This window comes from Pristiophorus japonicus, unplaced genomic scaffold (genome assembly GCF_044704955.1).
Source record: "Pristiophorus japonicus isolate sPriJap1 unplaced genomic scaffold, sPriJap1.hap1 HAP1_SCAFFOLD_283, whole genome shotgun sequence".
In the NCBI taxonomy this organism is placed as follows: Eukaryota; Metazoa; Chordata; class Chondrichthyes; family Pristiophoridae; genus Pristiophorus; species Pristiophorus japonicus.
The window spans coordinates 75,297-219,475 of record NW_027252593.1 but is presented as its reverse complement, the minus strand read 5'-3'; positions in this window follow the sequence as shown (position 1 = coordinate 219,475).

The window sequence follows — 144,179 nt, the reverse complement described above, 5'->3', positions numbered from 1 at the left end:
GTACAACACAAACATTTCAGTATTTAGCAGCGGCGAGGGGGGGAGGGTTGGTAATGCTGACATGAGTATCGTCACATATCACAGTCTTATTTGAAGGACTACTATTACTACATCACCACAGCCTAAATGGCCGACAGACAGTACATTAAAATGCATTTTACATCACATTACATGATCTTGCATGACATGAGTGTAACACAAATCAGAGATAATGATCAACTTACCATGCTGTAGCACGGGATCAGCACTACCATGTGTGGTGGCATGGGGGTGGTCACCCACCAACGCCAAGGCACACTCCTCGATGTCAGTCACTTCGATGACCTCTGGTGGGCCCCCTCCCGTGCCACACTGCTTTGAGGCATTGGCTGTTCTTTTCCTCTGTAGAAATAAAAGTTACACTCTTTATTCGGTTTGCAGATGCAACACACACACACATACACACATATACTTTTCAGTAGTACGGGAGTGCATCAATAAGATCTTTACTTACTCTTGCTGCCGCTACATCATCATTCCATCTCTTCCTGCACTGGTCTCCATCACAAACCATGGTGCCCACTGCGGACACGGCCTCCCCAATCTCCCGCCAAATGCATGTATAATGGGGCAGGGCTGGCTTGCCATGACCATCCCGGGTGAGCTTTCTGTAACGGCGCTCCACCTCAGAGACAAGTGCCTCCAGCTCATCATCTGTAAACCAGGGAGCTCTGAGCCTCCCTGCATTGGACTTCCTGGCAACTTTTCTACCACTTATGATAGGTTTTCAAGGTGAATGGCTGATGATTCTCTTCCCACTCTCTCAATGACTTCCCTCTATAACTATCAGGTGTAAGTCCCTCATGAGATTTTATGCACATGCGTAGCTGACCCGTCAGCCCCAATTGCAGGAAAAATGAGGTCATCAGGCAAAATAAATTTCAAATCTCGTGCATGCGCAGTACACGGCCTCCGAGCTTTCCCGAGTCAAGAAGCCTGCACCTACCACCCACTCCTGCTGCCGGCCACTGCCGCTCCCACTCCCGCCGAGAAAACCGAAATGAATCTTGCGCACAATCAGCCCCAGTTGTAGCGGCCGGCAAAAAAGCATGCACCGCCCGGGTACTGCCGAAAAACGGGCAGAACTTAGCTTTGATCAAATTCGGGCCCCATGTGTTTTTATAAAGACACTTATTTACACCACACACCCTAGCCTGTTCTTCAGCTCTAATGTTTTACTCACATGTTTCTTATTTCTCGCTCCTGGTTTAATCACTTTGCATCTTTTAGTTTTCCCTTTACCTGTAGTGCCTAAAGCACAGTATCTTCCTGTTGCTCTACTCTCTTCCCTTTCGTTTGTTTTTCACGATTATTTGTCCTACAATTTCCACCTATGCCCTCACCACCCCCCACCCCCCACCCCCAACATTTACTAGTTTAAAGTCCTTGTGACCCCCTATTTATCCTTTCTGCTCGGACCCTGGTCCCAAACCAGTCAGGTGGACTCCTTCCCGACAGTACAGTCCTTTCCTCTCCCAGTTCTGGTGCCAGTGCCCCATGAAATGAAACCCTCTTTCCCACACCATTCTTTCAGCCACTTGTTTACCTCCCTCATCAGCATATTCCTATCCCAACTTGCACATGGCTCAGATAATAATCCAAAGACTGTAACCATTGTGGTCCTGTTCTTTAATTTAGCTCCTAGTTCTTGGTACTCCCCAAACAGGACCTATTGCCTACTCTTCACTATGTTGTTGGTCCCAACATGGATCACAACGACTGGACCCTTCCCCTCCCTCTCCAATATCCTTTCAAGCTTTTGCAAGATGTCACTCACCCTTGCACCTGGTAGGCAACATAACATGTGAAACTCTCGATCTTCCTTGCAAAGGATGCTATCTATCCTCCTAATTATAGAATCCCCTACAACCAACACATTATGCTTCCCCCCTTAGCACAGCTTCCTGCTCCAAAGAGCCATGGTTCGCCTTCTGGCTGTCCTTCTGACAGTTCATCCTTATGCTCACAAATAGCGAGTGCATTGTACCTGTTAGATAGGATCAGTTTCTGTGGATTCTCTTTATTTCACCTGGGTTCCCCTTATCCTGCACACTATCGGTCACATCAGCCCCATTCTGAAACTGCACCTCTCTACAAGATGTGACCGAAGTCTGAAGCAAACTATCCAGATATACCTCCCCCTTCCTTATGTGTCAAAGTGTCTCCAACTCGCATTCCAGCTCAATGACTCTGAGCCGGAGAGATTTGAGATGGAGACTCCTACTGCAGACGTGTTTGCTCGGGACAGTCTCGCTGTCCACAAACTCCCACATACTGCAGTCCAGACATACAACCTGCTCTGCCATATTGTCATTATATACTTTTGGGATCACTAGCCACTAGATGGCGTCACTGTTGGAGGCCATTGGGTTGCACGCACATGTGTGCAGCCCAAGTATAAAAGGCCAGCCATTTTGTATATTAGTCATTTTGGGCCTTAATAAAGCAGAGCCAAGATCCTACCTCTTGGAGTTAAACAATACTCAGTCTAACAGTTATTGTATACACAACATTTGGCGACGAGGCAACAAGAACCTTTGCATGCAAAAATGAGCACAATTGGATTGTTGGAGTGATTCATGGAAGGAGAAGATTGGGCAGACTTTGTGAGCCGTTTGTGCCAGCTCTTCTTGGCCAACAAAATGGATCAGTTCAGCGATGCAGATCGGCGCCAGGCGGTGTTCCTCATGGTTTGTGGTCCAAAAATTTATGGTCTGATAAAGAATCTACTCCTGCCTGTGAGTCCCACAAAGAACACGTATGAAGAATTGTGTACACTGGTACAGGACCACCTTAAGCCAGACGAAGGCATCATCATCTCGAGATACAGATTTTACACGCACGTTCGCTCAGAGGGCCAGAATGCGGCGGAGTTCCTTGCCGACCTGAGACATCTAGCGGGATCGTGTAAGTTCGGGGCTGTGTTGGCAGACATGCTGCGGGACTTCTTTGTAGTCGGTATCAACCATGAGATGATCCAACGTAAACTACTGGCGGTGGAGACTTTGGACTTGAACAGGGCCATCACGATCGCTCAGTCATACATGACAACTGATAGAAGTCTAAAGCAGATATCAGTGAAAAATCGAAACTCGGCAAGTACTGTAAATATGATTGATTCGGCAGAGCGGCACATGGCAGGGCCTACCCGACTGCGTACGCAAAACCTGTGGCTGCCCAAAGTTCGCCAGCGGGAATGCATCCAATTTCTCCGTGTTGGCATTGTGGGGGAAATCACTGGCAATCTAACAATATAATTGCAAAGGCTGTCAAAGAGTGGGGCATCTCCAGCGCCAGTGTCCGCAGATGAGCAAGCTTGCTGCGACACACCACGTGGAGGATGATGGTCAAACTAGCGTGGATCCGACTACGCAATCTGAGATACCACAGGAGGAAGTGTATGGATTGTACTCGTTCCTAACTAAGAGCAAACCGATAATGATCAACATGAAATTTAATGGGGTGCCGGTATCGATGGAACTGGGCACGGGGGTGAGTCAATCGATAATGAGCCAGAGGGCATTCAACAAGCTGTGGGATACTAAGGCTGTGAGGCCCAGGCTGAGTCCAGTCAATGCCAAGTTGTGCATGTACACCAAGGAGCTCATAACGGTGATTGGCACTGCCACAATTAAAGTGTCGTATGACGGTGCAGTTCACGAGTTACCGCTATGGATTGTCCCAGGCAATTGCCCAACGCTGTTCGGCAGGAACTGGCTTGAAAAAATCAGATGCAATTGGAACGACATCAAGGCGTTGTCGTCGGAGAAAGATACATGTGCCCAAGTACTGAGTAAGATCCCCTCGCTGTTCGAACCAGGCATCGGCAACTTCATGGGAGCCAAGGTGCAGATCCACGTGGATTCGGATGCAAGACCCGTCCATCTTAAAGCTCGGGCAGTTCCGTATATGATGAGGGAGAAGGTCGAAATTGAACTGGACAGACTCCAGCATGAAGGAATCATATCACCAGCTAAATTTAATGAATGGGCCAGCCCCATTGTTCCTGTGGTGAAAAGTGATGGCACAGTCAGAATCTGTGGAGACTACAAGGCTACGATCAACAGGGTTTCGAAACAGGATCAGTACCCATTACCGAAGGCTGATGACTTGTTTGCAATGCTAGCCGGGGGGTGAAGTCATTCACCAAACTGGACTTGATGTCAGCCTACATGACACAGGAGCTGGTCGCGACATTGAAGAGACTTACGTTCATTAACAAGCATAAAGGACTGTTTATTTATCGCAGGTGCCCTTTTGGAATTTGCTCGGTTGCAGCAATATTTCAGAGGAACATGGAGAGTCTACTGAAGTCCGTTCCCAGAACCGTCATGTTCCAAGATGACATCCTGATCACAGGTCGTGACTCCGAGGAACATCTGAACAACTTGGAAAAGGTTCTACATCGTCTGGACAAAGTGGAACTCAGACTGAAATGCTCGAAGTGCGTCTTCATGGCACCAGACGTCGAATTGCTGGGGAGGAAAATTGCTGATGATGGCATCAGTTCCACGGACGCGAAAAACAAGGCCATCAAGAATGCACCCAAGCCGCAGGATGTGACGGAGCTGCGTTCGTTCCTGGGTCTACTCAACTACTTCAGTAACTTCTTACCTAGATTGAGCACCTTATTAGAACCACTGCACATGCTGCTAAGACAAGGCGATAACTGGGTGTGGGGTGCGTCTCTAAACAGAACTCTTGAGAAAGCCACTAGTTGAGTAGACCCAGGAACGAACGCAGCTCCGTCACATTCTGTGGCTTGGGTGCATTCTTGATGGCTTTGTTTTTCGCATTCGTGGGACTGATGCCGTCATCAGCAATTTTCCTCCCCAGGAGTTCGACCTCTGGTGCCATGAAGCCACTAATCTGCTTTTCTCTAACAAGCTGCTGGTACATTATGACCCATGTAAACATTTAGTATTGGCCTATGATGCTTCGTCATGGAATTGGTTGCGTCCTCCAACAAGCTAAGTCGGGTAAACTTCAACCAGTCATATATGCTTCAAAAAGTTTGTCCAAAGCGGAAAGAGCCTACAACATTACAATTCTGTAAAGAAAGAATCACTAGCCTCTGTGTATGGGGTTAAAAAGATGCACCAGTACCAATTTGGTCTTCGGTTTGAACTGAAGACAAATCACAAGCCACTCATTTCACTGTTCACTGTAACCAAAGGTATCAGTACCAATGCTTCATCCCGCATCCAGAGGGACAGTATCTGCTTATGATTATGTCATTCGCCATAGACCTGGCACCAAGAATTGTGCCGATGCTTTGAGCCGTCTGCCGTTGCCCACACCGGAGGTGGAAACGCCACAACCGACGGACCTATTGTTAGTTATGGATGCTTTTGAGAGTGAAGGAACCCCTGTCACAGCTCAAAAAGTTAAGACCTGGACCAGCCAGGACCCGATTTTATCGGTGGTGAAGAGTTGCATCCTCAAAGGTGATTGGTCTGCCATACCCAAGCAAATGTGCGAGAAGACCATACCTTACATTTGTCGCAAAGACGAACTGTCTATTCAGTCGGATTGTATACTGTGGGGCAATCGTGTTGTTATGCCCAAGAAAGGGAGAGAGAAATTTGTACGTGAGCTACATAGTACACATCCCAGCATTGTAATGATGAAAGCCATTGCCAGGTCTCATGTGTGGTGGCCGGGAATTGATTCTGAACTGGAATCATGGGCTCAAATTTCCCCAGCCACCTAGAGCGGCGTAGTTAGCCCTAGTACTGTGGGGCAAAAAACGCGGCGAAAATTTACCTTTTAATTTGGCCGCTCCTTCATCGTTCTGGTCCCGTAGTGTGGCGCCTGCGGGGGTGGAGCTTCGGCCACACTTGCTCAATGCAGCCAGCAAGGGAGCGGGGCTTGGGCCCAGCGTCTCCTCGAGTACCAGCAGAGAGACGCATGTCCGTTTCAGCATGCACGTTCAGAAGAATGAGAGGGGACCTCATAGAAACGTTTAAAATTCTGACGGATTTAGACAGGTTAGATGCAGAAAGGATGTTCCCAATGTTGGGGAAGTCCAGAACCAGGGGTCACAGTCTGAGGATAAGGGGTAAGCCATTTAGGACCGAGATGAGGAGAAACTTCTTCACCCAGAGAGTGGTGAACCTGTGGAATTCTCTACCACAGAAAGTAGTTGAGGCCAATTCACTAAATATATTCAAAAGGGAGTTCGATGAAGTCCTTACTACTCGGGGGATCAAGGGGTATGGCGAGAAAGCAGGAAGGGGGTACTGAAGTTTCATGTACAGCCATGAACTCATTGAATGGCGGTGCAGGCTAGAAGGGCTGAATGGCCTGCTCCTGCACCTATTTTCTATGTTTCTATGTTTCTATGTAACCCAAGGGTCACTGCAGACCCGCCTGTCATGCATACTGCTGAGTTACAGGACAAGACCACATACGCTTACCGGGGTCTCGTCTGTTGAACTAATGATGAACAGAGGTCTGAAGATCAAGCTGTCTCTTGTACATCCTGACTTGAATAATCATGTTGAATATAGAAGACAAAGTCAGCAATGCTATCATGATCGCACAGCTGTGTCACGCGATAGTTCTGTAAATGATCCTGTATATGTTCTGAATTATGGTCAGGGTCCCAAGTGGATCGCTGGTACTGTCATGGCCAAGGAGGGCAACAGAGTATTCATTGTCAAGCTCAAAAATGGGCAAACATGTAGGAAACATATGGATCAGACAAAGCTGCGGCACACCAACGAACCGGAACAGCCGGAGGAAGAGATAATCGATGACCAACCAATCTACCCCCAGTCATCAGAGGACTCAGTGGTCATCAGTGAATTGGGACTTTCAATCACTGACATGTTCAATGAAAATGGACTTTCAATCCCTGACATGGCCATTGCCACTCCCACCAGGTCAGCCACCCAGCCACCAGTCACAACAGACTCTGAACACTCACCCAAGGCTGGAGTTGAACTGAGACGGTCAACCCAGGAGCATAAAACACTGGATCGTCTCAATTTGTAAAAGACTGTGTTAATATCTCAGAGAGGGTATTGTCATGTATGTACTTTTGAGATTACTAGCCACTGTTGGAGGTCATTGGGCTGCACGCACGTGTGTGCAGCCCAAGTATAAAAGGCCAGACATTTTGTACATTAGTCACTTTGGGCCTTAATAAAGCAGAGCCAAGGTCCTACCTCTTGGATTTAAACAGTACTCAGTCTAATAGTTGTTGCATCCACAACACATATCTTAGTCTAGATTATCTATATTATTTACATTATCTACTTTCTAGTATATTTCTTTTTCTTTTCTACACACTAACTTGCACTAAGCACTAAAATACTGGAAAAACATTTTTAAATGCCTCTTTAAAGAAAATGCACTCACCAGCTACTCACCAATCAGCTCCTTCCTTTGTGCTGACGTCACTTTAATTCCTGCCTGTGTTTGAGTTGGTCTCGCTGCCTGTGGTCTCGGGCCTGCTCTGCCGACGTGCTATTAATCCTACTCCGCTCTCGCTCAGCTCCCTCTCCTTTTGGTCTTGAGCCTGCTTTGCCACAGTGCTCTTTTTCTTCCTCTGCTCTCGTTCAGCTCCTGCCGTTCCTGGTCTTGGATCTAATCTGCCACCACGCCCTTTATCTTGCTCTATCTTTTTCAGCTTCACAATCCCACAAGATGTCTGCGCTCTTCAAATTCTGGCCTCTTGAACATCCTTCATTATAACTGCTCAACCATTGGTGGACGTGCCTTCAGCTGCCTGGGCCCTAAGCTCTGGAACTCCCTCCCTCTATGCCTCTCTACCTCTCTTTCCTCCTTTAAGACGCTCGTTAAAATCTGCCTCTTTAAACAAGCTTTTGATCATCTGCCTTAATTTCTTCTGTGGCTCGGTGTCAAGTTTATCTGTTTGTCTGTAACACTGTTGTGAAGCGACTTAGGACGTTTTACTACTTTAAAGGAGCTATATAAATAAAAGTTATTATTATCTGTCCCTACAGTTATTTGAAACTGTCATCTCCAAATGCGACTATTCCAATGCTCTCTTGGCTGGCCTCCCATCCTTCACTTTACTTATAACACACAAGCTTTACCTCCTTCAAAATTCTGCTGCCCATATCCTAATTTGTACCAAATCCCAGTCACCCATCATCCCTGTGCTCGCCAATCTTTATTGGCTCCTATTCCCTAATGCCGCCAATTTAAAATCCTTATCCGTGTGTTCAAATCCCTAGCTCTGTAATCTATTCCAAGAACCCCTGCATTCTTCCAGCTCTGGTCTTGTGCATCCTCCACTCCCTTCGGCCCACCATTGCCGGCTGTGCCTTCAACCCTCTAGGCCCTAAACTCTAGAATTTCCTCCATAAACCTTTGCACCTCTCTCCCCTCCTTTAAAAGGCCCTCTTTAAAATCTTGTTCTTTGACCAAGCTTTTACTCACCCCTCCTAATACCTCCTTTGGCTGAGTGTCAATTAATCCTGATTATACTTTCATGAAACATCTTGGGACTTTGTCAATGTTAAAGACGGTACATAAATGCAATTTATTGTTGGCCACAAACCAGGTTACAAATTCCTGTTTTAGATAATTTGGCTGCGAAATCTGGCACATTAGTGCCAGTAGTTATGGCTGGATTTTTAAAAAATGGCATCCACCTCACTTCCACCCACTTGTGGCATGGCCCGCGCTGTTCGCCATCTTGCTGAGGGCGATAGTGCGGGCGGTATGTGCGTGGGAAACAGTATGCAGAGTAGGCAGATAGTGATGTCAGCGTGATTTGATGCACCACCTGCCAGAGTTTGTAGGAGTACTGGGTTGAGGTACGAGATTTGGGCCTAGAAATTGGATATAGCTCGAAACGGGCACGATGTTAAGCTGCACCACCTCAAAATGGTCCAGGGAGTACAAAACATTTGTCCTCTTTCATTAACATAATTATAGAAATGATTTCAGTACTAAAAAAGAGTAGTAAGCCTGAGTATTGGGAAGATTTTAGAATTCAGCAAAGGAGGACCAAGAAATTGATATGGAGAGAAAAAAGAATATGAGAGTAAATTAGCAAGAGACATAAAATAGGTTATAAATGATTCATAAGAACATAAGAAATAGGACATTTGGCCCCTCGAGCCTGCTCTGCCATTCAATAGCCCGCTCTCCATAACCCTTTACTCTCCTTTCGCTCAATGATGTGTCTACCTCCACCTTAAATATATTCAATGACCCAGCCTCCACAGCTCTCTGGGGCAGAGAATTTCTATAGGGATGTAAATAGGAAGAGATTAGTGAAAGTAAACAAGGTCCCATTGGAGGCAGAGACAGAAGATATTATAATGGGCAATAATGAAATGGCAGAGACATTAATCCAATACTTTGGCAGGGGGGCGCTAATGGCGTTTTCATTCGGGGGTGAGTTACTGCCTCCTGGGAAATTGCCCAAGAGGTTTGGGGGGGGCACTGACCTAGCAGCACCAGGCCCCACGATTAGCGCCCCAGTCCGGCATGCAACCGGCGAATACGTCTTCACCGTGTGCACTGATCCCTCACCGCCCCGCGCCGATCCCTGCAGGGGAATTTCTCCTACGGGCCACAAGGCTGGCACGGGCAGATGTCAACGCCAGCTTCGTGAAGTTGGGGGACATCCATCACCGGGTGCCCTTAAAGGGGAGGCCTTTAGCACCCGAGCCACCATCTTTATTTGTCGGCCGACTCTTAGGTCGGCTCGACAATGGCGGCCTTCGCGTCAAACAAGCCGCCATCGTGCAGCCCGGCACTCCGTTTTGGGTGCTGGTCTGTTGGCACGTTCAATCACATCCCTGGTGGCCCATTGGTAGCCACCAAAGAGCCTGAAGAGTGCGCAGTGACCCTCCCTTTTAATGGAAGGGGACTTGCAGCATTTCAGCGCTATAAGGAGCGTCCGCATAGCACTGGCATGCTCAGTGCTGCGCTAACGCTCTGGGGGCGCCCCTCAAAGGAAGTGGAGGGCCAGAGACAGCTCTCCGCTTCCTTTGAGGGGCGTATGGCCCAATTCCATGTCATAGAAATATAGAAAATAGGTGCAGGAGTAGGCCATTTGGCCCCTCGAGCCTGCATCGCCATTCAATAAGATCTTGGCTGATCATTCCCTCAGTACCCCTTTCCTGCTTTCTCTCCATACCCCTTGATCCCTTTAGTCGTAAGGGCCATATCTAATTCCCTCTTGAATATATCCAATGAACTGGCATCAACGACTCTCTGCAGCAGGGAATTCCACAGCTTAACAACGCTCTGAGTGAAGAAATTTCTCCTCATCTCAGTCCTAAATGGCCTACCCCTTATCCTAAGACTGTGTCCCCTTGTTCTGGACTTCCCCATCATCGGGAACATTCTTTTCGCATCTAACCTGTCCAGTCCCATCAGAATCTTATAAGTTTCTATGAGATGCTCTCTCATCCTTCTAAACTCCAATGTATAAAGGCCCAGTTGATCCAACCTCGTCTCACATGTCAGTCTCGCCATCCCGGGAATTAGTCCGGTGAACCTTCGCTACACCCCTCGATAGCAAGAACGTCCTTCCTCAGATTAGGAGACCAAAACTGAACACAATATTCCACGTGAGGCCTCACCAAGGCCCTGTACAACTGCAGTAAGACCTCCCTGCTCCTATAATCAAATTCCCTAACTATGAAGGCCAACATACCATTTGCCTTCTTCACCGCCTGCTGTACCTGCATGCCAACTTTCAATGACTGATGAACCATGACACCTAGGTCTCGTTGCACCTCCCCATTTCCTAATCTGCCACCATTCAGATAATATTCTGCCTTCGTGTTTTTGCCACCAAAGTGGATAACATCACATTTATCCACATTATACTGCATCTGCCATGCATTTGACCACTCACCTAACCTGTCCAAGTCACCCTGCAGCCTTTTAGCATCCTCCTCACAGCTCACACCACCACCTAGTTTAGTGTCATCTGCAAACTTGGAGATATTACACTCAATTCCTTCATCTAAATCATTGATGTATATTGTAAAGAGCTGGAGTCCCAGCACTGAGCCCTGCGGCACTCCACTAGTCACTGCCTGTCATTCTGAAAAGGACCATTTATCCTGACTCTCTGCTTCCTGTCTGCCAACCAGTTCTCTATCCATGTCAGTATATTACCCCCAATACCATGTGCTTTGATTTTGCACACCAATCTCTTGTGTGGGACCTTGTCAAAAGTCTTTTGAAAGTACAAATACACCAAATCCACTGGTTCTCCCTTGTTCACTCTACTAGTTACATCCTCAAAAAATTCCAGAAGATTTGTCAAGCATGATTTCCCTTTCACAACTCCATGCTGACTTGGACCAATCCTGTCACTGCTTTCCAAATGCACTGCTATTTCTTCTTTAATAATTGATTCCAACATTTTCCCCACTACTGATGTCAGGCTTAATACGTCCTTTCTATACAGTATAAATGCACACGAGGCCCATGCTTGAGAGAAGGTCAGTCTGTGACCTGTCCTTTATTTCATAGCACTCAAGTGAAGGAAGTGGGTGGAGCTTCCCCTTTTATATCTGAAGGTCTAGCTTAGGAGTGTCTCCCACAAGTTCACCACCTAGTGGTCAGTGTTCTCACAGTGTACAACTTAGGTCAGATTATACATGGGTTACAATGCTGGTTGAATACATGACATCACCTTCCCCCCCCAAAGTCTTATTGGGATCACAGGTTGAGTTTCTCTGGTGGTTTACGCTCCCTTCTAGAGCGCCTGAGTTGGGGCTCCGGTTGTTGGGCGCTGGCCTGAGTGTCTGCTGTTTGCGGTGCCTCAGGCCTGCCCGGACTGCCCACAGTGACTGGGCTCTTCTCCCTTTGGTTCCTGTGTTCGGTCAACTGTGGTGGAATGAACTCGACATCATGTTCTTCCTCTGCTTCTTCTATGGGGTTGCTGAACCTCCTTTTTGTTTGATCCACATGTCTGCGGCAGATTTGTCCATTGGTAAGTTTAACTACCAGAATCCTATTCCCCTCTTTGGCAACCACAGTGCCTGCGAGCCATTTGGGCCCTGCAGCGTAGTTGAGGACAAAAACGGTCATTTACATCAATACATCGCGCCCTCGCATTCCTGTCATGGTAGTCATATTGTGACTGGCGCCTGCTCTCGACAATTTCCTTCATAGTGGGGTGGATAAGGGATAACCGGGTTTTGAGCGTCCTTTTCATGAGCAGCTCTGCGGGTGGAACCCCTGTGAGCGAGTGTGGTCGGGATCTGTAGGCCAACAGGAGGCGTGATAAGCGGCATTGTAGGGAACACCCTTGGATTCTGAGCATCCCCTGTTTGATTATCTGCACTGCTGGTTCTGCCTGGCCTTTTGAGGCTGGCTTGAACGGTGCCGTTCTGACATGGTTAATTCCATTGCCTGCCATGAAGTCCTGGAATTCAGTGCTTGTGAAGCACGGGCCATGTCGCTGACCAAGATGTCCGGTAGACTGTGGGCGGCGAACATTGCCCATTGACTTTCTATTGTGGCAAAGGATATGCTTGAATTTAAAATGTCACACTCGATCCATTTGGAGTAGCCGTCTACTACAACCAAAAACATTTTTCCCATGAAAGGACCTGCGTAGTCCACATGGATGCGTGACCAAGGCTTGGCGGGTCATGGCCAGGAGCTAAGGGGGGCTTCCCTGGATGCATTGCCCAGCTGGGCACACGTGTTGCACCTGCAAACACAAAGTTCCAGATCTGCGGCTATCCCTGGCCACCAAACGTGTGACCTGGCAATTGCCTTCATCGTGTCAATGCCCGGGTGCTCATTGTGGAGTTCTCTGATGAACACCTGTCTGCCTATCTGGGGCATGACTACACGGTTCCCCACAGTAGGCAATCGGCCTGAATCGAGAGTTCATCCTTGCGCCTGTGAAATGGTTTAAATTTCTCAGGGCATGCCCTGTACGTGGCTGCCCAGTCCCCATTCAGGACACATTTCTTGACGAGAGACAATCGCGGGTCTCTATTTGTCCAGACTTTAAACTGACGGGCTGTCACAGGTGAGCCTTCGCTTCCGAAAGCTTCAACAGCCATGACCATCTCAGCAGCATGCTCGGTAGCCCCCTCAGTGGTGGCTAGTGGGAGCCTGCTGAGTGCATCGGCGCAGTTTTCAGTGCCCGGTCTGTGCTGAATTGTGTAGTCATAGGCGGCTAACGTGAGTGCCCACCTCTGTATGCGGGCTGATGCGTTTGCATTTATGGCCTTGTTGTCAGCCAAAAGGGACGTTAGGGGTTTGTGATCTGTCTCCAGCTCAAATTTCCTGCCAAACAGGTACTGGTGCATTTTCTTTACCACATATACACATGCGAGCGCCTCCTTTTCTACCATCCCGTAGCCCCTTTCTGCCTAGGACAGACTTCTGGAGGCATAAGCTACCAGCTGTAACTGACCCTTGGCATTGACATGCTGCAACACAAACCCGATGCCATATGACGACGCATCGCACGTTAACACGAGTTTCTTACATGGGTCATATAGCGTTAACAGATGGTTGGAACATAACAAATTGCATGCTCTATTAAAAGCCCTTTCCTGGCTGTCCCCCCAGACCCATTCGCGACCTTTGCGTAGGAGCATGTGTAGCGGCTCTAGCAGCGTGCTCAATTTGGGAAGAAAGTTACCAAAATAGTTCAGGAGCCCCAGGAATGAACGCAGCTCCGTCATGTTACGGGATCTGGGTGCTCTCTGGATTGCTTCAGTCTTGGACGCAGTTGGGCTGATCCCGTCTGCTGCTACTCTCATCCCCAGGAATTCTACCTCTGGAGCTAGGAAGACGCACTTCGCCTTTTTCATTCGCAGCCCTACCCGGTCCAGCCTGCGCAGCACCTCCTCCAGGTTGTGGAGGTGTTCTTCAGTATCGTAACCCGTGATGAGGATGTCGTCCTGAAAAACCACCATCCCTGGAATCGACTTGAGGAGGCTTTCCATCTTTCGTTGGAAGATCGCGGCGGCCGAGCGAATCCCGAACGGACATCTGTTGTACTCAAACAACCCCTTGTGTGTTGTGATGGTGGTCAGCTTCTTCGACTCACTCACCAGCTCCTGCGTCATGTAAGCTGAGGTCAGGTCCAATTTTGAAAAAAGCTTTCCACTGGATAGCGTCGCAAAGAGGTCCTCCGCTCTCGATAGTGGGTCTTGGAGTGACACCCGATTGATGGTGGCCACATATCCTGACCGACCCATCCACCAACCGGCACAATCGGGCTCGCCCAGTCACTGAATTCGACTGGCGAGATGATGCCTTCCCTCAGCAGGCGGTCCAATTCGCATTCTATCTTTTCCCGCATCACATACGGCACCGCTCTGGCCTTGTGGTGTACTAGCCTGGCGTCCGGGTTTATGTGAATCACTACTTTGGCCCCCATGAAAGTGCCGATGCCGGGTTGAAATAATGAGTCAAATTTGTCCAGGATCTGTGAGCATGATACTCGCTCCACAGAGGAAATTGCATTGACATCGCCCCATTTCCAGTTCATGACAGCAAACCAACTCCTCCCCAGTAATGCGGGACCATCCCCTGGGACAATCCAGAGTGGCAATCTGTTCTCCGAATTTTTGTGAGTCACGACTACCGTGGTGTTGCCTAGCACCAGAATGATCTGCTTTGTGTAAGTCCGTAGCTGTGCGTCAATCGGCGATAATTTTGGCCTCCTGGCCTTGGACGCCCACAACTTTTCGAACTGTTTGATACACATCAGGGACTGGCTGGCCCCCATGTCTAGCTCCATTGATACTGGGATGCCATTGAGGAGCACTTTCATCATTATTGGTGGCGTCCTGGTGTATGAACTGTATACGTGCTCCACATGAACTTGCTGAACTTCAGCTTCCAGCGATTTCCCCCAGCGTTCATTTCTGCAATTTCCGCAGGTATTTTGCTCATCTCTGCAAACTCCGGCTGAGTGTGTTCCTCCATGCCTCCAGCATGAGCTGCTGTTTGAAACAAAAGGTCCCTTGCCAGTCGATCGCCCCTGACTGCCCCTGTTATTGCCCGGAGAACTGTGTGCTGTTTCAACAATGTTGAATCTCTGTCCCAACCATTCCTTAACACAGTACCTCTCGTCTGTTCTGCGAGTGGCCATGCTCGCGTGGTTTAAATCCCAGTTTCTTGTTGCCATTAATACGTCCTTACTGTACAGTATAAAGGCGCACGAGGCCCCTCTTTGAGAGAAGGTCAGTCTGTGACCTGTCCTTTATTTCATAGCACTCAAGTGAAGGAAGTGGGTGGAGCTTCCCCTTTTATATCTGAAGGTCTAGGTTAGGAGTGTCTCCCACAAGTTCACCACCTAGTGGTCAGTGTTCTCACAGTGTATAACTTAGATCAGATTATGCATGGGTTGCAATGCTGGCTGAATACATGACAAGGCTAACCGGTCTATAATTACCCATTTTCTCTCTCCCTTTTTTAAACAGTGGTGTTACATTTGCTACCCTCCAGTCCATAGGAACTGATCCAGAGTCGATAGACTGTTGGAAAATGATCAGGGCGGGATTTCCGGGCTGGGCGCAGGAAGTCCCAGACCTGGATGGGTATCGCTCCCCAATCGAGTAGAAGGGCAATTTCTAGCCCATTAAATTTCCTCTTCAGGGTAGGAGACGTGGGGAACCAAGGGTCTGGACAGAATGAGGAACTTGAAACCAGTATGGGCTAGAAATTCAGTATCGCCCATTTTGAGGCGGTAAGCCCAGTGTAGCACCTTGTGAAAGTTAACGCCGCCCACCTGTTTCAGCACCCCAAGGGGGAAATGGAGCGGGAAATCAGTCGTTACACAATTCTCTTAGGGCAGTGAAGCCGAAAATCATTGCGATAAATTCCCAGAGTGAATATGGAATAAGGTGATTGTCGTTAAACATTCCCGAGCCAGCCGCTTCTTATAGGGGAGGTAAGATGACTCTGCACAGACGCAGTTTCACCATTGCAGTCTGGTCCGAGCGGCATTATGGCTGAGAGTGGAGCTAGGCTGCGTGCCCACCGCTTTTCCAATGCGGCCCTGGAGGCTTTAATGGAGGCTGCGGAGAGGCAAAGGGATGTCCTGCAGCCAGAGAGTGGCAGGTGACCACCGCCTAGAGTTTTCAGAAGTTTGTGGAGGTAGGTGGCACAGCACGTGTCGGCAAGGAACACGGTGCCCAGAACTACGACACAATGTCACAAGAAGTTGAACGACCTTACTCGGGTCATCAGGGCGAGTACCTTTTCTATTAACTTTACAATGCCATAATGTGAACCTCACTGTCTCACACATTATACAGTCTGTGCAGTACCTGCTCCTTTACTCTGTGTACCAACCCATGCTCTTTGTTGCTGAAGAAAGCTACAAAGTTCCGCCTCAGTTCAGCAGCCATACCCTGGGCCTCCATGTGTAGCTCTCCTTCTTGGTCCCTACTGAGCCCCACCCTTCCTCTTACTACCTTTTCAATCTTTATCTGTGTTTGCAAAACTTTAGTCTTACCCTTAATCTTAGCTAGTAGCCACCAAGTCCCACTGTTCACACAGCCACCCTACGCAGCTACTGAGAGTCAAATGGACATCTGCATACGTCCATATAATAGCAGCTATTGAACTCTGCAAGGCACCTATGGCAGATGATTAGCTGCACATTTACTCACGCCTTCTTCTGTTTGTTATTGCAGGCGAAACTCGCTCACAACAGGGAACAACATCTGTGGACCGGAGGACCTCATGGGCACACAAGTGGGTGCGGTAACGGTCAGGGAAGCCGAGCCCCCTGGGGACAGTGACGGTATGTTCATCCCCTTTCCCTCTTGTATGAGACCATTTACCCCTGAAACCATGTGCTTTTCCCACCTTACATATAAATGTCCTATCTTCCCTTCCTGCCCCCTCCCCTGCTGCTAACCACATTTCTGTTGCTTTGTGCATACAGATAATGAGCCAAAAGCGCAACAGCCTGTCCATGAGGCATCCACCTCCAACAAAGGGGGAGAGGAGGAGGAAGGTGACACCAGTTCTGTGCCAGTCCGGCAGGATCCATCTGCTGCATACAGTGGGGACACCACTTTGGTGGATGAGCTGATCTTCCTGGGATTTGACAAGCCTGATGTTCCTGGACCCAGTGGCCTTGTAGCAACGCCAAGTATGAAGGGAAGCTCGGGGCCAGCTCACCACAGGGTGAGTCGGCATTTGAGTCCTGCTGAGTGTGACTCAGATGTGGACCTGGATTTGAAGGGTATGGCGACAGGGTCTCAGGGGATGCACCGCGAGCTTATGGGTGCATTGGCAAGGGTCCTGCAGAGCATGGATGGACTTGCTGTGTGGTTGGGTGCCACCTCAAGCACTGCCCATGCATTTGAGCAGCACATCGAGCCCATCCTTGGCAAGTACCAAAGAATATTGGAGTCGACGAACAACCGTGGGGACCCAGAGGTGATGGGGCAGGCCGAAGCAATGCAAGGCCTTTGTGATGTGATGCAGTCACTGTCTGCTGCATTGCAGACACAGTCTGCTCTCATGCAGACTTAGATTGATGCCACACAAGCACTGACTGCTGCCATCCTCTCTGGATTCCCCACAGTCCAACGGGGAACTCACGGTGCCGAAGCAGGCCAACAATCTGTGCTCCAGCAGATTGCTCTGGATGCTGAGGCTCTGCCCCGGGAGAGTGGCAGTGCATCGATGGAAATAGAAGGTGCTGTTCTCTCTCATGATGATAACATTCCAGGCTCCTGCCACTGCTACTCCGCCTTTACACCTGCCACGGTCTGCATCCCACCCATCCTAGACTGCTGCCGCCCACGCTGAGGTGTGCAGTCCGCTGCCGGGCCTTCAGTGCCTAGAGCTGGGCTAGGGCATCCTGCTAGGCCATCTGCAGTCTCTGCCTCCCAGACACAGCAGCCTTCAAGCAGCCTTGCTGTAGGCGCTGCGGGCGCATTAAAGAGGAGCACTAGGCGTGGGAGCGGGGGGAAAGGAAAGTTGTGGGAACAAGCAGCCTTGCTGTAGGTGCTGCGGGCGTATTAAAGAGGAGCACTAGGCGTGGGAGCGGGGGAAAAGGAAAGTTGTGGGAAATATGCTCGTAAGTCCTAATAAGAACTTTTCTGACCATGGCCAGATGTCCACATTTTGTAAATATAATTGTACATATTTTGTTGCTGATTTTTGACATCTGTTATTTGTGGAAGGGTCTTGACATAATATGGTTCATGGGAGCTGGTCTTGCATTTCAGATGGGAGGGGCATTTGTAAATATATTCATGAAGTTGCTTGTGTGTTACACTGTTTCAAGGAGCATTTGTTACATTCTTTATTAGTTGCCGATGAAGAGTTATTGGCATGCTGCTTGAGGGGACATTCTTGTTAGAGATAACAAAATGTTGATTTGACCGTTTGAATTGCTGTCATATGTATTACTTGAGAATTTCACGGCAGTGCACCAGGAGCCTAGCACATAGCGATGTGACTATGAGGCCCAGTCGTCATTTGGTCGTTGATTCAACGGAATTGATGCAGAATGAGGCGCTGATGTGCGATCCTTGCAGCGGCAGCATTGGCACGGTACCTCCTCCATAGCTGATGATCCTTATCCTCGTCTGCCTCGCCATGGCAAGCCCCAGTGGCAATGCCTGGGCCCTCATGATAGCCAGGTTGTGCAGCATGCAGCAGACCACAATGAAGAGCGAGACTTGATCATGGGAGTATTGAAGGCTGCCTCCAGAGCGGTCAAGGCATCCGAAATGCTGCTTTAGTACTCTGATAGTCTGCTCTATCAGGGTTCTTGTTGCACCAATGTTGAGCACAGGTATTGGGGTTGTGGAGGGGTGTCATGAGCCAGGTGGCTAGACCATAGCCTTTGTCGCCGAGCAGCCAGCCCTAACCTTCATGTGGTGGCTGGAAGAGTCGTGGTACTGTGCTCTCCTGCAGGATGAAAACATTGTGTGCGCTGCCAGGATAGCGGGCATTCACAGCGAGGATTCGCTGCATGTGGTCACACACCAACTGTATATTGGGAGAGTGGTAGCCCTTATGGTTGCGAAGCATGTCCGCATTCTGATGTGGTGCACAGAATGCCATGTGGGTGCGCTCAATGGAGCTCTGAACCAGCAGAAAGCCTGCTATCCTGGCGAATCCACATGACTGTTCATCCTGTTTCCCCCTCGTCGTGGGAAAGTTTATGTAGTCCATTCTCCTGTGGTAGAGAACGTGTGTGACCTTGCGGATCCAGCAATGAGCAGCAAATTGTGACACGCTACAGATGTGCCCTGCTGTAGCTTGGAAAGAGCCGGAGGCATCGAAACTGAGCGCCATAGTGACCTTTACTGCGACAGACAGCGAAGTCCTGGTCCCGATATCAGCCTTTAGGTCTGGCTGCAGAAGATGGCATAACTTGGGGATGACTTCCTTGTGGAACCGCAGCCTTCTAATGCACAGCTCCTCAGACATGTCGAGGTATGATGAATGCTCCTAATAAGTCTGTGGAGGGTAAGGCCTCCTGTCCCGATGTCTACGGGGTCTCCTCATTCATGGCCCCACATTCCCAATCTCACTTCTCTATCGACGCCGCCTCCCAATTGCTTGGAGGAGACGAAGGTTGCGTGTTAGCACTGCACCCATCGAAACGCACACCTAAAATCGCTGTAACTTTGAAGACAATCTGCCACAGCAATCCAAGAGATACACGCACTGTGCTACGTGGAAACATATCACTCACTGTAACCTCTGAGTAACCTGGTTGCTCATCCATTTAAATACCCTCCCGGCATTGCCCAAAGTAGCTGAGACCGTTTGCTTTCTCTGGCGTGTTCAGTGGCTGTCAGTAAGTGAGTCGCACAAACTGAATTTCGTGTCCGGGGCACTAGTGGGGCATTGCACGTGTACTGATATCATAATCTGGCTGGCAGTCGAGGGCAAGGCGCTAATTATTAATACCCAACAAGGATTGGAAGATAGCAAACATAACCCCACTATATAAAAAAGGAGGAAGAGAAAAAACAGGGAACTATAGGCCAGTTAGCCTGACATCAGTAGTTGGCAAAATGCTAAAATCTATTATTAGGGAGGTGGTATAACAGGGCACTTAGAACATTGTAATATGATTAGGCAAAGTTAACATGGTTTTATGAAAGGGAAACCACATTTGACAAATCTGTTAGTTTTTTGAAGATGTAACTAGTATGATGTATAAGGGGGAACCAGTAGATGTGGTGTATTTAGATTTTCAGAAGGCATTCGATAAGGTGCCACACAACAAGTTATTACACAAAATTGTACACAGCATGGCCCTGACCTGCAAGGGAACATCAGCCGCAGATCGCGGCTACGAAAGGAGCAGCGCGAGCTAGTTCAGGAGGGCAACGACTTGGAGGAGGGCGACTAGATTCAACGTCACCATAATCCAAGTCGCTGATTGAGCGTGGGCAGGTACAGCAGGAGGGGCAAGGTCGGGCGAAGGAGCGGCGAGAGATTGCAGAGCGACGTGAATGGGGCCCAGGAGAGGCGTGAGTTCGGAGCCCAGGAAAGGCGAGGGCCTAGGGGCAGCACGGGCCAGCCCACACTGTGATATGTGTGCGTACTAGGTCCGTGCAGCAGAGCTGTTCTCTAGTCGTCTTTGTTAATCCTTGCCACTGGACCAAGACCTCGCTCTGTCAAGCCCATGCGGTGGCTGGTGTGCAACAGTTATCACACGTTAAAAAAACCCACGCACAGGCATATTCCACCCTTCAATATTTAGTTTAGGACTTTGCAATATCAGGTTCCTCATTATAACACCTGTAAACCTTTTGGTGTGGAAGCATGTTATCCTCGATACGAGGGACTACCGAAGAAGAAGAGACACAAAATTCGGACTCATGGGATTGGGGGTAATATATTATCATGGATTGAGGATTGGTTAATGGATAGAAAACAGAGAGTAGGAATAAACGGGACTTTTTCGGGTTGGCAGGCTGTAATTTGTGGGGTACCGCAAGGATCAGTGCTTGGGCCTCAGCTATTTACAATCTATATTGACTTAGATGAAGGGACTGAGTGTAATGTATCCAAGTTTGCCGATGATACAAAGTTAGGTGAGAAAGTAAGCTGTGAGGAGGACACAAGGAAGCATCAAGGGGATATAGACAGGCTAAGTGAGTGGGCAAGAACATGGCTGTAATGTATTTGCTTCATGGGTTCTTTGCTTAAAAATTCATAGCAACATATTCCTATTAAGAGCCAGTTGGTTTATTCACAATGACTTAAAAATCACACTACACATTTCCAGTTCATCCACCAGGCTCACAACCGCATGCCTCATCGTGGTTCCCCTAAACCCAACTGGCTGTGGTTTTATTGAGTCTTGTGAACATCACATGACTGGCTAAGCCACTTACAATTCAACAGCTCAACAAACCTGTGAGCATACTCACAGGTGCATGCATTGGGCTAGACTTTCCCCTGGTGATCACTGGGCTAACGCCCATCTATCGCCCAAATAGGCAGGCTATCACTCATTTCACCTTAAAATTGGTACGTTGGGCCGTTACATCGCCCAAAGGTCGGTGGCCCAACTTTTGGCACACAAGATTTTGACATTGCCAAGGTGATCGCCCACTGCAACTTTCCCCACATCGCCCACACATCGCCGGGCTGATCGCTCACCGAGAAGATCACTGGAGAAAAGCTGCTCCCGACTGGCATTGTTCAGAACCCTGTCCAAATCTTAGCAGAGAATCTACGCAAGAATACCCAGCTTAATTTAATCCGGCAGATTTACACATTCAGTGGATCATTACAATTAAAAATCTAATTAATACTTACTCTTGCTGAAGCAACCAGGCTGTTCCACCTCTTGCAGCACTGGTCAGAACCCCTCGCCTCGCGGGACACCGAGGACACCACATCGGCGATCTCGCCCCAAATTTTCCAATGTGACCAGCGTAGAGGTTTCCCATGCCCCACCTCGAGTGCACCTTCAGGATGAGGGCCTCGTGGGAGAAGGGTTTTGTCCTCCTCCCCTCCACATCCTGCGCACTCTCTGCGGACTCCTCGTGCTGGGGCATCTTTTAGTTTTGATTTTCTCTCTCTCTAACTGCTTTCTTTAGTTTTGATTTTCTCTCTCACTCTAACTGCTTTATTTCTCTCTCTCTCTCCCTCCCCCTCCCTCCCTTTGCCTTCTTCGCATGCCTGAATGACCCCTGACCTCCAGAATTCCAGGAAACCTTCTTTGCAAAAAAATAGGCATGCGCAGAAAGGCCGTTGCTAGGGATGCCTTGCCTTCCACATCGCTGAGCTATCGCCGGAAAAAAAATGCCGAAAGTTGCAATCCGAAAAATGGATGATCTTCCAGCGATCCAGAGAGCTGAAACATCACTAGGGTTGGAACATCACCTATTTTTTGAGCCCTAGCAATCCAAGTGGAATGTCGAGCCCATTACACTGCTTCCCCATTTTTTTAGCAGCAAGGTATTTATACAATATTTCAAAAGATTACTTATGATTACAATTTTACAGATTCGACTGCTGAGTCTGATTATCTTGTTGTGAGCTTTTAGCTTTCTCCTGCACTGACCTTCATTTCTTTGCAGTTGGCTGGCTATGCCCATTTTCTATATTCTGATTTGTTTCCAGATACTGTCTTGGGGAATTTCTGTTTTCAGGGTGTATAGCCCAGGATTCCTCATCTCTATTTTCCTGTATCCTCTTGAGTTTCCTTGGCAGCCTTACATCAGTCCTAGTGTTGGCTTTCTTCCTCGTTATCAATATCTTGTCTAGTTGATCTTCTCCACTAAACCTCAACTCCACCTCAGCCCTCAGAAGATACAGAGTCCCTGCGAGTTTGTCCCATAGCCACAGAACTGCCTTTAGCCAGCTGCATCTGAGTTGATGGGGATATGGATGTTGTGACCATTGTGTCCGTTGAAGTACTTTGATCTGCCAACTCACTCTGATCATCATCCAAGTCAGGCTAATAATTATCTACTTGTGGTACCGAAGATGCATCACGCACTACAAATATTTGATCCACATGAACCTTCCTGATGTAGTTACCAATTTTGACTAAGTACTGCTTGGAGCCACATAATTGTACCAATGTCCCATTTGCATGGACTTGCCCTTTTCAACAGACTGAGAACTCTGACCTGATCACCCTTCTGAAAACACCGCTCTTTAATACTGGAATGATAATGACGTTTCTGCACTAATTGTGCCTTTCTACCTTATCAGACAAGTGCGGTTGCAATAAACTGAAACTCGTCCTCAGACTATGCTTCATCAATAATTCAGCAGGTGTGTACCCTGTTGTAGAATGAGGTGTAGTTCTGTATTTGAAAATAAAATTCGCTAAGCTGTGCTTCATGCTCACCGATGATCCAGCCTGTAGAACTTGTTTCCGCAAAGTCTCCTTGACAATCCTGACCAACCTTTCAGCTGCCCCATTCGAAGCAGGATGATATGGTGCTACTAACATGGGTTTGATACCGTTGTGTCTGACAAAATTTGTAAAATGCATGCACTGAAATTGCGGCCCATTATCTGACACCATTTCTTCGCAGTTCATGGCATGCAAAAATATCTGCAATTCATCGAATGTACGCTCTGTCATCATAGATGGCCCCATATGCTGTACCTCCAGCCATTTCGAACGGCTATCGATTAGAACCAGGAAATTATCACTGCCCCTCTCACAAAAATCAATATGTATTCTTTGGAATGGCCTCGTTGGCCAAGTTCATGTTTGCAGTGCCGATTTAGCTGGCATGGCCCTGCAGACTTGACAGATAGTACACTTACTATCCAACCCAGGCCAATAAACAAAACTTCGGGCCACTCCTTTCGTGCCTACGATGACAATATGCTCACCGCGAACTTCCGTCAAGACTTTGGTCCATAGTGCACTGGGAATACTCTCAGGCCCCATTTTAGACATCCCTGCTGACATGATAAATCATGCCGACGATGATAAAGGGCTTTATCCCCTCGTCTAAATGCATCTGATCATCAGACCACCCTCGCAGGGAGTGCTCATAGGCCCACTGTAATGCGGAATCTTTCTGTGTGTGCTCTGCAATAACAGAGGCGGTCCTCATCAACGACATCTAGATTGAAGATTGACTGTTCGTGGCCAATTTCAGAATCTTCATGAGGCAACATTGAAAGGGCATCCACCATTGCATTCTGCATCGATGTACGATACTCGATTTTGTAATCGTACTGAGACAATAAAATAGCCTATCTTTGCATCCTGGAAGCCGCCATAGATGGAATTGCCGCCTTTGAGCCTAAGATAATTAGTCACGGTTTGTGATTGGTTACTAGCATGAATTGGCATCCCAAAAGAAACTGATGGAACTTTTTAACACCAAATATAATTGCTAATGCCTCCTTCTCAATCTAGGCATAATTTTGTTCGCTTTTGTTGAGCGTATGTGATGCAAAGACAACCATTTTTTCCTGTCCATCATTCACAACATGGCTGATCACTGCTCCCACACCATATCCAGAGGCATCACATGCTAGTCTTAGTTCATGAATCAGATGAAAATGGACGAGAAGGGCACTACTGCTCAAGCATCGCTTGCATGTGTCATATGCATTCAGTTGCTCTTTGTCCCATAACCAACGCACACCTTTCTTTAATAAATAATGGAGTGATGCAAGCACCGTTGCTAGTCCAGGAAGAAAACGAGCATAATATTGGATCATGCCTAAAACGGATCGTAATTCAGTCATTTTTTTCAGTTCTGGAGCCATCATGATGGCTTGCATTTTCTCCTTAACTGGTTAGAGACCATTTTTATCAACACGCAATCCTAGATAAACCACCTCATGCTGTATGAATGCGCATTTATTCCTCTTCAGCTTCAGGTTATGGTTATTGAACTGTCTGAATACTACTAAGATGTTCAAGTTTTCCTTCTCTGTGCCAGTGGCTATCAACACATCATCTTGATTGCACAAACAGTGATTTATTCTCTAAGATCTGATCCAAGGTAGCCTGAAATATCTTTGGTGAGGACTTGATACCATAGGGCAACTTAGTTGTGGAAGAAAGAATCTATGAATCTATGGCTTATGGTAAAGGGAAGGGTTAAATTCTGTTTTTGCTATATTTGAAGAAATAATAGGACTAGAACAACACCCACACTTTTTAGCCTTGAAACTTAGAAATGTAATTAAATGACTATCTGGTATTAAAAGGGAGTCTCCTGATATTCTGCTTATCAGACTGTGAACAGGGAGAAACTATGCAAGGACAGATAGAGTGTGTGCCTCCCGAGACGACCTTTGTACTCACGGAACTAATGAATAAGATTCCTTTTCTATTTCTGTATTCTATTTCTGTATAAAGATAGGGACAATTTGCTTGTACAGGAGAGTTTTGCCTCAGTGCGGACTGAGCGGACTCTCCAAGATATCTTGTTAGGAAATAAAATTATCTCGAAGCACGAGTCTGAAAGTCTCCGCCTGAGTTAATTTAAGCTAAAATTTCCTCGACATTAGTGTATGAATATAAATCTTTGTGTGTATTGACTGTCAGATACTGCTGACTATCCTTGTCAATGTTGAGTTGAGCTTAGGCATGGGAGAGATCCAGTTTTGTGAAGATTTTGGCTCCCGCTAGTTCTGCATACAGGTACTGTGATGTCAATAAAGGATACTGTTCATCATCAACTGCTCGATTCAAGGTAATTTTATAATTCCCGCAAAGCCACACCTTTTTGTCTGTCTTCGGAACTACAACTAACGGGGTGGTCCAGTCACTCCTATCATTCTTCACTTAAACTCCGTTTTTCTCCAACTTATCAAGCTCTCACTCAACCTGTGATCTTAATGCATATGGTACCGGCCTTGGTCTACAAAAAATAAGTTTGACATCTGACCTAACCTGAATATGTGCATTGTATCCCTTGTTGCCCTCGTATGAATCCTCAAACATGTTAGCATATTTCTTCACCAGTGTATCTAGCAGAGACTTAACCCTTTCTGTACTACAGATGCTGTACCAATCCAAACAATGCACTCTTAGCCAATCTTTGCAGATAAGTGTCGGCCGATTGACATTTTTCGCTATAATAACATGTAATCTTGCTTGTTGCCCTTGGTATAGTACTATAAACTCCATTTGCTCAAGCATCTGCAATTTTTCCCCTAAATATATTTTCAGCTCTGCTGAGTTCACTTTTAGTGGTATACCCCTGAAATTCTTGCAATACACATCCTGTCGCATTATTGAGCAATCAGCCACTGTATCTATTGTCATATTAATCCATCAATTATTAATCAGTGCTAACGTTCTGAAATGCTGACATAAGGAATGTACTGCCTTGCCCTTCGCTGCATATACACCAAAACCTATACTGTTCTGATCGGTTTCCACACAGTGAAGTCTTTGACTATCCTTGGACCTGTCCTTCGATTTACATGCAGCTGCAATGTGTCCCCTTACTTGGCACCGATAGCATCTTGCCCACTTGAATGGACACTGCTGTGCAGTGTGATTGCCATTACATCTATTCTTCTTGGTTTCATAACTCTCCCTCCAACTCGGGCTCAGCCTCTTCTGCATTGCTCAAGCCCGGTGACTGTGAACTACTACTATTGCCGATAATGGGTGAAATGCCTTAATATTTTTCTCTGTCATTTCCATGGAGGTGGTTATCTTCAAGCTTTCTTAAAAGAGAAATCAACCATACCTAACAATTTTGATGCGATGCGTTCATCCATGAGTCCACATACAAATTTATCTCAAAGAGGCCTATCTAAGAATCCTCCAAAGTAGCAGTGTAGAGATAATTTTTTTATGGCAACAATGTATTCAAAGATGGTTTCATCAGGTCTTTTGTTTCTCATTGCGAACTTATAGCTCTCTGCTATTTCTAAAAGCTGTGGATCAAAATGGTTCTACAATATCTGTAGTATGTCTGAGAATGAAGCATCCTTAACCTTTCTCGGGGTTAACAAATTCATTAAGATACTATAATTCTCTGCACCAATCATGACTGACAGAATAGCTTTCATCTTCTCGTGCACTGCCTGATTCCTTGTTTATAAATTTGCCACACCTGCTGGGACTTCATTGTCATCATTAGCTCTAAAAAGCATTTGCAATCTTTCACTGTAGGATTTAAATGATTCAATGGGCTAGATTATATACTTCTTTGCTTATCGCCCAAAAATGGGCGATATTTCCGGCGTGGGCGGTAAAAATTAGTTTTCAGAGTGCTGGCTTCACACCCATTCTCAAAGCACCTAGTCTCCATTTTTGAAACTGGGAGTTATCGCGAGCGATATGAAATGGGCGGTAGCGTTAAATCTCGCTGACCTTCTGCTGTAAAGTGTCGCCGTCCTTAGCAACGGCATGGCAACCCTCGATTCCCGCGATTCAGGAGGTCAAGGGTCATGCGCAGAAGAGGAGACAGAGAGAGAAGGAGCTGAGAGGGACTGAAGGTGTGTGTGGGTGTGGTGTGGCTGCTTTGGGAGGAAGGAGGAAGACGTTAGAGCTTTAGACCAAATAGGGAAACAAAAATTAGCTGTTACCAGCCACCCGAATTTGGCCTATAATGGAGGGAGAGGAGGAGGCATCACAGCACACTGTGGCTACTGATGCTGGCGAGAGCAGTGAGCTGGGAGAGGAGCACATTGGAGGGCGCAAAAAAGTGAGGAGGTTCTCAGATGAGGCAAATGCCTCCCTCCTGCAGGAGGTCGAGTTATGCTGGGGTGATTTGACACAGGGAGGGCGTGGGAAGCCCACCCCAAAAGACCTACCAGAAAATATGGGCCGAGATAGCAGAGGTGGTCTCATCAATGACCAACGAGGTATGTCAGGGCAATCAATGCCACAAACAATGGAACGACCTTGTGGGATCCACAAGAGTAAGTATTACATTTATTTACATGTAGTTATGCATTTATATAATTTGATTTGTAACAGTCATGAGACTCTGTCAGCAGATGTGAGGTCTTTCACTTTTACAAGGAACGTTTTACTCAAAGCCTGCGGTCACGGTGCACGTCTTTAGGTAAAGAATGATAATTATCATAATAAGCATGATTACATCTGTCGGTTCAGTGTTGTATCAGATCCTGTGACAGTACCTAGCAATGATATCACGCAATGATCTCATGCCATGTCGTCCTGTTACAGAAGAAGCTATCGACGATGAGGTCCATGCAGAGGCGAACTGGTGGGGGACCACCAGTCCCCAGTGACATCACTGAGACGAAGGAGCGGGTGCGAACACTCATGGGGAAGCACACCCGGACAGCCACGGAAGCATCTGCAGACCCTGAAGTGATGCCATGTGAGTAAAGCTTACACCATTGCATGATGTAAAGTCAATAGATGTCACATCCACTCATATCCGAACAATCATATATGATAGATGATTTCTAAAATTGTCCTAGAAATAATGCTGGCCTAATGAAAATCATTGCAATGTAAATGTGTTGATGGTCATGAAATGTGATGTCTGTGATGATTTTGATAGCAGTGGTGCTTTTGTTGTGCATATGCTTTGTGTAGCGCTGGACTCACCTTGTGACCCTAGCACCCCTTTCTCTTCTGATAACCTCATTTGTATTTTGCAGCTCAGCCAGCAGCGCAGCCCCAGGCAAGACCACAGAGGCCAGAAGATGGGGGCGCGGCGCCCGACTCTCCGGACGATCCTACATCTGGTGCTGAGGAGCTCCGATTCTCGCCCGTCAATACACTGGGTCTGTTCTCTACGGATGAGAGCGTCGACTTCAAGGAACCTGCATCACCACGCACCAGAAGCGATTCCACCCCAAGGCCATCTAGTGGTCCTCCGGTCATTCCCACCTCCACTCTGGAGGTACCAACCTCAAGCACCTCGCCACAGGGCACCCCATTTGTCCCCAGGATGGCGCCGACCTCGTGGAGGCCTCATGGACGCGGCAGGTCTGGTCCACGAGTGCCACATGAGAGTGGAGAGATGGTACAGTTGTCCAGGAGGGCTATAGACATTGGTAACCAGCTCATCAAAGCATTGGGGGGAATATCCCGACAGCTGGCCACCATGACTGAGTATATTCTGTGGATGGAGGAGGCCCTGGATGTGATAGCCAGGAACACTGCTGGCACAGACTGCCCAGTGGTCCCAGAGCATGGCACCCCACCCCTAGGTTCCGCACCACCACTGCAAACGACAGATAAGAACAAGGACCAAGATCCTGCTTCTGCATCAGAGAATGTTGCTCCCTCGGCACCCGCCACTCCCGTACCTGTGCAACCACCGAATCTGCCTTCATCCCCCGCAATGAGGCACCGCCTGAGGAGCTCCTCAGCCAGGTGCCGTGGAATGAGTAGGAGAAGGGGTAGAGGTGGGGAGAAGAAGGGGAGTGGGGGGAAAGAAAGTGAGGTGCATGTCTGCAGGTGATGGCTGTGTTATATCTCCATCTGGGTGTCTGCAATTTGTTGTAATGTATGGGGGGAGGGGCCACCCTCCTGCTTTCGTTTGTATTCTGTTTTGCTGGATATGTTGAACATTTGATTGATGTCAATGATGGAAAAAGTAGGGTGTGGGCAGGGGTTGGGTGTTTCTGCCCGTGATACTTATGATTTCAGTAGTGCCTTTCATGTTGGGACATCCCAAAGTGCTTCACAGCTAATGAAGTAATTTTGACACAAAGTCACTGTTGTAATGTAAATTTTCTTCCTCCTACTTCCTCTTCTCCTCTCCTCCCTCTTTCCTCCACTCCTCTACTCAATTCCCCCATCTCCAATTATTGACTATAAACTAATTTGGCCTTAAAACTACCTTTGGTACTGACTCTCCGTGTGCAATGCCATGGTTTGGAAGGCACAGCAGAGAGGGAAAATAGAGAAAAGAGCGAGAAGCAAAGACAGGTAGTGGAGAAGGGCAGTGGAGATAATAATTGGAGCCCCAACCATGCAAACCTAATCAAGGACAATAAGTTGCAGTTATATAGTGTCTTTAACATGGAAAAACATCCCACAGAGCTTCACAGCTTCCGAGCCAGAGAAGTAGGTGTTAGGAGAGATGTCCAAAAGCATGGTCAAATGGGGTAAGTTTTAGGGATAGGCTCAAGGAGAGATAGAGGAGATGGAGAGGTTTAAGAAGGGAATTCCAGAGAGTGGGACTTAAGTTGATGAACAAACAACCACCTGTGGTGGGGCGAAGGGAGGAGAATGCACCAAAAGCCGCAGTCAGAAGAATGCATAAGTCCGGAATCTCAGGAATGGAGAGTTTTGGGAGTGTTGTAGAGCTGAAGGAAATAAGAACGAGCAAGGTCACAGAGATTTAAACACAATGATGAGAATTTTAAATTTGAGGCATAATCGGGCAAAGAGATTCCATAAACTAAATTGGAGTAAACTAAAAGGCAAACGGGGAAGGATATGGTTCCTTCAGTTAGGATTTTTCTTTCTCTAATCCTGTCTTTTAGCTTCTCGTGTTTTTCTTTATAGTATCTTATTTAATGACTTTGGTTTCATTTTAAAAAGTAGTATCCACTTCATAACTTTGGAAGCAAAAACACTCAGGCATCACATTTAAGTTACTGCAAGCTGTGTGATTGGATCAAATAAAAATATTGAAATATTTTTTTTAAAATCCGGTTTTAAAAATACTGTGCTAGGCTTGTAAATGTTATTAAGCCATAAGAAGTGTGAATACTGAGGATGAACATTCCTTTCTGTTTCTTCACATCAATGGAATAATATAATCCAGATTTTTGTTAATTTATTTTTTTTTCTCTTGTTTTATAACAGGATATGATATCTGCGCAATATCATCTTATACCATCTCCAAATAAGCAAAAGAATGGAAACAAAGAGAAAGATGTGGAAAAAGAGAAGGATGTGAAGATGAATTTGCTGATGCTGTAAGAGACCTGAAGATACAGTGGATGGCCAAGTATGTATTTGTTCATTCCAAGATGTGGGTAGGCCAGTGAAGCCGACTGAGAGATTAAACCTCCATAAATTTTAATGCCAAGAGAGCATTCACTATTCTTAACATTTATACTCCATTTAAAATTCAAGCCATTAAAATAAGTCATTTTTCATGGTGAAAGCTGTTTTGAAGAAATAATATTAGTCTCTTAAATCATTTCAGGTGTTTTGAAATTATGAAATGCATGTTTTTAACAATTTGTATGATTATGAATATTGTTCCAGAGTATATCTGTTTCCCTAATGTCCGTTGTAATTTGATTTTCCAATTTATTCTTTATATCCTGGACCTTAGTTGATTTTACTTTCACATATATTCCTAAATTTGTTCCTTTCCTAATTTCCATACATCTTTTAAAAACATTTTATTATTTTTAACCCTTTTATTAAATAGCTCATCTACATATTTAATATGGACCCATGAATATATTTCTCCTTTTCTCACCTCTCTCTGCCTCCCTGGTTTTCTGTGCCGCACACCATCTTCAGCTGGATGAGTAGTAGGAAAGTTGTCAACCCTCTCTCGGGCCTTTGCCAGTGGGATTCTAGCAGTAGATGCACATAAGTGGCCTAGTTTTGATTTTTCCCTCCGATTTACTCTTCCTATTTGTGGAGAAAATGTCTGGGCTTTATTCTGTGTCTCCACATGAAGGCATCGTTGAAATCCTGCCTAAACTATCATGTTGCCCAACCCTGCACCAGTATATTCTGAAAGGCATTTCATTTTGTAAAGTGTCTTTCCCTGCAGGAAGATCTGCCAATCTCGTAACTAGTAATCTGCTTGTAGTGTTAATGTTTTTAAAATTATGGGAGATATCAGCCAATGCTTGTTTTCATTGCTCATCAATTTTCTTTCTTTCACTGGAACATCATATATACTATGTGTTTATCCAAATGTTTGTATATTTCCTTGGCTTGCTTATCTTTTTTATGCTGTTGGAATAAACGGGACCTTTTCAGAATGGCAGGCAGTGACTAGTGGGGTACCGTAATGTTCAGTGCTGGGACCCCAGCTATTTACAATATACATAAATGATTTAGACGAAGGAATTGAATGTAATATCTCCAAGTTTGCAGATGACACTATGCCGGGTGGCAGTGTGAGCTGTGAGGAGGATGCTAAGAGACTGCAGGGTGACTTGGACAGGTTAGATGAGTGGGCAAATGCATGGCAGATGCAGTATAATGTAGATAATTGTGAGGTTATCCACTTTGGTAGCAAAAAACAGGAAGGCAGAATATTATCTGAATGCTGACAGATTAGGAAAAGGGGAGGTGCAACAAGACCTGGGTGTCATGGTACATCAGACATTGAAGGTTGGCATGCAGGTACATCAGGCGGTGAAGAAGGCAAATGGCATGTTGGCCTTCATAGCGAGAGGATTTGAGTTTCAGAGCATAGAGGTCTTACTGCAGTTGTACAGGGTTTGGTGAGGCCACACCTTGAATATTGTGTACAGTTTCGGCCTCCTAATCTGCGGAAGGACATTCTTGCTATTGAGGGAGTACAGCGAAGGTTCACCAGACTGATTCCCGGGATGGCAGGACTGACATATGAAGAAAGGCTGGATCGACTCAGCTTATATTCACTGGAATTTAGAAGAATGAGAGGGGATCTCATAGAAACATATAAAATTCTGATGGGATTGGACAAGTTAGATGCAGGAAGAATGTTCCCGATGTTGGGGAAGTCCAGAACCAGGGGTCACAGTCTAAGGATAACGGGTAAACCATTTAGGACCGAGATGAGGAGAAACTTCTTCACTCAGAGAATTGTGAACCTGTGAAATTCTCTCCCATAGAAAGTTGTTGAGGCAAGTTTGTTAGATATATTCAAAAGGGAGTTAGATGTGGCTAAAGGGATGAAGGGGTGTGGAGAGAAAGCAGGAATGGGGTACTGAAGTTGCATGATCAGCCATGATCATATTGAATGGTGGTGCAGGTTTGAAGGGCCGAATGGTCTACCTGCACCTATTTTCTATGTTTTTATGCTGGTTCCAATTAATTATCTTCATATTTAGACCCATGATATCTGATGGTAAAGCAAGATGGGGAAACCATGGGATGTTAGAAAAAATGTAAAGGACTGTCCTCATCGACTGAATTTTACTAAATCGCTGTGGAGAGTCCTGTTATATTCTTTTTTATATTTATGTTAATGGCTTTAAAAGGTAGATAATGTGGCACTCATTCAGGAAACAGTACATCCAGTTTAATGTTCTTTTATGAAACACTTTTATAACCAGCTTGCCTGCAATCCTTGTGAAATAAACATTTCCAATGGAACTACTGACCCTGTAACTCACGTGTTTACATGATTAGATCTCGGATTCTGAAACTAGAAATCCTTTGAGGTTCTCCTGTTTGATTTTCCTGGCAACTAATATTGGATATAACAGTCAAGATGAAGAAAAATGTCAACATATTTTACACTCAGTATTTTATAATACCTGCCAAAAGGTTAACATCTACTGGCAGAAAAATGATAATGCTAAAATTGAAAAAAAAGGTTTAAATAGATGGATATAAATTTAATACAAGAGGCCAATTATTAGAAATAAATAGATTACAAAGTAAAACCGGAAAATGGGTAAAACCTATAATAGTTAATGTATAAACACATTTTTTGCAGAAGAAAATAGCACACTGGTTTTCTTATTTATATACAGTAGTTGTGTATGTTGTCAACTCATGATTTGCAGGAGGCACATTCTTGGCCTAGTTGTGCATGTTTGTGCACGTCAAGACCGATATAATGTGGTGGGATGCCCTCTTCATATTCCCTGGTTATAATGTTAACCATCCATTGAATTGTTTAACGTGGCTAGATTTAACACTGCTGCTTCCAACCCAAAAGAGATGCACCTGATTCTCAAATGACTTGCTCAGACTAGTCAAATATCATCAGTGTCCATAATTTCAAGTGCCATGAGACATCTTTTAAAACTGTTACATTAAGAGTATTTGTCTTGAGTTCAGTTGCTTTTAATTTGTAAGTTTTATTTTATTAATAATCAGAACCGCACAATACAATTATGACTGCTTAAACAAAGAAGAGAATTCAGGTCTATTTTCAATGTTGAGGCAACAAGCACAAAGGACTTTTTCCTCCTTTAAATCATGCATGGTAACTCCATGACAGCCCTTCCCCCTCAGGTGTATCATAGTCTCCATCAATTCCTTGATCATGAGGAAGTGTCTGTGAATAACTTGATGTCACAATCTGTTTTCCTTCCTTGTAGAGAATCATTCTATATCTACTCAGTGCCACTTCCAGTGCATGTCTAACGAAGCTATTGTGTGAAGATTGTAATTCTTCAATGAACTGCACTGATAGTTTCTAGAAGTCTATTAATTTATGTAGTCTTGTTACTGCAATAAGATTGCATAGAATAATCTTCGAAATTTGTTTTCAGTAAATCCATATCAGAAGGATTTTCTTTTTCTGCAGGTTGGACATGAATGCATTCTATGAAGAATTGAAAGAGTCTTATCCAACCCATCTTCCTCTGTATGTTGCACGACTGCATTAATTGGACATTGAAAAGGTAAGATTCCTCTGAAAGTTTATCAATGTACATGTAGGATCATAGAATGGTTACAGCAAAGTGGAAGGCCATTCGGCCCATCGAGCCCATGCCGGCTCACTGCAAGAGCACTTCAGCTAGTTCCATTCCCCTGTCCTTTCCCTGTAGCCCTGCAATTCTTTTCCTTCAGGTACTTATCCAATTCCCTTTTGAGAACCATGATTGAATCTGCCTTCAGCACCCTTTCAGGCAGTGCATTCCAGAACTTAAACACTCGCTGCGTAAAACATTTTTTCCTCATGTCGCTTTTGGTTCTTTTGCCAATCTCCTTAAATCTGTGTCCTTTGGATCTCGACCTTTCTGCCAATGGGAGCAGTTTCCCTCTACTCTCTCTAGACCAATCATGATTTTGAACACCTCTATCAAATCTCCTCTCAACCTTCTCTGCTCTAAGGAGAACAACCCCAGCTTCTCTAGTCTATCCACGTAACTGAAGTCCCTCATCCCTGGAAGCATTCTCGTAAATCTTTTCTGCACCCTCTCTAAGGCCTTCACATCCTGTCTAAAGTGCGGTGCCCGGAATTAAACAGAGCTCTGGAGTGATGTGAGGCAGCTCATTGTGGCAGGAGTTAGTTGTGTGCAATGGCAACTGTGCAGTGTGAATCACACTCCTGTTAGATTTTAATATTACAGCTTGTAAAAAAAAAAAAATCTTTTCACCAGGACTCCTGTCAACTTTAATGAATTTGCTGTATTATATCTCAGTGCAGCCAATACCCTGCTGATCTCACTCCAGCATGCTTTCCCAAAAACAATTGGCCAGTGATTCTATATTGAAAGAATAACTCAAGATGGTGGCGGGGGGAAGTGGGGGGCGGTAGAGCTCACTGAAAGTATGGATCCACTGAATGCTATTAAATGGATCGAAATGGCTGTAGAAACTTGAGCACAGAAGTCGAGGACAACACTTCAGTGCAGCGCAGGAGGAGCACTGCACCGTCGGAGACGCCGTCCCCCAGCCGAGACACCAAACTCAGGCCCCGTCCGTCCTCCCAGATGGACGCAAAAGATCCCAAGGCACCACCTCAAAGAAGAGCAAGGGAGATATCTCCGGTGACCTGGCCAACATCTATCACTCTTACGACATCACTGAAGCACACACACTCAAGATGGCTTCAATCTGGACTTGTTTTATTGTAAACATCAGCAGTTGCATTACCACAGTTGCCCATTAGGTGGAGCAGTAGTCTACTAGGTGGAGCTGTGTTACACGAGTGACAAGACTCTCCTTAAGTAATAAAATAAACTTCATTTTGTATCAAAATGGTAGAGTTTATAATATAGCTCAAAATGGTGCGGTACATGGTAGAATAACAAACTCCATATCACTTTATTAATCATGAGTTAATTGGAACCAGACAACTTTATTGTATTTGACACTGTTATATTTTGTGTTTTATGCTACACGTTCTACTTGGATTCAGTATCATCAATTGTTCACATAATCACATCTTGTAGCTCCTAAAAACAATGCATTTTTAACTGCCCAGTACCTAGATAAAAGATAACGTTCCAGAAATTCATGCCACAAAAGTTGTCGGTGTCATCTTGGGTGGGTGTAAAATCCGCCAAAATGGTGGCATTGACAGGACCGAAAAATTGGTGCTGGGGACTAACTAACATTAGCTCAGTGCTAAACTTAATGCAATGCTGTCCTGGTGGCGTTCGTCCCGGCAGGAGGCCCTAATGTACCATGGCCACAGCTGAATTCAAGCTGAATTGCCTTCCACACTTAAATAAAATGAGAAAATTGCTAACACAAATGGCTCAGCAAGCCAGGTAAGGGGCACCCAAGGTCTTGTGTGCAACACTCCAGCTTTGTGCAGGGGGTCAACACTGCCAAGACAGGCCCTCTAGCCACAGGGGCCAGGAGACACTCCAGAAAAAACAATGTGGGACCACATCACCGAGGCCATCACTGCCAGCAGTGTCGCCCCCATTACCTGGCTCCAGTGCCCAAAGAAACTTAATTACTTCAGATCAGGTATCAAGGTCAGTGAATACATCGTCAAAAGCCCTCTCCTCACAACTGCACCACTAGCCTCATACATTGATCAATGCATGACTTCCCCCAAATCACTCACCTATCAACAATATGTTCCAATCACAAGACACGTCTCTACTAGCTTCACCTCAGGAGATGTTGCTAGCCATTCTTGGCAGGGGCATGGATGAGCCCTTGGCCAGCGATGGAGTTGAAAGGACTGAAGAAGCTGGTATCTGTAATGTCTGTAAGCTTGTAATGTTTGTAGCTCCACACTGTGGATGTGGACGTATTGTGTACTGCAGAGTTAATAATAAACAGAACCAGGCAGATTCCAAAGTCTTCCGAGAGAGCTGCCTGCTTGTGCTCTGTGAATATATCACATTTGGCGATGAGATGGGATTTTTCGGATGATTTAAAGCTTGAATTTTGTTGGGGAAGGATTCAGCCAGCCGACAGAGGGACTTTGGAAGTTTCTGTCTTTGGAAAAAAGCTACAAAATCCGAGGTAAAATACAGCACACGGTGTGAACAGCTAGAGATTAAAATGGCAGGTGTAATCGGACATTTGGGGGAACATGGACATGACCGGGAACGTTTTAAAGCGCATGTAGATCGGCTAGAAATGTATTTCACTGCAAATAACATAATCGAAGTTCCAGACAATGCAGTCCGGGCTGTGTTGGAATGCAAGAAAGCAATCTTATTATTGGAGGCGGGTCTGGCATTGTACGAAACCCTTGTAAATCTGCTTGTGCCTGACAAGCCAAATGACACAACATTTAGAGATTTTAACGAAGGTGGAGCAGCATTATAACCCCAAACCATTAGAAATTGCTGAAAGCTATCATTTCGGGATTCGGAATCAAAAGGCTGATGAAGGTATCAGCGATTACATCATAGCATTAAAAAAGCTATTGATGCACTGTAATTTTGGAAACTTTCAAAACCGAGCATTACAGGATCATTTTGTTTGTGGGGTGAAAAATGATGCGATCAGAAGGAAGTTATTGACGACGGATGACTTGACTTTTGAGATTGCTTGTCAGACAGTGAGGTCGGTGGGCATGGCTGAACAATATTCCCGAGAATTAAATAATAATTACGGTCGTCAGTCAACCGAGTTAAATCACCTGCAGGTTCAAAGTAAAAGATGGTGCCGGCCCAAAGTCTCAGAAACCGGAAATTCTAACAGAGCATCGAAGTTGTGCTGTAGGTGCCTGGGACAACACATTGCTTAAAGTTGTCCATACGTGAAGGCAGTGTTTCTTCTGCAGGAAGACTGGGCATCTTGCAAAGGCATGCCGACTGAAGGGTAAACCAGCTTTCAAAGCTATGAGTCCAGAGTTCAAAGCTATGAATAGAAATCCCAAGAGACTACATAGCATGGAAGAACAACAACAGGACGAGATGTTATAGTTACACGTCATCAGGAGCACGAGGTTAACGGACAGCGATTCGGAAAGCATCAAAATCCACATTGATGGTGCAGGATTCAAGATACCAATGGAAATTGACACGGGTATATCCGTGAGTGTAGTACCGGAGTCGTGGTACCTTGACAGATTGCATGATTTCCAACTTGAGAAGTTCAAGATAGAGCTGCGAGGCTACTCGGGAGAGAAAATTCCTGTGGTAGGTCATATCACCGTACTGGTGAAATACAAAGATCAATTTCAGAACTTGCCTCTAATAGTAGTGAAAGGAGACAAGTCTGCCTTACTAGGAAGAAATTGGTTGAGCTCACTAAAGCTAGAATGGAGTAAGATTTTCTGTGTGGAAACGAGATTTTCATCAATGGATGAGGTTATCAAGAAGTATCCGAAGGTGTTCTGCGAAACGGGTAGTCCGATCCAAGGCTTCAAGGCGAGTGTCAGGGTACAGAAGAATGCTAGATCGGCTTACTACAAGCCACGTTCCGTACCATATGCACTCAAGGAGAAAGTTGAGCAAGAACTCAAAAGACAGAGACTGAGAACATTATTTGTAAGATAGCTCGATGTAATTGGGCTACACCCATTGTTGTTGTACCTAAGTCCGATGGTAAGGTAAGATTGTGTGGTGATTATAAAGTAACCGTAAACCAGGTTCTAGAGGGTAATGTCGCCAATACATTGCCGAATATAGAAGATTTGTTCACAACACTGACAGGTGGTCAGATCTTCTCAAAACTGGATCTTACGAATGCCTACTTACAGCTTGAACTAAATGCGGAGTCCAAGTCATGTTTGACTATAAATACTCATCTAGGACTATATCAATTTAATAGGCTACTGTTTGGAATGTCTTCCGCCCCTGCCATATACCAAGGGGTGATGAACCAGATTTTGCAAGGTATTGAAGGGGTAGTATGTTATTTGGATGACATACTAATTTCAGCACCAAATAGCCAAATTCATAATAACATATTGAATTAAGTCCTCAAATGGCTAGAGAAGCACAGAGTACGAGTGTCTGCTCATAAGTGTGAGTTATTTAAAAACTCAGTGCAGTACTTAGGGTACAGAGTAGACAAAGATGGTTTACATCCGACCAAGGAAAAACTGGATGCAATCAGAAATGCACCCACTCCCAGGAATGTCACGGAACTTGGTTCATTCTTGGGTCTTTTGAACTATTATGGGAAGTTCCTACCAAATTTGGCTACAGTATTACATCCATTGAATGAACTTCTGAAAAAACAGGTCCATTGGAAGTGGTCAAAAGAATGCGATACAGCATTCAAGGAGTGTAAAAGCAAATTGGTAGAGAGCACCATGTTAGTTCACTATGACATATCTAAGGAGTTTAAGCTAGCATGTGATGCCTCACCATGTGGAGTTGGGGCAGTGATCTGTCATATATCACATAGTGGGGAGGAGAGACCAATTGCTTTTGCTTCACGCACGCTCAGTGCCAGTGAGAGTAATTATGCGCAAATTGAAAGGGAAGCTTTGGCATTAATTTTTGGGGTCAAGAAGTTTCACAAATACTTGTATGGTCGTAAGTTTACCATCGTTATGGACCATAAGCCCCTAACAGCAATCCTCCATCCAAAGTCCTCAGTTCCAACATTAGTTGCAGCCCGAATGCAGAGATGGGCTTTGATTTTGCCAGCAGATACATATGATATTGAATACAGACAATCACAGTAACGCTGATGCAATGTCTAGATTGCCTTCCCCATCACAAATTACACCCAATAGGGAAGAAGTGTTTTATTTTTCATACATTGATGAACTGCCAGTCACAGCTGAAGAGATTGGTAGAGCAACCAAATGTGACCCAGTGATGTCAAAGGTGTATGAATATATTGCAAATGGATGGCCAAACCAGGTGACAGACAAAGATACACATCCATTCGTCATTGGTAGGAATGAATTATCAGTCGATAAAGATTGTATCATGTGGGGTGCAAGAGTGGTTATACCAAATAAATTCAGGTCGAAATTATTCGGAGACCTCCATGACCAGCACCTGGGAATGTGCTTGACCAAGAGTTTTGCACGCACTTATTTATGGTGGCCAGGTCTTGATAAAGATATAGAGTACATCATGAGTCAGTGTATGACATGTCAATCGGTAAGCAAGCAACCACCACCAGTACCATTACAGCCATGGAAATGGCCTCCCAGGATGTGGCAAAGGCTACATATTGATTTTGCTGAGTTAGAAGGACAACAATTGTTCATTGTGATTGATAGCCATTCGAAGTGGGTTGAGGTGTTTCCAATGTGGAAAATAACAAGTAAAACATTGGACATTTTACGAAAATTATTTTCTTCATTTGGCCTCCCTGAAGAGATTGTTTCGGATAATGGACCACAATTTAGTTCAGAAGAATTCGCACAATTCACGAGCAAAAATGGTGCAAAACATACCAAGGTTCCATCACACCAGCCTGCTTCGAATAGTGCAGCAGAGCACACTGTACAAATTGTAAAACGTGCCCTCATAAAACAAATGTTAGATCCAAATCCAAGGAAACAATAGTTGTCATTGGATCACAAAATGGCAAATTTTTTGATTACATATCGAAATACTCCTTATACAACTACTGGTAGAACACCAGCAGAGTTGTTTCTCAAACGATAGCCACGAACCAGATTCTCATTGTTAAAGCCAAATTTGGCACAGTCCGTAGAAGAGACACAATTAAGACAGAAAGAGAATCAGGATAGAGGTAGAGTAAAAGAGAGAAGTGTGAAATTAAACCAGAAGGTGAGAGTGAAGAACCATCACCATAAATGGGTAAAGTGGTTACTGGGAAGAGTGGTGAAGATATGTGGTCCTCGCACATATTTGATAAAGATGTTTGATAATGGACAGGTTAGGTTTGTTCATATTGATCATATTTTACCTACAGACATGGAAGGAGTTGAAGGTGGGAATGATTCAATTATTTCTGACTCATCAGATAGTTATGATACACCAGTAGCAAATCCTAAATCCAATGTACTGGAAACAAATCTAGGAGAGAAGCGGAATGAAAGTCTGAGTCCGAGTCAGGAAAACAAAGAGCCTGAAGTTCGAGTGAGTTCAAATGAAAATCAAGAAAATTCCGTGGAGGAAAACCTTCCTCAGGATGTGTCTCGAATGAGTTTAGATTCAACACCATGTTTGGAAGGTTCTGTTCGAGAGCGAAGGTATCCTCTTCGAAACAGAAAACAAGTGGTAAAGTTAAATTTGTAAATATGGAAAAAAAATAAACTTTATATCGTGTGTTATGTATAAACATGAAAGTTATGTATGATGTTTGTTATAATAACTTCTTCATTAAGGAGGGAGAAGTGTAATATCTGTAAGCTTGTAATGTTTGTAGCTCCACACTGTGGATGTGGATGTATTGTGTACTGCAACTGCAGAGTTAATAATAAACAGAACCAGGCAGATTCTCGAGGCTTCCGAGAGAGCTGCCTGCCATGTAGGAAGCTGTGTGTGCTTGTGCTCTGTGAATATATCACAGTATCGTCATATGTTATCCTCCTTCTCGTATGCACCTCTTGCTTTCCTGCCTTCCCCTCACCACAATTCCACCCTTGTGCCTTCCTCAGTTCACACACCCAAGAAATGCAATCCAATGAAGAGAAGCATCATCACTCAATTTCACACTCCCAATCACCAGCTCCTCAAGGCCAATCAGCAAGGCCATTTGTAGTGTCCCCCACTGAAAGTCAACAGCCTTCCACCAGCCAGGCTGCAGGAACTGGGGTAGCACTGTGTGACGTCACAGTAGGATAGGCAAAGGCACACACAAAACAGTCACTAAGGGAATGTAAAAGGGTGATGAGTTGATTTCTTGATGGTATAGCGGATTGATAGATGCATAAAGTTGGATTGGAAAGCTTGCTTTGCGGTGGCTTTTATTTCAGCATTATGGCCAAGAGGACGCTGTGATGGTCAGTAACAGAGGGAAAGTATGGTGTGGGACAAATGTTAAAACGGGAATTGGGGTTGTGGTCACTGGCACCGCAGGCAGATGATTCGAACTCTGATAACTTGGCCAAAAAAGTGCTGTCTGGGTTGAATCCTGACTTCTGCTTCTTCCCTTTCGGTGTCTTTCTCTTCCCTCAGTGAGCAGTTGCTGTAAATCTGAAATGAAAGCATAAAATGCTGGAAACATTCAGCAGATCAGGCAACATCTCAACCTGAGATTTGAACCTGTTCCTCTCCCCACGGATGTTGCCTGACCTGCTGAGTATTTCCAGCATTCTCCGTCATCTCAGAGGCCTTCCTTTACCATCTGAGGCCTTGCAAGCAACCAACAGCACCCCCTGCACTCTTTAAAAAGTTTTGAGGCCAACGAGTCCTATGAATAGCAATCAGTATGAAACCGTGTATTTATGATCACGTACAAATTTTGCCATTCTTCACAATATGCATACATATTGATATTCGTTTTTTAACTGATACACTGTGCATGGAGTCAAAGTAACCCAATTTCCTGCTGGTAACAATGAAACTGCTCAGCTGGGTTTCAGAAACCTCAGGTAAACTCCACTCAGAAGCTTCTGGCCTCAGGAGTTCTCAATCAAGGATGAAAGCCAATCACTGACTATGCACCCTTCTCAAAGATTTTTGGTCATGCTTTTCCGTCAACATTTCCCATTCAATTTTGTCATGTCAACGGTCACAATTTGGTTTCAGACTCTGGCCAGTAGCTAGCTCAAGAAAATCTCTGAATTCCATTAGCGTATTGTATGGAAAACATAGAAACAAAGAAAATAGGTGCAGGAGTAGGCCATTCGGTCCTTCGAGCCTGCACTGCCATTCAATAAGATCGTGGCTGATCATGCAACTTCAGTTCCCCATTCCTGCTTTCTCTCCATATCCCTTGATCACTTTAGCCATAAGGGTCATATCTAACTTCCTTTTGAATATATCCAATGAACTGGCATCAACAACTCTCTGCGGCAGGGAATTCCACAGGTTAACAACTCTCTTGAGTGAAGAAGTTTCTCCTCATCTCTGTCCTAAATGGCCTACCCCTTATCCTAAGACTATGTCCCCTGGTTTTGGACTTCCCCAACATCGGGAATATTCTTCCCGCATCTAACCTGTCCAGTCCCGTCAGAATCTTACACGTTTCTATGAGATCCCCTCTCATCCCTTTAAACTCCAGTGAATAAAGACCCAGTTGATCCAGTCTCTCCTCATAGGACAGTCCAGCCATCCCTGGAATCAGTCTGGTGAACCTTCGCTGCACTCCCTCAATAGCAAGAACGTCCTTCCTCAGATTAGGAGACCAAAACTGAACACAATATTCCAGGTGAGGCCTCACTAAGGCCCTGTACAACTGCAGTTAGACATCCCTGCTCCTATACTCAAATCCCCTAGCTATGAAGGCCAACATACCATTTGCCTTCGTCACTGCCTGCTGTACCTGCATGCCAACTTTCAATGACTGATGAACCATGAAACCCAGGTCTCGTTGCACCTCCCCTTTTCCTAATCTTCCGCCATTCAGATAATATTCTGCCTTCCTGTTTTTGCCACCAAAGTGGATAACCTCATATTTATCCACATTATACTGCATCTGCCATGAATTTGCCCACTCACCTAAGCTGTCTAAGTCACCCTGCAGCCTCTTAGCATCCTCCTCACAGCTCACACTGCCACCCAGTTTAGTGTCATCTGCAAACTTGGAGATATTACACTCAATTCCTTCATCTAAATGTTAATGTATATTGTAAAGAGCTGGGGTCCCAGCACTGAGCCCTGTGGCACTCCACTAGTCACTGCCTGCCATTCTAAAAAGGACCTGTTTATCCTGACTCTCTGCTTCCTGTCTGCCAACCAGTTCTCTATCCACGTCAGTACATTACCCCCAATACCATGTGCTTTGATTTTGCACACCAATCTCTTTTGCGGGACCTTGTCAAAAGCCTTTTGAAAGTCCAAATGCACCACAGCCACTGGTTCTCCCTTGTCCATTGAACAATTCTATTCAAGTTACTGTAGGCAATATACTAATATATATAAAATAATTATTGATCAGGGTTATAATTGTTTCTTCCTATAGGCAGTTGAGCTGTGCCATTTTCTGGAAAACAACTGGAAGGAATTCAACCTTGATGACAAAAATGTAATAGAACTAGGAGCTGGAACAGGATTGTTGTCTATTCTGGCTAGCTTACTCGGTTAGTATTATGAAACATGAACTTATTTTTTTTTATATTATTCTTCCTATTTTAATCTTCACAATTTCAATTTTCATTAACCTCATGCCATTAATGTAGAAAAGCATCCCAAGATGCTTCCTGGAAGCATAAAGAAAAAATGAACACCAAACCAAAGAAGCAGGAGCAACCAAAAGCTTGGCCAAAAGGACTTTTTCAGAAGGATCTTGAAGGAGGAGGGTGGAGAGGCAGAGGGGTCAAGGGAAGGAATTAAGAGCGGGGGCCTAGGCAGCTTAAGGCATGACTGCCATGGAGGGTGGGGGGGGGGAGGGAAGGAGTGGGCAACAGCCTAAAATCAGAGGAACAGAGAGTGTCCTCCTCACTCATTGCTGACGATACAAAGATGGGAGGAAAAGCAAAGTTGGCTACGTTACACTCAGTCCCTTCTTCCAAGTCATTAATATAGATTGTAAATAGTTGGGGTCCCAGCACTGATCCCTGCCACACCCCACTAGTTACTGGTTGCCAACCAGAGAATGAACCATTTATCCCAACTCTCTGATCTTTGTTATTTTGCCAATCCTTTATCCGTGCTAATATATTACCCCCAACCCCATGAACTTTTATCTTGTGCAGTAACCTTTTATGTGGCACCTTGTCAAATGTCTTTTGGAAGTCCAAATACACCATATCCACTGGTTCCCCTTTATCTACCCTGTTCGTTACATCCTCAAAGAACTCTAGCAAATTTGTCTAACGTGACTTCCCCTTCATAAATCCATGCTGACACTGCCTGACTGAATTTTGCTTTTCCAAAAGTCCTGCTCCTGCTTCTTTAATAATGGACTCCAACATTTTCCCAACCACAGATGTTAGGCTAATTGGTTTATAGTTTCCTGCTTTTTGTCTGTATTCTTTTTTAAATAGGGGCATTACATTTGCAGTTTTCCAATCTGCTGGGACCTCCCCAGAATCCAGGGAATTTGTTAAATTACAACCAAATGCATCCACAATCCCTGCCGCTACTTCTCTTCTTTTAAGACCTAGGATGCAAGCCATCAGGTCCAGGGGATTTATCTGCCTTTAGTCCCATTATCTTACCACCACCTTTGTGATTATGATTGTGTTTGAACATTTTTTTAAATTTAAAAAGGAGATTCTTCACTGACAGGTTGTTAAAAAGTGTAATAATGTTGCTGAGAAGTGGGAGGCAAGGCAGGAGTCTGGCCTCATAACCTTCTATTTGGGACTGATGATCCACAGTATGCACCAAGTCCCGTTTACCCACTACCCCTGTGCTCAGTGATCTAAATTGGCTCCCAGTCGTGCAACAACTTAATTCTGGCCTCTTGCGCATCCCCTATTTTCATCGCTCAACGATTGGCAGCCGTGTCTTCAGCTGCCAAGGTCCTAAACTCTTTCATTCCCTCGCTAAACCTCGCCACCTCACCTCTCTCTCCTTTAAGACGCTATTTAAAATTCATCTCTTTGGCCAGGCATTTAGTCATCAGTTCTAATATGTTCTTATGTGGCTTGGTATCAAATTTGGGACATTTTACTATGTTAAAGGCATTGTATAAATGCAAGTTGTTGTTCGTGAGGGTTATCCATATGTCTGCATATTTCAATGTTGTTGTAATTGACACTGATAACAGACATAGGCCCAGATATTAACAGGGATGGGTTACATAGGCCGGCAGGGGATGGGGGTGTTTCGGATGCAAAACCAGTATGTTTTTGACAGGTTCCCCGCCCGGATCAGTCTGATTGACAGGCTTAGCTTCCAATTGGGCAGGGAGGACCATGACCTGGGGGTCTTTGTCTGGGAGGGGTCCGATGGGGAAGGGGGGAAAGCTTGCGGAGCCGAATAAGCACTCCTGCACCTCCTGGCTCACAAGCAGTGCTGTACAGGCACTTATCTTCTCTTTGAAGCTGTCCCCACCTCCCTTCAGCTATTGGGTTTTTCGAGGTCTAGGTGAAATCAGGCATGTGCTTATTTGTACCAGCAAAATGCTCTGATTGTCTCTGATAGGCTCTCTATGATAACATGACCTGATTGCTGATTGGACCACTTGGAGAAAAAGGCACATCTCGAAGTTTCTCTGGAATGCGTAATTAGAATCACCTAGCCCAAGTTCTGAGTGACTTTGCAAATTGTACTTTGAGCCATTCTGACTTCCAACCACAGACAGGATAGAGCTCTCCTATCCCAGCTCAAGTTCCTGACCACCTCCCCATCCCAAGTTACTGCCTTATCCCGACCAAAGTTCCTGCCCCAACACAGTGCGAGTTCCCAACCTTACGACCCCCCGCCCCCCCCACATCATCATAGATGAGGCATTGTGTGGGGGTCACGGATTGTTAACAGGTTTATTGGGTATGAAGTGCATATAGAGTGTCATGACTTCTGTATTTCATCCCTTGTCACACACGCACCGAGCTTTCTGAGAACTCGGGTATGGGTGTAAAGGGGGTGGGGTTGGAAGAATGTGATCTGTCGCTGTCTTCCCTTCGATCCCCCCCAGTTTCTCTCTCCCTCAACCCCCAGTCACACTCTATCTCTCCCCCCAACCCCCCGGTTTCTCTCTATCTCTCTCCCCCAACCCCACCGCCCCCCCACCCCGGTCTCTCTCTATCTCTCCCCACCCCTCACCCGGTCTCTCTCTATCTCCCTGCCACCCCCAACCGGTCTCTCTCTATCTCCCCCCCAATCTCTCTCTATCTCCCTCCCCCACTCTCTCTCTATCTCCCTCCACCCACTCTCTCTCTCTCCCCTTTCCCCACCCCCCGTCTCTCTCTCTCCTTCCCCCATCCCCCCAATCTCTTTCTCCTGCCCCCACGCCAGTCTCTCTCTCTCCCACTCCTCCTCCCCCCGCCCTCAGTCTCCACTCTCCTCCCACCCTCCCCCTGGTCTCTCTCTCCTCCTCCACCTCCCCCCGGTCTCTCTCTCCTCCCCCCCCTCCACTCGGTCTCTCTCTCCTCCCACCACCCCACGGTCTCTCTCTCCTCCCCTCCCTGCCCCCCAGTCTCTCTCTCCTCCCCTGCCCCCCAGTCTCTCTCTCTCCCACTCCTCCTCCCCCCGCCCCCAGTCTCCACTCTCCTCCCACCCTCCCCCTGGTCTCTCTCTCCGCCTCCACCTCCCCCCAGTCTCTCTCTCCTCCCCTCCCTCCCCACGGTCTCTCTCTCCTCCCCCCCCTCCAGTCGGTCTCTCTCTCCTCCCACCCCCTCCCGGTCTCTCCCTCCTCCCCCCCACTCCCCCCGGTCTCTCTCTCCTCCCCTCCCACCCCCGGTCTCTCTCTCCGCCCCCCCCACCCCCGGTCTCTCTCTCCTCCCCCCCCTCTCCCCTGGTCTCTCTCTCCTCCCCCCCCTCCCCCGGTCTCTCTCTCCTCCCTCCCCCTTCCTCTGGTCTCCCTCACCTCCCCCCGCCTCCCCCTGGTCTCTCGCCCCTCCCCCACTCTCTCTCACACACCCTTTCTGCACCCGCCCCCCCCCCGCCGTCAGTCTCTCTCTCTCTCTTCGCCACACCCCGCCAACACCCCCAGTTTCTCTCACTCTCTCTCCCCCCTCCCCCTCCCCCAGTCACTCTCACACACTCTTTTCGTCCCCCCCCCCGCCGCAGTTGGTCTTTCTCTTTCCCTCCCCAACCCCCCCAGTTGGTCTTTCTCTTTCCCTCCCCAACCCCCCCAGTTGGCCTTTCTCTTTCCCTCCCCAATCCTCCCAGTTGGTCTTTCTCTTTCCCTCCCCAACCCCCCCAGTTGGTCTTTCTCTTTCCCTCCCCAACCCCCCCAGTTGGTCTTTCTCTTTCCCTCCCCAACCCCCCCAGTTGGTCTTTCTCTTTCCCTCCAACCCCCCCAGTTGGTCTTTCTCTTTCCCTCCCCAACCCCCCCAGTTGGTCTTTCTCACTTTCCCTTCCCAACCCCCCCAGTTGGTCTTTCTCTTTCCCTCCCCAACCCCCCAGTTTCTCTATCTCTCAGCCTCTCCCTGCCCACCCCCCAGTCTCTATCTCGTTCTCCTCCTCCCCCACCCAGTGTGTCTCTCCCCCACCCGGTGTCTCTCTCCCCCCCCCACCAGTTTCTCTCTCTCCACCCCCCCACCAGTTTCTCTCTCCCCACTCCCCCAGTTTCTCTCTCTCCCCCCCGACCAGTTTCTCTCCCCCCACCACCCCCACCAGTTTCTCTCTCCCCCCACCCCACCAGTTTCTCTCTCCCCCCCACCAGTTTCTCTCTCTCTCTCTCCCCAACCCCCCAGTTTCTCTCTCCCCCCGACCAGTTTCCCTCTCTCCCCCCCACCAATTTCTCTCTCCCCCCACCCCACCAGTTTCTCTCTCCCCCCCACCAGTTTCTCTCTCTCTCTCCCCATCGCCCCAGTTTCTCTCTCCCCCCCCACCACCAGTTTCTCTCTCTCCCCCCACCAGTTTCTCTCTCCCCCCACCCCACCAGTTTCTCTCTCCCCCCCCATCAGTTTCTCACTCTCTCTCTCCCCAACCCCCCAGTATCTCTCTCCACCCCCCACCAGTTTCTCTCTCTCCTCCCCCCCACCAGTTTCTCTCTCCCCACTCCCCCAGTTTCTCTCTCTCCCACCCCACCAGTTTCTCTCCCCCCCACCACCCCCACCAGTTTCTCTCTCCCCCCACCCCACCAGTTTCTCTCTTCCCCCCCCCACCAGTTTCTCTTTCTCTCTCTCTCTCCCCAACCCCCCAGCAGTTTCTCTCTCTCCCCCCCACCAGTTTCTCTCTCCCCCCACCCCACCCCACCCCACCAGTTTCTCTCTCTCTCTCTCTCCCCAACCCCCCAGTTTCTCTCTCCCCCCCCCCCACCAGTTTCTCTCTCTCCCCCCACCAGTTTCTCTCTCCCCCCACCCCACCAGTTTCTCTCTCCCCCCCCCACCAGTTTCTCTCTCTCTCTCTCTCCCCAACCCCCCAGTTTCTCTCTCCCCCCCCCACCAGTTTCTCTCTCTCCCCCCACGAGTTTCTCTCTCCCCCCACCCCACCAGTTTCTCTCTCCCCCCCATCAGTGTCTCGCTCTCTCTCTCCCCAACCCCCCAGTTTCTCTCTCCCCCCCCCACCAGTTTCTCTCTCTCCCTCCCACCAGTTTCTCTCTCCCCCCACCCCACCAGTTTCTCTCTCTCCCCCCACCCCACCAGTTTCTCTCTCCCCTCACCACCAGTTTCCCGCTCTTCCCCCCCCCCACCAGTTTCTCTCTCCCCCCCCCCCACACCAGTTTCTCTCTGTCCCACCCGCCACCAGTTTCTCTCTTCCCCCCCCCCGTCCACCCCACACCAGTTTCTCTCTTCCCCCCCCACCACCAGTTTCTCTCTCTCCCCCCCACCAGTTTCTCTCTCTCCCCCCCCACCACCAGGTTCTCTCTCCCCCCCCCCGTCCGCCCCACACCAGTTTCTCTCTTCCCCCCCCCACCACCAGTTTCTCTCTCTCCCCCCCACCAGTTTCTCTCTCTCCCCCCCCACCACCAGTTTCTCTCTCTCCCTCCACCACCAGTTTCTCTCTCCCCCCCCCACCAGTTTCTCTCTCTCCCCCCCACCAGTTTCTCTCTCTCCCCCCCCACCACCAGTTTCTCTCTCTCCCTCCACCACCAGTTTCTCTCTCCCCCCCCCATCCGCCCCACACCAGTTTCTCTCTTCCCCCCCCCACCACCAGTTTCTCTCTCTCCCCCCCACCAGTTTCTCTCTCTCCCCCCCCACCACCAGTTTCTCTCTCTCCCTCCACCACCAGTTTCTCTCTCCCCCCACCACCAGTTTCTCTCTCTCCCCCCCCCACCACCAGTTTCTCTCTCTCCCCCCCCCCCACCACCAGTTTCTCTCTCTCCCCCCCCCCCCCACCAGTTTCTCTCTCGTCCCCCCACCAGTTTCTCTCTCTCTCTCCTCCCACCCGTTTCTCTCTCACCCTCTCACCACCCCCTCTCTCTCTCTCTCTCCCCCCCCACCCCAGTCACTCTCTCTCCCCCCCCCGCACCACCCCAGTCTCTCTCTCTCTCTCTCTCCTCCCCCCGTTTCTCTCTCACCCTCTCCCCACCCTCACTCTCTCTCTCTCTCTTCCTCCCGCCCAGCCCCACTACACCCCGATGTCTCCCACCTCCGCTGTTTTCTGTCCCAGAGGCGACAAAAATGTGGCACAGATCCAGCGCCAGTGAACTCCCCGCGGCACTGAGCCCAACTCCCGGTGTGGGGTTGGAGGAGTGAATCATTATCAGTGGGGCGGGGGGCGGGGGGGGGGCGGTGTTGAATGTGTGTTGGGAACTCTCTTCAGTGGAGGAGAAGCTCAAAAATCTGCTTAGCATGGAGGGTGATAATCAATGTTCTCGTTAAGCTGCATTGGAAGTTCTGTGCAGGCCAGTTGCAGGCTTCACAATGGGAAAAAACGCACAATCGCTGTATTTTGAATGGGCCGCGCACCCAAAAAAAATTAAAGTGAACATTGGTGGTAATGGGTTATTTTAGGAGGAGCAAATTAACTTCCAGCAGGAGAGGGCTTCTCATCAAGATTGGGGGTGGAGGGTGGGCAGGGGAAAAGAGATCGGCCATTAAATCATTGAAATAGGGGAGATTCATGTGGTGAGTTTTGCAGTCGGAATGTAATAATTCATTCATTCATTCTGTGAAAACCAATCAGCGAAGAAGTGAAATTACAGAAATAAATCCATGCTATTATGTGATTCTCATTGGGGCCTTTTAAATGTGGGGCTAGTATTGACAGCTATGTGCTTCCGTTTTCCACATTGGTGCCACTATATTTCAAATTGTGAGAGTAAAATGGCGACAAACTATCCTGTCTAAACAAATTTACAAATAGTATCTGACCATATTAAACAGCTTGTCAAGTACTTTGATAAGCAGGCTGGCATGGTTAGCTATCACACTTCCACTTTCAACTAATGCTCATAATATGTGCCAGTTCTTAATACCTTGAGAGGGTAGAGACATCACTTCAATCTATCAAGTGACATTATGGGGGTATCTTAGTTAATGGGTCACATAGTGTGACACTCACAATACTACTACCGTTTTGAACATATAACAAATAATCTTTACGATCTCGATAGGTCTTCGATTTATCAGATTTTAATTACATAGTTAGTTATTGTGTCCATGTGGTTACTGTTCCTCAGCAGTAATCCTATTTTGTTACCCATAGCACTTCTACATAATTCCTACTAGGTTTTCTATCAGTGCAACTCTTGTGTAAAATGTTAAAAAATAAAGTTTAAAAATGAAGAGGCAGCGAAGACCAGTAGAAAGAGCACTAATTGTAATTGTGTTATAAATGATGTCCCAAATTCTGTTCAATTAAATAAATACTCTTGTTCAGGCAGTTGATTTTGGTCACTATTGGCCATGACGCAGTCATATATCATTTACATAACTGTAGCCGAGTTGCACTTTATACTTGAACTTTAGAGTGATCAAATAATAATGCATGAGCACAGCATGAAACGTAGAATGATTGTGTTTAGGAAACATGGGCTAGATTTTGGGTCTTCTGCCACCCCTGTTAACGCCCCAGAGGGGTGGCAGTAAGCATTTCCAGGCGGGCGGCCAGCTTACAGCACCCTGCCAGGACATTCCGCGCCAGTTTGGAGGGGGCGTGGAGCATTACCGCCCGGAAGTGGCGAGCTGGTGTGCAACGCCTCTGGTTGCGGCACCAGCTCGATTTTTTTGTTACCGTACGACTTGTGGCGCTGCGCTCCATGGCGCGTCCTGCTGGGAACGCCTGTGGCGGCTGCAGTCAGGTAAGTAACATCAATTTCAAGTAAGTGAAATTGTTTTTTTTTGCGATTTATATTGTGATAGCTTGGAGTATGTATTAGGAATGTATTTTGTGGTTTTTTTCCACGTTCCCCCCCCCCCCGCCCCCCAGCCATCTCTTCGTGCGCTCTGAGGCTGACTGTCTAGCTTGGGATTTTCACTTGTTCAGCCGGCCTAGTGCCCTAAAAGAGGTGTGCAACGCCTCCCTTAGCGCTCTGCTCCAAACTCCGGGCCCAGCTGATGAATTTTGCTGACTGAGGTGCAAACTTTACTGCCCTGCCGCCATTACCGCTCCGAAAATCCAGCCCCATGTATATTAAACTTAAGTAGCCACTGCATTTTTGAAAGCTGTTGGGACAAATCTGCAAATTAGTATCCAACACCAATAATACACGATGTTAGAAAATAAAGTGGCAAATCCTAGAAATTACATCTATTCAGATTAACAGAAATAAATCTAACACAGGAATAGATTTCCACATAAATCTAGCATAGAAAATCTAAAACCTTACAAAATATTAAACAAAATACACAATATAAATGTTTACATTTATCTGGATCCATGTGCACTAAAGTTACTGCGTAGTATCTGTACAGCACTCTACAAAACTGTATTTCCGCTGTGGATTTTTCTCAATTTTGCAAAAATTCTGCTTGAGGATGATCACTGTCCTGTCCTTTCAGCCTCATCCTGTTATCTTTTTCGTCCCTTTTCTCTCCCCCACCACGCCCCCCCGCCTTCCTCCTCCCCCTTTCTCTCTCCCCTCCCCCATCTCCCTTTGAAAAGTTCAGATTACGTGTTTTGGCTCAGTTTTAAACATCCTGGTCATATCGCTTCTCCTCTAAAGTAGTAGTTTTGCTTTGGACTTTTTCTTGCTCTCAGATCAGCCTCTATAACACAAGTCTCTATCTGTTGTTTACTGAACCTCTTTGGGCTGGAGAATATATGGAATAAAACCAGTACTTGGAACAATAAGTACTGATTTTATTTCACTCAACATTAAAGTTAACAGTGTTACATTCAACTCGTTTGCATAGAATCACAAAACTAAAATATACACACTAGCTCCTTGACTTGCAAGTGAAAATTCATTTTGGGGACTGAGATTTGTTGATTGGTTATGAAGCTGAAGGGTTCCAAAAAATTCCCATGAGTCCTTCTCCCTGAAAATTAAAGAAAAGCTCCTCTTGGACTGTTAAAAATGAGCTTTGGATTTTTGAGTTAAGATCTAAGTTTTAAAAGCAAAAAGGCAAAAGGGGGCCAACCTCATGGAACCACCCCCACCTCCACCCCCTCACCAGTGTTTGGATTTTTTGAAAAGAGAATTTGAAATGGACCTAAATTACAGAAGCCTGAGATCCCCTAAACATCTTTGGGAAGGAGCATATCAATTTTAAGATTCTACAACATTTTGGCTGCGAAAAAGAGTTACCGAATACAGGAGGTGGGGCTAACCTCTGTGAAGCAAATTCAAGTATTAAGGATCCCAGACTGTCTGGGGGAACTATGCAGCACCAATTCACCCCGAAGAGCTAATCAAATTATCAGCCATTATCTAAACTACAGAACTCATCCAAAATATGCAAGAAGCCAATTACCCAATGGAAATCATGGGCAAAACTCGATGGCCAGGAAACTGGGGAATCCGAAAACAATGCAAAACCAATGATAGCACATTATCACACCCTAATCGAGTTACTGCTGACTAGCCCACCAAAAACACTGACAAAGGAGACATTTGAAAATCAATGGATAGAACAGTTTAAACAAAGCCCAAGAACTGATTTGGCGTGAAGATAGGGAAGCCTGTTTTAGTATAATTGAAGGCCTGTTCTGGCAGTTAGAGGTGCTTCTATAGACACCACTAAGGTAGCAGTCTCGTTGCATAAGTTTAACACCAGCTTCGAAAAGTGGGACCCCGAAACATCGGCGAAAGGAATCTCTAAAACCCAGAAGGACAGCACCACGACAGCAAACAGGCTTTCAAAACAACTTTCGGAAAGTTTCAGACCATCGCGACCAATCAAACGGTCAACCGGAACCAACCCAACAAAACCGAAGAAAAACCGAAGATTTTTCCACTCTACAAGCTGGTCCTACGCTACCAAGGGATAAAACATTACCTACTAGAACTTTTAAGACTACCCTGACCAAGGAAAAGTGAATACTCACCCCACAGGTCCAATACGCACCTTACCGCATCAGCGGGCTCAGCCCAACTGAAGAAGTAACGCAAGTTGAAGTCTCCAACGAGGTCTGGGGTAAAGACTACAGAACCCGGACAACTAAGACGAACCCCAGAATTTGGAACAGGACCAGGACAACTAAGGCGTACCCCGGAGTTGGAACTGTCAAAAGGGATTGGTGAGCATGGTCCCTGAAAGCCCAGAGTTAGAACATAGCTAGATAGTGGGTCTGGGAGGTTGGGTTTTTCTTACTGTTCCTACCTCTGTTGATGTTCTTTGTGTGTTTTCCCCTTCCAAGTTTAGTGCATAAGTATTTTGGGAGGTGGGAGGACTGTGTTCTTTTAATATGCTATATGTGTTATGTGTTCTTCCCAAATATCGAGCATTAGAGTTGTCATTTCTCCCTATTTGTACCTGATTACTGTGATTATTAAAAACGTGCCCTTTTACTCTGTTTGAACACAATAAAACCAGTTTTGCATCCGACCCAACTGACTCTGTCTCAGTTTCTCACAACCCCCAAATCAGTCCACAGTCTAGAATCCAGGGTGTGGGGTGCCTCGAAAACACCAAGGAGTCAGAGAAACCTGACCAAAACACCACCCCCTACAAAGCTGGGACAAAGAAAGGATAGAGACAACTCACATTCCTTAATGGAGAACATTAAAATGATTCATCTTTATAATAGTGCTAACAAACTGAAACCTGCGATAAATAGAATAAGTCAAATTATGTAATAAGATGCTTTCCTCATGAGCACAATACAGAATTTGGCTAAAGTATAGATAAATTGCTTTTACTTGATAAAAAAATGATTAAAGAACTGCTACTATTATATGCGAAGAAGAAATGAGTGCCAATTCGCAGCATGTCCATTGCTCCTGCCAGCAAGATTGGTAAGCACTGCATAGTTAGTCTGTGCCAGCTGTCAACTTCATCATCACCACAACTCCAGCTACTGGACATGCCACAGACTCCAGATGGGATTTTTACCTTTTTTATATATGAGATGTTATATTTTGATTGAACAGAATACCAGTCAACCAGCTGTAGAGATGAGTGCCAAGGTAATATATGCTAGCCACCAATGATTTTGTTGACATCTCCACAGAGGCAAGTAGTTTGTTTCCGCCAGCCAATATAGTTGAATGGTATTATGGCACTGTAGGTACAGTGAATTGAGTAGCAGCACTTGTAAAAAGACTGTTGCCTCATCTACCCAAATGTATTCTGACATAATCTTGCTGTTATAGGTAGCGTTTTGGCTTTTGTTAGTGAGTGTGCCAGTTCTATAGCTGTTTACACCTTTCATCGGGTATAACTTTAATACTGCAATTCCAAGAATGTTACAAATTAAGAAATGAATCTGGGTCTACATATTTCTGGAATTATGTTTTAGAATTTTGAATTAAAATTTTGCAGGAATTTGTTACAGATATGCGCTGGAAGAAATGCATGTTGTTGATACTGTGGTGTGGATTAAGCGATGGATAACTGCGTATATGTAAATGTCTCACATAATAACTACTCAGAAATTGTAAGTGCACGTGCACATTTCACATATTCTAGTTCATGCAAAATTTGGTTTGAGACTGTTCCAGTCCAGCCAGATCTTCCCTGAAAGGGGATGGTCCCAGGTTGGACTCCAAATTACAGTTCTAACCTTAGCACTGCCTGTGGCTACTGCTCCTATTTGAAAATGGCTTCTCTAGGGAATTTTGCTGCTATCAATTTTACTGGCATCATTTTGCTTAATTGGAACCCTCCCTGTAAACTATTTGTGATAAAAGTGATCAGGCCCAAGTTCACAACGGTGAATTCCCAGATGGTAATTTCAGATTGCAGGCTGCCAATGGAAGGTGGGGGGCCGGGGGGGGGGGGGGGGCGGAGGAAAGAGAAGAGGGAGAAAGGAGGGGAAAAAAATACAAAATCAAGCCAAAAACAAAAAAAGCGGCATGTCACTACCTGCACTTCCTAGCAATAGTTACAGAGCAGCATAGAAGAGGCTTGGGAGCAGGTCACTTTCCCACCATCTCAGCTAGGCAATATTACATGCATGGGCAACCTAAAAGAGGGGTAAAAATAACTTTTAAAACAGGGATAGAAATGAATATAAATAAAATTACTCAGTACTGCTTTGCCATCCAAGTTTGAACATAAAGAGGAAGAAGAGAGGAGATAACCAGGTGTATCTCATGCAACTAGAAATTTGTTTGTCATCTATTGGTAACAAATTTAAGATTTTTTTAATAAAGTAAATGCATTCTAGGTACATAGAAATTACCACAAGGAAACAGGATGTTCGGCCCAACTAGTTTGTGGTGATATTCGACACATGAGCAGCAGTCCTAATCCCATGTACCTTTATCCCTTTATTCCTCTTTCGTTCAACCACTTATCTATCCTATTCTTAAATGTTGACATGTTCTCTGCTTCTATCACCAACTCTGGTGGTACATCCACAGCCTCATAATCCTCTGTGTAAAAACGTTTCACCTGCTCTCTGTGCCAAATCTTTTACATTTAATCTTGTATCTCTGTCCCATCCTTCTAGACCCCTTGATCACTGGAAACAGTTTGCTTCTATCCATTCTGTTCCATCTGTTCATAATTTTAAACATCTCTTATCAAATCACGTCATAATCTCTCTGTTTTCACAAAAACAATCTCAGTTTATTCAAGTCTTTATATTTCCCGTATCAGGCATCATCCTGGTGATTGTGTGCTTTACTCTCTATTGTCTCAACATCCTTCCTATGTCGCAGAGCCGAAACTGTACTCAGCACTCCAACTGTGGTATTACTACGGTTTTACATCAAAACTTTTTTCCCTATACCTCTTGCCATAAAACCCCTGTAATCCATTGTTTTTTAAAGCCTTATCCACATATGGTGATGTTTTTTGAACACCTTGTAAACCTGAATCCTCAAATAATTTTGCGAGTTCACATTACCCAGATTTCCCCATTTAAAGCACAATAATTAAAAAATATATCAGTCACAGTTATGGACATGGAATTCCATCTGTCATGCTATTGCTCATTCCACCAAATACTCCAAATTGCTGACTTATCCAGGATCATCGAGGAATGCAGATTAACCCACGGCTTCTCTTCTCCACGACAAACCGTCTTCTTAACCTCGCAACAACATGCATTTATATAGCACCTTTAATGTAGTAAAACCATCCCAAGGTGCTTCACGGGCGAGTTATCACATAAAATTTGACACCAAGCCACATAAGGAGATATTAGGTCAGGCGACCAAAAGCTTGGTCAAAAACTTTTAAGGAGCATCCTGAAGGAGGAGAGAGGTGTAAAGAGGCAGAGGGACTTAGGAAGCAAATTCCAGAAGTCAGGGCCGAGACAGCTGGCAACGGTGGAGTGATGAAAAGCGGGGGATATACAAGATGTCAAAATTGGAGGAACACGGAGATCTCGAAAAGTTGACATCATCCCTTTCCTTGACCCATCTGTCCTTGCAAACTATCGCCCCATCTCCAAGCTCCCTTTCCTCTCCAGTCTTTTGAATGCATTGTCGCCTCCCAAATCTGTGCCCAACTTTCCCGCAATTCCATGTTTGAACCTCCTATCAGGTTTCCACCCCTGCCACAGCACTTATAAACTATCACTCCTCATCCTTGCTACCGCACTGAAACAATCCTATCAAAGTCACAAATTACATCCTATGTGACTGTGATGGTGGTAAATCATCACTCCTCATCCTTCTCGTCCTGTCTGCAGACTTTGACACAGTTGACAACACTATCCTCCTCTAATGCCTCTCCTCCATTGCCCAGCTGGGTGGGACTGCCTTTATCTGGTTCCATTCCTATCCTGTCCATCAGAAAATCACCTGCAATGGCTTCACTTCACGTTCTCTCATGGTTACCTTGAGTTCATAGAATCATACAGCACAGAAGGAACCCATCATGCCTGTGCTTTTGTATTCTATGCATTGATTAATAAAACAAAGGATCCTATATGCTTTTTAAAAAAACGTCTTCTCAACTTGTCCTGCCACCTTCAAAGATTTGTGTATGTGCACCTTATTCTTCCGAACAAAATCCATGACTTCATACTTCGGTGTTAAATTTCATCTTCCATGTGTCTGCCCATTTCATCAATCTGTCTGCATCCTCCTGAAGTCTCCTCATTGTTTACTACATTTCTGAATTGTGTGACATCTGCAAACTTTGAAATGATGCCCAGGTCAGGTCATTAATATAAGAATATAAGAAATAGGAGCAAGTGTTGGCCATTCGGTTCTCAAACCTGCTCCACCATTCAGTAAGATCATGGCTGATCATCTACCTCAACTTCACCTTTCTGCACTATCCCCATATCCCTTGGTTCCCTTAGTATCGAAAACTCTATTGATTTATGTCTTGAATATACTCAACAACTGAGCATCCACAGCCATCTGGGATAGAGAATTCCAAAGATTCACAACCCTTTGAGTCAAGAAATATCAAAAAGAGCAGTGGTCCAAATAGTGACCCTTGGGAAACATCGCTGTACACTTCCCTCTAGTCTGAAAAACAATCATCCATTTACCACTACTCTCTGCATTCTGTCCTTTAGTCAATTTTGTACCAATGCCACCACTGTTCCTTTTAAACCCATGGGCTGTAATTTTGTTTACCAGTCTATTATGTGCAGCTTTGTCAAACGCCTTTTGAAAGTCCTTATACACATCAACCGCATTACCTTAATCAACATGCTCCTCTTTATCGATGTTTATCATCCAATATTGCTACTACTTCCTTCTTTACTGCTACATTGGCAGCATCTGCCACTTAGCCCCCTCCTATATCTCATCTTTTTCCTGCCCCTTGTTGACATCATCCATAAACACAATATCAGATTCTACATGTATGCTGATAACAGCGAGCTCTACTTCACCATCACCTCTCTCGACCCTCCCACTGTCTCGGATTTCTTGCGCTGCTTGTCCAACATCCAGTATTGAGTGAGCAGAAATTTCCTCCAATGAAATATTAGGAAGACTGAAGCCATTGTCTTCAGTCCCCATCACAACTTCATTCCCTAGCCACGACTCCATTGCCTGGCCATTGTCTGAGGCTGAAACACAGCTCGGCAGACACGATGACATCCACCTGTGCCATAAACATCAATGCGTCTGTGCACACAGAGGCCGAACTCCAAGCCATCATCAACATCTTCACCGAGGCGTACGAGAGCATGGGCCTTACACTAAACATCCGTAAGACAAAGGCCCTCCGCCAACCTGACCTCGCCTCACAGCACTGCCTCCCAGTCATCAAAATCCACGGCGCGGCCTGGGACAACGTGGACCATTTTCCATACCTCAGGAGTCTACTATCAGCAAGGGCAGACATCGACGACGAGGTCCAACACCGGCTCCAGTGAGCCAGCTCAACCTTCGGTCGCCTGAGAAAGAGAGTGTTTGAGGACCAGGACCTCAAATCTGGCACCAAGCTTATGGTCTACAGGGCAGTAGTGATATCCGCCCTTCAAATGGCTCAGAGATGTGGACCATATATAGTAGACACCTCAAAGCGCTGGAGAAGTACCACCAGCGCTGCCTCCGCAAGATCCTGCAAATCCACTGGGAGGATAGAAGCACCGTCAGTGTTCTCGATCAGACCAACATCCCCAGCATCGAAGCACTGAACACACTTGACCAGCTCCATTGGGCGGGTCACATTGTCCGCATGCCCGACACGAGACTCCCAAAGCAAGCACTCTACTCGGAACTCCTACACGGCAAGCGAGCCCCAGGTAGGCAGAGGAAACATTTCAAAGACCCCTTCAAAGCCACCTTGATAAAGTGCAACACCCCCACCGGCACCTGGGAATTCCTGGCCCAAGACCACCCTAAGTGGAGGAAGAGCATCCGGGAGGGTGCTGAGCACCTCGAGTCCCGTCGCCGAAAGCATGCAGAAAACAAACGCAGACAGTGGAAGGAGTGTATGGAAAACAAGACTACCCACCCACATTTTTGTTCAACCACTGTCTGCCCCACCTGTGACAGAGACTGTAATTCCATATTGGACTGTCAAGACACCTGAGAAGTCACTTTTAGAGTGGAAGCAAGTCTTCATCATAGGCAGCTCCTCGAAATTGAGGATGGAACATCTATGATTCTATGAACCCGACTGTTCACAATCGTGGGGTCTTATTTGACCTAACTTGAGCTTCTGACCCGATATCCTCTCCATCACCGAGACTGTCTATTTGCAGTCCATAATGTCACCAGTCTCCACCCCGCCATAGATCTGCTGCTGCTGAAACCCTCAATCATGCTTTTGCTATCTCTGGACTCTAACTATTCCAATGCATCCCTGGCTGGCCTCCCACCTTGCATCCTCCGTAAATCCAAAAATTGGTTGCCTGTATTCTGTCCTCTTGCGCATCCCCGATTTTCATTCCTCAACCATTGACAGCGGATCTTCAGCAGCCGAAATCCAAAGCTCTGGAATTCCCTCCCTGAACATCTCCACCTTTCTATCCTCCTTTAAGATACTCCTTAAAACCTACCTCTTTGATGAAGCTTTTAGTGACCTTTCCTAATAGCTCTTTACGTGGCTCAGTGTCAAGTTTTCTTTGATAATGTTCCTGTAAAGTGCCTTGGGACAAAGGCGCTATGTAAATACATGTTGTTGTTTTTAATATCACCAACAGCTTCCTTTGGTCCTCAGAATCATTTACTATGCCTCCTATTTTAGAATTGTCATATGAATATACAAAAGTATCAGACAAAAAAAAACAACTGTCTATCCTGCCATTCCCTACCCACCCTGGAGCCATGTAATTTCCTGGGAAATTAAATACCTGGACTAATTAAGGAAAAAAGATCTGTAAAATTCCTCTCCTACTTTTTAGGTGATCAAAACTAGCCCAGGAGACCGCATTGATCCAGACTTGAATGACAGGGTACCTACCTCTTGTGGTTTATCTGAGGTCTTTGCTTTTTTATTCTATTCCTCTATTGATTTGGTTTGTCAAGACACCATTTACCCCTGTTCTGCTTTTATATGTTCAAATAGGACTGCATAGACCATTCTCATCCATTTCAATCTTCTCAAAGGTCAGATATCATACCCCACCAGACACTGGTTGGAGCTGTGATCCGAGACAAAAAAAGTGAAGAATAGTGCTGTAGATTAACTTCTGGACTCAGGCTTAGACATGATTAGGCTGTACTTGTATCTACCTTGTTACTAGTTACCACAGCAGCACTGGATTGGACAGACATCGGTACTTTTAACATTTTTTTTTTACATTTTTGCTTATTATTTATAAAAATATTGGCGATGGGGAAAAAAGGCGGTTTGACTGGTGGATATAAAAGATCCCATGGCACGACTTCAAGAAGAGCATGGAGTTCTCCTCGTGTCTTGGCCATTCTTCCTCTTTCAAAAGACCAGGAGGAACAGATTATCTGAACATTCATTCATTTGCTGATTGTGGGACTCGTTGTGTGAAAATTGTCTGCCACAGTTGCATGAGTAACAACAGTGACTGCACTTCAAAAGTAATTCACTGCTTCTAAAGGACTTGGTTGTCCCAAGGATGTGAAAGGCACTATACAAATGTTCTTTCTTTCGTTTTCGTACATAGTACCTGTGTAATGTGATAATCCAGAGATTACACCTTAAATAATGCTCATAGCTCAATAGAAACGCCCTCATAAGAACATAAGAACATAAGAATTAGGAACAGGAGAAGGCCATCTAGCCCCTCGAGCCTGCTCTGCCATTCAACAAAATCATGGCTGATCTGGCCGTGGACTCAGCTCCACTTACTCGCCCGCTCCACGTAACCCTTAATTTCCTTATTTGTTAAAAATCTATCTCTCTATCTGTGATTTGAATACATTCAATGAGCTAGCCTCAACTGCTTCCTTGGGCAGAGAATTCCACAGATTCACAACCCTCTGGGAGAAGAAATTCCTTCTCAACTCGGTTTTAAATTTGCTCCCCCGTATTTTGAGGCTGTGGCCCCTCGTTCTAGTCTCCCCGACCAGTGGAAACAACCTCTCTGCCTCTATCTTGTCTGTCCCTTTCATTATTTTAAATGTTTCTTTAAGATCAACCCTCATCCTTCTGAACTCCAACGAGTAAAGACCCAGTCTACTCAAACTATCATCATAAGGTAACCCCCTCATCTCCGGAATCAGCCTAGTAAATCGTCTCTGTACCCCCTCCAAAGCTAGGTGACCAAAACTGCACGCAGTACTCCAGGTGCGGCCTCACCAATACCCTATACAGTTGCAGCAGGATCTCCCTGCGTTTGTACTCCATCCCTCTTGCAATGAAGGCCAACATTCCATTCGCCTTCCTGATTACCTGCTGCACCTGCAAACTAACTTTTTGGGATTCATGCACAAGGAACTCTAAAAGAGTTTCATGCACAAGGACCCCCAGGTCCCTCTGCACCACAGCATGTTGTAATTTCTCCCCATTCAAATAATATTCCCTTTTACTGTTTTTTTCCACCAAGGTGGATGACCTCACACTTTCCGACATTGTATTCCATCTGCCAAACCTTAGCCCATTCTCTTAACCTATCTAAATCTCTTTGCAGCCTTTCTGTGTCCTCTACACAACCCGCTTTCCCACTAATCTTTGTGTCATTTGCAAATTTTGTTACACTACACTCTGTCCCCTCTTCCAGGTCATCTATGTATATTGTAAACAGTTGTGGTCCCAGCACCGATCTCTGTGGCATACCACTAACCACCGATTTCCAACCCGAAAAGGACCCATTTATCCCGACTCTCTGCTTTCTGTTAGCCAGCCAATTCTCGATCCATGCTAATACATTTCCTCTGACTCCGCGTACCTTTATCTTCTTTAGTAACCTTTTGTGTGGCACCTTATCGAATGCCTTTTGGAAATCTAAATACACCACATCCATCGGTACACCTCTATCCACCATGCTCGTTATATCCTCAAAGAATTCCAGTAAGTTAGTTAAACATGATTTCCCCTACATGAATCCATGTTGCGTCTGCTTGATTGCACTATTCCTATCGAGATGTCCCGCTATTTCTTCCTGAATGATAGCTTCAAGCATTTTCCCCACTACAGGTGTTAAACTAACCGGCTTATCGTTACCTGCCTTTCTTCTGCCCCTTTTTTTAAACAGAGGCGTTACATTAGCTGCTTTTCAATCCGATGGTACCTCCCCAGAGTCCAGAGAATGTTGGTAGATTCTTTCGAAAATATAAACAACAAGTTTAATCCTATCTGTGAAACAAAGTAGTGATTATTCTTCATAAGGACAATTTAACAGCAGCATAAACTGCAAATTATTTGAAAGAACAAGCACTCCATGCTCCATTACAAGTTATATATTTGATTTTAAAGGCACCGTGTGCAGTGGGAATAAATCATTAAAACATAAAGGAGTAACAATTCAGGTCCTTTGCGCCTCCCAAACGACTATACGCTCTGGTGCGGCACTGCTACAAGCTCCCACGAAATTCCGCGTTAGTTAACGGTAGCACTAACCGGTAGCACCTGCTCCGCCGGCGATAGAAACATAGAAACATAGAAACATAGAAAATAGGTGCAGGAGTAGGCCATTCGGCCCTTCTAGCCTGCACCGCCATTCAATGAGTTCATGGCTGAACATGCAACTTCAGTACCCCATTCCTGCTTTCTCACCATACCCCTTGATTCCCCTAGTAGTAAGGACTTCATCTAACTCCTTTTTGAATATATTTAGTGAATTGGCCTCAACAACTTTCTGTGGTAGAGAATTCCACAGGTTCACCACTCTCTGGGTGAAGAAATTCCTCTTCATCTCGGTCCTAAATGGCTTCCCCCTTATCCTTAGACTGTGTCCCCTGGTTCTGGACTTCCCCAACATTGGGAACATTCTTCCTGCATCTAACCTGTCTAACCCCGTCAGAATTTTAAACGTTTCTATGAGGTCCCCTCTCATTCTTCTGAACTCCAGTGAATACAAGCCCAGTTGATCCAGTCTTTCTTGATAGGTCAGTCCCGCCATCCCGGGAATCAGTCTGGTGAACCTTCGCTGCACTCCCTCAATAGCAAGAATGTCCTTCCTCAGGTTAGGAGACCAAAACTGTACACAATACTCCAGGTGTGGCCTCACCAAGGCCCTATACAATTGTAGCAACACCTCCCTGCCCCTGTACTCAAATCCCCTCGCTATGAAGGCCAACATGCCATTTGCTTTTCGAACCGCCTGCTGTACCTGCATGCCAACCTTCAATGACTGATGTACCATGACACCCAGGTCTCTTTGCACCTCCCCTTTTCATAATCTGTCACCATTCAGATAATAGTCTGTCTCTCTGTTTTTACCACCAAAGTGGATAACCTCACATTTATCCACATTATACTTCATCTGCCATGCATTTGCCCACTCACCTAACCTATCCAAGTCACTCTGCAGCCTCATAGCATCCTCCTCGCAGCTCACACTGCCACCCAACTTAGTGTCATCCGCAAATTTGGAGATACTACATTTAATCCCCTCGTCAAAATCATTAATGTACAGTGTAAACAGCTGGGGCCCCAGCACAGAACCTTGCGGTACCCCACTAGTCACTGCCTGCCATTCTGAAAAGTCCCCATTTACTCCGACTCTTTGCTTCCTGTCTGACAACCAGTTCTCAATCCATGTCAGCACACTACCCCCAATCCCATGTGCTTTAACTTTGCACATTAATCTCTTGTTTGGGACCTTGTCGAAAGCATTCTGAAAGTCCAAATATACCACATCAACTGGTTCTCCATGGTCCACTCTACTGGAAACATCCTCAAAAAATTCCAGAAGATTTGTCAAGCATGATTTCCCTTTCACAAATCCATGCTGACTTGGACCTATCATATTACCTCTTTCCACATGCACTGCTATGACATCTTTAATAATTGATTCCATCATTTTACCCACTACCGATGTCAGGCTGACCGGTCTATAATTCCCTGTTTTCTCTCTCCCTCCTTTTTTAAAAAGTGGGGTTACATTGGCTACCCTCCACTCCATAGGAACTGATCCAGAGTCAATGGAATGTTGGAAAATGACTGTCAATGCATCCACTATTTCCAAGGCCACCTCCTTAAGTACTCTGGGATGCAGTCCATCAGGCCCTAGGGATTTATCGGCCTTCAATCCCATCAATTTCCCCAACACAATTTCCTGACTAATAAGGATTTCCCTCAGTTCCTCCTCCTTACTCGACCCTCCGACCCCTTTTATATCCAGAAGGTTGTTTGTGTCCTCCTCAGTGAATACCGAACCAAAGTACTTGTACAATTGGTCCACCATTTCTTTGTTCCCCGTTATGACTTCCCCTGATTCTAACCGCAGGGGACCTACGTTTGTCTTTACTAACCTTTTTCTCTTTACATATCTATCGAAACTTTTGCAATCCGTCTTAATGTTCCCTGCAAGCTTCTTCTCGTACTCCATTTTCCCTGCCCTAATCAAACCCTTTGTCCTCCTCTGCTGAGTTCTAAATTTCTTCCAGTCCCCGGGTTCGCTGCTATTTCTGGCCAATTTGTATGCCACTTCCTTGGCTTTAATGCTATCCCTGATTTCCCTTGATAGCCACGGTTGAGCCACCTTCCCTTTTTTATTTTTACGCCAGACAGGAATGTACAATTGTTGTAGTTCATCCATGCGGTCTCTAAATGTCTGCCATTGCCCATCCACAGTCAACCCCTTCAGTATCATTCGCCAATCTATCCTAGCCAATTCACGCCTCATACCTTCAAAGTTACCCTTCTTTAAGTTCTGGACCATGGTCTCTGAATTAACTGTTTCATTCTCCATCCTAATGCAGAATTCCACCATATTATGGTCACTCTTCCCCAAGGGGCCTCGCACAACGAGATTGCTAATTAATCCTCTCTCATTACACAACACCCAGTCTAAGATGGCCTCCCCCCTAGTTGGTTCCTCGACATATTGGTCTAAAAAACCATCCCTTATGCACTCCAGGAAATCCTCCTCCACCGTATTGCTTCCAGTTTGGTTAACCCAATCTATGTGCATATTAAAGTCACCCATTATAACTGCTGCACCTTTATTGCACGCACCCCTAATTTCATGTTTGATGCCCTCCCCAACATCACTGCTACTGTTTGGAGGTCTGTACACAACTCCCACTTACGTTTTTTGCCCTTTGGTATTCTGCAGCTCTACCCATATAGATACCACATCATCCAAGCTAATGTCCTTCCGAACTATTGCCTTAATTTGCTCCTTAACCAGCAATGCTACCCCACCTCCTTTTCCTTTTATTCTATCTTTCCTGAATATTGAATACCCCTGGATATTGAGTTCCCAGCCCTGATCATCCTGGAGCCACGTCTCCGTAATCCCAATCACATCATATTTGTTAACATCTATTTGCACAGTTAATTCATCCACTTTATTGCGGATACTCCTTGCATTAAGACACAAAGCCTTCAGGCTTGTTTTTTTTAACACCCTTTGTCCTTTTAGAATTTTGCTGTACAGTGGCTCTTTTTGTTCTTTGCCTTGGGTTTCTCTGCCCTCCACTTTTCCTCATCTCCTTTCTGTCTTTTGCTTTTGCCTCCTTTTTGTTTCCCTCTGTCTCCCTGCATTGGTTCCCATCCCCCTGCCATATTAGTTTAAATCCTCCCCAACAGCACTAGCAAACACTCCCCCTAGGACATTGGTTCCGGTCCTGCCCAGGTGCAGACCGTCCGGTTTGTACTGGTCCCACCTCCCCCAGAACCGGTCCCAATGCCCCAGGAATTTGAATCCCTCCCTGCTGCACCACTGCTCAAGCCACGTATTCATCTGCGCTATCCTGCGATTCCTACTCTGACTATCGCGTAACACTGGTAGCAATCCCGAGATTACTACTTTTGAGGTCTTACTTTTTAATTTAGCTCCTAGCTCCTTAAATTCGTTTCTTAGGACCTCATACCTTTTTTTACCTATGTCGTTGGTACCAATGTGCACCACGACAACTGGCTGTTCTCCCTCCCTTTTTAGAATGTCCTGCACCCGCTCCGAGACATCCTTGACCCTTGCACCAGGGAGGCAACATACCATCCTGGAGTCTCGGTTGCGGCCGCAGAAACGCCTATCTATTCCCCTCACCATTGAATCCCCAATCACTATTGCTCTCCCACTCTTTTTCCTGACCTCCTGTGCAGCAGAGCCAGCCATGGTGCCATGAACTTGGCTGCTGCTGCCCTCCCCTGATGAGTCATCCCCCTCAACAGTACCCAAAGCAGTGTATCTGTTTTGCAGGGGGATGACCACATGGGACTCCTGCACTACCTTCCTTGCACTGCTCTTCCTGTTGGTCTTCCATTCCCTATCTGGCTGTGGACCCTTTCCCTGCGGTACGACCAACTCGCTACATGTGATACTCACATCATTCTCAGCATCGTGGATGCTCCAGAGTGAATCCACCCTCAGCTCCAACTCCGCAACGCGGACCGTCAGGAGCTTGAGGTGGATACACTTCCTGCAGATATAGTCGTCAGGGACACTGGTGTCGTCCCTGAGTTCCCACATGGTACAGGAGGAGCATAACACCTGACCGAGCTCTCCTGCCATGACTTAACCCTTAGATACACTTAAATTGGCAACAACAATGTTAAAAGTTACTCACTGATATAGAAGAGAAAAAAGAAAAAGTACTCACCAATCCAGCCAATCACTTACCCCCTAGGCTGTGATGTCACCTTTTGATTTCTTTCTACTTCTTTTTTGCCTTCTCCCTGTAGCTGCACCGGCTCGCCTTTTATAGGCCTCTCCACGCACCTTCAACACTGCTCCCGACTGCCGCCGACACTGGGCCCCGGACTCCCTGCTGTGCCTTTTATAGGCCTCTCCACGCACCTTCAACACTGCTCCCGACTGCCGCCGACACTGGGCCCCGGACTCCCTGCTGTGCCTTTTATAGGCCTCTCCATGCACCTTCAACACTGCTCCCGACTGCCGCCGACACTGGGCCCCGGACTCCCTGCTGTGCCTTTTATAGGCCTCTCCACGCACCTTCAACACTGCTCCCGACTGCCGCCGACACTGGGCCCCGGACTCCCTGCTGTGCCTTTTATAGGCCTCTCCATGCACCTTCGACGCTGCTCCCGACTGCTGACGACGTCATCACTGTTCGCAGCGACCTATTTTTGCCCCGGAATGAAAATTGGGTCGCTCCCTGTGAAGCTATCGCGGTAGTGTCCTGTGAGGCAGTAGGCCGCTCGTGGGGCAAAAATTAAAGGGGAGGTGCAGTGGTGAAAAATTTAAAAAATGGCAAGATTTTGCATTGCAGTTCCTGTCGGGGGCGGTATACCCAATATATATCGCGGGGCGGGACTTCTGCGCCTGCCGCAGGAATTCCTGCCTCGCGGCTGTTACCGCCCCAACTGAATTGTCAGCAAAATGAGTTTACTATTATTCAGAGGCTGCAAGGTTGGCCAATGTTCCAAGCACAGTGATATTGTTCAAATTCTGCAAAAATTCAGGACAAGAACTAATTCACTAGTCAGTCACCAGATCCAGTGTTTTGTCCCCCATAGTCAGCTGCATCAGTCACTGACTCTGGGTTGATGAGGTATTTTCATGTTGTAATCTGTGATAACACTGTCTAGGCAATGTCCACAATCCAATATCTGTGATATCACTGTCTGGGTAATGTCAAGAATCCAATATAAAGAACTAAGCTTTAAAACAGTCTGCTTGTATAGACATTTCATCTTTGCGCCGCTGGGACAGCTTTATCGCTTCCTGCATTTCCACTGGGACACTGGACCAGCTCCCGTGAAGCACACAGCTTTTGACTAGAGATAATAAGGGATCCTGGCTTGTCCAGGTTTTGATCTGCCGGGCAGTGATGGGTGAATGCTCACTCTCAAATGCTTCCATAACCATGGTTAGATCAATGGCAGCCTACTGAGGGCATCGGCGCAGTTTTCTGTGCCTGGCCTGTTGGCAGATGGCATAGTTGTATGTGGACAACATGAGCGCCCATTTCTGGATGCGGGCCGATACGTTGGTATTTATACCTTTACTCTCGCAAAGCAGGGATATAAGTGGCTTATGGTCAGTTTCCAATTCGAATTTTAGCCCAAACAGATATTGATGCATTTTTTTTACCCCACAGACACACGCTAACGCTTCTTTCTCAATCATGCTGTAGGCGCTCTCAGCCTTCGACAGACTCCTGGATGCATAAGCAACCGGTTTGTTGCAATACACAACCAATACCATATGACAATGCATCACATGCTAGTACCAAATGCTTACATGGATCATACAACAAAAGCAATTTGTTTGAGCATAACAATTTTCTCACTTTTACAAAGACATTTTCTTGGCTTTTGCCCCAAACCTATTCATCCCCTTTTCGTAGTAAGACATGCAGTGGTTCTAACAGTGTGCTAAGACCTGGTCAGAAGTTACCAAAGCAGTTCAGGAGTCCCAGAAATGCTCGCAGCTCCGTCACGTTCTATGGCATCGGTGTGTTCTCAATTTCCTCCATCTTCGCGTTGGTGGGCCTGATGCCTTCCGCCACAATCCTCCTTCCCAAGAACTCCACTTCAGGCGCCAGGAAAATGCACTTCGAGCGTTTCAACCTGAGCCCCACGAGGTTGAGTCGACTAAGAACCTCCTCCAGATGCTGCAGATGCTCGACTGTGTTCCGACCTGTGACCAAGATGTCATCCTGGAAGACCACGATGTGCGGGATCAACTTTAGAAAGCTGTCCATGTTTCTCTGGAATTTCACCACCACTGATCAGATTTCAAACGGGCATCTGTTATAAACAAAAAGACCTTTGTACGTGTTGATGCAGGTGAGGCCCTTTGATGATTCCTCCAGTTCCTGCGTCATGTAGGCTGAAGTCAGATCCAGCTTCGTGAATGTCTTTCTCCTGCCAGCATTGCAAAGAGGTCATCGGTCTTTGGTAGTGGATATTGGTCCTGCAGGGAGAAACGATTGATAGTTACTTTGTAATTGCCACAGATTCTGATGGTGCCATCTCCCTTGAGGACTGGGACGATAGGACTGGCCCTCTCGTTGCAGCCGGTCTAGCTCGATCTCTACCCTTTCGCTCATCATGTACGGTACTGCTCTAGCCTTGTGATGGATGGGTCACGCCCCCGGAATTAGGTGGATCTGCACTTTTGCTCCTTGGAATTTCCCGATACCTGGTTCGAATAGCGAAGGAAATTTATTTAAGACCTGAGCACACGACATGTCGTCAGCGGGCGATAACGCTTGGACGTCGTTCCAGTTCCAGCATATCTTTTCCAGCCAGCTCCTGCTGAGCACCGTGGGACCATCGCCCAGGACCACCCAGAGTGATAGCTTGTGCACCGCTACACCGCTTGTGTAGCGCTACCGATTACAGGAATCAGTTCATTTGTGTAAGTTCTTAGTTTCGTGTGAACTGGAGTTAAGACTAGCCTTGAGGCACTGTTGCACCACAATCTTTCGAAAGTCTTTTTGCCCGTGATGGACTGGCTCACGCCTGTGTCCAGCTCCATTGACACCAGGAGTCTGTTGCGTTCAACATTCAGCATTATCAGGGGACAATTCGTGATGAATCGGTCTGAGGCTCTGGTTCATCATGATCCTCCTCCTCTGCAACATGGTGGTTTGCAAGTTTAACAGGCTTTGCAGCTCACCTGCACACTCGTTGGAGGTGTCCCTTTGTTCCACAGCCCTTACAAATGTACCCTTTGAATCGGAATGAATGGAAACGATGATCACCCCCGCAGCGCCAACAAGGTGTTAATGGCCTTGCATTCATCACCCTTGATGGTGGACTCTGAGACATCTGCGGACGTGCAGCTGCAGGTATGTGTGACCTGCCCTGTACGTTACGATTGGAAAACAACATCACTTTATTCACAGTATTTGTAGCAGCACTCGTGTGCTGAGAGATTTGCTTTCTTTAGTCACTGGTGAGAATGAATGCCTGGGCTATCGCTATGGCCTTACTGAAGGTTGGGGTCTCTACAGTCAAAAGTTTGCGAAGTATGGTTTCGTGGCCAATGCCAAGTACGAAAAAGTCTCTGAGCATGTGCTCCAAATGTCCTTCAAATTCGCAATGTCCTGCAAGGCATCTTAGCTTAGCAACATAAATCGCCACTTCCTGGCCTTCAGACCTTTTGCAGGTGTAGAATCGGTACCTCGCCATCTGAACGCTTTCCTTCGGGTTCAAATGCTCTCAGACCAGTGTGCACAAATCGTTGTACAATTTCTCCGTGGGTTTCGCTGGAGTGAGCAGATTCTTCATGAGGCCATACGTTGGTGCCCCATAGATGGTGAGGAGGATCGCCCTTTGTTTGGCCGTGCTATCTTCCCCATCTAGCTCATTGGCCACGAAGTATTGGTCGAGTCGCTCCACAAAAATTTCCCAATCATCTCCCTCCAAGAATTTCTCCAGGATGCCCACTGTTCTCTGCATCTTTGGGTTCAGCTATCTGTATCTCATTGCCAGTTGTTATGTATGGAGAAAGAGCCACACTGAACATGTGAGCTCAAAGTAACATGTGACCTTATGCTTTTATTGCAGGTCTCCAGAGTGCCTCTCCAACCTGTGAGGCCTCCTTAAATGCCTGTGCTCCCAAGGGATTATGGGATTCATTGGGACTCCAGGGGATAAGCCCTCTGGTGACTGTACAGAGTAATTACAAGTCCACATATATAATATCTACTGTATATAGTCCACGTCTCTGAGCCATACAGGAGGGCGGGTATCAAAACAGCCCTATAGACCATGAGCTTGTTGGCAGATTTGAGGGCCTGATCTTTGAACGCTCTTTTCCTCAGGCGACCGAAGGCTGCGCTGGCACACTGGAGGCAATGTTGTATCTCATCGTCGATGTCTGCCCTTGCTGATTATAGGCTCCCGAGGTATGGAAAGTGATCCACGTTGTCCAGAGCCGCGCCGTGGATCTTGATGACTGTGGGGTAGTGCTGTGTGGCGGAGTCAGGTTTGTGGAGGACTTTGTCTTACAGATGTTTAGTGTAAGGCCCATGCTTTCATATGCCTCAGTGAAGATGTTGACTATGACTTGGAGTTCAGACTCTAAATGTGCGCAGACGTAGGCGTTGTCCGAGTACTGCATTTCAACAACAGAGATTGGGACGGTCTTGGATCTGGCCTGGAGGTGCCGAAGGTTGAACAGGTTCCCACTGGTTCTGTAGTTTAGTTCCACTCTAGCAGGGAGCTTGTTGAGTGTGAGGTAGAGCATTGCAGCGAGGAAAATTGAGAAGAGGGTTGGCACGATGACAGCCCTGCTTGACCCCGGTCCGGACATGGATTGGGTCTGTAATGGATCCATTGATCTGAATCACGGCTGGCATGTCATCGTGGAGCAAGCGGAGAATGTTGACGAACTGTCGAGGGCAGCCGAAACAGAGGAGGACGCTCCATAGTCCATCACGGTTTACAGAGTCAACGGCCTTTGTAAGGTCAAAGAAGGCCATGTACAAGGGTTAGTGCTGTTCCCTGCATTTCGCTTGCAGCTATCACACTGTAAAAAACATGTCTGTTGTGTTCCATAGGGGACAAAATCCGCACTGCGACTCCGGTAGGAGCTCTTCAGCCATGGGGAGAAGGCGGTTGAGGAGGATTCGAGCGACAACTTTCCCAGTGGCTGATAACAGGGAAATTTCTCTGTATTTGCCGCAGTCGGACTTGTCCACTTTTTTAAAGATGGACACGATTACTGCTATTCTGAGATCTCCTAGCATGCTCTCCTCCTTCCAGATGGGAGAGATGTGGTCATGCATTCATGCCAATAGTGCCTCTCCACCATACTTTAGTGCCTTAGTGGGAATTTCATATGTTCCCATTGCCTTGTTGTTCTTAAGCTGGTGGATGGTCTTTTCTACCTCGTGCAGGTTTGGTGTTTTGCTGAGATGGTGGTGGGTAGCATGCTGTGGGATGGAGTCAAGGACACTCGAGTCAAAGGCAGAGTCTCGGTGAAGGAGATCTTTAAAGTGCTCCTTCCAGCAGGTCCTGACTGCCTCATTGTCCTTGATGTGTGTCTCCCCATTCTTGTCCAGCAGTGGGATAGGGCCTTGAGTATTTGGGCCGTAAGTGGCCTTGACTGCGGTGAAGAATCCTCGCATATCATGGCTGTCGGCCAGTTGCTAAATCTCCTGTGCTTTCTCCACCCACCATCTGTTCTTTAGGTTGCGGGTTTGTTTTTGGACCTCAGCCTTCAGCCATCTGTAATGCTGTTTTGCTGCTCCCAATTTGGGTTGTTGTTTTAAGCTCAGAAATGCCCAGTGCTTGCAATTTATTAGCTCTTGGATCTCCTGGTCGTTCTCTTCAAACCAGTCCTCGTGTTTCCTGGTTGAATGACTGAGCATCTCTTTTCAGGCACTGATTATAGAGGCCTGGAGGGCCGACCAAGCACTGTGGGCATTCTGTTTCTCAGGGTGATCAAGGGACACCAGGTTAGCAGTGAGCGCTGGCTGTATAGGGCTCTCTTCGCTGGGTCTTTGAGTGCCCCAGCATTTGACTTTTTTGTGGCGCTGCTTCTGCTGCCATCGCCGCTTTGGGGCTATGTTGATGTTAATGATGGAATGGATTAGGCGGTGGTCTGTCCACCAGTCGTCAGTTCCTGTCATGGTGTGGGTGATGCGCACATCCTTGTGATCCCTGGCTCGGACGATGACATAGTCGAGCAGCTGCCAGTGTTTGGAGTGAGGGTGTTGCCACGATGCCTTGTACTTGTCCCTCTGGCAGAACAAGGTGTTGGTGATGACAAGGTTGTGCTCTCGGCATTTTGTCAGGAGCAGGATACCACTGGAATTGGTTTTCCCTACCCCCTCTCTGCTGATCACGTCTCCCCAGAGAGCTGCGTCCTTGCCGACCCTGGCGTTGAAGTCGCTGAGGGGGATCAGTTTGTCGTAGTAAAAGCCCTCTTTGGTTTCATCTGTTGCATCGAGTGTTGGGGCATATGCACTGGTGACTATGGTGCATTGGTTCCAGGATAGGGTGAGTCGGAGAGTCATGAGACGTTTGTTAATCCCGCAGGGAGAGTCTCCGAGGCGGTCGACCAGCTCATTCTTGATAGCGAAACCGACTCTGTGGAGGTGGAGTTCTTCCTCTGGTTTGCCTTTCCAGAACAAGGTGTAACCTCCACCTTGTTCCTTGAGCTGGCCTTCCCTTGCCCACCGGGTCTCGCTTCGGACGGCGATGTCAACATCGAAGCATCTAAGTTCCTGGGTAACTATGGCGGTGCGGCATTTTGGCCTGTCGCTGTTAGAGTTGTCCATGAGGGTCCTGATGTTCCAGGTCCCAAACTTCATATTGAAGGGTGGAAGATGCCTGTGCTTCAGTTCTTTTACTGTGGGGTGGCTGTGGCACACCGGCTACCACATGGGCTTAGCTGAGCAGGTCTTGGTCCAATGGCAAGGGGGTCCAAGACGACTGGAGACTAGGCACTGCTGTCTGAGCCGAATTGCCTATGGCGAGATGTTGGCCGTAAGCTTGGTGCTGAGTAGCGCCCTTCGGTGAGATGGTAGGTGATCCGAGGCTTGGCTGGGGGCAGGCATTGGGAAGGTCAGCGGTCCATTTTGTGGGGTGGAGGTCAGGGTGTTCAGAGTGGAAGGAGGCGAAGTCAGCGTGGTCACAGCCATTGTGCTCACTGTGTGTTGGAGGAGAAGAGGCCAGGTCGTCGGTGGAGGAGGAGAGGCCCAGTCTGGAGGAGGAGCGGCCCAGGCTGGAGGAGGAGAGGCCCAGTCACAGCTGGAGGGGGAGAGGCCCAGGCTGGAGGAGGAGAGGTCCAGGCTGGAGGAGGAGAGACCCAGTTACTGCTGGAGGAGGAGAGGCCCAGGCTGGAGGAGGAGAGACCCAGTCACTGCTGGAGGAGGAGAGGCCCAGGCTGGAGGAGGAGAGACCCAGTCACTGCTGGAGGAGCAGAGGCCCAGGCTGGAGGAGGAGAGACCCAGGCTGGAGGAGGAGAGGCCCAGTTGCTGCTGGAGGAGGAGAGGCCCAGGCTGGAGGGGAAGGGATTTGGCTGTAATGTAAAAACTAACCCTTTCTTGCCCAACCCTTTCTACAGGCTGTAATGCAGTTCTATTCAATAGTCCAATGTTTACCTTTATAGACAGGCTCAGTGAGTGGGCAAAAATTTGGCAGTTGGAGTATAATTTGGCAAAATGTGAGGTTATCCACTTTGGTAGGAATTATAGAAAAGCAAATTATTATTTAAATGGGGAGAGATTACAAAATGCTGAGGTACAGAGGGATCTGGGGGGTCCTTGTACATGAAACACAAAAAGTTAGCATGCAGGTACAGCAAGTGATCAGGAAGGCAAATGAAATGTTGGCCTTTATTTCAAGGTGGATGGAATATAAAAGCAGGGAAGTCCTGCTACAATTGTACAGGGTATTGGTGAGACCACATCTGGAGTATTGCGTACGGCTTTGGTCTCCTTATTTAAGGAAGAATATACTTGCATTGGAGGCAGTTCAGAGAAGGTTCACGAGGTTGATTCTTGAGATGAAGGGGTGTCTTATGAAGAAAGGTTGAGCAGGTTGAGCCTATACTCATTGGAGTTTGGAAGAATGAGAGGTGATCTTATTGAAACATATATGATACTGAGGTGGCTTGACTGGGTAGATGCAGAGAGGATGTTTCGCCTCGTGGGGAATCTAGAACTTGGGCGCATAGTTTCAGAATAAGGGAACGCCCATTAAAAACGGAGATGAGGAGAAATTTCTTCTCTCAGAGTGTAGTGTCTGTAGCAACAAATCACTGACTCCACACGGTCTGGTGTTGATCTAACTGCTGCGACCTTGGTCCTTTATTGAACAACTCCAGAGTGACTCTCAGGTGTGGTGGTCAGCCTCTAATACTGCCTCTTGCAGGTACTTTCAGGTCTCCCACCACAGCGCCCTCTGTGGTGTACCATTGTGCTTACTATACATTTAAGGTACCAGGACGATACACACATCGATACATAACATCTCACTTCCCCCCCCCAGGACGCAGGATGATACACACATCGATACATAACATCTCACTTCCCCCCCCCAGGACACAGGATGATACACACATCGATACATAACATCTCACTTCCCCCCCAGGACACAGGACGATACACACATCGATACATAACATCTCACTTCCCCCCGCAGTCCCGAAGCTGTTGCCGGGGATCTCGACCTTGTTTGTCCAATGGAAGGCAGGTATGCATAGACAGTGCGTTTGTATGGTACATGTTATCTGGTACGGATTGCGGGTACACTGAGCAGTTACATTAAATAGTTATTAACTGGTAACGGATCCCTGATTTCCTTATTAGCTCTTATCATTAATTGTACTTCATATCCATTATTTTACACAAACACAGTGACCATTCAGCATTAAAATATTAATTCTCATTATAAATCCATCATCTTACATTAACATAGCTCATTTTAGACTCGCTCTTGCCTGCCAGAAGTCAATTTGTGGGGATCACCACGTGGTAAGGCCCTTTTAAGACTCCCAGGTGCATTTCCTTTTTAAGGCGCCATCTTTGATGCAGCAGGATTCCACGAGGCTTCTCCTTGGGCGCCGCCATCTTTGATGCTCTGCTGCTCTGAACACGATGCCGCCGCCATCTTGCCCTCCGCTGCTCCAGATGCCCTGCGCCGCCGCAGCCTCCTCTCCCCTCCGCTGCCACCTGACTTGCCGCCTCTCCTGCTGCCGTCGTCATCGCTTCTCCGGCGGCCACCGTCATAGCCGCCGACCTCCAGCTGCTGCCGCCGCCCGACTCTTGCTCTGTGTGGGCCCTTATGATCCGCCTGCCATCTTGGATCCCTCGCACCCCGCCCGCAGCGCCCTGCCGGCTCACCCCGCCCCCCACTAGGCCCGCCTCTGCAGGGCTGCTTGCCTGTGGAGGCTAAGGCTGCAGGATCTCTGTGGCTCGAGGTCCGGGGCTGGGGCTTGCTCTGCTTGCCTGTGGGTGGATTGAGGCAGCAGCTCCAGTTCGGTCGGCGCTGCTCTCTGGGAACCCGGGGCATGGCAGCACCCCGGGGAGCAGCAGCCTGTGGAGTGGTGAAGTCTTCCCAGCTCCCACGGATCATCCCCATCCACCTACGGCCGAGGAGCGTCGGCCCATCGCCTGCAACAACCCACAAAGGTAAACCGTGCGTCTCGTCCCCGTGGGATACCTGCACCTCCGCTCTGCCAAGAACAGGTATCAGTTCCATGGTGTAGGTACGCAGCATCGCCGTGACCGGGACCAGCTTGGGTCGTGCAGCTGGGTTAAATCACAGTTTATCAAAAGTTCTCTGGCTCATCAACGACGGACCCGAGCCCGTGTCCACTTCCATACTCACAGGGACTCCGTTGATTTTTACTTCCATTATCATTGGGGGCGAATCGTCGGAGCACGTATATAGTCCCAACACCTCATCTTCTTCTGCCTGCTCCTCACTGAACAGTGGATCATCCTCCATCTCCTCAGCCACATGGTGAGTCTGATTTCTTTTACATATACGCTGAAGGTGGCCTTTCAGGTGGCAGGTATTACACGTTTACTCCGCAAACCTGCACCGGTGAGCCCCATGGCTTCCTCCGCAGCACCAGCATGGTGCTGCTTGATTGGCCCCCCTCAGCAGACTCTGAGTTGCAGGACCCCGAGGTCCATGCTCTCTGCCCCGGGCAGAGCCACGTTCTGCAGTTTTGTCCATGGTGGGCGCTATCCTGTGGACAGTGCCTGCCGGGTTCGAGACTGAGTGGATCATTTGTTTGGTGCTGCAAGTCGAGGTCATATATGCCCGGCTGATGGTAATGGCCTATGTCAGGGTGACTGTGGGTTCCGTGGCTAGCAGCTTGTGAAGGAGGCCCTCATGGCCGATCCCCATGATGAAAACGTTCCGCAGTGCCTCGTCAAGGAGTGTCCCAAAATCACAAGGCGCCGTGAGTCTCCTGAGGTCCGCAGTATATTTAGTGACATCCTGGCCCTCGGGTCTGCAGTGATGGTAAAATTTGTATCTGGCCGTGAGGATGCTCTCCTTCGGTTTCAACTGGTCATGAATGAGTTCAGTCAGCTCCTCATATGACTTGTCCCTGGCTCTCCTGGGTGCCATCAAATCCCTGACGAGACAGTAAACCTCATCGCCACAACTGGAGAGCAATATCGCCTTTCGCTTCTCTCTCAGTGCGTTCGTGTGCTCCGTCAGATCGCTTGCTGTGAAATAGTACTCGAGCCTTTCCGTAAAGGCCTCCCAATCATTGCCCATGGTAAAATCCTTTAGCGAGCCCAGAGTAGCCATGGTTACGTGGAATTCGTCCGCTTCCTTGTCACCAATGTAGTGTATGTAGCTCACACATCACTGACTCCACACGGTCTGGTGTTCATCTAACTGCTGTGACCTTGGTCCTTTATTGAACAGCTCCAGAGTGACTCTCAGGTGTGGTGATCAACCTTTTATACTGCCTCTTGCAGGTACTTTCAGGTCTCCCACCACAGCGCCCTCTGTGGTGTACCATTGTGCATAATATACATTTAAGGTACCAGGACAATACACACATCAATACATAACATCTCACTTCCCCTCCAGGACGCAGGACGATACACACATCGATACATTAAGGTGGATTGCAAAAGTTTCTATAGGTATGTAAAGAGAAAAAGGTTAGTAAAGACAAATGTAGGTCCCCTGCAGTCAGAATCGGGGGAAGTCATAACGGGGAACAAAGAAATGGCAGACCAATTGAACAAGTACTTTGGTTCGGTATTCACTAAGGAGGATACAAACAACCTTCCGGATATAAAAGGGGTCAGAGGGTCTAGTAAGGAGGGGGAACTGAAGGAAATCTTTATTAATCGGGAAATTGTGTTGGGGAAATTGATGGGATTGAAGGTGGATAAATCCCCAGGGCCTGATGGACTGCATCCCTGAGTACTTAAGGAGGTGGCCTTGGAAATAGCGGATGCATTGACAGTCATTTTCCAACATTCCATTGACTCTGGATCAGTTCCTATAGAGTGGAGGGTAGCCAATGTAACCCCACTTTTTAAAAAAGGAGGGAGAGAGAAAACAGGGAATTATAGACCGGTCAGCCTGACCTCAGTAGTGGGTAAAATGATGGAATCAATTATTAAGGATGTCATAGCAGTGCATCTGGAAAATGGTGACATGATAGGTCCAAGTCAGCATGGATTTGTGAAAGGGAAATCATGCTTGACAAATCTTCTGGAATTTTTTGAGGATGTTTCCAGTAAAGTGGACAAAGGAGAACCAGTTGATGTGGTATATTTGGACTTTCAGAAGGCTTTCGACAAGGTCCCACACAAGAGATTAATGTGCAAAGTTAAAGCACATGGGATTGGGGGTAGTGTGCTGACGTGGATTGAGAACTGGTTGTCAGACAGGAAGCAAAGAGTACGAGTAAACGGGTACTTTTCAGAATGGCAGGCAGTGACTAGTGGGGTGCCGCAAGGTTCTGTGCTGGGGACCCAGCTGTTTACATTGTACATTAATGATTTAGACGAGGGGATTAAATGTAGTATCTCCAAATTTGCGGATGACACTAAGTTGGGTGGCAGTGTGAGCTGCGAGGAGGATGCTATTAGTCTGCAGAGTGACTTGGATAGGTTAGGTGAGTGGGCAAATGCATGGCAGATGAAGTATAATGTGGATAAATGTGAGGTTATCCACTTTGGTGGTAAAAACAGAGAGACAGACTATTATCTGAATGGTGACAGATTAGGAAAAGGGAAGGTGCAACGAGACCTGGGTGTCATGGTACATCAGTCATTGAAGGTTAGCATGCAGGTACAGCAGGCGGTTAAGAAAGAAAATGGCATGTTGGCCTTCATAGCGAGGGAATTTGAATACAGGGGCAGGGAGGTGTTGCTACAGTTGTACAGGGCCTTGGTGAGGCCACACCTGGAGTATTGTGTACAGTTTTGGTCTCCTAACTTGAGGAAGGACATTCTTGCTATTGAGGGAGTGCAGCGAAGATTCACCAGACTGATTCCCGGGATGGCGGGACTGACCTATCAAGAAAGACTGGATCAACTGGGCTTTATTCACTGGAGTTCAGAAGAATGAGAGGGGACCTCATAGAAACGTTTAAAATTCTGACGGGTTTAGACAGGTTAGATGCAGGAAGAATGTTCCCAATGTTGGGGAAGTCCAGAACCAGGGGTCACAGTCTGAGGATAAGGGGTAAGCCATTTAGGACCGAGATGAGGAGAAACTTCTTCACCCAGAGAGTGGTGAACCTGTGGAATTCTCTACCACAAAAAGTAGTTGAGGCCAATTCACTAAATATATTCAAAAGGGAGTTAGATGAAGTCCTTACTACTCGGGGGATCAAGGGTTATGGCGAGAAAGGAGGAAGGGGGTACTGAAGTTTCATGTTCAGCCATGAACTCATTGAATGGCAGTGCAGGCTAGAAGGGCTGAATGGCCTGCTCCTGCACCTATTTTCTATGTTTCTATAACATCTCACTTACCCTCCAGGACGCAGGACGATACACACATCGATACATAACACAGAGGGTCATGAAACTTTGGAATTCTCTGCCCCAGAGAGCTGTGGAGGCTGGGTCATTGAATATATTTAAGGTGGAGATAGACAGATTTTTAAACAATAACGGAGTCAAGGGTTATGGGGAGAGGGCAGGGAAGTGAAGTTGAAGCCAAGATCAGATCAGCCATGATCGTATTGAATGGTGGAGCAGGCTCGAGGGGCCAAATGGCCTACTCCTGCTCCTATTTCTTATTTTATCTTCAAATCCACTTTCAATATTGGGGTTGTGCCAAAAGACTGGAGGATTGTAAGTGTCACACCTCTGTTTAAAAAAGGAGAGAGTGATAAACCCGGCAACTACAGGCCAATCAGCCTAACGCTGGTGGTGGAGAAACTTTTAGTGACATTAATCCGGGACAAAATTAATTATCATTTGCAAAAGCATGGATTAATAAATGAAAGTCAGCATGGATTTTTTAAAGGTAAATCATATTTGACTAACTTGATCGAGTTTTTTGATGAAGTACCGGAGAAGATTGATGAGGGTACGACAGTTGATGTTATGTATATGGACTTTCAAAAGGCAGTTGACAAAGTAGCACATAATAGACTTGTTCGCAAAATTAAAACCCAGGGGCCAGACTTTCGGCTTCATTGTCGGCGATTTTCTCGGCATTACAGCTGGTTTTTCACCTGGCGAGAGTTTCCAGGTAAGTTTTTGAATGTTATCGCCCACATCTGAAGTCGCCCGGCGGGACTAGCCCACCCACGTACAACGCCGATAACAACCGCCAGGGCGTAAGTTTGGGCTCAACCACCAACATCCAGATCGCCGAGAGACCCACCCTGTACAGGGCGGTAAGGGGGGAACCCTCAAAGAGAGGTAAGTTAAAGGTTATTTAATTATTTAAAACAATGTTTTACCACAGCAATTAGGGTTAAAACTGTCTTGGGAAGGATTTGTATGTGTTTATTTTTTTTAATGAACATTTTTTCTTTAAGTTTTCCCCCCTCCGTAGGCCCAACCACAGCCTGGGCCTAAATTTTTCTACTTATCGTCCATTCTGGTAACCACCGCCCATTTGGCTAACTTTGCACTTACCTGCTGAAAAAACCGCCGAGAATAAGTGTGCAATGCCCATTTTCTCACCGGGTGATCAGTTCTACGTACTTTTACCTTTGTCATGTATCTTACATTATTTTATATAACTGTATCCTAACATGCTATACATGACTGTAACAAGATACGACCTGTAACCACCAGCATACCTTACCATCAGGGGTGCACTTGCAAGAGACAGGCATATAAGGACAGGTCTCAGGCAAGTCCAGCATTCCAGAGCTGTGAAATAAAGGTGCAGGTCCAGAGTGACCTTGACTTCACTACATGCCTCGTGTGAATCTGTACTGAGGGGACAGGACTTTACAGTGGCGACGAGTTACGGGATTACAGAATCCACAGAACGGCGAACAACGGATCAGATGAAAAGGACAATGCGGGAGACAATTGGGAGGACTTTATAGAAAGGCTCCAGCGAAGCTTTGTAACCAAAGACTGGTTAGGCGACGATAAGGCAGAGAAGAGAAGAGACCATCTCTTGACCAGCTGTGGCTCGAAAACATATGCTTTAATGAAGGATCTGTTGGCACCTGAGAAACCAGCAAGCAAGTCGTTTGAAGAATTGAGCACACTGGTAAGAGACCACCTGAAGCCAGCGAGCAGCCGACACATGGCCAGACACAGGTTCTACAACTACAGACGCTGTGTGGGCCAGAGCATACCCAACTTCGTGGCGGAACTTCGGAGGTTGGCTAGTTTATGTGAGTTCTCCTATGAACTGAGGAGAGAAATGCTGAGAGACTTTTTCATTGAAGGAATAGGCCACGCAGGCATATTTCGAAAGCTCATAGAGACCAAGAACCTGACCTTAGAGGCAGCAGCACTGGTTGCACAGACATTCTTGGTAGGGGAAGAAGAAGCAAGGTTGATTTACAATGCAGGTTAGACAACTAACAAAATATCGGAACAAGAAGTTCACAGCACTAAACAAGCTGCTACCCCCACACACAGACAAAACCGGGAGAACAGGCACTCGACAGCAGGCAGAAGCCATTAAGAGCCACAGGAACATCCGTTCACACCTCATCAACCCACAATGCGAGCAATGAACTACAAACTGAGAGAAGCTCAAGAGAGATCAGCCAGACGCAGTTCATTCCTTGGGAACACTTTGAGCAATGGAACAGGTCTGTGCTGGAGGTGTGGGGGTGGGCACTCGTCAAGGGGATGTCGATTTCACCAGGCTGTTTGCAGAAATTGTGAATATACAGGGCATTTATGTGAAAAAAAACGGCAGCTCGGCTGATATACGAATCGGCTGGGTCGGAAAGCGGACCAGAAGATGGTGGGGACAGTACTCGTGACAACGATGTACAGCGGGTCAACACGATCAATGGCCGCTGCTCCTACAACAGGACGCCTCCGATAATGATGAGGGTCCTACTCAACGGGATATCTGTCAACATGGAACTGGATACGGGAGCAAGTCAATCTTTCATGGGCGCTCAACAATTTGAACAACTGTGGCCGCATAAAAGAGACAGACCAAAACTCACAAGGGTTGACACCAAACTAAGGACTTATTCCAAAGAAATCGTACCAGTCCTCGGCAGCGCCATGCTCTCTGTCACACACAAAGGGACAGTGAACCGACTTCCCCTGTGGATTGTCCCCGGAGACCCCCCAGCACTGCTGGGGAGAATCTGGCTGGCAAAACTAAATTGGAAATGGGATGATGTCCATGCCATGTCATTAGAGGAACGGACTTCCTGCTCAACAGTTATAAAGCGATTTGAACATCTCTTTCAGCTAGGTGTGGGCACTTTCAAAGGGGCCAAAGTCAAATTCTACATCACACAGGATGCTAGACCGGTCCATCACAAGGCCAGAGCTGTACCCTATGTGATGAAGGAAAAGATTGAACACGAATCAGATAGGCTTCTGCGGGAAGGCATTATATCACCTGTGGAATTTAGCGACTGGGCAAGTCCCATTGTCCCAGTCATGAAGCCTGATGGATCCGTACGAATCTGTGGGGACTACAAATCTACCATAAACAGAGTCTCCCTATAGAACCAGTACTCGCTGTCCAGAGCGGAGGACTTATTTGCCACATTGGCTGGAGGTAAACCTTTCTCAAAATTAGACCTCACATCTGCGTATATGACGCAAGAATTGACCGAGGAATCCAAGCTACTCACCACCATCAACACACATCGAGGCCTTTTCATGTACAATCGATGCCCATTCGGCATCAGGTCGGCAGCTGCCATATTCCAGTGCAATATGGAGAGTCTGCTGAAGTCCATCCCGGGGACGGTTGTATTTCAAGATGACATACTTATCACGGGCAGGGACACCGACTCCCATCTTCGTAATTTGGAAGAAGTACTAAAGCGGTTGGATCGGGTAGGCCTACGAGTCAAGAAATCCAAGTGCCTGTTTGTCACACCCGAGGTTGAATTTTTGGGCAGAAGGATTGCCGCTGATGGAATCCTCCCAACAGAGTCCAAAACAGAAGCAATTCACCTGGCACCCACGCCCCGCAATGTCTCAGAACTGCGCGCCTTTCTCAGGCTACTCAATTACTTTGGGACCTTTATGCAGAACTTAAGCACGCTGCTGGAGCCTCTCCACATGCTACTCAGGAAGGGGTGCGATTGGTTTTGGGGGGACGCCCAGGAACGCGCCTTCAATAAGGCACGCAACCTTCTGTGTTCCATAGGGTACAGCTCTGGCCTTGTGACGGACCGGTCTAGCATCCTGTGTGATGTAGATTTTGACTTTGGCCCCTTTGAAAGTGCCCACACCTAGCTGAAAGAGATGTTCAAATCGCTTTATAACTGTTGAGCAGGAAGCCCGTTCCTCTAATGATATGGCATGGACATCATCCCATTTCCAGTTTAGTTTTCACCCAGGTAAAAAGCTAGTTCTCACATGCGATGTGTCAGCGTATGGCGTCGGGTGCCTTTTGCAACATGTCAATAGTGCGGGCAAATTACAACCCATGGCTTATGCCTCCAGGTCACTTTTGCGGGCGGAGCGCGGGTACGGAATGGTAGAGAAGGAGGTGCTCGCGTGCGTGTACGGTGTCAAAAAGATGCACCAATAGCTTTTCGGGGCTTAGTTCGCATTAGAAACCGACCACAAGCCCCTCACGTCCCTCCTATCCAAGAGCAAGGCAATGAACGCCACCACCTCGGCGCGAATTGAACGGTGGGCATTCATGCTGACGTCATACGACTATACCATAAGGCACAGACCAGGCACAGACAACTGTGCCAACGCGCTCAGCAGGCTACCCCTGGCGACCACGGAAGGGTCTGACGCACAGGACTGTGAGATAGTCATGGCAATCAATACCTTTGAGTCCACAGGTTCGCCCATGACAGCTCGCCAAATCAGAGCCTAGACGGCCAGCGACCACATGTTATCCTTAGTAAAAAGATGTGTCCTAACCGGTGACGGGGCAGAGGCACGGGATGTCTGCCCTGAGGAATTAAAACCCTTTCACAGGCGCATGCATGAGCTATCACTACAAGCAGACTGCCTGATGTAGGGTAGCCGAGTAGTCATGCCTCTGCGAGGCAGAGAGGCATTTGTCCGGGAACTCCACCGCGAGCACTCGGGGATCGTTCTCATGAAGGCCATAGCCAGATCCCACGTCTGGTGGCCTGGCATTGACGCGGACTTGGAGCTCTGCGTCCGAAGGTGCACCATTTGTGCCCAACACAGCAATGCCCCCAGGGAGGCTCCACTGAGCCCCTGGCCCTGGCCTACCAAACCGTGGTCGCGGGTGCACGTAGACTATGCGGGCCCATTCATGGGCAAAATGTTCTTCGTAGTTGTAGATGCATTTTCAAAGTGGATCGAATGCACCATTTTAAACTCGAGCACAACCTCCACCAATGTGGAGAGCCTCGCAACCATGTTTGCAACGCACGGAATCCCTGACATATTAGTCAGTGACAGTGGTCCGTGCTTCAACAGCGCAGAATTCCCAAGACTTTATAATTGACCACGGCATAAATCACGTCAAGACAGCACCGTTCAAGCCGGCCTCCAACGGCCAGGTGGAGGAAGCAGTGCAAATCATTAAACAAGGCATGCTTAAAATCCAAGGTCCCACGCTGCTATGGTCGCCTGTCGCGACTGCTGCTGGCATACAGATCTCGTCCGCATTCACTGAAAGGGACGCCCCCCGTGCAACTGTTGATGAAAAGGACTTTAAAAACAAGGTTATCATTAATCCTTTACATGCAGGAAATCATTGAGGCAAAGCGCCATAAGCTGACTGAGTACAGAAATTCGAGGGGGCGATGGAATGAGATAGGGGACAAAGTGTTTGTACCAAACTATGGCAGGGGTCCCAAATGGCTTGCAGGGACAGTAACGGGCAAGGAAGGAAACAGGCTACTGGTAGTACAAATGGACAATGGCAAAACCTGCCGAAGGTATGTAGACCAAGTCAAAAGCAGATTTAACAACAACACTGCATAACCAGAGGCAGACGACAATGTGGAACTCACACCACACCTGGTGGACAGACAGAGGGAACAACCTGAGGAAAGGACAATCCCAACAGACAGCCCAGGCGAGTCAACAACCATCACACCAATCGAAACAGACAGCCCAGGCGAGATACCAGCAAACACACCCAAAGAAAAACAGACACCAAGGCAAACAACTGAACCACAACTCAGATGCTCCACGCGAGAGCGTAGACCACCTGAGAGACTGAACCTATAAAGACAATAAGACCTTGGGGGAGGGTGATGTCATGTATCTTACATTATTATATATAACTGTATCCTAACATGCTATACATGACGAAAATAAGATATGACCTGTAACCACCAGCATACCTTACCACCGGAGGTGCACTTGCCAGAGACAGGTATATAAGGGCAGGTCTCAAGCAAGTGCAGCATTCCAGAGCTGTGAAATAAAGGTGCAGGTCCAGAGTGACCTTGACTCCACAACATGCCTCGTGTGAATCTGTACTGAGGGGACAGGACTTTACAACCTTCAAAATGGAAATTCTCGCCCGCTTCTTTCTCCGAGCGTCAGCAATCCTTCTCAGCGGGCAATTGGGCGTTGAGGGCCTTTATGGAAAGTCTGGCCCCAGGAGTTTAAAGGGGCACTGGCAGCAGAGATACAAAATTCGTTATGGAACAGAAATCACAGAGTAGTGGTGAAGGGTTTTTCAAACTGGAGGGACGTATACAGTGGTGTCCCCCAGGACTCGGTATTAGGATCATTGTTCTTTTTGATATATCATCATCAGCATCATTGGCACTTCCTCGGAGTCGAGCATGACTTGCTTCCACACTGGAAATGAGTTCTCAGGTGATTGAAGAGTCCAATGCAGGACTTACAGTCTCTGTCATAGATGGGGCAAATGATAGTCAAAGGAACAGGTGGGTGGGGTGCTTGGGTTGCCACACGTTCCTTCCGCTCTCGATGCTTGGCTTCAGATTGCTCTCGGCGAAGAGACTCGAGGTGCTCAGCGCCCTCCGGGATGCATTTCCTCCACTTAGGGTGGTCTTGGGCCAGGGATTCCCAGGTGTCGGTGGGGTGTTACATCTTTACAAGGAGGCTTTGAGAGTGTCCTTGAAGTGTTTCCTCTGCCCACCTGGAGCTCACTTGCCGTGTCAAAGCTCCGAGTAGAGCACTTGTTTTCGGAGTCTTGTGTCAGGCATGCGGGCGATGTGGCCCATCCAGCAGAGCTGGTCGAGTGTGGTCAGTGCTTCAATGCTGGGGATATTGGCCTGAGTAAGGACATTGATGTTGCTGTGCCTATCCTGCCAATGGATTTGCAAGATCTTGCGGAGGCAGTTGGTGGTACTTCTCCAGTGTTTTGAGGTGCCTGCTGTACATAGTCCATGGGCTAGATTTTACACTTTTGTGCAGATCGTCTAAAATGGGTGATAAAAATGGGTTTTCAGATCGCTGGCTTGTTGCCCATTCTCAAAGCTCCTCGTCTCCATTTTTGAAATAGGATGTTGCCACGAGCGATATGAAATGGGCGTTAGTATTGAATCTCTCTGACCTTCTGCTGTAAAGTGTCGCCATCCTTAGCAACGGCATGGCAACACTCAATTCCCGCAATTCAGGAGGTCAAGGGTCATCATGAAATGCGCATAAGAGGAGACAGAGATAGAGAGAGCTGAGAGGGAGTGAAGGCATGTGTGGGTGTGGTGTGGCTGCTTTGGGAAGAAGGAGGGAGAGGTTAGAGCTTTATAGCAAATTGGGAAAAAAAATTAGCTGTTACCAGCCAGATATTTGCCCAAATTTTGTGCCTATAATGGAGGGAGAGGAGGAGGCGACACAGTACGCTGTGGAGACTGACGCTGGCGAGTGCAGTGAGCTCGGAGAGGAGCACATTGGAGGGCGCAAAAGAGCGAGGAGGTTCTCGGACGAGGCAAATGCCTTCTTTCTGCAGGAGGTCGCGTTACGCTGGGGTAATTTGACACAGGTAGGGCGAGGGAAGCCCATCCCAAAGGCCGACCGGAAGATATGGGCCGAGATAGCAGAGGTGGTCTCATCGGCGACCAACGAGGTGCCTGAGGGCAACCAATGACGTGCGTGATGGAACAACCTTGTTGGATCCGCAAGTGTAAGTATTACATTTATTTACATGTACTGATATATTTATATAATTTGATTTGTAAGAGTCATGAGTGACTATCATCAGATGTGATGCCTTTCACTTTTACCGGTTATGTGTTGTATCAGTCTCTGTGACAGTACCTAGCAATGATATCACGCATTGATCTCATGCCATGTCATCCTGTTACCTTTTACAGAAGAAGCTTTTGATGATTAGCTCCGTGCAGAGGCGAACGGGTGGGGGGCCACCAGTCATCAGCGACATCACTGACATTGAGGAGCGGGTGCTCACACTCGTGGGGAAGCACCCCCGGACGGCCACGCAAGCAGCTGCAGACCCTGAAGTGATGCCACGTGAGTACAGTATACACCACTGCATGATGTAAGGTCAATTGATGCCACACCCACTCATATCCGAACAATAATATATGATAGATTGGTTCTAAAATTGTTCTCGATACAATGCTGGCCGAATGAAAATCATTGCAAGTCAGAATGTATTGATGGTCATGAAATGTGATGTCTGTGATGATTTTGATAGCGGTGGTGCTTTTGTCGTGCATCTGCTGTGTGTAGCGCTGGACTCACCTTGTGACCGTAGCACCCATTTCTCCTCTAATAACCTCATTTGTGTTTTACAGCTCAGCCAGCAGCGCGGCCCCAGGCAAGACCACAGAATCCAGAAGGTGGGGGCACAGGGCTGGACTCTCCGGACGATCCTACATCTGCTGCTGAGGAGCTCCGATTCTCGCCCGTCAATCTGCTGGGTCTGTTCTCTATGGATGAGAGCGCCGACTTCAAGGAACCTGCATCGCCAGGCTCCACAAGGCATTCCACAAGGCATTCCACCCCAAGGCCATCTAGTGCCCCTACGGCCATTCCTGCCTCCACTCTGGAGGTACCGGGCCCAAGCACCTCGCCACAGGGCACCTGCATTTGTCCCCAGGACGGCACTGACCTCGGGGAGGTTTCGTGGACGCAGCAGGTCTGGTCCACAAGCGCCAGATGAAAGTGGAGAGATGGTTAAGTTGTCCAGGAGGACTGTAGACATTGGTGACTAGATCCTCAATGCATTGGGGGCATATCCCGACAGCTGGCCACCATCTCCGGCACCATGACTGAGTACATTCCACAGATGGCATTGGCCCTGGAGGCCATAGCCAGGAACACTGCTGGCACAGGCTTCCCAGTGATACCAGAGCAAGGCACTCCACCCATAGGTTCCGCACCACCAGTGCGAACGACACATGAGAGGCAGGACCATGATCCTGCTTCTGGATACGAGAATATTCCCACCTCAGCACCCCCACTCCCATACCTGTGCAACCACCGCCTCTGCCTTCATCCCCCCCAATGAGGCACCGCCTGAGGAGCTCTTCGGCCAGGCGGTGTGGAGTGAGGAGGGAAAGGGGTAGACATGGGGAGAAGAAGGGGAGGGGGGAAAGAAAGTGAGGTGCATGTCTGCAGGTGATGGCTGTGTTATATCTCCATCTCAGTGTGTGCAATTTGTTGTAATGTATGGGGGGAGGGGCCACCCTCCTGCTTTGCATTTGTATTCTGTTGCTGAACATGTTGACCATTTAATTGATGTCAATGATCAGAAAAGTGGGGTGGGGGTGTTTTTTTTTCCTGTGATACTTATGATTTCAGACCAATGGTCTTATTAAATGTTTTTTATTCAACATAACCTTGTTGCGCAATGTCTCAGATAGCTGACCGTTACACACTGGTGATTCCTTAACATGAAAGGGTAAATAAAACTTAACTGGAATCAATTTACACTTTAACTGGCACCAAGGTGATGCCCACCATTGATGTCTAAGCTGCACACACACAGCAGTGTGTCAGCTTTGTCAATTATAGTGACGTTCTTTCAGGCAAATCGCTCATTTATGAGCTCCTGATGTCATCATCATAGGCATTCCCTCGAAATCGAGGAAGACTTGCTTCTACTCCTAAAGGAGTTATTTGATGGCTGAAAAGTCCAACACGAGAGCCACAGACCCTGTCATAGGTGGGATAGATATTCGTCGGGGGAAGGGGGGGATGGCACTGATTTACCTCACGTTCCTTCCTCTGCCTGCATTTGACCTCTTCACGCTCGCAGCGTTGAGATTCGAGGAGCTCAACGCCATCCCGGATGGACTTTCTCGACCTCGGACGGTCTTCGGCCAGGGTCTCCCAGGTGTCAGTGATGATGTCGCACTTCACCAGGGAGACTTTGAGGGTGTCCTTGTAACGTTTCCGCTGCCCACCTTTGGCTCGTTTGCCATGAAGGAGCTCCGCGTAGAGCAATTGCTTTGGGAGTCTCGTGCCTGGCATGTGAATTAAGTGGCCTGCCCAGCGAAGCTGATCGAGAGTGGTTAGTGCTTCAATGCTGGGAATGTTAACTTGGGAGAGGACACTGATGTTGGTGCGTCTGTCCTCCCAGAGGATTTGCAGGATCTTGCGGAGACATCGTTGGTGATATATCTCCAGCGACTTGATGTGTCTTCTGTACATCGTCCATGCCTCTGATCCATACAGAAGGGCGGGTATTACCACAGCCCTGTAGACCATGAGCTTGGTGGTAGGTTTGAGGGCCTGGTCTTTGAACACTCTTTTCCTCAGGCGGCCAAAGGCTGCACTGGTACACTGGAGGCGATGTTGAATCTCCGCATCAATGTCTGCCTTTGTTGACAAGAGGCTCTTGAGGTATGGGAAGTGGTCCACATTGTCGAGGGCCGTGTCGTGATTCTTGATGACTGGGGGGCAGTGCTGTGCGGCGAGGACAGGCTGGTGGAGGACCTTTGACTTACGGATGTTAAGCGTGAGGTTTATGCTTTTATGTGCCTTGGTGAATACATCGACTATATCCTGCAGTTCAACGACAGAGGTTTGGGTGATCTTGGACCCTGCCTGGAGGCGGCGGAGCTTCCCACTGGTTCTGTAGTTTAGTTCCACTAAGAGTCTTGCAGCTATGTAGCCACCATGGGCCCTTTCCTGCGGTCTGGAGGGGGGCCTTGGGCATGGTTGCATAGTCAACCTGAATGTATGGCCCTAGGTCAGTGTCCAGCCCCTCGTCGTCCTCTTCCTCCCTCTCCTGAGGTGGACCATCAGTCCCTTCTGGCAATTCTTGTCCCCTCCTGATAGCCAGGTTGTGCAGCATGGAGCACACCACCACGAATTTAGCTACTCGCTCACGATTGTATTGTAGCTCCCCTCCTGAGTGCTCCAGGCATCTAAAGCGCTGCTTAAGCACAGTTATTGTTTTCTGGACCACCTTGCGTGTGTCTCTGCGGCTCTCATTGTATCGCTTCTCGGCTTCGGTCTGGGTGTCACGCAGGAGGGTCATCAGCCAAGTGACTAGGCCATGTCGATTGTCACCAAGCATCCAGCATTGTCCTTATGGCTGACTCTTAAATATGTCAGAGACAGTGCTCTCACGCAGGATGTGAGCCTAATCGAAGCTGCCCGGACATTTGGCATTCACTGCCATTATTATCTGGTTGTGGTCGAAAACTAATTGGACCTTCAGGGAGTGAAATTTTTTCTGTTACGTAAAAGCTCTGGGTCCTGAGAAGGTGTCCGCATGGCGATGTGAGTACACTGTATTGCTCCCTGCACCTTGGGGAACTTAGCAATGCGGTAGAATGCTTCAGCCCTGTCAATCTGAGCCTCCATGGTCATGGGAAAGCTGATAAAGCCTATCCTAAGCGCTTTCAGGGCCTCCGTGACCTGTCTAATGCAGCAATATGTGGCATGGTGAGACAGAGTGGAAGTCTCGACCACGGAGACCCGAAAGGAACCGGATGCATAGAACAACAGTGCCGTGGTGACCTTGACCTCAATGAACAGTGATGTCCTGATGGCAGGCTGCAGATCTGCCTTGATGAGCTCGCATAACCATCTTGTGGAAGCGTAGTCTCCGTAGGCAGATGTTCTCGGATACGTTGAGGTAAGACCTCTTCTCCCTGTAAGTGCGGGGTGTGTATGGTATGGACCTCCTCCTCATTCTGGCACGTCTTAGATTGGGCACATAATGATGTGTATTAGATGTTGTGCCATTTGCACTCTGCAGCATCTGCGTATTAATCGATGCAGGCTGAGAAATGGCTGGCCCCATTCCAATGAAAGTATAAAACCGATTGATCAGAAGCAATAATTTCAACACTAAAAGACACCTGTAGTGAAACCCGATCATCCATAGTCTGAAAAGCTGTCTGGTGAGATGATCACTTCATCCGAGAAGAACTCCCGAGGTAATCCAAACTCCCCCGAAGTTGAAGCAGCGTTTTCAATGAAGCGACCTGCGATTTGAAAAATGGTGCTCACACCACTGTAATTAGTTCAGAACAGTTCCACTTTTTCAGAGCGGTGTTTTGGGCGAGCGATATTGTGGCGTGGTGTGTGCAAGGTAGTGAAAGTGACGCTGGGCGATATACCGGGTGTTAGTTTTGGCAAATTTGATCTTTACGACAGAAAAAGGTGGGCTGTCGGTATTATTGAATCTTGGCGTTAATTACGTGCTGAAAGTAACGCTGGGTGATATTATGGGTGTTGGTTTTGCCAATTCTGATGATTCTGCCCAAAAAAAGTGGGCGGGCGATATTATTTTTTCCTGGCATTACGTACATGCTGAAAGTAACGCTCGGTGATAAGTCTGCAAAAAATGGGCGTCAGTTTCTATTTTGTGGCTGAATGGGTGATATCTGAGCATTACACCTCAGTTCAGCGGTAAAATGGATGTTAAGTGGCCGTAATGCATGCAAAAATAATGGAAAAACTCGTCCCATGTCTCTGAGCCATATAGGACGGTGGGTATCACCCACTGCACTGTAGACCATGAGCTTGGTGTCATGTTTGAGGTCCTCGTCTTTAAAAGCTCTCTTCCTCAGGTGATCGAAGGCTGCACTGGCACACTGAAGGTGATGTTGGACCTCATCGTTGATGTCTGCTCTTGTTGACAGTAGGCTGCCGAAGTATGGAAAATGGTTCACGTAGTCCAAGGCCTCGTCGTGGATTTTGATAACCAGTGTGCAATGATGTGTGGTGGGGGCAGGTTGGTAGAGGCCCTGTGTCTTATGTTTGTTTAGTGTAAGGCCAATGCTCTCGTACACCTCGGTGAAGGTGTTGATGATGGCTTGGAGTTCAGCCTCCAAGGGTGCAATGACGGAGGATGGGATGACCTTGGATCTGACCTGGAGGCGGCGGAGGTTGAACAGATTCCCGTTTGATATATAATGACCTGGATTTGGGTATACAGGGAATAATTTCAAAGTTTGCAGATGAGAAGCAAAATAAGGCAAAAAAGGAAACATAGAAACATAGAAACATAGAAAATAGGTGCAGGAGTAGGCCATTCAGCCCTTCTAGCCTGCACCGCCATTCAATGAGTTCATGGCTGAACATGAAATTTCAATACCCCCTTCCTGCTTTCTCGCCATACCCCTTGATCCCCCGAGTAGTAAGGACTTCATCTAACTCCCTTTTGAATATATTTAGTGAATTGGCCCCAAATACTTTCTGTGGTGGAGAATTCCACAGGTTCACCACTCTCTGGGTGAAGAAGTTTCTCCTCATCTCAGTCCTAAATGGCTTACCCCTTATCCTTAGACTGTGACCCCTGGTTCTGGACTTCCCCAACATTGGGAACATTCTTCCTGCATCTAACCTGTCGAAACCCGTCAGAAGTTTAAACGTTTCTATGAGGTCCCCTCTCATTCTTCTGAACTCCAGTGAATACAAGCCCAGTTGATCCAGTCTTTCTTGATAGGTCAGTCCCGCCATCCCGGGAATCAGTCTGGTGAATCTTCGCTGCACTCCCTCAATAGCAAGAATGTCCTTCCTCAAGTTAGGAGACCAAAACTGTACACAATACTCCAGGTGTGGCCTCACCAATGCCCTGTACAACTGTAGCAACACCTCCCTGCCCCTGTACTCAAATCTCCTCGCATGTTTGATACCGAGAGCTAAATATTGTAGAAAGCCAAGTATAGAAAGTGCAAGGATGAAATTAAAAAGGAAATTAGGAAAGCAAAGAGGGCATGAAAAAATATTGGCAAGTAACATCAAAGAAAACCCCAAATCTTATTTAAATACATAAAGAGCAAGAGGATAACTAAAGAAAGAGTAGGGCCTATTAGAGACCAATACAGTAACATGTGTGTGGTGCCGGAAGACATGGGTATGGTTCTTAATGAATACTTTATGCTTGTTTTCACAAAAGAGAGGGTCGATGCAAAAATTGTAGTAAAGAAGGAGTGTCAAATATTAGATGAGATAAACATAGTGAGAGAGGAAGTATTAAGGGATTTAGCATCTTTGAAAGTAGATAAATCACCAGGCCCAGATGAAATTTATCCCAGGCTATTAAGAGAAGAGAGAGAATAAGGGGACTCTGACGTTGTACCGTTGTTTAAGCAGGGAGAAATGGACAGGCCAGTCAGCCTAACCTTGGTGGTGGACAAATTATTGGCAAAAATTCTGAGGGACAGTATTAATCCTCACATAGAAATGCACAGATTAATCAAGGACAGTCAACATGGAGTTGATATGCGAAGGTCGTGTCTGTTGTGTATCTGTAAAGCATGTACTCCCATGTTCCACCACCAGGGAGCTCATCCCCTGAAGTCCCAAGGGATCCCAGCATCCCTTGGGAGCACTGTATATAAGCCGGCCCCTAAGGCCTATTCCTCACTGGAGTATCTTATTAAAGATTGAGGTCACTGTTACTTCAACCTCCCTGTGTGCAGCCTCACCTGTGTTAGGAACACAATAACTGGCGACGAGAATACAAATCCAACGCAAAGATGCAGCAAATCCTGGAGAAGTTCTCGGCGGGTGAGGACTGAGAAGCCTATGTCGAATGGCTAGACCAGTACTTTGTAGCCAATGAGCTGGACGGAGAAGGAAGCGGCACAAAAAGAAGAGCGGTCCTCCTCGTAGTCTGCGGGGCACCGACTTACAGCCTCATGAAGAATCTTCTGGCTCCAGTGAAACCCACAGATAAGTCATATGAGGAGCTGTGTACGCTGGTTCAGGAGCATCTTAACCCGAGGGGAGCGTGCTGATGGCGAGGTATCGGTTCTACACGTGCCAGTGATCTGAAGGTCAGGAAGTGGCGAGCTACGTCGCCAGGCTAAGGCATTTGCAGGACAATGTGAGTTTGATGGCTACCTGGAGCAAATGCTCAGAGACTTTTTTGTACTTGGCATTGGCCACGAGACCATCCTACGAAAACTTTTGACTGTAGAGACACCGACCCTCAGTAAGGCCATTGCGATAGCACAGGCGTTTATGTCCACCAGTGATAATACCAAACAAATCTCTCAGCACACAAATGCTAGCAATGTTCGTAAATTAACTGGAACTGTGTTTGCGATGTTGTAGGGCACTTTCAAAGGCACAGGCACCTGCTGAATATATGTATGCATGTATGTATGTGTAAAAAGGTAGCCAGATATGAAATGGCTGCCAGGGATTCCGCAAAGCACTAGGGGAATTCAGCTAACAGTTAGCTTTACTACATTTTTGGGTAGCTGATGACACTGCAGTTCTGTGTACAGGAACACTGGAAAGGGTGAGCTCAGCAGAATGTCCTTAATCAACAAACCACAGACAAGATGTCCTAGCAGAATACTGAACAAAGAAATTCCTGTGACTGTGCAAGGATAAGGAGGTTAGGCGCAAGCAGAACCCAAGGACAGTAACGGAGATAAGGAGGCCTGGAGAACATCACATGGACATGAATCGGCCCCAACTATCACGAACTGATCATGCAGCCTCTTGATGTATCGGGGTTAATTCTATTGGCCCAAATAAACCTATATGTAATCTATAATTGTTATGATTGGATTGTGTCCAGCCGATGTGGGCTGAGTAACTGGAATGAACTGTTGTAAAACATATAAATATCGATGAATTTCTTTGTTCGGCGGAGTGGAGTGCCTGGAGTTGGACCAGAGGCTCTCTCCCCGCCGGCGTATTAAAGGCCGTTTTGGCATTAGGACCGACCCAGAGTGTCGAGTGATTCTTCCGGGAAAACATTTGCGCTAACAGTGCGTAGTCAGCAGGATTTCCCGGAGTCGCTGGACGCCCTTGGAAAAACCCGGGTGAGCATAAAAAAAAATTTAATTAGAAAGGGTGTGGAAGGTGGAAGCCGGTTGATCGACACAAGGAGACGGTCTAATATCTCAAACGCCTAGCCTGAGTCTGAATTCAGAGGACTTTTGTCCCACGCGACGGCCAGGAACTAAGTAGGCGTAGGGAACACACTTAGACTGTGGGATCGTGATAATGAGCGACACTTCCTGGACCCAGTAGTGTGATTTGAAAATATACCCCGGGGCCCAGGCGGTGCACAGCAACCAACGGAAACCAAACCTGTGAACAGGGTCAGACCAACAGACAAAACGGTGGTAGGTAGTCGTTAAGGAGGCGTAGGGCACTGCGGGAATTGCTTAAACGTGTTTTAAGAATTGTATAAGTTTGTATAATAGCAGAACTTGTGACCTGACAGTAGCCAGGAGACGGTCTACTACAAGTTACTCTTGGTAGAAAACAGACCTCTGAGAGTAAATTCCTAATGGTTCTAGTCCTACCCAGGAATAGCCAATAAAGCAAGTAACCTCGAGTGGGGACCAGAAGGGTCCCTTACCCGCCACCTGGTGGAAAAACAAAAGAAACTAATTGAGAAGATGATTAAGTCAGGATGGGACGCCCAGGACCCTCCAGCAAATCAACGGGAATGGTGGGAGAAGGAAAAGAAAGATAAAGATGAGAAAGCCGTGGTCTTGATTCTTCGAGCCCACAACAAATTAACAGAGGAAGTTAATCAATATATAAGAAATTTTAAAAAACCTGACAATGATTATCTTAAGTGAAGTGTGGATCAAGAATAGAGCCAGCTAAACAATAAACTTTGTTGAATGAAAGGAGACTTCTGTGAATGTCTGTCTAGGAATGAGATAAAGAATGGAGAAGGGAAGCTGTAATGCCTTTTAAAAAAAGAAGCCTGTGTGGGTCTCTCGAGGCTGCAGGCTGGGGGAATACGCTCCCATTTTTCCTTTGTGTAAAACCTTGATGCGAAAGCTTCTAGCTCAGTAAAGAGATCTTTAAATAACAGATTGGCAGTACAATATTTGAATTGCGATTTTGAGATATTTCAGGTGACTCTCACCTGATAAACATTTTGGTTGTATTGGAAAATCCTGGGTTTTGAAGCCTTTTTAATAAAAGTATACGTATTGTGTCAGAAGCTGAAGCTTAAAAAAGATGTAATTTATGAGATATAGTACCACAAAATTGAAGTTACAGAGCAAAAGATTAGAGTTTTTGTTCAGCTTCTAAAACAGAAGCTAGGCACAAAAAAAACAGGATTACCATATTTGACATTTTGTAATTCAACAATAAATACAAATTCTACGAAAGGGGAGCAGAAATTAGGATGGGTACAGTGAAGAGTTAATTTTGTTGTGAAGGTTTCAAGTACCACTGGTTAAGAAAAGGCAAAACAAAATGCGATATATTTAAAACAAAAAGTTAAATCTGACTTTTTGAAAAAAAAGGTGTTTGTGATGGAAAAAGACATAACTTACTGAATACTAGTTGATATTAGCTGTGAAAACGATATTGGTTTAATTGGAAAAAAAAAGATTTCCAGAATAGACATGTTTATCAAGAAAAGTCCCGAACAGTCTAAACAAGCAGCAGGGTTTTGAAAATAACAAGGAGAAAAGATCTAAGCTATGCGAACTCAGCACAGAAAGGAAAAACTGGGAATTAGAAAATCTTACTGAATTTTAAAATTCTTATAGAAAATGGAACTGGCATGGAAGTTTAGATTTTGTGCCAAGAGAGAAATAAAACACAAGATTTGCCCAGTGAACGGGACCGTAAAAAAACCCCGGAATGTTGGCATGTACACAGCTTGTGTGAAAATTGTATTTCAGTAAACAAAATAGCTATTAAAAATGTGTGGTCTCGTTTTAAATCAATTAAAAAAAATATTTGGCAAGTACTTGAATTAGAAGTTTAGAAAATGTGGAGTTTAATCTAAAATGCTGTCTTTCCCAATGAGAAGAGTGGAGTGCCTGGAGTTGGACCAGAGGCACTCTCCGCGCTGGCATAATAAAGGCCGTTTTGGTGTTGGAACCGACCCAGAGTGTCGAGTGATTCTTCCGGGGAAACATTCATGCTAAGAATGAGCAGAAATGTACAGGGCAGAACCCACGAGTCTGCGACTGCCAGCAGGCCTCAGGTGACCCAAATGACTCAGTCCCCAACAAAGGATGAATGCAAGGCAATTCACACCTTGTTGGCATTGTGGAAGCTTCCATTCAGCCTATTCACGCTGCTTCAAAGGGTATGTTTGCAAGAGCTGTGGAACAATGGGGCACCTCAAACGAGCTTGCAAATGAGCTGCAAGCTCTGCAAAACCTGCTAATCACCACGTGGCAGAGGAAGATCGGTCCATTATGGATCAAAGCAATTTCGAGCCTCAGAAAGAGGAGGCAGATGCTGAAATACATGGGGTGCATACATTTTCGACAAAATGTCCACCTATAATGCTAAACGTAATAATTGAATGGCTTACCCGTAGCCATGGAACTGGACATTGGCACTAGCCAATCCATCATGAGTAACAAGATGTTTGAGAGACTGTGGTGCAATAAGGCATTCATACCAGCCCTGAGCCCCATCCACACGAAGCTGAGAACATACACCAAAGAGCTTATCACTGTCCTGGGCAGTGCCATGGTCAAGGTCACCTTGAGGGCACGGTGCACGAACTGCCACTCTGGATTGTCCCGGGCGATGGCCCCACATTGCTTGGAAGGAGCTGGCTGGGCAAAATCTGCTGGAACTGGGATGACATCCGAGCGCTATCGCATGTCGATGAGGCCTCATGTACCCAGGTTCTTAACAAATTTCCTTTCCTTTTTGAGCCAGGCATTGGAAACTTTTCCGGGGCGAAGGTGCGGATCCACTTGGTCCAAGAGGCATGACCCATTCACCACAAGGCGCGAGCGGTACCTCACATGATGAGGGAGAGAGTGGAAATCGAGCTGGACAGGCTGCAATGCAAGGGCATCATCTCCCTAGTGAATTCAGCGAGTGGGCCAGCCCGATTGTTCCAGTACTCAAAAGTGATGGCACGGTCAGGATTTGCGACGATTATAAAGTAACTATTAATCGTTTCTCGCTACAGGACCAATACCCGCTACCGAAGGCAGACGACCTATTAGCGATGCTGGCAGGAGGCAAGACGTTCACCATGCTCGACCTGACTTCGACCTACATGACGCAGGAGCTGAAGGAATCTTCGAAGGGCCTTACCTGCATCAATACGCACAAGGCACTGTTCATCTACAACAGATGCCCATTTGGAATTTGATCGGCTGCAGCGATCTTCCAGAGAAATATGGAGCGCCTACTCAAGTCGGTACCACACGGTGGTCTTTCAGGATGACATATTGGTCATGGGTCGGTGCACCGCCGAGCACCTACAAAACCTGGAGGAGGTCCTCCAGCAACTGAATTGCATAGGCCTGCAGCTGCATAGGTCGAAATGTGTCTTCATGGCAACAGAGGTGGAGTTTTTGGGGAGAAAGATCGCGGCTGACGGCATTCGGTCCACAGGTGCCAAGACAGAGACTATCAGGAACGTGTCCAGGCCACAGAACATCACGGGGCTGCGGTCATTCCTGGGACTCCTCAAATATTTTGGTAACTTCCTACCGGGGTTAAGCACCCTTTGAGAGCCCCTACATGTGTTATTGCGCAAAGGTGAGAACTGGGTATGGGGAAAAACCAAGTAATTGCTTTTGAGAAAGCCAGAAACATTTATGCTCCAACAAGCTGCTTGTATTGTATAACCCATGTAAAAGACTTGGGCTAGCATGTGATGCGTTGTCGTATGGAGTCGGGTGTTTATTGCAACAAGCTAACGTTGCGGGGAAGTTGCAATCTGTCGCCTATGCTTCCAGGAGCTTGTCTGAGGCCGAGAGGGCCTACAGCATGATTGAGAAAGAGGCATTAGCGTGTGTATTCGGGGTAAAGAAAATGCACCAGTACCTGTTTGGCCTCAAATTTATTGTGGAAACTGATCACAAGCCACTCACATCCTGTTCGCTGAAAACAAGGGGATAAATACTAATGCCTCAGCCCGCATACAAAGGTGGGCACTTGCGCTACCATCCGCCACAGGCCAGGCATCGAGAACTGTGCGAATGCTCTCAGTCAGCTACCATTGCCCACCACGGGTGTGGAAATGGTGCAGCCTGCAAACTTGTTGAGGGTGGTGCAGCCCGCAGACTTATTGATGGTCATGGAAGCATTTGAAAATGATAAATCACCTTTCACAGCCCACCAGATTAGGACTTGGAACAAGGCAAGATCCTCTGCTCCCCCAGGTAAAAAACTGTGTACGACATGGGAGCTGAACCAGCATCCCCGTTGAAATGCAAGAACCAATCAAGCCATTCCAGCGGCGAAAGGACGAGCTGTCCATTCAGGCATACTGCCTGTTGTGGAGTAACCGCGTAGTGCTACCAAAAAATGGTAGGGAGACGTTCATCTCGGATCTCCACAGCACACACCCAGGTATAGTAATGATGAAAGCGATAGCCAGATTCCACGTGTGGCGGCTCGGTATCAACTCTGACTTAGAGTCCTGTGTATGGCAATGCAGCATGTGTGTTCAGTTGAGCAACGCGCCCAGAGAGACACCACTCAGTTTGTGGTCCTGGCCCTCCAGATCATGGCCAAGGATCTATGCGGGCCCATTTCTCGGTAAAATGTTCCTGGTAGTGGTGGATGCTTTTTTAAAATGGATTGAATGTGAAATAATGTCGGGAAGCACCGCCACTGCCACCATTGAAAGCCTGAGGGCCATGTTTGCCACCCAATGGCCTGCCTGATATACTGGTCAGTGACAATGGGCCATGTTTCACCAGTGCCGAATTTAAAGAATTCATGACCCGCAATGGGATCAAACATGTCATCTCAGTCCCGTTTAAACCAGCCTCCAATGGGCAGGCAGAGCAGGCAGTACAACCCATCAAACAGAGCCTTCAACGAGTCACAGAAGGCTCACTCCAAAGCCGCCTGTCCCGAGTACTGCTCAGCTACCGCATGAGACCCCACTCGCTCACAGGGGTGCCCCCGGCTGAGCTACTCATGAAAAGGATACTTAAAACCAGACTCTCGCTGGTTCTGGTCAGGTAGAGAGCAGGTGGCAACAACAAAATGTAAACGATGGTCGCGCCACTGTGTCACGGGAAATTGATCTGAATGACCCTGTGTATGTGCTAAACTATGGACATGGTCCCAAGTGGATCACGGGCACGGTGATAGCTAAAGAAGGGAATAGGGTGTTTGTAGTCAAACAAGACAATGGGCAAATTTGCAGAAAGCACCTGGACCAAACGAGTCTGCGGTTCACAGACTGCCCTGAACAACGCACAGCAGACACCACTTTTTTTGAGCCCACAACACACACCCAAAGGATCAACGACACCAGGAAATCGAACCCATCATGCCCAGCAGCCCAGCAAGGCCAGGCTCACCTCGCAACACTGCAGGGCCAACAACATGACAATCCAGCGAGGGCACAGCCAACACACCAGAACAGATATTTGTACCGAGGCGGTCCACCAGGGAAAGAAAGGCCCCCGACCGCCTCATCTTGTAAATAGTTTTCACTTTGGCTTTGGCGGGGAGTGATGTTGTGTATCTGTAAAACATGGACTTCCATGTACCGCCACCAGGGAGCTCATCCCCTGAAGTCCCAGGGATCCCAGCATCCCTTGGGAGCACTGTACATAAGCCTGTTCCTCACTCTGGAGTGTCTTATTAAAGACTGAGGTCACTGTTACTTTAACCTCCCTGTGTGCAGCCTCATCTGTGCTAGGAACACAATAGTATCTGCCTAACTTGATTGAATTTTTAGGAGGTAACAAGGGGGTCAATGAGGCTAGTGCATTTGACATAGTCTACATGAATTTTAGCAAGGCTTTTCACAAGGTCCCACATGGCAGGTTGGTCAGAAAAGTAAAAGCCCATGGGATCGAAGGGAAAGTGGTAAGCTGGATCCAAAATTGGCTCAGTGGCAGGAAGCAAAGGGCAATGGTCGATGGGTGATTTTGTGACAGCAGGGTTCAGTACTAGATCCCTTGCTATTTGTGGTATATATCAATGATTTAGACTTCAATGTAGAGGGCATGATTAAGAAGATTGCAGATGACATAAAAATTGGTCGCATGGTTGATAGTGAGGAAGAAAGCTGTAGACTGCATGATATCAATGGACTGGTTAGGTGGGCAGCAAAGTGGTAAATGGAATTCAATCTGGTGAACTGTGAGGTAATGGATTTGGGTAGAGTTAACAAGGCAAGGAAATACACAATAAATGGTTGGATACAAAGAAGTGTAGCGGAACAGAGACCTTGAAGTGCACATCCACAAATTCCTGAAGGTAGCACGACAGGTAAATAAGGTGGTTACGAAGGTGGCGTAATACTTGCCTTTATTAGCCAAAGCTTAGAATATAAGAACAGGGATGTTATGCTTGAACTTTATAAAACACTAGCTCGAACACTGCATACTGTTCTGGTCACATTACAGGAAAGATCCCTGGGGAGCGGGCAGGGAAGTGGACCTGAGTCCATCATCGGATGAGCCATGATAGTATTAAATGGTGGAGCAGACTCGAGGGGCCGTATGGCCTACTCCTGCTTCTATTTCTTATGTTCTGAAGATGTGATTGCAATAAAGAGGGTATACAGGAGATTTTCAAGGAGAATTTTAGCTATGAGGAAAGAACATAAGAAATAGGAGCAAGAGTAGGTCATTTGGCCCCTCGAGGCTGCTCCGCCATTTAATAAGATCATGGCTGATCTTATCTTGGGCTCAGCTCGACTTCCGTGCCTGCTCCCTATAACCCTTCACCGCCTTATCATTCAAAAATCTATCTATCTCCACCTTAAATATATTCAATGACCCAGCCTCCACAGCTCTCTGGGGCAGAGAATTTCACAGATTTAAACCTCTGAGAGAAGAAATTTCTCATCTCAGTTCTAAATGGGCGACCCCTTATTCTTAAACTATGCCCCCAGTTCTAGATTCCCTCATGAGTGGAAACATCCTCTTTGCATTTACCTTGTCGAGCCCCCACAGTATCTTATATGTTTCAATAAGATCACTTCACATTCTTCTAAACAATGAGTTTAGGCCCAACCTGCTCAACCTTTCTTCATAAGTCAACTCCTTCATCTCAGGAATCAACCTCGTGAACCTTCTCAGAACTGCCTCCAATGCAAGTATATCCCTTCTCGTCCAGGCAGGTAAGTGATTGGCTGTTTGATTGGTGAGTATCTCTTTTTCTTTTATAATCAGATAATTAGAGGGATGGCAGGGCAGCTCAGTCCTGTGGAGTGCATGTCCTGCGGCATGTGGGAAGTCCTGGATGCTTCGCGCAGCCAATACAACCATGTGAGCAGGAGATTTCTCCAGCTTCAACTACTTGAGCTCCGCGTTTTGGAGCTTGAGCAGCGGCTGGAGTCACCACAGTGCATCCATGAGGTTGAGAGCTATATGGATAGCACGTTTCCGGAGGTGGTTACCCCGCAGGCAGAGGGGCAGTGGATGACCACCAGATGGAGGAAGAATACTAGGAAGGTAGTGCAGGAGTCCCCTCCTGAGTCCATCTCGCTTTCCAACCGATATTCTCTTATGAGCACCATTGAGGGTGATGGTGACTCTGGGGAGTGCAGCCAGAGCCAAGTCCAAGGGACTACGGGTGGCTCAGCTGCACAGAGGGGAGGGACAAAGAATAAAAGAGCTATAATGGTAAGGGATTCAATAATTAGGGGAATAGAGAGGTGTTTCTGCAGCCGTAGATGTGACTCCAGGATGGTATGGTGCCTCCCTGGTGCCAGGGTCACACAGGAATGCAGGGTATTCTGGGGGGAAGGTGAACAGCTAGAGGTTGTGGTCCATATTGTGACCAATGACATAAATCGAAAGAGGGATGAGGTCCTGCAGGCAGAATTTAGGGAGCAAGGAGAAAAATTAAAGGGTTCAACCTCAAAGGTAGTAATCCTTGGGTTACTACCGGTGCCATGTGCTAATGATTACAAGAATAGAAGGATAGAGAGGATGATTGCTGGAGAGTTAGTGCAGGAGGGAGGGCTTTAAATTCCGCAACAGCGCTTGGACCAAGATCCTTGCGGGGGGTTTTGCTCGTGCTGTTGGGGAGAGTTTTAACTAGCTTGGCAGGGGGATGGGAACTTGAGAACAAATTCAATCGGGAAATAAAGCTGAAATTGCAAAGCAAGAATGTAGAAAGTGAATTTTTCAGACAGAGGAAACAAGGGTTAGTAAGTAGTAATCAAGGACGTCTTCCTGTGCTAAATTGTATACACTTCAATGCAAGGAGTATAGCAAATAAGGCGGATGAGCTGAGAGCACAGGTAGACACTTGGGAGTATGACATGGCTGAAAGAGGGGCAGGTTTGGCAGCTCAATATTCCTAACTATGGGTTTTTAGACAGGAAAGAGGGGGGAAAAGCGGGGGGCAGGGTGTCAAGCTATTGATTAAATAAACTATACAGCTGTGAGGAGGGATGATATGTTAGAGGGATCATCAAATGAGGCCATATGGGTCAAAATGAAAAATAAAAAAGGGGCGAGCACACTGCTGGGCGTGTATTATAGACCCCCAAACAGTGGGAGGGAGATAGAAGAGCAAATATGTAGGCAAGTTTCTGTGAAGTTTAAAAACTATAGGGCTGTAATAGTAGGGAGCTATGGGAAAATTGAAGGGTTCAACTATGCTAATATTGATTGGGACAAATATAGTGTGAAGGATATCATCATATCATCATAGGCAGTCCCTGGAAACGAGGATGACTTGCTTCCATGCCGAAAAGGGATGAATTCACAGGTGTTTCAATGAAGGACCTAAGATTCCGGATCCCGAACTACATCTTGAAGGGTGGAAGATGCCTGTGTGTGGATTTTTTAATGTGTGGTGGCCGTTGCACCCCACGGGCTTGACAGATCTAGGTCTTGGTCCAGTGGCAAGGATTAACCAAGACGACTGGAGACCAGCTCTGCTGCACGGACCAAGTGCTCACACATATCGCATTGTCGGCTGGCCATTGCTGCGCCTGGCCCCTCGCCTCTTCTAAGTCCCAAACTCACGCCTCTCCTGGGCCCCGATCTGCAGAATTCCTAAAATGCATTCAAGAAAACTTTCTTAGTCAGTATGTAACAAGCCCAACATGGGAGGGGGCATTTCTGGATTTAGTTTTGGGGAATGAAGCTGGGCAGGTGGAAAGAGTATCAGTGGGAGAGCGCTTGGCTGTCAGTGACCATAATTCAGTCAGATTCAAGTAGTTATGGATAAGGACAAGGATAGACCAGGAATAAAAGTCCCAAATTGGGGAAGAGCTAACTTTGCTGAGTTGAGCAGCGATTTGGCCACAGTAGACTGGAAACAGCTACTTGAAGGTAAATCAGTGTCAGAACAGTGAGAGGCATTCAAGGAGGAGATCCTGAGGGCTCAGGCCAAACATGTGCCCTTAAACAAAAAGGGTGGGAATAACAATTCTAGAGCCCCCTGGATGTGTAGGGACTTACAGGGGAGGATAAAGAAAAAATATGGAAGCTTGTGTCATATAATGATGGCTAAATACTGTAGAATCTCTGGAGGAATATAGGAATTTCAGAGGTGAAATTAAAAAGGATATTAGGAATGTGAAGAGAGCATGAAAAATTCTTGGCAAGTAAAATCAAGGAAAACCCAAAGATGTTTTATAATATATTAAGAGCAAGAGGATAACTAAAGAAAGAGTATGACCTATTTGAGACCATGAGGGTAATCTGTGTGTGTAGGCGGAAGATGTAGGTATGCTTCTTAATGAATACTTTGCTTCTGTTTTCACAAAGGAAAGGGGCAATGTAGATACTGCTATCGAGGAGGAGTGTAGAATTCTGGACGAAATAGACATAGTGAGAGAAGAGGTATTGAAGGGTTTGGCAGCTTTGAAAGTGGATGTCACCAGGCCTGGATGAAATGTATCCCATGCTGTTGAATGAAGCAAGAGAGGAAATAGCAGAGGTTTTGACCATCAGTTTCCAGTCCTCTTTGGATTCAGGCATGCTGCTGAAGGTCTGCTAATGTGGTACCCTTGTTTAAGAAGGGAGAAAGGGGTAGGCTGAGTAATTATGGGCCTGTCAGCCCAACCTCAGTGGTGGGAACATAATTGGAAAAAATCCTGATGGACAGGATAAATCTACATTTAGAAAGTCAAGGATTAATCAGGGACAGTCAGCACAGATTTGATAAGGTATTTCCGATACTTCGGGAGCCTCTTATCAACAAGGGCAGACATTGACAACGAGATTCAACACCGCCTCCAGTGCGCCAGTGCAACCTTCGGCTGCCTGAGGAAAAGAGTGTTCGAAGATCAGGCCCTCAAATCTGCGACCAGGCTCATGGTCTACAGGGCTGTAGTAATATCTTCCCTCCTGTATGGCTCAGAGACATGGACCATGTACAGCACACCCCTCAAGTCTCTGGAGAAATATCACCAAAGATGTCTCCGCAAGATCCTGCAAATCCCCTGGGAGAAATATCACCAAAGTTAGCGTCCTCAACCAGGCCAACATCCCCAGCATTGAAGCACTGAACCGCTGGGCAGGCCACACTGCTTGCATGCCTGACTCGAGACTCCCAAAGCAAGTGCTCTACTCGGAACTCCATCACAGCAAATGAGCCAAAGGTGGGCAGAGGAAATGGTTCAAGGACACCCTCAAAGCCTCCTTGATAAAGTGCAACATCCCCACCGACAACTGGGAGTCCCTGGCCAAAGACCACACCTAAGTAGAGGAATTGCATCCGGGAGGGCACTGAGTACCTCGAGTCTCATCGCTGATAGCATGCAGAAACCAAGCGTAGGCAGTGGAAAGAGCGTGCGGCAAACCAGTCCCCCCCACCCTTTCTCTCAATGACTGTCTGTCCCACCTGTGACAGGGAATGTGGTTCTCGTATTGGACTGTTCAGTCAGCTACAAACTCATTTTTCGAGTGGGAGCAAATTGTAAGGGGGTATCGTATTGTAAGGGGAAAAAATACTGTCACCAAAGTGGAATAGGGCATTCGCTTATATGCATATATAGCTCTCATAAAACTCACTTACAAATGGGTTTGAAAATGGAGAACAGCTAAAAAGCAAAGCTTGCTGGTAAATGCATTGAACCCTAGCACAGACTGATGGAAGATTCAGCACAGGACAACACTTGCCAAGGACAGTAGAATAAACTGTTTGGGGAACATAGATTATAGTATTGACTGTAGTTTTGACTCGAGTTCTTGGGAGAGGGGTAAGGAGACAGCATACTGGGAGACAAGGTTAATTAAAACGTCATGAGAAACTGAGTCAAAGTTGACACCACTGAACAAACACATCCCATAAGACTGACAGGTGATGAAAGATATAAAGGATGGGGGTGCCACTCAGAGCCAGTCTGATAAGGGTCAACGAATCAATGTAACTTTGCTGATAAGCAGTAGGCCAATCAATGGTTTTGTAGGAGGGTCGCACATCTCAGAAAATGTATAACTGTCGATGTGGAAACCACTGTTCTTAGAAGGTTAATTCGGGAACGCTTCCCCTGCATGCTTGAATAAAAACCGGTTGAACTGAGGTTTCATCTGAGTGATTCAGTGGTCGCATTAACAGGCGGGTGTCGATTCCTTATATCAGAGTATCCACTTTAAATCAGAGCAGTCTTCTTTTTACCCCAACATTTGACGCTGTGAGCAGGGTGCAGGCACTCCGTCCCAGGTGATGTGGCAGCTATTGGAGTGACTATTCTTTTTTGTACCATCTGCAGAGCTGTATCACCTGAAGGAGGTAATCGGTACAAAGAACTAAGTTATAGCGAACCACGAAGGACGAAGACCGAGGTAGGATAACGTGACGGATGACATAATAAAACAAGGAGAAGCCAGTATTGATCGTGTGCGGTGCAAATAAGAAGGAATACAACCTAAAGAGGCAGTGGGTGCTGACCCCAGCATCTTTAGGAAAAACTGGCCAGTGGGATGGAATGAAGACCAGGGGAGCCTCTGATATATGGACCAGAAGGGTCTCAGGTATAAATGCTAGCAGGAAAGAATGTGAAAATAATCAAATAAAAAACTTACAAGTTAAAACCGACACTTAAGTTGCCAAGGAATCAGATTAGGGAGGCAATCAGTATTGTTAGTCCAGCCGGACGTTAGAGGAGTCCAAGGACTTGGAAACAGTAAATGGAATCGGTAGAGGGGTAGATGTACCCAGATGAGAAATGGCATGCACGGATAAGTTGCTGAAAAATAAAACTGACACAGAAGCTTCAGCTTTTGTGCTGAGGAAGAGAAAGATAAGCTGTGTTGAATGAAAAGTTGATGTGAATATCTGTCTTTAAATGAAAGTGTTTGTGTGGAAGTTTTCTTGACTGTGGAATATTTGAGGTGGGAGTTAATGAATTTTAATTTGTCTGAAAGCCTTTTAAAAGAGAAATGATTGTCTGTATGTCTGTTTTAGCTCCTCAACTTTTCAGACATGAAATGCACAAAGGATGGGTGTGTTTAACAAAAGATAAAACTTCAACCTTGAAGTTACAGTTGCCAGAAGAAAAACAAATTGAACGGATTAATTAGAGTACAAAAAATGGCGATTGTCTTATGTAGTTTAAATTCACAATTTCTCGGAGCTACAAGCCTTCTGTGTAAAATGTTTGTTAGATACAAAAACTAATTCAGTATTTTTACAGTTCATTGGAAAGACATCTGAAGAAAGGAGAAAATGAAAAAGATATTGGTTTAATTGGATTATTGAGGGTAATTAACCAATGAAAACCGGACTTTCATTGTGGCCACGGTGAAAATTCCGGTTTCTTTTCAAAGTGTGAATATGAAACTTTCAACACATTGGAAAAGAGGTAAAAGATACTCTATGTTGATAATGATTTTTGCCACGAAAAATAAAGGTGCCATTTGATTGTTTGGAAAATGATATTTTAAATTACAGGAAAGTTTCTACTTCAGTGAAGTAAATGTCCAGTTTGAAAACTTTTATAAAACTGAGATTAATTGTCTCTCATATAGGAAAGGTTTTTAAAAAAAGAATTAAGCCTTCTTACAAGCCTGCAAAGGAATTAACCCTTTCCACTGACAGCTGTTTTATTTAGTTCACCAAACAACTTTAGCATCGCTGCATGAAATTTAAAAATAATACTGGACATTATTAATTTGGGTTTCTTAATTGGAAGTGAATATTTTCCCATGTGCCAGAAGGAAAATAAACAAATTATAATGGTTATAAAGACTATGGAAAGAGCGAAGTAACATATCTAGGATACATCGTAACACAAGGAAAAAGACAAATGCCCAAGGACAGAAAGGAGTCTATTAAATCAATGCCAAGGCCAAGGACCATGAAAGCGGTCAGGCAGGTACAAGGGCTATTAAATTATTGCCACAATTTTATCACCGAATATGCCGAGATGGCCCAACCTATACAGGACCTGGTCAAAGGGGGAGAAACCCTCCCAAGAGTCAGTGGACTGGGGCCCTGATCAGGAAACGGCGTTTGTAAAGTTAAAACGAGCTCCCACCAAGTGTTCCAGCCCTGAGATTACCCGACCAGAATAGGCCTTTCCACATTGATACATACCACTGTAAAGATCATTTTAATGCGGTGGTGACTCAATTACATACCCAGCATACCTTAGTAGAATTGCTGAACACAGGAAGGCTAAAACCGATATCCGACGCGCGAAGGGCTAGGTGGGAAGCAATGCTCTTACCACCCCCCCAATGGGACGGTAACAATAATAAAAGACAACTGTAACAACTCTGCAGGGTGGATCATTATAGAGGGAGATAGGAGAAGATGAGGGAAGTAGTCAGGCTAGTGAAACCCCGCTTGAGGAGGCAGACATGGACCTATACGTAGATGGTTCCCAGCGCTATGTCAACAGGATGTCACGAACGGGATGGGCAATGGTAGGTAGCATCAGACAGGTTGGAAGGGAAGGATGGCTAGAAGTGGGTCTATTGGCTCAAGTGGCTGAATTGGTGGCTCTCACCAAGGATCTGAGGATGGCTGAGGGTAAAAGAGTAAACATCTATACAGACAGTCGGTATGCTTTTCGAGTAGTGCATGATTATATGATAGTCTGTTGTAGACGGGGATACATGACATCAGGAGGAGGGCCAATACTTCAGGTACAGGGAGAAGCCACTCCATAGGAAAAGGAGGGGCGGAAGCTGGGAGGAACCCAACAAGGGACCGATGGGGTATGGAGGAAAGACGGGAATGTGGCGGTCCCAGAATGCATCCAGGGGAGCCTACTAAATTTACACACGGGCAAGTCCATACAGGTAGAACCAACGATAAACTCGATGTCCAGATGCTGGTGGTGAAAGGGAATGGGTAGAGATATAGAGAACCACCTTAGAAGGGGCATGACATGCGCAAAATACAATCCAAGAGGGAAAGTAAAGGTCAGACGGGGACATCAGCTCCGATCGAAAGGACCCTGAGAAAACTTACAGATAGATTTTACTGGGCCATTACCCAGTAACAAGGGGAAGACATACTGCTTAGTTATAATAGACCAGCTTACGAAGTGGGTAGAAGCTTTCGCCACTAGAAATGAAACAGGCCTGCGCTCTACTACCATCCGGAAACTTCCTTAAAAGAGGCAATAGCCAAGGCAATCGAAGAGACTGGAAAGGGATGGGTAGACATGTTACCCCGAGTACTGATGAAACTCAGGGCAACCCCTAGTTGGATGACAGGACTGACACCCTTTGAACTAATGACCGAAAGGGCTATGAGACTGCCAGAAGTCTTGGTTGCAGGCAGTGAGGGCGTAGAACCTTATATAGACAGGATACGGAGGTTTGTGATGGAACTCTGTAAGCAGTTACATGACTTAAAAGCGCAAACTAGAGATCAACAAGTAATCAAGGACTTAGAGAATGACACTAAAGAACAGAAGGTCCAAATACCCCAAGTAGGCAGTCAGGTGATGGTGAGAACGGTAAGTGACATGTCCGCCTGCGTAGTTATAAGGGGTATTAGCAAGTGGAAACACTGGACCCAGTTGAAAAACATAGTCACGAACTAACTGGGAAATATTGTTTTTGCAGGTTTCTGGTGTTCGTGGGAACAACGTGGGGGAACTCACTTTCATATCAAGGACAACAGGCTGAGGGACAGCGAGGCCTGTATTACAGGGACTCGGGCGACATTAGTTGTGATAAAGAATCAAAAACGCTGACGGTGACGGACGGAGCAACAGTGGACTTAAATTGCAGCGTCGGAATAACGGGCGTAAAACAACGAAATGAGGAAACGAAGTGACATTGGGGATGGGCCAGTAATACGGGACTAATAATTAGTGTGACTAAGACCAGGGTTTGTTTAATAACCAGGGGGGGGGTACAAAGATACTGCACCTGCGGGAAGGGGTGCAGATAAGGTGCACGCCAAATTTCACTCAATTCTCCGGAGTACCCCAACAAGGGAAGGAAGAGTAGAAGATATGCCCGCCCTCCCAATGGACAGACATCTATGAATGGTGTTGGAAACATAGAAACATAGAAAATAGGTGCAGGAATAGGCCATTCGGCCCTTCGAGCCTGCACCACCATTCAATATGATCCTAGCTGATCACGCAACTTCAGTACCCCATTCCTGCTGTCTCTCTGTACCCCTTGATCCCTTTGGCTGCAAGGGCAACATCTAACTCCCTTTTGAATATAACTAACGAACTGGCCTCAACAACTTTCTGTGGTAGAGAATTCCACAGGTTCACAATTCTCTGAGTGAAGCAGTTTCTCCTCATCTCAGTCCTAAATGGCTTACCCCTTATCCTTAGACTGTGATCCCTGGTTCTGGACTTCCCCAATATGGGAACATTCTTCCTGCATCTAACATGTCTAATCCCGTCAAAATTTTATATGTTTCTATGAGATCCCCTCTTATTCTTCTAAATTCCAATGAATATAAGTCTAGTCGACCAGTCTTTCTTCATATGTCAGTCCTGCCATCCCGGGAATCAGTCTGGTGAACCTTCGCTGCACTCCCTCAATAGCAAGAATGTCCTTCCTCAGATTAGGAGACAAAAACTGCACACAATACTCAATGTGTTATCTCACCAAGGCTCTGTACAACTGCAGTAAGGCCTCCCTGCTCCTATACTCAAATCCCTTTGCTATGAAGGCCAGCATGCCATTTGCTTTCTTTACTGCCTGCTTTACCTGCATGCCTACCTTCAATGACTGATGTATCATGACACTCAGGTCTCGTAGCACCTCTCCTTTTACTAATCTGTCACCATTCAGATAATATTCTGCCTTCCTGTTTTTGCCACCAAAGTGGATAACCTCACACTTATCCACATTATACTGCATCTGCCATGCATTTATCCATTCACCTAACCTGTCCAAGTCCCCCTGCAGCCTCCTAGCATCCTCCTCACAGCTCGCACTGCCACCCAGCTTAGTGTCATCTGCAAACTTGGAGATATTATATTCAATTCCTTTGTCTAATTCATTAATGTATATTGTAAATAGCTGGGGTCCCAGCACTGAACCCTGCAGCACCCAACTAGTCACTGCCTGCCATTCTGAAAAGGACCCGTTTATTCCTACTTTTTGCTTCCTGTCTGCCAACCAGTTCTCTATCCACGTCAATGCATTACCCCCAATACCATGTGCCTTAATTTTGCACACTAATCTCCTGTGTGGGACCTTGTCAAAAGCATTTTGAAAGTCCAAATACACCACATCCACTGGTTCTCCCTTATCCCCTCTACCAGTTACATCCTAAAAAAACTCTGGAAGATTTGTCAAGCATGATTTCCCTTTCATAAAGTCATGCTGACTTTGACCAATCCTGTCACTGCTTTCCAAATGCGCTGCTATTACATAATTTCCAACATTTTCCCCACCATCGATGTCAGGCTAACCGGTCTATAATTCCCTGTTTTCTCTTTCCCTCCTTTTTTTAAAAGTGGGGTTACATTAGCTACCCTCCAATCCATAGGAACTGAACCAGAGTCCATGGAATGTTGGAAAGTGACCACCAATGCATCAACTATTTCTTGGGCCACTTCCTTAAGTACTCTGGGATGAAGACTATCAGGCCCTGGGGATTTATCGGCCTTCAGTCCCTTCAATTTCCCTAACACCATTTCCTGACTAATAAGGATTTCCCTCAGTTCCCCTTTCTCGCTAAATCCTTGGTCCCCTAGTAATTTCGGGAGGTTATTTGTGTCTTCCTTAGTGAAGACAGAACCAAAGTATTTGTTCAATTGGTCTGCCATTTCTTTGTTCCCCATTATGAATTCACCTAATTCTGACTGCAAGACCTACATTAGTCTTCACTAATCTTTTTCTCTTCACATATATATAGCTTTTGCAGTCAATTTTTATGTTCTCTGCAAGCTTACTCTCATACTCTATTTTCCCCCTCCTAATTAAACCCTTTGTCCTCCTCTGCTGAATTCAAAATTTCTCCCAGTCCTCAGGTTTGCTGCTTTTTCTGGCCAATTTATATGCCTCTTCCTTGGACTTAACACTTTCCCTAATTTCCCTTGTTAGCCACGGTGGAGCCACCTTCCCTTTTTTATTCTTACGCCACACAGGGATGTACAATTGTTGTAGTTCATCCATGTGATATTTAAATGTCTGCCATTGCCTATCCACCATCAACCCTTTAAGTATCATTCTCCAGTCTATCCTAGCCAGTTCACGTCCCATACCGTCTAAGTTTCTTTTCTTTAAGTTCAGGACCCTAGTCTCTGAATTAAGTGTGTCACTCTCCATCTTAATGAAGAATTCTACCATATTATGGTCACTTTTCCCCAAGGGGCCCCGTACGACCAGATTGCTAATTAATCCTCTCTCGTTACACAAGACCCAGTCTAGGATGGCCTGCTCTCTAGTTGGTTCCTCGACATATTGGTCTTGAAAACCATTCCTTATACACTCCAGGAAATCCTTCTCCACAATATTGCTACCAGTTTGATTAGCGTATTCAATATGTAGATTAAACTCACCCATGATAACTGCTGTACCCTTATTGCATGCGTCCATAATTTCCTGTTTGGTGGTCTGTACACAACTCCCACTAATGTTTTCTGCCCTTTGGTGTTTCGCAGCTCTACCCATATAGATGCCACATCATCCACGCTAATGTCTTTCCTTACTATTGCGTTAATCTCCTCTCTAACCAGTAATGCTATCCCACCTCCTTTTCCTTCCTGTCTGTCCTTCCTGAATATTGAATACCCCTAGATGTTGAGTTCCCAGCCTTGGTTACCTTGGAGCCATGTTCCCATAATCTCAACCACCTTCTTATGAATGCTCCTTGCATTAAGACTCAGAGCCTTCAGGCTTGTTCTTTTAACATTCTTTGTCCTCTTAGAATTATGTAGTAATGTGGCCCTTTTTGATTTTTGCCCTTGATTTCTCTGCCCTCCACTCTTGCTTTTCTCCTTCCTACCTTTTGCTTCTGCCCCCTTTTTACTTCCCTCTGCCTCCCTGCATAGATTCCCATCCCCCTGCCATTTTAGTTTAAACCCTCCCCAACAGCACTCCGCCTAGGACATCGGTTCTGGTCCTGCCCAGGCGCAGACCATCTGGTTTGTACTGGTCCCACCTCTCCCGGAACCGGTTCCAATGTCCCAGGAATTTGAATCCTTCCCCCTTGCACCATTTCTCAAGCCACATATTCATCTGAGTTATCCTACAATTCCTACTCTGAATGGCACTGGAGGGTTATTTCCTGAGATAGACCCACCACCATGGCCCCACCAACTACTTTAGTAACAGTGAGCACTACCAGGCCCCCGACCACCACACCCCCAATGCCACCAACGTGTCCAACTATGAACGCTGGGGCAAAAAGGGGATAAAAACCTGACCCTGCGAGCACTTGAAGGTCCTGAATCAAAAACCATGAGGTTTAAAGTGGAAAGAGGGTCAGGTAAAAAGCGGGACCAGGGAAAAAGAGGGATACTAGAAATGGTAGGCGTGGGATACGCGGCGGGAGTTGCGACGGTAAACACTATAGACCTGCACACGATAGATGATCGGGATGAAGATAATTAAAGCGTACAAGCACAACTGGGAAGTGGCGTGGAGAGGGAATTGTTACAAGTAGCCCACGCATTGCGAAACCGTGCCAGAACTATTCGATCGGCAGAGCAGAAAGAAACTTGAGTAGAACCATACAGACAGAAATAGTTTGCGCAGGGTACGGAGCATTGTTACTCAGTGGTACACAACATAACAGAGAGCAACTTCAAAATGGAAAGATGCCAGATTGGATAACACTTGATGTATTTACCAACTGGACCTTGGACAAAAACATGACTCATGCATGTGAGGTGCAGAGAAACAGTCATGCTTGAGTCCCAAAGGTCAGATGTGTAACCGGACATTTAACTATAATCGGTTTTGTATTATCAATATCACAGTATTATGTGACAAAGAGAGATCCCCTATACCAAACAGACAATATAGGGGAAACAAGAAATCAAACTTGCGTGCGTTACCATGACCTACCTATCCAGATATGTAATTAAAGAGAACAACAGTACTAAGAGTCTCAGCATAGATGGTTGTTATAAAAATAACCAAGTTATTTTATGTCGAGATCCACTACGAATGACGACTGTGGATATGGCCAAATTGACGGATGCACCTTGACACTAGTACTGGTTGTAGTGCAAGGGATCATATTGGTCACCCCAACATGAGACTACCAAACTACCGCTGTTCCACGAGGAAATGGGGAATGATGTGTGAGCACCACGACAACTGAAATGACGGTCACAAATAAGGGAGATATCATGAATACTGACTTCTGCTTTACCCCGCTTGACGAGACATATTTAAATTATAAACTATATGAACTAAAGGAAAAAACCATCAATGGGGCAATGATAGACATTATCCGAGAAGGGTATGTGGAGGCCATCGGGCTGCAAGAAGAACCGATACCGAACTGAATGAGGAACAAACTCAACTGGAGCAGGATATTCGGAGGCAAAGATTGAAGTATATAGTCCTGATAGAAGACATAGACAAACTGTGAAAGAACACTGAGGAAATGCTGGGCTCAATGTGCAAGTGCATCCGTGGATATGGATAGTGTCACATGTACTGGTTGTAGTGCAAGGGATCATATTGGTCATCTTGCTATTGTTAGCCTGTAAAAAGTGTAACCGACGTAAGAGGCAGGCCATAGCATGAACTATGGTAAAAACACTGAATAAAGGGAAATTAGGCAGTCCTGCCGAACGGACTTATCTTGTATTACCTTGATGGGAAAGCTGATAGTTGGGTCCTGCAGTTCCGGAGGTAGCGCTACCCAAGCGAAAGGGCAACCCTAGAGGCTCACCCATGAGGAATAGATTGGGAAATGGCCTATCTTGGGCATTTGCCAAGGGCCATAAGGAGGGATTGTAAGGGGGTATAGTATTGTAAGGGGATAAAATAGTGTCACCAAAGTGGAAGTAGACATTCGCTTATATGCATGTATAGCTCGCTTATAAAACACACTTACAAATGGGTTTTAAAATGGAGAACAGCTAAAAAGCAAAGCTTGCTGGTAAATGCGTTGAACCCGAGCACTGACTGATGGAAGATTCAGTACAAACAACACTTGCCAAGGACAGTAGAATAAGCTGTTTGGAGAACATAGATTATAGTATTGACTGGTAGTTTTGACTCGAGTTATTGGGAGAGGGCTAAGGAGGCACCACCCTGGGAAACAAGGTTAACCAAAACATCATGAGGAACTGAGGCAAAGTTGACACCACTGAACAAACACATCCCAAAAGACTGACAGGTGATGGAAGATGGAAATGATGGGGGAACCACACAGAGCCAGTCTGATTTGGGTCAACGAATCAACGTAACTTCGCTGATAAGCAGTAGGCCAATCGATGGTTTGGTAGGAGGGTTGCACACCTCATAAAATGTATAACTGTCGATGTCGAAACCTCTGTTCTTAGGACGGTTCATCAGAACTCTTCCCCTGCATGCTTGAATAAAAACTGGTTGAACTGAGGTTTCGTCTGCGTGATTCCGTGGTCGCTTTATGGGTGGGTGTTGATTCCTTATATCAGGGAGTCCACCTTGAAGAAGAGAAGTCTTCTTTTTACCCCAACACAAGTCTTCCTCAATTCGAGGTACTGCCTATGATGGTTAAGGGAAAATTGTGTTTCGTGATCGTGACTAAACTGATTGAATTTTTCAAGGAGGTAACCAGGAGGGTCGATGAGGGTAGTGCGTACGATGTAATGTGTATGGACTTTAGCAAAGCTTTTGATAAGTTCCCACATGGTAGACTGGTCACGAAGGTTAAAGCCCATGGGATGCTGGGTAAAGTGGCTAGTTGGATCCAAAATTGGCTTATAGGTAAGAAGCAAAGGGTAATGATTGATGGATGTTTTTGTGACTGGAAGGGGTTCTGCAGCACTCAGTATTGGGTCCCTTGCTTTTTGTGGTATACATCAATGATCTAATTTTGAATATAGGGTGTATGATTAAAAAGTTTGCAGATGACACTAAAATTAGCTATGTGGTTAATAATGAAGAGGAAAGTCATGGACTGCAGAAGGATATCAATCTATTGATCAGGAACGCAGAATAGTGGCAAATAGAATTTAATTCGGAGAAGTGTAAGCTAATGCACTTGGGGAGGGCTAATAAGGAAACGGTATACACATTTAATGGTAGGCCATTTAGAAATGTAGATTAACAAAGGTACCTTGGGAGTGTTTGTGCAGAGAAATCTTTTTGGGAGGAGACTAAAACGTTAAATCGTGTCCCCTTGATCCGGGGGACACACCAAACATTTTCAAGGCTCTTCTTTTTTTGTGTTTTTTTTTGCTTTTTTTTTTTGTGTTTTTGTTTTTTTGTTTTTTAGGTTTTTTTGGGGCACTAAAATCATATTTTTTTTCTCCAAGTGCCCCCTATAAAAGGGGAGGGGGACACTAAAAACACTGGCAATTAAAACAAATTAAACTTTAAAACATAAAATCAAATTAAAACTTGGTTGCCGGGGGTGATGATGCACTCCAGTCCCTCCGGTGCCCACCTCTCGCAGAAGGCCGCGAGCGTACCGGTGGACACCGCATGCTCCATTTCCAAGGACACCCTGGCGTGGATGTACTCGCGGAAGAGAGGCAGGCAGTCAGGCTGAACGACCCCCTCTACCGCCCGCTGCCTGGACCGGCTGATGGCACCCTTGGACGTGCCCAGGAGCAGTCCTACGAGGAGGCCCTCGGACCTACCCGCTCCCCTCTGCACAGGGTGCCCAAAGATCAGGAGTGTCGGACTGAAGTGCAGCCAGAACTTCAGGAGCAGCCCCTTTAAATAATAAAACAGGAGCTGCAACCTCGTGCATTCGGTAAAAACATGGAACACGGACTCTTCCAGACCACAGAAATTGCAGGCGGCCTGGGAGCCCGTGAACCGGCTTAAAAATTTATTGCATAGCACTGCTCCGTGCACCACCCTCCAGGCCAAGTCCCCGATAAATAGTGGGAGGACTCCCGCGTAGAGTGCCCTCCATTGGGGACCCCCGTCTCCTCCAGACGGCAAGATGGTACACCATGGCGTGTCCGGACAGCTGGCGAGGATGGCAAAGTTGAGAGTGTGCAGGAGCAGCCCGTACAGGAAACCCCTCCGCGTGGAACTGAAAGGCATAGAGGGGATTTCCTTTAGGCGGCTCAAGTTGTGAGGTGCCGGCTCCCGAGGGAGGTTCCGGGGTTTGGCGCCAATGAGGAATTTCATCCGGACGGGGGTCAGTTCGGACGGGATCTCCCCACGTGCTTGAGCCTTCTCGATGCACCTAACGGAGTCAGGGCCCAGAGCTGTTTTTAGCGACTCAATGGCATCGGCCGCGCGGCGGACGTTGGCCTAATTTAGGCGCCGCGCCAGCGTGTCTGGTGCCATCCAACCCGCTCCTCCCCCATCGAGCAGGTCCCTGACCCTGGTCACCTCACCAGCCACAGCCCTCTCGTCCGATTGCCACATAAAACCTCGGTCGTGGAGGTACGGATTCTCGAGCAGCGGCTCCTGCAGGACAGCTGCCAGTCCAGCCAGTGGAGAGCTGTGCTTGGTGGAGACTTTGTTCCAGACCCCTGATGAGTTCCTTGTAAAAGACAGGCAGCTACTGGAAGGCGGTCCTGACGCCCCCCGAGCTCACAAACAGGAGCTGCGTGTCGTAGTTGAGGCCGTGCTGCTGGCAGAAGAAATACGTCGCCAGAGTACGCTACCTAGGAGGGGGCTCGACTTAAAGGTATCTCTGCAGGGTCTGAAGACGGAAAGTCGCGAGCTGGGTGCTGACGCACACCAACGACTGACCGCCCTCCCCAAGCGGGAGACTCAAGACCACGGCAGAGACCCAGTGCTTCCTGTTGTTCCAGAAGAAGTCCACCAGCTTCTTCTGTATCTTGGTGATAAATGCAGGGGGAGGGGTCAAAGTGACCAGCCGGTACCACAGCATTGCGGTCACCAGCTGGTTTATGACTAGCGCTCGGCCCCTGTAGGACAGCACTCGGAGCAGTCCTGTCCAGCGCCCTAGGCGAGCGGCGACCTTGGCCTCCAGCTCCTGCCAGTTCGCCGGCCAGGCTTCCTCGTCGGGGCTAAGGTAGACTCCCAGATAGAGGAGATGGGTCGTGCTCTATGCAAAAGGCCGGAGCTCCTCCGGCAGGGAGTCCACCCGCCACTGACCCACCTGGAGTCCGGAACATTTCTCCCAGTTGATCCTGGCGTAGGATGCGGCTGGGTAAATCTCCTGGCACTCACGCATCCTCCACAGGTCAGCGGGATCGTCTACCGCGAGGAGCACGTCATCGGCGTAAGCCGAGAGGACAACCTCCACGCCCGGCCCTTGAAGAGCCAGTCCCGTCAACCTCATCCGCAGGAGGCGCAGGAAAGGCTCCACGCAGATGACATATAACTGGCCGGACATGTGGCATCCCTGGCGCATCCCTCTCCCAAAGCGAAGGGGCACCGTCAAGGACCCGTTAACTTTAATCAGACACTCTGCGGCGGCGTACAAAAGTCGGATCCGGGCGACGAAATGCGTCCCGAACCCGAAAGCGCGCAGAGTCCCGAACAGATAGTCGTGATCCACCCTGTCGAACACCTTCTCTTGGTAGAGAGATAGGAAGGCGACCAACAGACCAGCCTCCTGGGAATGATGGATGAGGTCCCGGACCAGATGGATGTTATCGTGGATTGTCCGGCCCGGGACCGTGTAGGACTGGTCGGGGTGGATCATGTGGTCCAGCACGGCGCCAAGGCGAGCAGACATCGCCCTGGCGAAGATTTTGTAGTCCGTGCTGAGGAGGGAGACCGGGAGCCAGTTCTTACGGAGGCGGAGATCGCCCTTCTTAGGCAGCAGGACGATGACTGCCCTGCGCCAAGAGAGGGGCATCTCCGTGGTCGCCAGACTTACCCCCAGGACCCGCGTGTAGTCACCCCCGAGGACGTCCCAGAATGCCCTGTGGAACTCCACGGTCAGGCCGTCCAGCCCCGGGGATTTTCCCCTCGAGAGCTAGTCGAGTGCGCCGGTCAGCTCCGCCAGGCTTAGCGGAGCTTCCAGATTTTCGGCGCCCTCCGGGCTGACCTTCGGCAGGTCCTACCACAAAACTCTGTGCTCTTCCTCGCTGGACGGTTCCGGAGAGAACAGAGCCCCGTAATATTCACGGGCCCTGTTGTTGATGCCCTCCGGATCCGAGACGAGAGAGCCGTCGTTGGCCAGCAGCGCCAAGAGCTGCTTACGGACACTCTGTCTTTTTTCCAGCGAGTAGAAGAAGGGGGAGCCGCGGTCCAGATCCCGCAGGAACTGCATCCGCTACCTCACGAATGCGCCTTGGGACCCGACGAGCTGCAGGTCCTTCAGCGCAGCCTTCTTCGCTTTGTACACCGTCCGCAGGGCCGGGTCCTCGACGACTTGACTGAGACAGGACTCCAGGTCGAGCACCTCTTTTTCTAGTCACCCGACCCTGGCCGCCCGCCTCTTGGTCGACCCCCTCGCGTACTCTTGACAGAAGACGCGGACGTGAGCCTTGCCCACGTCCCACCATAGCCTCAAGGAGGGAAAGCCCCCCTGCTTTCTTCTCCAGTCAGCCCAGAAACGACGGAACGAGTCCTGGAACCGCATGTCCTCCAGCAGCCGGTTGTTAAAGTGCCAGTACGCGGACCCCATCCTCGCGCGGAGCGAAGCGAGCTCCGCCCATACCAGGTAGTGGTCCGAACATGGCACCGGCCGCATGGAGGCCGCCGGGACGCAGGAAACGTATGCCCGAGACACGTAAAGGCGGTTGATTCTGGACCATCCAACTCCAGGCCTCACCCAAGTAAAGGCGCTGGAGTCGGGGTGGAGATTTCGCCAGACGTCCACCAAGTCGAAGGACCCGACCAGATCCCTCAACTTCTCGATCGCCGTCATGCTCTGCGGGGCACCGGAGCAGTCCCTCACCTCGAGGGTGCAGTTAAAATCACCCCCGAGGACAATGCAGTTGCCGACGTCAACGGAGCCAAGAAGAGCGGACACTTCTTCGAAGAAGTGCGCCTGCTGCGGGCCGGGCTGAGGGGCGTACACGTTCACGAGATGGAGCGGCACGTCCCCCAGGTGAACCGTGACGTGCAGCAAGCGGCCTGGCACGGGCTCCTTGACCCCCAAGATCTGCGGCTGAAAATGCGGGGCCAGCAAGATGGCCACCCCACTAGAAGTGGCGGTGAGGTGGCTCATGCGGACCTCTCCTTGCCATTCCAGGAGCCACGTGGCTTCGTCTCCCGGAACGGTGTGGGATTCTTGCAGGAAGCACACCGCATATTTCCCCTCCCGCAGGAGCGAAAAATTGTTAAATCTATGACGTGCCTCTCTGCCGCCGTTGATGTTGAGGCTGGCTATGGTTATCTTCATGACAAGAACATAGTGCAACCTCTATCTAACCTATTGTGGCGGGGGGGGGAGTGGAGTCATTTTTTGACCTCCCCTCCCTCAGGAGCCCAGCAAGGAACCCTTTGATCCGGCGCAGCTCAAGGTTTTGCGCCCTTGATAAGGGCCCGCCCGCGGTCCTGGTTTTAGCGGCAGCACGGACGGACGCGATGATCAGCACCGGCTCGGACCATCTTTCCCGGGCCAGATGGGCTCGGTTGCGGCGACCCTGGCTCTGGACCAAAAAGTCCCGGAGTTCCTTTACAGGAATGAAGGGGGACTCAGCGGCGGTACGAGGAGATCCACCGCCTCACTGGCGATGGACTCGAGATCTTCACCCGCGTCCTCCACCGAGTCCCTGTCCCCCTCCGGGAGGTTGCCGCCAGCAGCCGGCCCGTCGACCGCACGAGGTACGGCAAACGGTCCGGCTGCTCCATCCGACCCTGGCTCTGCCCCGATCCCACCCCCAGGATCGTCGGCAGAGGAGTTCCCACTGGGCTCATTTAAAAGTGGTGCCGGGTCAGGAAGCGACTGCGGAAGGGGTTCCCCCTCCGCCCCAGGAACCGGGGAACACGGAGAGACCTGGTTGAGGAAATTCTCCAGGTCCTCCAAGTACCCCAGCTCCAAAGTAAGGGGCGAGAGTTGGTGTTCTTCCCACTCCCCGCCACCAGCCCCCGGCCCAGCATGTGGATGTATATTAAAATTTTTTACATTTTCATTTTCTGCCGAGTCAAGCAAGTCCCGGGGGAAGTTGGATAAAGGCTGGGTGGGCTCAGGTTCGCCCTTTTCGGCCCCGCCCGCCTCAGTCCCCGGGACCCGGGACCCGGCGGCAATGCATTCCTCCGCTGGCCTCACGCCCCCCACGACAGGCAGATCTTCCATGCCATCACCGGGAGGCAGAGGCTGGGCAGCATCGACTGCCACACCCTCCCCGGGGACAGAATCCTCCCGCCTACAGCGCAGTTTGGGGGCGCTGGTGGGGGACGCGGGACACGCGGCAGGCACCGACTCCTCCACGGAGGGATGTTGTTCCCCCTCCGCCTCATTGGAGCGGCGCCTCCTTTTGTTCCTGGGGGGGCGCGGAGGCAGGGAGACCTCCATGTCTGCCGAGGCATCCCGCTCCACTCCCCCCTTTTTCTTATCTTGCCCGCGCCCGAGCCCCTCTGTGATATTGGTCAAGGGCTCGGGCACGGGCTCAGGGCACCCCGCGCTCGCCGATGACTGGGTTGGGCTGAGCGCGGTGATCAAACTGTCTGGCGCACTGAGGGGACCCGCCTCGAGATTTTTCGCCTTCCTCCGCGCTTTCTTTCTGATCGGACGCTCTCCCTGCCCCCCGCCGGAGGCCGTGAAAACAAAGGCCCCCGACGATGCCCGCGCACCCACAGCTCCCGGCACGCGGACGCTACTAGGGGGAGGGGTGGCGGCGGCGCCAGCCTTGGCCGCCCTCGGTGATTTGGCGGCCTCTTATGAACATACCCCACCTCCCTACAGGCATGGCACCGCACGCCGTCCGACGTCCAGAAGACGCGGTAGGCAGTCCCCTCGTGCACCACATTAAAACTACCCTCTGTCGTCTCCTCCCGCGCCAGCCGGACAAAGAGCTGGCGGCGGAAGGAGAACACATGGCACAGGCTGTTCTCCCTGAGGCCGAGCGGTATGGGGTTGATCCCCGACCTTACCTCCCCCAGTTGGTGTAGGTGAGAGAGGAGGAGCTCAGCAGGAACAAAGGGTGGGACGTTAGAAAGGATGACCCTCTGCGTGGTGGCCTCGAGAGGGTCCACCGGCAGGAACGTCCCGCCCACCGTGAGCCCCTTTTCAAGGGCCAGGGACACCGCCCGCTCCGACCCCAGGAAGAATACAGCCTTCCCAGACATCTTGGAGGCTGCGACAATGGCCGAGGGGCCGAATACCCCAGCCATCGCCCGCACACACTCCTCGATGCTCATTGTGGGGTGAGTGTAGCTCCTGACCCCGTGTTTTTTTGTTATAAGTCTGAACGGTGGCAGGGCAGCAGGAGGCGCAGGAGGCGCCGTGGATGCGGACGCCGGCTGCGTGTACGTCTTAGCTGGCCCTGCCACCGGCGTGGATGGGGTCGCCATCACGGGGTCTCTTTAAGGGCTTCACCCACTCCAAAGTCACAGGCCTTAATGTTCTTAAATTGGCCTTGTTTAAATGTATGAGCAGAGGAGCTTACAATGAGGCACACCTCTCCCCTAGTTGACAATTGGGGAGGGGCCTTGCTCCCTCTGCTCAGTTATCTTAATTGTTTTTTCAATTAGAAGGAAAGGGCCCTCAGAGAGAGAGGGGAGAGACAGAGAGAGTGACAGAGAAAGAGAGAGGGGCGGGGAGGGGTGAGAAAGAGGGAAGCTATGAGGGTAGGTCTCCCCTCACAGTGATGGGTGGGTGTTCTCTTTGGGGTGCACTCCCCAGATGATGGAAAAACAAGACACAGTCTTATAGGATGGTCTTCGGTTTGGGGGAGAAGATGTCTTCACCTGGGGCAGCTGGAGCCACCCAGGCACACACTCCCAACGATGTTAAATAGGGTGATTAGTAATACTTCAGCCAGGTGGATCCAGCTATTCCAGGCTAGGCAATGGCGGAGGGGTGCTTCAGTGCTGTGTGGGGCCTAGCTGTAAGCAAGACCCCCACACACACTTCCACACACACACACCCCCCGCGATGTTCCGGGCCTCGAAGAAATCTTCTTTTCTCCCCCCACCGATACAACAAAGTCTTTAGGGGAAGGCACCAAAATACACCCACCTTTGGTTGATGAAGTTTCTCCCTCCTTCCACACTGGATAGTTGTTCTTTTTCCCCTCTCTCCAACTCTCTGTAGAAGTAATGAAGTTGTTGAATTTTCTGCTCTCCTCCTCTCCCTCTGGATGAATTGGAATTGTAGAAAGCCCCTTCCTCCTCTTCCTGGGCTGTTTCACATGGCTCACAAAGGCCTTCCAGGCAGGAGCAACAGCAGCAAGCTCCTTCTCTCACTACAGCACAGCTCCAAGTGAATAGGCCACGCCTCCAAAGCTCCACCATTGGTCCACAGAATTCTTTTTGGGAGGAAACTAAAACATTAAATCGTGCCGCCCCCCCCCCGCCCCCGCGATCTGGGGGACGCACCAAAAATTTACAAGGCCCTTTTTTTTTGTTTTTTGTTTTTTTTGTATGTTTTTAGGATTTTTTTTAGGTTTTTTGGGGGGCTCTAAAATCATATTTTTTTCTCCAAGTGCCCCCTATAAAAGGGGAGGGGGACACTAAAAACACCGGCAATTAAAACAAATTAAACTTTAAAACATAAAATCAAATTAAAATTTGGTTGCCGGGGTGATGATGTACTCCAGTCCCTCCGGTGCCCACCTCTCGCGGAAGGCCGCGAGCGTACCGGTGGACACCACATGCTCCATCTCCAAGGACACCCTGGCGCGGATGTACGCGTGGAAGAGAGGCAGGCAGTCAGGCTGAGCGAGCCCCTCGACCACCCGCTGCCTGGACCGGCTGATGGCACCCTTGGCCGTGCCCAGGAGCAGTCCTACGAGGAAGCCCTTGGACCAACCCGCTCACCTCTGCACAGGGTGCCCAAAGATCAGGAGTGTGGGACTGAAGTGCAGCCAGAACTTCAGGAGCAGCCCCTTTAAATAATAAAACAGGGGCTGCAACCTCGTGCATTCGGTAAAAACATCGAACACGGACTCTTCCAGACCGCAGAAATTGCAGGCGGCCTGGGAGCCCGTGAACCGGCTTAAAAATTTATTGCATGGCACTGCTCCGTGCACCACCCTCCAGGCCAAGTCCCCGATAAATAGTGGAAGGACTCCAGCGTTGAGTGCCCTCCATCGGGGACCCCCGCCTCCTCCGGACGGCAAGATGGTACGCCATGGCGTGTCCGGATGGCAGGCGAGGATGGCAAAGTTGAGAGTGTGCAGGAGCAGCCTGTACAGGAAACTCCTCCGCGCGGAACTGAAAGACACGGAGGGGATTTCCCCGAGGCGGCTCAAGTTGTGAGGCGCCGGCTCCCGAGGGAGGTTCCAGGGTTTGGCGCCAATGAGGAATTCCGTCTGGGGGGTCAGTTTAGACGGGATCTCCCCACGTGCTTGAGCCTCCTCGATGCACCTAACGGAGTCGGGGCCCAGAGCTGTTTTTAGCGACTTGATGGCATCGGATGCGCAGCGGATGTTGGTCGAATTTTTGCGCCGTGCCAGCATGTCCGGCGCCATCCAGCCTGCTCCTCCGCCATCGAGCAGGTCCCTGACCCTGGCCACCTCGCCAGCCACAGCCCCCTCGTCCGACCGCCAACGAAAACCTCGGTGGTGGAGGTATGGATTTCCGAGCAGCGGCTCCTGCAGAACGACCGCCACTCCAGTCGGTGGAGAGCTGCGCTTGGTGGAGACTTTGTTCCAGACCCTGATGGGTTCCTTGTAAAAGACAGGCAGCTCCTGGAAGGCGGTCCTGATGCCCCCCAAGCTCACAAACAGGAGCTGCGTGTCGTAGTTGAGGCTGTGCTGTTGGCGGAAGAAATACGTCGCCAGAGCACACCACCTAGGAGGGGGCTCGACGTAAAGGTATCTCTGCAGGGTCTGAAGACGGAAAGTCGCGAGCTGGGTGCTGACGCACACCAACGACTGACCGCCCTCCCCAAGCGGGAGACTCAAGACCGCGGCAGAGACCCAGTGCTTCCTGTTGTTCCAGAAGAAGTCCACCAGCTTCTTCTGTATCTTGGTGACAAACGCAGGGGGAGGGGTCAAAGTGACCAGCTGGTACCACAACATGGCGGCCACCAGCTGGTTTATGACTCACGCTCGACCCCTGTAGGACTGCAATCGGAGCAGTCCTGTCCAGCACCCTAGGCGAGCGACGATCTTGGCCTCCAGCTCTTGCCAGTTCGCCGGCCAGGCTTCCTCGTCGGGGCTAAGGTAGACTCGCAGATAGAGGAGATGGGTCGTGCTCCAGGCAAAAGGCCTGAGCTCCTCCGGCAGGAAGTTCACCCACCACTGACCCACCAGGAGTCTGGAACATTTTTCCCAGTTGGTCCTGGCGGAGGATGCGGCCGAGTAAATCTCCTGGCACTCTCACATCCTCCGCAGGTCAGCAGGATCCTCTACCGCGAGGAGCACGTCATCGGCGTAAGCCGAGAGGACGACCTCCACGCCCGGCCCTTGCAGAGCCAGTCCCGTCAACCTCGTCTGCAGGAGGCGCAGGAAAGGCTCCACGCAGATGGCATATAACTGGCCGGACATGGGGCATCTCTGGCGCACTCCTCTCCCAAAGCGAAGGGGCGCCTTCAAGGACCTGTTAACTTTAATCAGACACTCCGCGGCAGCGTACAAAAGTCGGATCCGGGCGAAGAAATGCGTCCCGAACCAGAAAGCGCGTAGAGTTCCGAACAGATAGTTGTGATCCACCCTGTCGAACGCCTTCTCTTGGTCGAGAGATAGGAAGGCGACCGATAGACCAGCCTCCTGGGAATGATGGATGAGGTCCCGGACCAGATGGATGTTATCGTGGATTGTCCGGCCCGGGACCGTGTAGGACTGGTGGGGGTGGATCATGTGGTCCAGCACGGCGCCAAGGCGAGCAGACATCGCCCTGGCGAAGATTTTGTAGTCCGTGCTGAGGAGGGAGACCGGGCGCCAGTTCTTAAGGAGGCGGGAGGCGGAGATCGCCCTTCTTAGGCAGCAGGATGATGACTGCCCTGCGCCAAGAGAGGGGCATCTCCCCGGTCGCCAGACATTCCCCCAGGAGCCGCGCGTAGTCACCCCCCAGGACATCCCAGAACGCACTGTGGAACTCCACGGTTGGCCCGTCCAGCCCCGGGGCTTTTCCCCTCGAGAGCCGGTTGAGGCGGCCGGTCAGCTCCGCCAGGCTTAGCGGAGCTTCCAGATTTTCGGCGTTCTCCGGGCTGACCTTCGGCAGGTCCTCCCACAAAACTCTACGCGCTTCCTCGTTGCACAGCTCCAGAGAGAACAGAGCCCCATAATATTCACGGGCCCTGTTGTTGACGCCCTCCGGATCTGAGACGAGAGAGCCGTCGTCGGCCAGCAGCGTCAAGAGCTGCTTACGGACACTCTGTCTTTTTTCCAGCGAGTAGAAGAAGGGGGAGCCGCGGTCCAGATCCCGCAGGAACCGGATCCGTGACCTCACAAACGCGCCTCGAGACCCGACGAGCTGCAGTTCCTTCAGCGTGGCCTTCTTCGCTTCGTACACCGTCCGCAGGGCCGGGTCCTCGACGACTTGACCGAGACGGGACTCCAGGTCGAGCACCTCTTTTTCTAGGTGCCCGACCCTGGCCGCCCGCCTCTTGGTCGACCCCCTCGCGTACTCTTGACAGAAGACACGGACGTGAGCCTTGCCCACGTCCCACCATAGCCTCAAGGAGGGGAAGCCCCCCTGCTTCCTTCTCCAGTCGGCCCAGAATCGACGGAACGAGTCCTGGAACCGCTTGTCCTCCAGCAGCCGGTTGTTAAAGTGCCAGTACGCGGACCCCGTCCTCGCGCGGAGCGAAGTGAGCTCTGCCCACACCAGGTGGTGGTCCAAACACAGCACCGGCCACATGGAAGCCGCCGGGACGCAGGAAACATACGCCCGAGACACGTAAAGGCGGTCGACTCTGGACCATCCTACTCCAGGCCTCACCCAAGTAAAGGCGCTGGAGTTGGGGTGGAGATTTCGCCAGACGTCCACCAAGTCGAAGGACCCGACCAGGTCCCTCAACTTCTCGATCGCCGTCATGCTCTGCGGGGCAACGGAGCGGTCCCTCACCTCGAGGGTGCAGTTAAAATCACCCCCGAGGACAATGCAGTCGCCGACGTCGACGGAGCCAAGAAGAGCGGACACTTCTTCGAAGAAGCGCGCTTGCTGTGGGCCGGGCTGAGGGGCGTACACGTTCACGAGATGGAGCGGCACGTCCCCCAGGTGAACCGTGACGTGCAGCAAGCGGCCTGGCACGGGCTCCTTGACCCCCAAGATCTCCGGCTAAAAATGCGGGGCCAGCAAGATGGCCACCCCACAAGAAGTGGCAGTGAGGTGGCTCATGCGGACCTCTCCTTGCCATTCCAGGAGCCACGTGGCTTCGTCTCCCGGAACGGTGTGGGTTTCTTGCAGGAAGCAACCGCATATTTCCCCTCCCGCAGGAGCGAAAAATTGTTAAATCTATGGCGTGCCTCTCTGCCGCCGTTGATGTTGAGGCTGACAAAAGCATAGTGCAACCTCTACCTAACCTATTGTGGGGGGGGAGTGGAGTCGTTTGTTGACCTCCACTCCTTCAGCAGCCCAGCGAGGAACCCTTTGAGCCTGCGCAGCTCAAGGTTTTGCGCCCTTGATAAGGGCCCGCCCGCGGCCATGGTTTTAGCGGCGGCGCGGACGGACGCGATGATCAGCCCCGGCTCGGACCATCTTTCCAGGGCCAGATGGGCTCGGTTGCGGCGACCCTGGCTCTGGACCAAAAAGTCCCGGAGATCCTTTACAGGAATGAGGGGGGACTCAGCGGCGGGCACGAGGAGATCCACCGCCTCACTGGCGATGGACTCGAGATCTTCACCCGCGTCCTCCACCGAGTCCCCGTCCCCCTCCGGGAGGTCGCCGCCAGCAGCCGGCCCGTCGACCGCACGAGATACGGCAAACGGCCCGGCCGCTCCATCCGACCCGGGCTCTGCCCCGATCCCACCCCCAGGATCGTCGACAGAGGAGTCCCCACTGGGCTCTTTTAAAAGTGGTGCTGGGTCAGGAAGCGACAGCGGAAGGGGTTCCTCCTCCGTCCCAGGAGCCGGGGAACACGGAGAGACCTGGTCAAAGTAATGTTCCAGGTCATCCAAGTACCCCAGCTCCAAAGTAGGGGGCGAGGGTTGTTGTTCTTCCCCCTCCCCGCCGCCAGCCCCCGGCCCAGCGTGTACAGAATCATTAAAATTGTTAACATTTTGTGTTTCTTCCGGGCCGAGCGACTCCCGGTGGAAGTTGGTTAATAGCTGGGCGGGCTCAGGTTCGGCCTTTTCGGCCCCGCCCGCCTCAGTCCCCGGGACGCTCGACCCGGCGGCAACGCATTCCTCCACTGGCCCCGTGCCCCCCACGACAGTCAGATCTTCCACGCCATCCCCGGGAGGCAGAGGCTGGGCAGCCTCAACTGCCCCACCCACCCCGGGGACAGATTCCTCTTGCCTACGGCGCAGTTTGGGGGCGCTGGTGGGGGACGCGCTCGCAGTGACAAGGTTGGGCCGAGCTCGGCGATCGGGCTGTCTGGCGCACTGAGGGGACCCGCCTCGAGATGTTTCGCCTTCCTCCGTGCCTTCTTTCCGGCCGGACGCTCTCCCTGCCCCCCGCCAGAGGCCGTGAAAACAAAGGCCCCCAACGATGCCCGCGCACCCACAGCTCCTGGCACGCGGACGCTACTAGGGGGAGGGGTGGCGGCGGCGCCAACCTTGGCCGCCCTCAGTGGTTTGGCGGCCTTGGAGGCGGGGCAGTTCTTACGAACATGCCCCACCTCCCTACAGGCATGGCACCGCACGCCGTCCGACGTCCAGAAGACGCGGTAGCAGTCCCCTCATGCACCACATTAAAAGACCCCTCCGTCGTCTCCTCCCGCGCCAGCCGGACAAAGAGCTGGCGGCGGAAGGAGAACACGTAGCACAGGCTGTTCTCCCTGAGGCCGAGCAGTATGGGGTTGATCCCCGACCTTACCTCCCCCAGTTGGTGTAGCTGAGGGAGGAGGAGCTCAGCGGGAACAAAGGGCGGGACGTTAGAAAGGATGACCCTCTGTACGGTGGCCTCGAGAGGGTCCACCGGCAGGTACGTCCCGTCCACAGTGAGCCCCTTTTCAAGGGCCAGGGACACCGTCCGCTCTGACCCCAGGAAGAATACGGCCTTCCCAGACATCTTGGAGGCTGCGACAATGGCCAAGGGGCCGACTACCCCAGCCATCGCCCACACGCACTCCTCGATGCTCATTGTGGGGTGAGTGTAGCTCCTGACCCCGTGTTTTTTTGTTATAAGTCTGAACGGTGGCAGGGCAGCAGGAGGCGCAGGAGGCGCCATGGATGTGGACGCCGGCTGCACGTACGTCTTAGACGGCCCTGTCACCGGCGTGGATGGGGTCGCCATCATGGGGTTCCTTTAAGTCCCCAAAGTCATAGGCCTTAATGTTCTTAAATTTGCCTCGTTTAAGTGTATGAGCAGAGGAGCTCTCAATGAGGCACACCTCTCCCCTAGTTGACAATTGGGGAGGGGCCTTGCTCCCTCTGCTCAGTTGTCTTAATTGTTTTTTCAATTAGGAGGAAAGGGCTCTCAGAGAGAGAGGGGAGAGACAGAGAGAGAGAGAAAGAGCGAGGGGTGGTGGGAAAGAGGGAAGCTGCGAGGGCAGGTCTCCCCTCACAGTGAGGGGTGGGTGTTTTCTTTGGGGTGCACTCCCCAGATGATGGAAAAACAAGACACAGTCTTACAGGATGGTCTTCGGGTGGGGGGAGAAGATGTCTTCACCTGGGGCAGCTGGAGCCAACCCAGGCACACACTCCCAACGATGTTAAATAGGTGATTAATAATTCTTCAGCCAGGAAGCTCCAGCTAGCCCAGGCTAGGCAATGGGGGAGGGCTGCTTCAGTGGTGTGTGGAGCCTAGCTGTAAGCAAGACCCCCCCACACACACACCCCCTGCGATGTTCCGGGCCTCGAAGAAATCTTCTTTTCTCCCCCCACTGATATAACAAAGTCCTTAGGGGAATGCACCAAAATACACCCACCTTTGGATGATGAAGTCTCTCCCTCCTTCCACACTGGATAGTTGTTGTTCTTTTTCCCCCTCTCTCCAACTCTCTGTAGAAGTAATGAAGTTGTTGAATTTTCTGCTCTCCTCCTCTCCCTCTGGATGAATTGGAATTGTAGAAAGCCCCTTCCTCCTCTTCCTGGGCTGTTTCACATGGCTCACAAAGGCCTTCCAGACAGGAGCAACAGCAGCAAGCTCCTTCTCTCACTGCAGCACAGCTCCAAGTGAATAGACCACGCCTCCAACTGCTCCACCATTGGTCCACGGAACTATTTTTGGGAGGAAACTAAAACATTAAATCATGGCCCCCCGATCTGGGGGACACACCAAACATTTACAAGGCTCTTTTTAAAAAAAAAAATTTTTTTTGTGGTTTTTTTTGTGTTTTTGTTTTTTTTTAAAGTTTTTTTTTGGGTGCTAAAATCATATTTTTTTCTCCAAGTGCCCCCTATAAAAGGGGAGGGGGACACTAAAAACACCGGCAATTAAAACAAATTAAACTTTAAAACATAAAATCAAATTAAAATTTGGTTGCCGGGGGTGACGATGTACTCCAGTCCCTCCGGCGCCCACCTCTCGCGGAAGCCCGCGAGCGTACCGGTGGACACCGCGTGCTCCATCTCCAAGGACACCCTGGCGCAGATGTACGCGCGGAAGAGAGGCAGGCAGTCAGGCTGAATGACCCCCTCGACCGCTCGCTGCCTGGACCAGCTGATGGCACCCTTGGCCGTGCCCAGGAGCAGTCCTCCGAGGAGGCCCTTGGACCTACCCGCTCCCCTCCGCACAGGGTGCCCAAAGATCAGGAGTGTGGGACTGAAGTGCAGCCAGAACTTCAGGAGCAGCCCCTTTAAATAATATAACAGGGGCTGCAACCTCGTGCATTCGGTAAAAACATGGAACACGGACTCTTCCAGACCGCAGAAATTGCAGGCGGCCTGGGAGCCCGTGAACCGGCTTAAAAATTTATTGCACGGCACTGCTCCGTGCACCACCCTCCAGGCCAAGTCCCCGATAAATAGTGGGAGGACTCACGCGTAGAGTGCCCTCCATCGGACACCCGCCTCCTCCGGACGGCAAGCTGGTACGCCATGGCGTGTCCGGACGGCAGACGAGGATGGCAAAGTTGAGAGTGTGCAGGAGCAGCCCGTACAGGAAACCCCTCCGCACGGAACTGAAAGGCACGGATGGGATTTCCCCGAGGCGGCACAAGTGGTGAGGCACCGGCTCCCGAGGGAGGTTCCGGGGTTTGGCGCCGATGAGGAGCTCCTCCGGCAGGGAGTCCACCCGCCACTGACCCACCAGGAGTCCGGAACATTTCTCCCAGTTGATCCTGGCGGAGGATGTGGCCGAGTAAATCTCCTGGCACTCTCGCATCCTCCGCAGGTCAGCGGGATCCTCTACCGTGAGGAGCACGCCATCGGCGTAAGCCGAGAGGACGACCTCCACGCCCGGCCCTTGCAGAGTCAGTCCCGTCAACCTCGTCCGCAGGAGGCGCAGGAAAGGCTCCACGCAGATGGCATGTAACTGGCCGGACATGGGGCATCCCTGGCGCATCCCTCTTGCAAAGCGAAGGGGCGGCGTCAAGGACCCGTTAACTTTAATCAGACACTCCGCGGCGGCGTACAAAAGTCGGATCCATGCGACGAAATGCATCCCGAACCCGAAAGCGCAAAGAGTTCTGAACAGATAGTCGTGATCCACCCTGTCGAACGCCTTCTCTTAGTCGAGGGATAGGAAGGCGACCGACAGACCAGCCTCCTGGGAATGATGGATGAGGTCCCGGACCAGATGGATGTTGTCGTGGATTGTCCGGCCCGGGACCGTGTAGGACTGGTCGGGGTGGATCATGTGGTCCAGCACGGCACCAAGGCGAGCAGACATCGCCCTGGCGAAGATTTTGTAGTCCGTGCTGAGGAGGGAGACCGGGCGCCAGTTCTTAAGGAGGCGGAGATCGCCCTTCTTAGGCAGCAGGACGATGACTGCCCTGCGCCAAGAGAGGGGCATCTCCCCGGTCGCCAGACTTTCCCCCAGGACCCGCGCGTAGTCGCTCCCCAGGACGTCCCAGAATGCCCTGTGGAACTCCACGGTCAGCCCGTCCATCGCCGCGGCTTTTCCCCTCGAGAGCCGGTCGAGGGCACCGGTCAGCTCCGCCAGGCTTAGCGGAGCTTCCAGATTTTCGGCGCCCTCTGGGCTGACCTTCGGCAGGTCCTACCACAAAACTCTACGCGCCTCTTCGCTGGACAGCTCCGCAGAGAACAGAGCCCCGTAATATTCACGGGCCCTGTTGTTGACGCACTCCAGATCCGAGACGAGAGAGCCGTCGTCGGCCAGCAGCGTCAAGAGCTGCTTACGGACACTCTGTCTTTTTTCCAGCGAGTAGAAGAAGGGGGAGCCGCAAACCAGATCCCGCAGGAACCGGATCCGCGACCTCACGAATGCGTCTCGGGACCCGACGAGCTGCAGGTCCTTCAGCGCGGCCTTCTTCGCTTCGTACACCGTCCACAGGGCCGGGTCCTCGACGACTTGACCGAGACGGGACTCCAGGTCGAGCAGCTCTTTTTCTAGGCGCCCGACCCTGGCCGCCCGCCTCTTGGTCGACCCCCTCGCGTACTCTTGACAGAAGACGCGGACGTGAGCCTTGCCCACGTCCCACCATAGCCTCAAGGAGGGGAAGCCCCCCTGCTTCCTTCTCCAGTCGGCCCAGAAACGACGGAACGAGTCCTGGAACCGCACGTCCTCCCGCAGCTGGTTATTAAAATGCCAGTACGCGGACCCTGTCCTCGCGCGGAGCGAAGCGAGCTCCGCCCACACCAGGTGGTTGTCCGAACACGGCACCGGCCGCATGGAGGCCGCCGGGACGCAGGAAACATATGCCCGAGACACGTAAAGGCGGTCGATTCTGGACCATCCTACTCCAGGCCTCACCCAAGTAAAGGCGCTGGAGTCGGGGTGGAGATTTTGGCAGACGTCCACCAAGTCGAAGGACCCGACCAGGTCCCTCAACTTCTCGATCACCGTCATGCTCTGCGGGGCACCGGAGCGGTCTCTCGCCTCGAGGATGCAGTTAAAATCTCCCCCGAGGACAATGCAGTCGCCGACGTCGACGGAGCCAAGAAAAGCGGACACTTCTTCGAATAAGCACGCTTGCTGCGGGCCGGGCTGAGGGGCGTACACGTTGACGAGATGGAGCGGCACGTCCCCCAGGCGAACCGTTACGTGCAGCAAGCGGCCTGGCATGGGCTCCTCGACCCCCAAGATCTCCGGCTGAAAATGCGGGGCCAGCAAGATGGCCAACCCACTAGAAGTGGCGGTGACGTGGCTCATGCGGACCTCTGCTTGCTATTCCAGGAGCCACGTGGCTTCGTCTCCCGGAACGGTGTGGGTTTCTTGCAGGAAGCACACCGCATATTTTCCCTCCCGCAGGAGCGAAAAATTGTTATATCTACGGCGTGCCCCTCTGCCGCCGTTGATGTTGAGGCCGGATATGGTTATCTTCATGACAAAAGCATAGTGCAACCTCTACCTAACCTATTGTGGGGGGGGGGGGGGGGAGTGGAGTCATTTGTTAACCTCCACTCCTTCAGCAGCCCAGCGAGGAACCTTTTGAGCCGGCGCAGCTCAAGTCCTTGCGCCTTTGATAAGGGCCCGCCCGCGGCCATGGTTTTAGCGGCGGCGCGGACGGACGCGATGAGCAGCCCCGGCTCGGACCATCTTTCCAGGGCCAGATGGGCTCGGTTGTGGTGACCCTGGCTCTGAACCAAAAAGTCCCGGAGATCCTTTGCAGGAATGAGGGGGGACTCAGCGGCGGGGACAAGGAGATCCACCGCCTCACTGGCGATGGACTCGAGATCTTCACCCGCGTCCTCCACCGAGTCCCTGTCCCCCTCCGGGAGGTCGCCACCAGCAGCCGGCCCGTCGACCGCACGAGGTTCGGCAAACGGCCCAGCCGCTCCATCCGGCCCTGGCTCTGCCCCGATCCCACCCCCAGGAACGTCGGCAGAGGTGTCCCCACTGGGCTCTTTTAAAAGCGGTGCTGGGTCAGGAAGCGACAGCGGAAGGGATTCCTCCTCCGCCCCAGGAGCCGCGGAACACGGAGAGACCCGGCCAAAGAAATTCTCCAGGTCCTCCAAGTACCCCAGCTCCAAAGTAGGGGGCGAGGGTTGTTGTTCTTCGCCCTCCCAGCCGCCACCCCCCGGCCCAGCGTGTACAGAATCATTAAAATTGTTAAAATGTTTTGTTTCTTCCGGGTCGAGCGACTCCCGGGGGAAGTTGGATATTGGCTGGGCGGGCTCAGGTTCGGCCTTTTCGGCCCCGCCCGCCTCAGTCCCCGGGACGCTCGACCCAGCGGCTACGCATTCCTCCGCTGGCCCCACGCCCCCCACGACAGTCAGATCTTCCACGCCATCTCCGGGAGGCAGAGGCTGGGCAGCCTCGACTGTCTCACCCTCCCCGGGGACAGACTCCTCTCGCCTACGGCGCAGTTTGGGGGCGCTGGTGGGGGACGCGGGACACGTGGCGGGCACCGACTCCTCCGCGGAGGGATGTTGTTCCCCCTCCGCCTCATTGGAGCGGCGCCTCCTTTTGTTCCTGGGGGTCGCGGAGGCAGGGAGACCTCCATGTCTGCCGAGGTCTCCCGCTCCACTCCCCCCTTTTTCTTATCTTGCCCGCGCCCGAGCCCCTCTGTGATATTGGCTGCCTTCGGTGGTTTGGCGGCCTTGGAGACGGGGCAGTTCTAGCAAACGTGCCCCACCTCCCTACAGGCATGGCACCACACGCTGCCTGGTTGTCCAGAAGACACGATAGGCAGTCCCCTCATGCACCACATTAAAATTACCCTCTGTCGTCTCCTCCCGCGCCAGCCGGACAAAAAGCTGGCGGTGGAAGGAGAACACGTTGTGCAGGCTGTTCTCCCTGAGGCCGAGCGGTATGTGTTGATCCCTGACCTTACCTCCCCCAGTTGCTGTAGGTAAGGGAGGAGGAGCCCAGCGGGAACAAAGGGTGGGACTTTTGAAAGGATGACCCTCTGCGCGTTGGCCTCGAGAGGGTCCACCGGCAGGAACGTCCCGCCCACCGTGAGCCCCTTTTCAAGGGCCAGGGACACCGCCCGCTCTGACCCCAGGAAGAATACAGCCTTCCCAGACATATTGGAGGCTGCGACAATGGCCGAGGGGTCGACTACCCCAGCCATCGCCCGCACGCACTCCTCGATGCTCATTGTGGGGTGAGTGTAGCTCTTGACCCCGTGTTTTTTTGTTATAAGTCTGAACGGTGGCAGGGCAGCAGGAGGCGCAGGAGGCGCCGTGGATGCGGATGCCGGCTGCGTGTACGTCTAGCTGGACCTGCTACCGGCGTGGATGGGGTCGCCATCACGGGGTCCCTTTAAGGGCTACACCCACCCCAAAGTCACAGGCCTTAATGTTCTTAAATTGGCCTTGTTTAAATGTATGAGCAGAGGAGCTCACAATGAGGCACACCTCTCCCTTAGTTGACGATTGGGGAGGGGTCTTGCTCCCTCTGCTCAGTTGTCTTAATTGTTTTTTCAATTAGGAGGAAAGGGCTCTCAGAGGGAGAGGGGAGAGACAGAGAGAGAGAGAAAGAGCGAGGGGTGGTGGGAAAGAGGGAAGCTGCGAGGGCAGGTCTCCCCTCACTGCGATGGGTGGCTGTTTTTCTGGGGTGCACTCCCCAGATGATGGAAAAACAAGACACAGTCTTATAGGATGGTCTTCGGGTGGAGGGAGAAGATGTCTTCACCTGGGGCAACTGGAGCCACCCAGGCACACTCTCCCAACGATGTTAAATAGGTGATTAGTAATACTTCAGCCAGGTAGCTCCAGCAATCTCAGGCTAGGCAATGGGGGAAGGGTGCTTCAGTGGTGTGTGGGAACTAGTTGTGGACAAGACCCCACACACACTTCCACACACACACACCCACCACGATGTTCCGGCCCTCGAAATGGTCTTCTTTCCTCCCCCCACCGATACAACAAAGTCTTTCGAGGAATGCACCAAAACACACCCACCTTTGGTTAATGAAGTTTCTCCCTCCTTCCACACTGGATAGTTGTTGTTCTTTTTCCCCCTCTCTCCAACTCTCTGCAGATGTAATGAAGTTGTTGCATTTTCAGCTCTCTTCCTCTCCCTCTGGATGAATTGGAATTGTAGAAAGCCCCTTCCTCCTCTTCCTGGGCTGTTTCACAGGTCTCACAAAGGCCTTCCAGGCAGGAGCAACAGCAGCAAGCTCCTTCTCTCACTACAGCACAGCTCCAAATGATCAGGCCACACCTCCAACTGCTCCACCATGGTCCACAGATCATTGAATGTAGCAGGACAGGTGGATAAGGTGGTTAAGAAGGCATATGGAATGCTTGCTTTTATTGGCCGAGGCATAGAATACAAGAGCAGGAAGGTTATGCTTAAATTGGATAATATACTGGCTCGGCCACAGCTGGAATACTGCATGCAGTTCTGGTCACCGTATTATAGGAAGGAAGTGATTGCACTGGAAAGGGTGTATAGATTTACAAGGATGCTGCCAGGAATGGAGAATCTTAGTTCTGAGGACAGATTAGGTAGGCTGGGTTTGTTCTCTTTGGAACAGAGGAGGCTGAGGGGAGACTTCATTGAGGTGTAAAAAAATGTTGAGGGGCCTGGATATAGTGGATAGCAATGCCTATTTCCTTGGTGGAGGGGTCAATTACGAGGGGCCATAGGTTTAAGCTGGTTGGTGGAAGGTTTAGAGGGGATTTGAGGGGAAGCTTCTTCATGCAGAGGGTTGTGGGGGTCTGGAACTCGCTCCCTTGAAGGGTAGTGGAGGCATAAACCCCCACCACATTTAAAAGGTGCTTGGATGTGCACTTGAAGTGCTGTAACCTGCAGGGTTACGGACCTAGAGCTAGTAAGTGGGATTAAATTGGATAACCTCTTGTTGGCTGGTGCAGACACGATGGTAAGTACATCATGGAATCTAATACGGCCAGAGTGATCTCCTGGACTATTTTCGATCGCCAGGATGGGTCGGAGAGGAATTTTCCCAGATTTCTTCTACAATTGGTCTGGATTTTTACCGCTTTTTTGTCTCTCCCAGGAGATCGCATGGCTCCGGGTGGAGTGGAGTGTAAAATGTTGCAATACATGCGGTATCGCAGTTGTGTGGGGCAGACTGGTTGGGCCAGATGCTCTTTATCTATTTGCCATTGTTCATTGGTTTCAATGTAACCTTAAGGACTGATGATCGAGGACCGTGTGTCTCTTTGTCGGCTGCGCGGACATGATGGCTGAAATGTCCTCCTGCTGCGCTGTAAGTTTCTGTTTCTAAATAAGGAGACCAAAACTGTACACAGTACTCTAGGTGTGGTCACACCAATACCCTGTACAGTTGTAGCAGGACTTCCCTGCTTTTATACTCTATCCCCCTTGCAATTAAGGCCAACATTCCATTTGCATTCCTGATTACTTGTTGTACCTGTATACTAACATTTTGTGTTTCATGCACAAGGACCCCCAGGTCCATCTGTACTGCAGCATTTTGTAATCTCTCTCCATTTAAATAATAATTTTCTTTATTTTTCCTGCCAAAGTGGATAGTCCATCTGCCAAATGTTTGCCGACTCACTTAGCCTGTCTATATCCCTTTGTAGATTCTTTGTGTCCTCCTCTCAACTTGCTTTCCCACCCATCTTTGTATCATCAGCAAACTTGGCTACATTACACTTGGTCCCTTCATCCAAGTCATTAATATAGATTGTAAATAGTTGAAGACCCAGCACTGATCCCTGTGGCACTCCACTAGTTACTGTTTGCCAGCCGGAAAATGACCCATTTATTCCGACTCTCTGTTTTCTGTTAGTTAGCCAATCCTCAATCCATGCTCATATATTACCCCCAACCCAGTGAGCTCTTACCTTGTGCAGTAATCTATTATGTGGCACCTTTTTGAATGCCTTCTGGAAATCCAAATACATGACATCCACTGGTTTCCCCTTATCTACCCTGCTCATGACATCCTCAAAGAACTCCAGCAAACTTGTCAAACATGATTTCCCTTTCATAACACTGTGCTTACTCTGCTTGACGGTGCATTTCCAAATGTATTATGTTTTTCCAAATGTCCCGCTATTGTTTGCTTAATAATGGACTCCAGCATTTTGCCAAAGACAGATGTTAGGCAAACTGGTCTATAGTTTCCTGCTTTATGTCTCACTTCTTTTTTAAACAGGGGCATTACATTTGAGGTTTTCCAATCCGCTGGGACCTCTGCAGAATCCAGGGAATTTTGTTAGATTGCAACCAATGCATCCACTATCTCTGCAGCCACTTATTTTAATACCCTAAGATGCAGGGCATCAGGTGCAGGGGGCTTGTCCATCTTTAGTCCCATTATTTTACCGACTACTTTTTCTTTAGTGATAGTGATTGTTTTATGTTTCCACCTGCCTATATCCCCTTGATTATGTATTATTGGGATGCTTTTAGTGTCTTGTACTGTGACGACCGATACAAAATATTTGTTCAGTCTCTGCCATTTCCCTGTTCCCCATTATTAATTCCCCAGTCTTATCCTCTAAGGGACCAAATGTTTACTTTAGCTAATCTCTTCCTTTTTATATACCTGTAGAAGCTCTCAATATGTTTTTATATTTCTTGCTAGTATACTCTCATAATCCATCTTCTCTCTCATCCTCTCTCTCATTATCTTTTTAGTTGTCCTTTGCTGGTTTTAAACATTTGCCAATCCTCTGGCATCCCACTAATCTTGGCAACATTGTATGCCATTGTTTACAATTTGATATCATCCTTTACTTCCTTATTTCGCCATGGATGGTTATCCCTTCTTTTAAAGTCTTTCCTTCTCTCTGGAATATATTTTATTGAGAGTTATAAAATATCTCCTTAAATGTCTGCCACTGCTTATTAACCGTTGTACACTTTAATCTATTTTCCCAGTCCCCTTTATCTAACTGTCCCTTCATACCTTTGTAATCACCGTCATTTAAGATCAGGACAGAGTTTTGAGATCAAACTTTCTCACCAACTGAATTTGAAATTCAACCATGCTACGATCACTCTTTCCTCGAGGTTCCTTTGCTATGAGATCATTTAGTAATCCTGTCTCATTACACAGTACCAGATCTAATATAGCCTGCTCCCTGGTTTCCACTCCGTACTGTTGAAGGAAACCATGCTGGATACACTCTATGACCTCTTCCTCAAGGCTACCTTTGCCAATTTGATTTATCCCATTAATATGAAGATTAAAATCGCCCATGATTATTGCTGTACCTTTCTTACAAGCCTCCATTATTTCTTGATTTATACTCTGTCCAACAGCATGGCTACTGTTAGGGAGCCTATAGACTACACCCAGTAGTGACTTCTTCACATTATTTATCTTCACCCAAACTGATTCGACATCTTGAACTGCTGAGCCAATATCATTTCTCACTACTGCACTTATCTCATACTTTATTAACAGAGCTATCACATCTCCTTTTCCTTTGACTATCCTTCTGAATTGTCAAATATCCCTGAATATTTAGTTCCCAGCCTTGGTCACCTTGCAACCACATCCCTGTAATGGCTATAAGATCATACCCATTTATATCTATTTGTGCCATCAACTCATCTATCTTGTTACAAGTGCTGCTTGCATTCAGATAAAGAGCTTGTAATTGTCTTTTTACCATGTTTGCCTGCTTTTGACCCCACTTTCTGATACACTCTTATTTTTATACATTCTGTCCCTTCCTGTCACTCTGGTTATCAACTCCCCGATCAGCGAAGGTTCACCAGACTGATTCCCGGGATGGCAGGACTGACATATAAGGAGAGACTGGATTGGCTGGGCCTGTATTCACTGGAGTTTAGAAGGATGAGAGGTGATCTCATAGAAACATATAAAATTCTGACGGGACTGGACAGGTTAGATGCAGGAAGAATGTTCCTGATGTTGGGGAAGTCCAGAACCAGGGGACATAACCTAAGGATAAGGGGTAAGCCTTTTAGGACTGAGATGAGGAGAAACTTCTTCACTCAGAGAGTTGTTAACCTGTGGAATTCCCTGCCGTAGAGAGTTGCTGATGCCAGTTCATTGGATATATTCAAGAGGGAGTTAGATATGGCCCTTACGGCTAAAGGAATCAAGGGGTATGGAGAGAAAGCAGGAAAGGGGTACTGAGGAAATGATCAGCCATGATCTTATTGAATGGCGGTGCAGGCTCAAAGGCCGAATGGCCTACTCCCGCACCTAATTTCTATGTTTCTATGATCACCACCCTGCTCTATTGCCTTCGCCTTTCTCTTTGACCTTTTACATGTTCACTCACCTGAACACCCCCCACCCACTAATTGGTTTAAAGCCCTCTCTACAGTCCTAGTTATTCGATTCGATATAAGATTCGATTCATTATAAGATACTAGGACCAGCATGGTTCAAGTGAAGACTGTCCCAACAGAACAGCTCCCTCTTAGCCCAGTACTGTTGCCAGTGCACCAGGAATCGAAACCCATTTCTCCCACACCAGTTTTCGAGCCATGCGTTCATCTCTCTGATCTTATTTACCCTATGCAAATTTGCTCGTGGCTCATAGTAATCCAGATATTATTACCTTTGTGGTTCTGCTTTTTAATTTAGAAAGATTGGATAGGCTGGGTGGTTTTATTTGGATCAGAAAAGGCTGAGGAGAGACTTAATGGTGGTGTATAAAACTATGAGGGGCATGGGGCCCAAGTTTCGGGTGGAGTTGCTTCTATTTTTTTGGAGCAACTAGTTTAGTTTGGAGTATGTTAGAAATTGCAATTCTCGGCACTTAGTTTGCTCCAGTTCTAGTGAGTTAGTTTAGGTTGGTTTAGTTCAGGTATTTCTTTTTCAAAAGGCGGTGTGTCCAGCCACTCAGGCCTGTTTTGCAAATTTCGGCAGCGAAAACTTACTCCAAACTAACTTAGAATGGAGTAAGTGCCCACTTTTGTAAGTTCTGAACAACCTTACCTAGAGTTAAGCTCTGTGCAGGCACAGCCGGAGACGGGGGGTGGGAATTAAACACAAAAAGGACTGAAGCATTAAACACATCACTTAACATGGCCTAAACCTCTTTCGATGATATTTTGCCTGATATCTGCTGAATGAAGATAGTTGGTTCTCTTTTTATAAATAAACAAGTGTAGGCTTCCGGCTGAGGCAGGCACATCAACACCTAATTATGGCTAATTTGATCCTTTGGAAATCATCATACCCCATTAAACACATTACTTGAATGATTCACCTCATTTGTAAAACTAACTGTTTGGCATTATGCCTCTGTCAGGGACTGGCTGTTAGAGTAAGGTGTTGTAAACCACCCTAAAACCCACCATTGTCTCCCACATCCCCAGCAGCACTCTTCCCCCCCCGCACCCGCCCCCCCCTCACCCACCTCCCAACCCGTCGCTCCATGTGTCCCTCCTCACTCCTGCACTCCCAACAGCACTCTTCCCCTCCCCGCCCCCAGCTCCCAACCCAACCCCTCGCAGCCAGCAGCAGGACCGACCTGTGTGTCTCAGATACTGTAGGGTAATTAGTCGCTGGCTTCCTCGGTCCACGGACACCCATCCCACTGCAGCAGGAGAGATCTCCAAGCCACGACACGCCACACCAGCACGCCCCTCGGTCATGGCTAGGTGCGGGAGGCAGGCATGACTGAAGGGGTGAGGGATGTTTATCTTTTGCAGGTGTTCCTAAATGTTGTGTTTGGTATGATAATGAACCATGAATCAATTGTAATGTTAAATAATAAACTTTATTGAAACATTTATAATGTACTTTACTTTAGTGCAATAATAATAAAAGCATTCTTGTCATGATTCATTTTCAATGTACAATATATTTCATTGAAATCTTTACAATGTACTTGACATTCGTGCAATAAAATCATTCTTCTATCAAATTGGATATGACTCTTTCCGATCACGAAACAACCCCAAAAACTTATATAGTTTTAAAGTTAGAAAACTTAGTAAACAATTTTAATTTGTGAACAAAATCACTGAAAAACCCTAAGATAACTTTTAACGCGGTAAATTTAAACAACTTATTAAGATCACTTAAAAACTCTAGGATCACTTATATACTTGTAAAGTTACAAAACTTAGTACACAATTTCAATTTGAAAATAGTTACAACAGTGGCATCAAATCTACTACATCAACACCAACAGCAAAGAAAGGCTGCACCCAGCTCTCATCCACATCTCGGTGCATGTGCACTGCCTCATGGGGGTGGGGGGTGTACGGGAAGAGAAGGG